At 39.3% G+C, this 109637-nt stretch overlaps 4 protein-coding genes and 1 long non-coding RNA gene across 13 annotated transcripts; 2 read left to right on the plus strand and 3 right to left on the minus strand.

Moving 5' to 3' along the window:
- Positions 1-26632: 26632 nt before the first annotated feature.
- Positions 26633-57923, minus strand: LTN1 (listerin E3 ubiquitin protein ligase 1). The gene is made up of 30 exons (XM_058829696.1): positions 57823-57923; positions 55992-56195; positions 55586-55684; positions 54353-54583; positions 53315-53367; positions 52698-52878; positions 51754-51927; positions 50458-50648; positions 49120-49264; positions 47612-48397; positions 47086-47127; positions 45726-45918; positions 43128-43367; positions 42002-42155; positions 41604-41754; positions 40705-40906; positions 39612-39771; positions 39336-39440; positions 38947-39089; positions 37018-37153; positions 35790-35934; positions 34502-34715; positions 33993-34230; positions 33114-33188; positions 32084-32270; positions 31491-31662; positions 29966-30186; positions 29268-29462; positions 28456-28623; positions 26633-27687 (listed from the first exon to the last, which is right to left on the minus strand). The coding sequence occupies exons 1-30, from the start codon at positions 57862-57864 to the stop codon at positions 27625-27627; spliced, it is 5310 nt and encodes a 1769-aa protein (XP_058685679.1). The 5' UTR covers positions 57865-57923; the 3' UTR covers positions 26633-27624.
- Positions 57924-58180: 257 nt separating this feature from the next.
- On the minus strand, positions 58181-62604 carry RWDD2B (RWD domain containing 2B). 4 transcript variants are annotated; one of them, XM_058833736.1, is made up of 5 exons: positions 62208-62604; positions 61682-61890; positions 61521-61588; positions 60055-60420; positions 58181-59348 (listed from the first exon to the last, which is right to left on the minus strand). In XM_058833736.1, exons 2-5 carry the CDS (start codon positions 61886-61888, stop codon positions 59111-59113), a joined length of 879 nt encoding a protein of 292 aa, XP_058689719.1. In that variant the 5' UTR covers positions 61889-61890; positions 62208-62604; the 3' UTR covers positions 58181-59110. The 4 variants fall into 4 exon arrangements, with proteins under 4 accessions (XP_058689719.1, XP_058689701.1, XP_058689709.1 ...); XM_058833718.1 differs by having other exon boundaries at positions 62022-62604; XM_058833726.1 differs by having other exon boundaries at positions 61682-61899; positions 62208-62603.
- A 6-nt stretch (positions 62605-62610) lies between these two features.
- Positions 62611-80935, plus strand: USP16 (ubiquitin specific peptidase 16). 5 transcript variants are annotated; one of them, XM_058833606.1, is made up of 18 exons: positions 62612-62760; positions 64590-64685; positions 66201-66382; positions 67010-67113; positions 68994-69097; positions 70843-71018; positions 72024-72116; positions 72757-72887; positions 73235-73322; positions 73855-73933; positions 74803-74894; positions 75633-75689; positions 76548-76715; positions 77297-77966; positions 78227-78321; positions 79509-79595; positions 79850-80003; positions 80616-80935. In XM_058833606.1, exons 2-18 carry the CDS (start codon positions 64625-64627, stop codon positions 80738-80740), a joined length of 2466 nt encoding a protein of 821 aa, XP_058689589.1. In that variant the 5' UTR covers positions 62612-62760; positions 64590-64624; the 3' UTR covers positions 80741-80935. The 5 variants fall into 5 exon arrangements, with proteins under 5 accessions (XP_058689605.1, XP_058689589.1, XP_058689621.1 ...); XM_058833615.1 differs by lacking the exon at positions 62612-62760 and adding an exon at positions 62974-63090 and having other exon boundaries at positions 64588-64685; XM_058833622.1 differs by lacking the exon at positions 79509-79595 and having other exon boundaries at positions 62611-62760.
- Positions 80936-82854: 1919 nt separating this feature from the next.
- Positions 82855-93714, minus strand: CCT8 (chaperonin containing TCP1 subunit 8). Of its 2 annotated transcripts, XM_058833688.1 has the most exons (16): positions 93574-93714; positions 91723-91813; positions 91038-91117; positions 89701-89850; positions 89268-89448; positions 88488-88549; positions 87669-87806; positions 87048-87226; positions 86865-86931; positions 86697-86784; positions 86474-86589; positions 85140-85211; positions 84805-84969; positions 84299-84418; positions 83753-83851; positions 82855-83089 (listed from the first exon to the last, which is right to left on the minus strand). In XM_058833688.1, the coding sequence occupies exons 1-15, from the start codon at positions 93631-93633 to the stop codon at positions 83759-83761; spliced, it is 1662 nt and encodes a 553-aa protein (XP_058689671.1). In that variant the 5' UTR covers positions 93634-93714; the 3' UTR covers positions 82855-83089; positions 83753-83758. The 2 variants fall into 2 exon arrangements, with proteins under 2 accessions (XP_058689671.1, XP_058689680.1); XM_058833697.1 differs by lacking the exon at positions 83753-83851.
- A 3698-nt stretch (positions 93715-97412) lies between these two features.
- Positions 97413-101908, plus strand: LOC131576764 (uncharacterized). Its single transcript, XR_009277066.1, has 3 exons — positions 97413-97565; positions 98571-98678; positions 100594-101908. It is a non-coding gene; the product is annotated as an uncharacterized LOC131576764 (long non-coding RNA).
- The last annotated feature ends 7729 nt before the right edge of the window (positions 101909-109637 follow it).

Here is a 109637-nt window from a genome sequence, read left to right on the forward strand (position 1 = left end):
ATGGGCAGTAGTGTTCTGAAAAAAACTCTTATTAATTCATGACAGAGTATATTGGGAGGAATGGAGTGTTTCAAAGTGTAGATTTTGAGCAAAAGGTGGAGTAATTGTGATCCTGTGAGATGCTGGAACGGGTGGGAGAAGTAATAGTTGAATATTTGTGGCCTTTAAGAGGCAAAGAGAAAACTTCTGTTTCTAGAGAGGTTCACAGAAACAGATGAAGAGAACTTTTGCCTTTGAATAACTCATCCTTAAAAATGACATCCCTAGACTCATTGACCCATACACACCTCAGAGTGATGGGAAATGGGAGGAGAGAACTGATGGCAGAATTTCTGGGCAGCTGGCATCAGAGAAATAGAAAGCTATGAAGAAAATAGTTTTCTTGTGAAAAACTCCATAGGTTAGCAGAAGAAGACTTCTTTTTCTCTACAAAGGCTGATGAAAGGACTATAGCAAGAATTGGGACTGTTTTAACCACCAAAGGTTGTTTTTTTTTTGTCTCTATGTTGTCATGTGAACAAGGGAATGGTTGGGTAGTTGGGGGAAAAAAGGGTCTCTGGAGGTTTTATTCTGGTTTCTTATTCTTGTTGTTTTTGTTAATAAACTTTCTTAGTTCCTTTTAAGTTTTAAGCCTGTTTTGCTCTTGTTCTAATCCATATCTCACAGCAAGAAATAAGTAAGTTTTCTAGTGATTTTTTAGTTACTGCTTTAAAACCACGACAAATTGTAAATGGTTTACGTAAGCAGCTAACTAAATCAACTGGAAGAAATTTCTGTTTTCCTAGAAACAATAATCAGGATGTTTTCCCCTTGTGTTTAAAATGAGGTTTCTGCTGCAAGGTCTTCCCTTCTCAAAATTTTCTGTATTAATTGAAAGGTTAGAATTTTAATATAAGAGGGGAGATATTAATGCAAACTGCATAATTGTTTCTCCTGTTCATTACGACCTTCTTAAGTCTGAAAATTTGAGAGATTAAGTGCTAAAAATTAGGCATGAACTTATTTTCTGTCAACCTCATTTGTACTATGTGGATAAGAGGACAAATTATTTAACATTAGCTGTAAATCCTCTGCTCAGTGGTTTAACTTCACTCTTGGGGTAGCACAAGAGGATTCAGTTTAATATCCTTGCTTTGTGTGCTTGCGCTTTGCACAGTGTGGCTGTTTGGATGGTGTGTGTATATCCATGCCATTATGGAGTGGGCTTGGGCAGGCACAGCTTTCATGTAGATAAAATTTTGTATTTCTAACTGGTTGAATTGGTACACATTTGTTAGCCTTTCCTGCTGAAATATTTGGGAGAGTTTTAGAATTAAAAGCATTTGTATCCTTTGGAGAAAGTAATTGGCTTGGAGCTGCTTCTCAGAGTAAATTCCCCTGTACAGACATTTGGAGAAGTGGGTCTGTTTTTACTACCCTGTCCTAGAACACTGTCTGGTTTAGTTCAGATTTGGCATGATTTAGCTATTTACAAAGCATTCTTTTCTGCTGGCATACACATATATGGTGCATTCTATTTTTGAAATTAAGAGTTTACTCAACATTTATTATTATTACAGCGTAAATAATGTCCACTCAAAAAAAGAAAGTATTACAACATCTCCACTGCCAGATCTTTTGCTTCCAAAAACAGGGCAAGTTTAAACAATTGTGGGTTTTTTTCCCTTCCCACTGAAATAGTGGAAAGTACCTTCTGTGGAATAAATACATATTTTACAAGAGAAGTATTTCAAGGTTTAATAAGTCTTTCAGTTAAAGTGTTCCTTAATGTTTTATTTTACCTTTATAAATTACTATGAACTGGTTTATGTTAAGGGATAGATAGCTTGTGAACAACTCTAAATAATGTAAAATTCTACATCTTCAGACTCTAAATTGCTACTCTAGTTGAAGATAAGAGACCACAGTAGAGGGAAAATAGAGAGCAATGATTAGGATGTACAACAAACCAAATAAGCTTTTCTGAGACACTAGGTAGAGCTTTGAGAATGCCACTGGGAAGGGAGATTCATAAAAATAGGGAATAAAAAATGAATCTATAACTATAAAAAATATTCATATATATTAATGAGGTTCATTCAAATATAAAATAATAATATGACTTCATAAAAATGTTAATCTCCTTTCCCAGTGGCATTCTCAAACCAGTAACTGTGGAAATTGAATTGCCTCTTACTTGACTTGAAGAGGAATTGTCTTAAAGGAAGAGCCAAGAGCAAACTCCACGTGTCTCTGTGTCCTTGTCTTCAGAGCACCAACAGACCCATGATGGTGGAGCCAAGGCCCCTGGTTAGAGGAGAGACTCTGAGGCTGCCCCGTGTGATATGGGGTGCCATCAACACTGGGCTATAGAACAGGAGAGGAACTGCAGCAAGTAGCAGGCAGGATTATGGGAATTATGGGGGAATACAGGGGAGAAAGAGCTAACTCTTGTGAAAAGGAATTGAAGGAGGCCACTTCTTTCTGTCACGGAGAACATTTTGATGGGAGTGCAAGTCAGAGATCAGCTGCAATTTGAAGTACAGAGGGAGAGCCCCTCTGGAAAGTCTATGCTTATAGAAACCTGATAGAGCACTTCTGATTTTTGCTGCCTGTGTGAACTCACATGTTTCCAGGTCATTTTGCTAATGGCTTCTGTGTTATAACATCCCAAACCAGACACACAAAATTCTCATGTGTACAAGATAGTTTCTGTTTATATAACTTTAGTTCTTGATATGTCATTAGTTCTAGAAAACAGAATCAAAGATAAAATTGTGAAAATATAGATGTTTGGGGTTTATTCTTGCAGAAAAACTTAAAGAATACTCCTTGGGGCACATGTAGTCATATTTTTTCTTCTGTTTTAAGATGGACATACATACATGCATACATACATACATATATGCAACTAGTACTTTACTGTGCCACTTGCTGACTTCTGCGATAAAATCCTGAGATTACTCCAGCTTTGACTTCAAGTAGCCCTTTTCCCTAGACAAGATCTTCCATTGATAAACTTGTAAATTCAAAAAAAAGTAGGGTTTAGTTAGTATTTACGCTAGGAGTCTTCACATTCTAGGAAGAGAAAACTGAGGTGACAGAAATAAAGGGCCTGTGTGTATCCTGTTCACACCTTGCTGTGTGCTTGTAGGCAGGTCCTTGCGTCCAGTAGTGCCCTCTGGGTGCACTGAGTCCAGGTTGTCCAGGTTACCTTGTCCTCCAGAATGAAAATGTCTGATTTTGCTACATAACAGAAATTTTAATCTTTCCTAGTAGGCATTAGAGAAATACTCAGACCACTGAGTCCACTGGGAGGAAAATATATAAAAATAGAAAACACAGTACGAAAAGAAAGAGATGTGGTGTAACCCAGTTGCGTAAATCCAATGAGTTTAGGCTGGGAAAAAATATTTTGGTGTTAATGTGGAGATTTAACTTTTGTTTCTCATGTTATTTGTCCTCCATATGATGAAGCAGTGTAGTGCAGAAAAGTACTAAGAATGATGCTTTTCTGCCCTAACTTGGAAGAAAAATTGTTTTGTCCCATGGGAGTAGTAGTTAAATTTTTTCACTAAATCCTAATTTTGAGTGTGTTTTCTTTCTCATCCATAATCTCCAGAGAGTGAGTTTCCAGCAATGCCTTGGCTTTTCCACATCCTGAGAAAGTTTAGATTGCTTTCTTCACATCATTTCTTTTCCCTTTCCCAAGCAGTTGTGCAGGTAGGGCTGCAACCACAAGTTTGCCTTGCTGCCTGTGAGCAATGCTGTTGATGCAATGACCCAGTCCAGAGAAAGACAGGAAGGGCTGAAGCATCTCAACAAAACTTTGGAATGTTAACTCCCATCCTTTGTTTTTCCTAGAGGTTTCTGGTGGCTACCACTAATTTCCTACAAGCAGAGTGCTGAGGAAGGGGGGATGCCAGATGTACATGTGGGTGTGGGTTGTTCACTGAGCTATTTTCATATTTTGTAGCTTACAATACTTGAATCTGTGGAAGGTATCTGAAAATTGCCAGGGGGAACAGAATGTGCAGCTGTTAGTTTTAGGTCACAAGAAGTGGTTAGGAGGAAAGGAGGAGTGAGAGCCAAAGCAGGTCATTGGTGTGGGTAGGAAAGGAACTTTTATGGTGACTTTCTTGGTTCAGATTCAGACAGGTTTTCACTGCCTTCCCCATCTTGTATATTTTCTGTTCTTGTGCTTTTTTCTGTTCTTTTTCTGACTACCCACATTCTCTCTCTTTTTTTTTTTTTTTTACTTCTTGATTTGTTGGCCCTTTTGGCTGCTCACTTGAGATTGTTTTTATTGTCCCCTAGGGCCACACACAGTGCAGTGAGAATAAGCCAGCTGTGCATATTTTGGCTCCCAGTGGATTGCTTACATTTTGGAGGTACTGCTAAGATGCCCACAGATCTTTATTGGTGGGTTTCATGCTGGTGTGGTTGTAATGGAAATGTTTGCTTTGGGCTGAAGAAGGGTGTGGAGACATGGGTCAAAGGAAGACCCCATGCCATTTATTTTCAGTCATGGATAAACATGCTGTGAATGTTGTGGTCAGTCCAGTCAACTGTTTAGATGAGGATTTATTAAAAGAATTTACAATGTTTGTAAAATACTAAATATTAAAAATATCAAATATTTTAATATTTATTTTAACAATAAAAGACCAAAAAGTGAGATGGAGCCCCATTTTTTCCAGAACCTATTACTGTAAACATGATGAAAAGATAATTATAAAGGAAAGGAACTAGTGCAGACTGTACACTCTGGTATTTCACAGGTGACTTTTATCTGAATGACTCAGTCGACATCAGAGAAAAAAAATGTGGCCCCACTTATTCTTTTCATTTATCTTTCATAGCATTTCACTTCCAGAACTGAGAAGCTCTGATTAAATGTCATAAGCTGTAACTTTCCTTGTTATTTTTTCCAGTTTGGTTTTGGTTTGCTTTTGAGGGATTCTGTTTGGCTGATATGTAGAGGTTTTGCCATTTTCTTAAGTGAGAACAATTGAAAAGCTTTGAAGATTACAAAGGAAATATTTTGTGCCAGTACTCATTGAGGTTCATTCTGGGAAATAATTAATTATAAATCAATTTTTAGGAAGCTAAGGGAAATGTTTTCAGAGACGTAGTATAGTATCACATTCTGCTTTCTCTTACATAAGTGCAGCTGTGCTGAAGTCCTGGAGCAGCATCAATGCCATGTGTACTCTGTTATCTCATTTTATTTACACCCTGGGATGCCTCTAAACAGCGACTGTACATTAGAAACCAGTGGCAAATCCCTCTTTCCAAGGGATAATGGATCTGACTAGGTCTAGTCCCTTCCCTATCCTCATACAAAGCTCCTGCACAGAAGTGAGCTATTCTCAGAATTTTGGAAAATCTTTTGCAGGGTGAGTTGGATGGCACCTTGTTATTTCTAGGAGTGATGCAGAGATGCAAGAAGGGAGAGTTAAGGGTGTGGTGACTGTGTCACAACAACCCTCACTTGCCAGTCAAGGCCAAATGATCATCCACCTCAGTCAGTGGTACTCTCCTCAAGGGGTTTTGAGAGCTAGCACTGAACTAAGCACACTGCTCACCTTTACTCATCGGTATAAAATAGGAGGTGTTTTATGCATGTACATAAGACACTTATTCAAAGTCATATTTTGAGGTTTGAATCCTGCCCTGCCATCCTGTAGGAAGTGATTAAAACACCAGTCTTTAGGATTTGTGCTCCTGTTCACCAAAACACTTATTTTATTCATCTGAAATGCCACTTACACACCACTGCACACAGTATAAGAAACAAATAGGATGAACTTGAAGCGCTGGTCTGCTCCCAATCCTATGATGGCATCAGTGTGAAATGTGGTGGGATGAGCAGCACAGGCTGCTCAGGAGGGACAGGCAGGGCAGGTGAGTTGGAGGAGTTGTGCTGTGTGTGAAGGAGAGGTTTGGCTGTACAATCCTTACAGTTAGAAATTATGTGTTTGGGAGCTTCTGGGTGAGGAGTAGTGGGGATGGAAAACAAAGCAAATGTTGCAGTGGGTGTCTACTATGGGTAGCCCAGGCGGAATGATAGGACTGATGAGTTATTCTCAAGAAAAAAAATTCAAGGGAAATATCTGGATCAGTAGCCTTTGTCCGTGTTGGAGATTTCAACTTCCCAGACATCATCTGGAAATACCATACTGATGTCACAAGCAAGTCTGGGAAATTCCAGTAATTTGTTGAAGAAAACTGCTTGACTCAGTGAGCCAGCTAGGAAAAGATGCCCTCCTAAACTTATTTGGAACTAAAGAAGGACTCAAGGGGAATGTGGCAATAAGTGACTGTCTGGCCACAGTGATCACAGAATGGTTTCAAATTGTTACAGAAAGTGTTTAAAATTGTCACTATAATGAGGAAAAAGGACATCAGAATTTCTACCCTTGACTTCAGGCGAGCAAACCTTAAGCTATTCAGGAGCTATTTAGCAGAGTCCCCTGGGAATCTGCTTTTGGGGACTTGGGGGTCCACAACTGCTGATCAGTTTTCAACAACTGCCTTTTAGAGGCACAGGACCCGACAAATCCACTGTGTTGTAAGTCAAATAAGCGGGGAAGGAGACCAGCTTGGCTGAACATGGAACTCTGTAGGAAAAAGAAATGGCACAATCTCTGGAAGCAAGGTCAGGCTTCATAGGAAGATTACAGAACTCTAGTTTGCACATGCAGAGAGAAGACATGTAAGGCCAAAGCTGAACTAGAGTTGAAACTAGCCAGTGTTAGGTCAGATGACAAAATAGGCTTTTTTAAAGTATGTTAGTAGAACAAGGAAGTCTCAGGAAAACATTGAACCACTACTTATTGAGGATGATCACCTGATAAATAGGGATGAAGGAAAAGGGAAGGTGTTCAATGGGGTTTTTGCCTCAGTCCCTTGCATTGCCTGGTCCCCTGAGTCACAGGACTATGGCTGTAGGAACAGTGACTTTTCATTTGTGGACGCTGAAATTGCAAGGAGTCAGTTGCATAAGCTGAATATTCATAAACCCATGGGGCTTGATGGAAGTCATCCCAGAGTTCTGAAGAAGCTGAGTATGTTATGACAGGACCCCTCTAGATTATCTACCAGAGATCTCAGGAGTCTGGGCAGGTGGCCTCTGACTGGAAGCTAGACGGTGTTATTCCGATTTAAAAGAAGGATGTGAGGGAAGACTTAGGAAAGTACAGACCTGTCTGTACCTGGAAAAATGACGGAGAAGACCATACGGCATACTATTGAAAGTCATTTAAAGAACAATGCAATAATCAGGCAAACAGTCACCATGGGTTCACAAAGGGAAAGTTTTGTTGAACTGATTGGATATCTTTTTGTGAGGTTACATACCTAGTGGATAAAGGCAATGGAGGTAGTTTTTATAGATTTTAGGTTTTTGATACTATCCCTCATGGCATCCTTTTGGACAAGCTGTCCAGCTGTAGGATGAGCAGGTACATAGTGTGTTGGGTGAAGATCTGGCTCAGCAAGGTTCAAGGGGCTGTAGTGAATGGTACATCTGGCTGGTGACCAGCCACAGCAGTGCTCCTCAAGACTCAGTTCTAGGCCCAATTCTCTTAATTGCATTTATCAGTGATCTGGATTCTTTATTGTACTTATCGATGATCTGGATGCAGGAGTTGAATGAACCAATAGCAGCTCTGCTGGTGATACAAAACTGGAAAATGCCATTGACTCACTCAAGGAAGAAGAGGCATTACAGAGGATCTAGACAGATTGGAGCATTGGGCAATGATTAATGGGACGAAATTTAACAATTCCAAATACCATATTCTGCACTTGGAATGAAGTAACACCAGGTGCCAGTGTAAGTGGGGAGACGGGTGGCTGGAGGGCAGCCCTGCAGAAGATCTGGGGGTGCTGGTTTGCAGCCAGCCCAATATGAGCCACCATTGTGCCCAGGCAGCCAAGTGAGCAAACCCCATCCTTAGGTGCATCAGACACAATCAGTAAAAAAATTTATTATCCCCCTGTATTCACCATTGGTGCAGCCTCACCTGGAGTTCTGTGTGCAGTTCTGGGCCCCACACTTTAAGAAGGGTTTTTGGCAATTTGAATGCATCTAAAGGAGGCAACAAAACTGGTGGAAGGGATGGAAAGTACATCCTATGAGGAGCAGCTTATTTTTGTCTAGCTTGGAGGAAAGGAGGATGAGAGAGGACCTAGTAGCTCTCTCTACACCTCCCAGAGGAGAGGAAGGGGAGAGAGGGGTGGTGATCTCTTCTCCTTTATATCCAGTCACAGGACAGTGGTTGAAAGCTGCTCCAGGGAAGATGTAGACGGGATATTAGGAAGTATCTCTTTATTGAGGAAGAGGTCAAATTCTGCAACAGGTTCCCTAGACTGGCGATCGATGCCCCAAACCTGGCAGTGTTTGAGGCATTTGGGGAAATGTCCTTAACACCATGCTTTTATTTTCAATGAGTCCTGAATTGGTCAGGCAGTTGGACTAGATGATCATTGTAGATCCCTTCCAGCTGAACTATACTGTTCTGCTATTTTCTGTGCAGGAAGTTGTTCTACATCCATATTCCCAATGGACTTCAGCATCTAATTTGGGAAGTTATGTTCAGCTCTCCAGCAAAAGTAAAGGAAAAATGACAGCTTCAATAAATCTGGAGCTGCTATTATTAAACGAATCTTTCAAGAAAGATTGTTAAATTGATAGATTACAGGAAACTCCAAAGAAAGCCTGCATTTAAGTAGGTCCCAAGGAGGAGGCAAATCCATGAATACCAATGTTTTGCCAAAGTTAGCTACAAGCGTGTACCTGTCTCTGCAACTAGTAACCATCTTCTCATTACTGTACATTGTCATCAAGTATTTATTTAAACAAAATATAAACAACTTATTTCTATTTACATAGCTGTCAAACCAGCAGCCTTCCATTTCCAGGAATGGAAGAGGAACCAGTCCATGTTTGGAGTCCTTTGTACCCTCCACACAGTCTGCTGGAGGGCTGGTGAAGCAGAATATTAATTGGAGAGAGATCTGACATTGCAAATGTAAACCCTGGTTTCTTTGGCTTGCAGCAGATTAGCAATAGAGTGCCAGGGTCCCCAGACTGACTCTAGATTTGTTATTGTCCCCTCCTTATCAGCTACAGCATAGAAGAAGAGGCAGAGGGCATTGCTTCTCTTGCTGAAAGATGTTATCTTACCCTCTAGACCACCCATAGCTCCTGTAAGAGCACGTGCACTACATGTATTGCCTATTAACACCTTAGCTCAAGGAATAAAGGCTTGTGGTGATGATTCAAGCCTCAGCCCTCTTGATAGGCTATTTCATGTAGAGCCTGTGGTTGCAGGGCACAAAGTTTCCTTTTCTTATTCAGTGAGAATTCTGAGACCTTTGATGTGGAGTAAATTTTTCTGCTGTGAATTATGCTCATTAATTACTGGCATGTGAAACAGCTGCATGTATAAAACCACCATTTTGTGGTTTTACATTACCTGGACCTATTGTTCAGCTCATACAAAGATGGGTGGCAGGCACTGATGGGTGTTACACTGTAGTATTGCAGAATAGGTGTGCAGTATGGTTTGCACCAGGCTTCAAAGGTACTAAGTGGACCCTACATGACTGTGTCATTAATTTTCCCAATATAAACAATTTTTGAAGACTTTGGCTCTTATCTGCAATCCTGGAGGAGCTCCAGCTGAAGATATAATCTCTCACAAGCAAATAAATAATGCAAAACCTTTAATAGCTTGCAGCAAACATTGCAATAGCAGTTCTTCCACCTGGAGGCTGAAATTCTAACATGCCATGAAGGTAAGTGAATTAATTTTAAATTACAGGATTTGTATATAGTCTTGGCTTATATAGATAGTATATATTTATACACAGACGCACACAAGATAGATATATATCTATAGTGTATGTATTTGTGTATATAGTCTTGAATTTAAAATTGAACAACCAACTAGTTGGAGCCTCAAGCAGCACATAACACTTACAGAGCCTTTACTCACTCTTTTAGCAAACTGGAAGTTCTTAAGAATCTTGCATGGAAAAAAATGTGTATGTGCTAGCTGAGACAGAGCAATAGCTCCTTCTGTGCTTAAATGAAAAGATGTAGGTAAGACAGAACTGTGTGGCTCTGCCATCCAGAAGGGACTGAACAAGCTCAAGAGGTCACCCATGAGAACCTCATAAGGTTTAACAAGAGCAAGTGCAAGGTGCTACACCTGTGTTGAGGCAACCCCTGGTATTGAAACAGGGCATAAACAGATGGAGAGCAACCCTGCCAAGAAGGACTTGGGGATGTTGGTGGCTGAGAGGTTGGATATGAGCTGGCAATGAGCACTTGGCAGCCCAGAAAGCCAGACATGTCCTGAGCTGCATCCAGAGCAGCATGGCCAGCAGGGTGAGGGAGGGGATTCTGCCCTTCTGCCTCACTCTGCTCAGATCCCACCTGCAGGGCTGCATCCAGCCCTGGGCTCCCAGCACAGGAACATGTGCAACATGAGCAACTCCAGAGAAGGGACACCTGTATGATTAAAGGGATGGAGTACCTCTCCTATGAGGAAAGGCTGAGAGAATTTGGGTTGTTCAGCCTGGAGAAGAGATGGCTCTAGGAAAATCTTACTGTGGCCTTTCAATACCTGCATGTGAGCCCACAAGAAAGATGGAGAGGGCCCTTTTACAAGGGAAGGTAGTGATAACACAAGGGATATAGGCTCCAAACTGTAAGAGGTTAGGTTTAGATTAGATATTAAGAATAAATTCTTTTCTGTGAGGGCAGTAAGGTTCTGGAACAGGTTGTGGATGCCCCATCCCAGGAAGTGTTCAAGGCCAGATTGTATAGGGCCCTGGGCAACCTGGTCTGGTGGAAGGTGTCCCTGCCCATGGCAGAGGGGTTGGAACAAGATTATCTATAAGGCCCCTTCCAACTCAAGATTTTCTATGATTTCTTTGCCCTTGCTTCAACTCAGCTACCCAGGAGAATTTTCTCACCTATTAGCTAGAAATACGTTGACCTGAGAGATTTAAGTTATTAAAATATTTTGTGATGTTCAGATAAGATTGGTGATATGTTCCGTCTTGAAGAGCCGCAAACAATGTCTTTCTTTTTATGAGAATGCATACTTGGGCTGCCAAATGTGTAACCTGCCATTCTGACATGATAAGAGGACATCCAATCTTACAGATGTCAGGGCCTTTAAAAATAACCAACAAAGTATGTGGAACTGAAATATAATGCTCTTCATGAAAATAGAAAAGCTTCACTAAAATGAAACAAAATTTATGTATCAAAACATCCTTTTCCTTGCTGAATTAGTAGAGTCCAGGATAAATTCTTCATTTCCATTTACATTAACATGTTTAGCGAAAACTCTGCTAGCTCTCCCCAGCTCCTAGTTTGCCAGCTGGCATCTATTTAAGGCCAAAAATAATTCATTATATGGGTAGCATTTCTGGACTGACCCAGTCTGAAGCTGAGTGAAATCAGCAAAGAGATACCCACTTCTATACCCTATTCAAAGTAGTCAGTGTTTTAAAGACAAAACTCCCTTGTATTCCCAAAAATGTGTAAGTAGCTTAATTGTCTGGGAACTGGGGACTTCCTCAAAATCGTGCTCAGAATATCCAAGCCTGGGTGTTGGGTAGCAAGCAAATGCATTTACTTTCAGCTGCAACTTCCTTAGTTTCCTGGACTTGCTTGGACCAGAACTTGTCCAGTGATGCCACAAAATACTCTGTGAGGCCCAAAATATGATTTGGGGAGCTGAAGAGGAAGTCTGCTGCCCTCAGGGTGCTGTTACAAAGTAGTTCATGGGGGGCAACAGGAAAGGCAATGTTTTTTCTAAGTGGATGAACCATAATTTTGGTTACTTTATTGGTAAATCTAATGGGAATAGGCAACAAGGAAAGGCTGAGGAACAGACAGCAAGCAAAACACAGGAAAAGGGTGTGGGAATTCCTCTTCTACACTGACTGTTTGAAGCATGAAGAATGGAAAAGACACAACCAGAGGAAGCACCATCTACCCTTGAATTAAGAAGAGGAAAGAAGATCCTAAAAGAAATGTGTTGCCCAGATAACAGGATGAATAACAGGGAAACCAGCATTATCCCCTTGTGTAAATGGAAAGTATGAAATTGTAAAATGAAAAGTTTATGCACGTAATTTGAATTTGGCCTCCTTGGGTGGAGTGAATGAGCATAGCTTCAACCTACATTTTTCCATGGGGTTCTCCCACATCCGGTGACTGGACAGCACTCATCTATTTTGATGTTCAAGATGTGGTTTTCAGTGGCTTTCACTGCTCTAAGTGTTCTATGTCAGTGTTTCAGTGGCCCTCTCTTCCTGTGACCTTCTCCTCTCTCCTGAAGAAGAGGAGGGCATGGATAGGCAGAGTCCTCAGGAGTTTCATGGGAGCCTGGGGGTGGTGTGCGTTGGGCCTTGGCAGAGGAAATGAGTAACCTGCAAGCACATTGTACGAGCTTCCCACCTTTGTCTTCTCTTTCTTTAAGGAATATGAATCATCATGGAGTCAGACAATGATTTTACAGTGATGGCAGAATAAAGATGGCAGATATCTTTGCCTAAGAGAAAAGGCCCATTTGACTCATCCTGTCATTTCTTAACCAAGGCAATCACTTTTGAAGCAACAACTGGTATGGTAAGGGGCTAGCTGATTTCTGGTATGTGTCAAGGCAAGCCACACATTAATTAAACCTGCCTTTTCAAATGAAGAGAATAAACCACCTATTCAGACATGGAGGAAATTAAATTTTACAGTCTTGCAGAAATGTGTTTTATTCTTTTTAAATAATAATAAAAAAAACTATCTGAAAAAAGAGGTATTTTTTCATGGGGTCATTTTTTTCTGAACATTTCCATCAACATTTTAGGAGAATTTAGGAGGAGACAAACTCTGTAAAGCTTTCCTATGGAAAAAAGTAAAGGGATCATTTAAGATGACTGCAATAAACATTACAGGTATGTACCACTGACCTGAGCCACAGTGTAAACTACTGAACAAAGTTGTCAAATACCTTCTGTGTTTCCTTAGATAAAATAGCTGTTTTCATACACCTGATAAATTTATTTTCTCCCCTTTCTAAAGTGGTTGGAGCCAGTTTGGCACATTGCAAGTCCAAACAGAATTCCAGAGGTTGGCATGTGGTTGTGTCCTGGCTATGCCCATGTTGACCCCCTCCTGCCTTGCTGGGGACACTTGCCCTTCTGCACTTCCCTTCTCTTTCTGTGGCTGTTGACAGAGACTGAGCCTGTGGCCTAAACATAGCAAAGAAATTATGAAGTGACACAGACACGTGTCTATGAAAATTATATGTTGCTCTCTGTGTGTCAAACCCTGACAGTGGTCCTTCATCCACAACAAATATAGCCTTCTGCCAGGAACAAAATTGCATTTGCAATAAATTCAGGGAAAACAAGATTACGTGGTAGGAGAAATTTTTTATTTTTTTTTTAAGGAAGGACATTAAACCCTCTGTTTTCTATCTGAAAAGCTGTGTTGTGCCTGCTCATTATTCCAAAAAATCTTGCAAGCTCTGGACAGTCTCAAAAGGAATTAAGATTGTTTATTTCTCCTTATCATAGACTTTCCGCTCTGGACAGGACCACAACACAGTCATCATTTTTAAGAAGAAAACCAGAACTTTGTCACTTGGATCTTAGGGTTTTTTTGGAAGACTCGCAAGGGGCCAATTGCTCCCATCTGTTCTAAGGCTGCCCATTGTGTATTGTCAGTGTAGGCAGCTTCACTTGTTTCTGTGGGTTTTGTGACCCCTGAGTGGGTTTGGAACAAATGAAAACTTGCATCAGAGCTGTGTGCCAGATCAGATAACCTAATGAGAGCTCCCAAGTCTTCCTGTGAGCTTTACCTTTCCTTAACCTCAGGCACCTCAGGCACACTGCCTGAGATGGCCCCACAAAGCACTGCTTCTTTTGCTTTCTAACAACCAGCAGGCATAAGCTAAGGGGGAAAAATGCAATGTGCGGAGGGAGGATGAATATTTTAGCTTGGCTGATTGCAAAGGTCATCTCTAAATGAATGTTTCTGACTGTCTGCCACCCTTTTTCTTTGGGAATGTGGATGTCCCAATCCATCACCAATGACTGAAGCTCTGTAAGAAAGAAAAATACTCAAAGGTCAAGATGGCTTCTCAGTATGTGCAATTTTCTTCATGGTAACTATAATGGAATGGTTGGTGTAGTAATGGCATTCAAGTGATGCTGGGAGTATGTATGATAATATACAATTTTTAAAACAAGTCTATCTGTATTTAAGTAACAGACTAATCTACCAGAGAGTGTATCTACTATTTCAGAATGCCAAAATAAAACAAAAATTATTAACACCTAAAGAAAATCTAACCCCATGCAACTAGTAAACAAAGGTACAGCTTTTTACAAAAAAACAGCAGCTAGCAAAAAAATATAAAATTATTTATAAAAATAAATGTGAGAATTCTAGGGAAATTTGTTTTAGATATCTTGTTAAAAAAAATTCAGGATGTATTTTGAATAGTCTCCCTTCCCCAGATGTGGGCATTTCAGTTCTCTGGAAGCCTGCAATAGGTCATGCTTGTTTTCTGTTCTTTGGGACAAAAGTAATATTTAAGTGCAGTAACTGTTTTTTCTGGCTCTGGAAAGCTATACTTGCTGGGTTAAGGCATTTTATAAGGATTAGAATAGTAAATGTAGTGATGAAATTTCCACACTGCAGTCCTCCTCAGTTCAGATCCCAGGTGCACACTGCCAAATACAGGGTTAGCTGCTGTGGGGGTTTGATACTGGCTAGATGCTAGGCACCCACAAAAAACCATTCACTCATTCTCCTCTGCTATAGCTGAGCAGAGGAGAGGGAAAGAAAAAATCTGAAACACTCATGGGGTGAGATAAGGTTTAGGAGAAAACACTTTAAGGGCAAAACAGGCTCAAAACTTAAAAGGTATAAAGAAAAATTTATTAATAGAATTAAAAGAGAATAATAAGAACTGACATAAACCTTTAGAACACCTTTCCCCCCGCCCTCCAGCCTTTCTTTCCTACCAACAGCGCAGGGAGACAAAACATTACATTTTTAGTCAGTTTGTCACTTCTAAAAATCTTTCTTCAGTTCACTTAGGGAGAGAACTCTCTTCTGCTATGCCGTGGGGTCTTTCCCTCAGGAGATAGTTCTCTGTAAACTTCTCCAGCCTGGTTCTAATTTTCACAAGTCACAGTCCTGCCTGACCTGCTGTAATGTGAGTCCCTCCCTTGGGCAAAGCAGTCTTCCCACACCTGTTTGCGTGGGTCATTTAATTCATGGGGTGTATTCTTCAAAGGACAGTGTGGAGGCAAGGGTCCTTTTCCTCTATCCTTGGAAGCAAGGGTCTTCTCTCTCTGTTCAAGCATCTCACCAGGTCACAGCTTCTCAATATCCACCCACTCCTGTGAAAGCGCCTTTTTCTCACAGGCTGCAGGTAGACCTCTACATCCCCCCAATGCACTTCATGAATTACAGGGAAACAGTTTGTTGCATTACAATTCTCACCACAGCTTGCAGAAGAATCTCAGTTCCAACAACCAGAGCACCTCCCCCTCACTCCCTCCTTCTCACTTCCCTGAGTGTCACCATGTTGTTCTCTTCAAGTGTCTTTTCTTTTTCTCTGACTTGGGAGAAAGTGGTGTCCATAGATTCATTTGTTCTCAAGTTCTATCAGTTGAAAAGTTTTCATAGAGTTCACAGTGCTGAAAGGTGGATCCTGCCCGGGCTCTGCACTGGGGAATTGCTCGCCATGCCCCTCGCTGCTGGCCATGTGGTCCCTCTGGCACCGCGCAGGCCACACCGCAGCCCTTGCATTTCTGTCTGCAGCACGGCTGGCTAAAAGCAGCTAAATAATTAAAGATCATTGCGAGGCATGCCGAGATGGCAGCGGCTGCACAATCTCAGCTGTGCTACCCCAGACGTGCAGTCCCGGCCTCGCCACCTTGGCCTCACCGCCACTCCCAGCACTGCGAGAGGCACTGAGCAGCCATGCCTCAGCCACACCTCGGAGGAGGAAAGAGGGCTTGCACGCTTTTTTTCCTTCTTAAACATGTCATCACAGAGGCGTTGCTAACTTCTCTGATTGAGCCAGCCAATATGTCCATTGTCAGAGCCTTCAGGGATTGGCTGTGCTGGACAGAGTAGAAGTTTTGAGGAGCTTCTCTCTCAGAAGCTGCCTCTGGCTTCCCCCAGCCCCACTGAAAACCAGGTTGTGTTAAACTAACACAGCTACTCTTTCCATGCTTGCACTGATCTGCTGGGTGTAGTAAAATTCCCTTCCTCCCTTGTCTACCCTCCTTCATTTCTGCAATTCATGCAAGAGAGATTATCCTAAATGGCTGACCTGGTAGTCTCCTGACTTCAGGGACATCACTCTTTGATGGTTCTTCCAGCAGCCCTGTCTTTAGCTAAGGAAGAAGGGGAAAAGTAGAAGTTCAGGATTTAGTCTTCAGTTTTCCTTTACTCTCTACAGTGATGGATGAGGGTTTCTAATAGTTGCCTTTCAGTGATTTTAACAGAGCTGGTCTCACAGTAAATCATGCCATGGAATTTAACATTCTTGCCCCCACATATTTTTAGGAAGTTATCCTCTTCCGTGATGGAAAGAGGTTAATTCTAGATGCAACAGCTTGCATGGTATGTCTGCTACCCTCAAATGCTCTCTGCTTTAGACAAATATGAAAGTATAAAAATACTCTTTTTCTTCCTTATTCTTTCTGGTTCATTTACCAAGAGCCCTCAGAAGGTGTTTATCCCAGAAAATGGTCGGGACAAGCAGAATCAAATTTTTTCTGTGTAGTAGAAGAGAAAATTTGGGCTCAACCTCTTGCCACCACTAACTTTCGTTTGATATTAAAAGTAATGTCAGACCCTGTAATGACCTACCCTGAAGGGGAAGGTAGCACGCTACTTTTCCTGTTTACCCAGAAATCTGGTAGCTTGCTTCAGATGCCACAGGGATCAGAGGACACCTATGGTCTGGCCTGAAATTTTTTATGCACACAAATGTTGAATTCCCTTTTGCTGACACCTTGATATTAGGGACAAAGGCAGCAGCTCTGTTCACCTGCACTGCAGCATGGTGGGTGCCAGATCTTGCACTGGGACCTTCCTTGTGTTACCTGCTCACTGCTCTGAGCTCTTGACATCAGCCCTGTAGCTTCAGTTGCTTCCAATCCTCTGTGTTTGAAGGGCTGAGACTGAGCCAAAGGATCTTTGTCTCAAAAGGTACCTTCTGCTGTGGTTCATGGTGGCTTTGGTTCCTGCTCAGTTTTTTTCCATAGCTGTAGCAGGACACCGCCCACACATTAACACAGGTTGAGGATCTTCAGTCCTGGGTCTAGACCCAAAGGATGTCAGACCCAGCATACAGATCAGGTGAGCAGATCTCAGTCTTAGACCTGCCTTAATTGATCTAGGTGGATGTTTTTTACAGCAGTTGGAAAGGAAGCTTGCAGAAGAAGGAAAATAAATGCATGACAGCAGATGAGAAGAACTTGTGTTCTTGGTAAAGCTCATAGCAAGGTCACTGGGTCCCTACTCTGTGGTGGGAAGGCTTCCTTCACAATCAAGGAGTGAATCAGCCAATGATGATGATGTTGTGATTTATCCAATGTCCACATAATTATGATGTGCACAAATTCTGAGATACGATTCATCTTTCTCCCTTGGGTCTTGATGGAGCTCTTGGTGCCTGGCTCAGACACAATATTCCACTGTAATTGTCTGCAATAGGTGGAATGAATCCCACACCAGAGCTGGGCTCCAGGGAGAAGATGACAAAGTCATGTTTAAGACACTTGGTTACATCCCATGTGACAAACAACACTTTATTTTATGTTGGATTAGTTGCCCCTGGAGGAGGAACAAACTCTGGGAAAAGACAAGAGTGTTTTGAAATACTGTATCAGAAACAAATCTGGCTGGGAGTAGAAAATGCAGAGAAATTAAATTCAAAGGAAACATGTTATTTTGAGAAAGTCTAAAGATGTCAATTATTTTAACAGCTGGTTTGGGACAGCCAAGAAGAAGCAAGCCTTGCAGATAAGGCAACCTAATTAGCAGATTGCAAGGAGGGATGGGGACCTGTGGCAATTGGAGAGTCACCAAAACAAAAGATGTTCTGCTCCCTGCCTTGGCTTCATGTGGCCAGGCACATCCAGGCTCCAGGCAGGGATGGGGCAGGGGGCAATTTTCATCCTTGTAGGGAATTCCTCTGGGTCCATAAAGGCAGGAGATAACAGAGATAGTACTAATAAGAATCTTGTTCTGTTTCTGTTTGGAATATAATTTTTGGATTATAAGGCCTCTGACTGACACCAAAATGATGAAAAAGCAAAAGCTTAGAGAAAATATTCGAAAATGGATAAATATAGTAAAATGGTTTTGGTGTTTCTTAGTTAAGCAAAGGAGAGTTGTTCTGGCTAAAAATGCAAATAAAAATTATACCTCAGCTGGTAGTGCTGTAAACTGATCAGAGTAAAGATGTTTAGCCCTGAAATTTCCACAGTTTTGTGGGATTTTCTCTCTGGACACATAACACTACAGCAAAAAGAGCAAAAGGTTGAGCAATTAAGGATATAATATAAGTCCTTGTGAGGGCTTTGTCTTGTTTTTAATCAATGAAAATCACTTTCAGCTGGTGGCATGTCAACCTGTCTTACAGAGAAGCACCTGCTCTTCCCTAAAGTGAGCAGGCTCTGTTCAGACATCATCACCATGCCACAGTTCAGTGGCATCTCGAAACAGGAGCTATGATTTCTTCTAGCACAGCAAGACAACTAAGCAATACCAAAGAACACCCAAAATATCACCTTAAAGTAAAAAAGAGGAAATTAATTGGAGGGCTGTTGAGTGTAGAGGGTTGTGCCTGTGCTTTAATGAGCTCAAATGAAGTTAGGAGCACCGTTCTGCAGGCTCGGCTCCAGCTGGGGCCTGAGGGGAGCATGAGGGGTCCCTCTCGCATGGAAGAACAGACAGGGGTGCTCAATCCTTGCCACTTCTTGCCATCTAGTGGCTTGACAAAGCACCAGTCCTAGGCCTCACAGCTCATGTCTTTAAAGCCCTCATCAGAAGAGAGGCGGGGTGCTGCATGCCCAGGGGAAAGGAACACTGAGAAGCGGGTTCTGCACCTACACAGCCAAGTCACCTCCATCCTCCCCGACTGCTCTCCTCTGCCCGTTCTTCTTTCTTCCCTCCAGAAGATGGCCAGGTGGCAGAGGGTTTATCCACTCACTATGACCTGGTCTAGGCTGGGGAGGGCTTTAAAGTTTTACCTTTGGTGTTTCCTGAATAGCTGAGTTGGGGTTTGGCCAGCACTGAAGTGGAGGATGGTGGAAACACAGCACGGGTTTTTTTTGGTCCTTGGTGCTACTGGGCTGGGTGGCATAACACCCTGCAGGCTTGAACACCTTGATGTAGTCAGCCAGGCTACAGGTGTGCTACCAGCCATTCCCCATAGCAACAGACAGATGAAATTCTGGCATACGTTGGGCAAAAATTTCCTGGTGCAGGCAACCCCCAGCTGTGTGGCCTTCCTTGGTACAAGACATCTGTTCTGCAGCATCCACACTTTTCGTGACATTTTATCATCGCTTAACCATTTGGGAATAACCATTACATTAGAATGGTTAACTCGGATGTTGACATCTGTTACAAGAGCAAATGCAGGTGAGTGCATTGGTCTCTCAGTTCACTGAATCCCCCATCTGTGGGAACTGCACAAGTTGTTTTATCTGTAAACTTTTGGTACGTGGAAAATATTTCAAGTGTAAACTTCAGAGTATTTATTTTTCCGCAAGCAGATTCAGGTTATCAGGGTTTTTTTGGTAAAACATTTCCCAGAGGAAGTAGGATGCTTTGACACATTTGTCAAAAAATTCCCTGCACGTAGAAAATGAAAGGCAATAGTATGCTTTGAAAGTCTGGTACTTTCCACCATACCTTCCACAGTAATGAGATAAAGGACAAACAGGAGATTACTTTGTCTTTTTTATTTACATCCTTTCCCATCCCCCACACAGAGAAACTGAAGTGTATCTAACAGTAGTGGAGTGGGATTACAGGTGAATTCTCTGCCTGTGCCAGAGTGCAGTAGGCCAGGGTTGGCCTGGAGCAGCAGAGTGAGTCTGGCAGCTGGGACTTGTCCTAGCTCTCAGCCAGGAGCAAGGCGGGCAGCAGGCACTGGGGGCACCTCTCTGGGGATGGGGACAAAACATCAGCCCTCAAGTGGGGTCTGCTATCAATCTGTTCAAGCCACAGATGATTGATACGCTCTTGGGGACATGGAGAGGATTCTCATTATTATGGACAGAATGAAGGCTTATTGGCTATGATCCTAGCAGCAGGCAGTCATGATGGGTTAGGTGTTATGCTCCTCACACATTTTTTTCAAAGAAGTGCTCTGTCTGCTGACCGTGGTTGTTTTGGACCAAGGGGACAAGAGCCATCTCCCTCTCACCTACCAAGTGCCAAGGTGGCTGTGGCTGCTGTAGTGTCCAGCCAGGAAGTGTAGACTCCCCAGCATTTATGAGCCTCTCCTATGCTTCTGTACCCTGTATATCTAGGAGCATGTTTACAAATAGCTTTTACAGATTTTAGATAAATTTTCAAAATTCTAAGCTAAATTTCTCTGTGGTCTGTCTTCAGGATCCATGTCAAAGCATGTGACTCAATCACCTTTGTTGGGATGGGGTTTGCAAGGAATTCTTGTGGTCCCAAACCATAGAGTTTGTAGCAGAAGTATTTGTGAGCCAAGTCACCACTGAAAGAGCTCAGTTATATATTTGGTCTAATCAATATGCATTTATCTGGCTTTTAAGGTATATTATGTCATCTCTGTAAGGGAAGGTAGGCAGGCAGGAAGGAAGGAAGGAAGGAAGTTAGAGGCTCCTCCTTCCACAGTCTTTGATGTAGGTGTTGGCAGGTGTGCCCAGGGCTAGAACTGTCACAACTCCTGGCAAAATAAATGCATATATTTTGAAAATTGATTTCTAGCTGTATAAAGCATTTTCACAATCCATGTTTTCCTTGATATTATGGCCTTAAAATTGCTTTTCTAGTATTAGGGTGAACACCTATTACATAGCACCTGCACATTTTCTGGAACAATCATGGTGTTTCCAGAATTATGACTGCACAATCTTTTGCCTAGCACAGGGCACCGCTAGATTTTCTTGTTCCCTGTAAAGAAACTAAGGAATTATTTGAGAATTTTATGTGCTGATTCAGAGAAATAGGATCTTAGAAGGTAGCAGGTCCAATTTTTTAGACATTGTGCTTCAAGAAAAGATGTCAACCAATCTGGAAGAGCAGAGTGAACAGCAAGTAAGACTGCTAGTCTGAGGAAGGACTGAAAGACTTGAGGTCATGAGAATACTATGAGATGTGAGGTCTTCAAATATAGATGCAAACCTGTAAAGAGGATGAGAATAAACATTCTCTGTGTCTGCTTCAGAGTAAGTAGTAACGGTTTAAAGTCTGAGAAGATTTTCAGGCTAAACATGTAGGAGAAGTCTCTGTTGGTAGTGATTATAAGATTCTGGCATATATAGTTTTGAATGACCAAAACCATCACTAAAGATCTTTGGAAATAAGTTAGTGAAAGGCCAAAGGTAGCTTCAGTCTTGTTCAGAATGATCTTGTCTTGGATCATTTTCCTGTATCATTTTGTCCTTCACAGTATTCATTCTCTTGCCTTTTACTCTGCAGTCATTGTGTCACTCCATTCATTGTGCAGACAGGAAAGCTGGAGTGGTAAAAACTATCCAGCCCTGAGCAAGCCAGTGTACCCTCAAAGCTGACCCTAGTTAAAGTGCCAGCTGGACTAAGGGGTCGCCAGAATGTTCCATCCACTCCTCCACATCCATATCTCCTATGATGTTAAACATAACCCTCATAACCCTAGGTGGGCTGCTCTTTACAAGAGCAAATGCATATTTAGTCAAAAATGTGTGCATATGGCTTTTGGGAAGGCAGTACCCATTCATTATTGGAACTGTTAGCCAGGAATTGTCCGATTTCCAAGCAGTTAGCATTTCCTGGTTGTGAAATGGGTACTTTTTTTGCAAAACATGCTGAGAAATATCTTGCAAAGATTACTTCAGAGATGCCTTATGTTTCTTTGTTTTTGCTAGGGAAAGAAATTTCCAGGGCTTGCTCTGCTGGTAACAGATGTTAATTCTGACACCAGATATCCTTTTGGCAACAGGCAAGTGCTGCAAAACTTCAGAGGAAAGGAAGCCTTGCACATCCACCTGGCCCAATCAACATCTCTCTCTGAGACTGGTCAACTTGCACTCATCAATGGAAATCTGAACTTCAGTGAGGGCTACAGCCTTGGAAGACAGTTGCAAAAAAGCATGAAGTTCTTCAGAATCTTGGGGAGAGTTTTTCTCTTGTTTTGTTCAATTACATTCTGTGTTTGCTTCCTGGCAGCATTTCTGTAATTTGAGGTCAGCCAGAGTACCTGATTTATCTCTGGTTTTTGTTTCATTTCTCTTTTGTAGGCTTAGAGCTCTGTAGCGCCTCTAAGAAAGAAAAGAAACCACACTGGAGGAGCAGAGCCTTGCATGGTGTTGGAAGTCATTTCTGCTCAAACTTAGTTTCACCATGAAAAGTCAGTGTCCCAAATCAAAGCATGCTTATTACTTCCCATCACTTGCTTAAAATGCAGGACCACTGTTTTGTTAAAGTTTGTTCTCAGACTGCAGAGAAGAGGAAATTGGTAGCTCACAGGGGTTTTCAGCCTCTGACCAAGGTAGTTGGCCATCTTGTGCATGTGTGAGGTCCCCATCTGGGGAGCTGCTAGTCATATGTTAACCACAAATTATATTGAGTTTTTGTGCCTTGATTTCCTATCATGAAGTCAGCTTTTAAAATGTGACTTTCTTGAGAAAATGGAGGGTCTACTGAAGCTATCTCTCCTCCAGAAAACTAAGACTGTCAATGAATAAAGTATGAACAAAGGAAGCTGAAAGCTACTAAATTATTTTTTACATTATTTAATGCATTTGAAATAGCATTTCCCAAAAGTTCTCAGCCTCTGTAGAATTTGTAAAAATGCAGTCTAAATTCCTGATGCAAAATTTACATAGTAGACTTCTGTGTGTTAGCAACTTAAATAGTTTTACTATCCTTCCCATAATCCAGAAATACTAGAGAGTAGGCAAGTTTCTTATTGCATACCAAAATTCGGTAATCCTATCTCTTTTACTGAGAGAGGTATTGTTTTGGAGAAGATTGCATAAGAGAAGATTATTGTAGCTTCTCACACTTCAATCAGAAATCTATTATGTGTTTGACTGTCTAGGGCTCTCTCATTTCATCTGATCTTTTAAAAGGCTTGTATACTGTGTGGGTTGCTTTGGTGGGAGTGACCCGTCATGCCTCTCCCTTGCCAGAAGAGATTGCAGTGAAGAGCAGTAATATGCTTTGATGGCATTAACAGACCTTTAGTTTCAGATTTCACTATTTTCCTTCTATGTTGGTTAGTGGGTTTGAGAGCTATAGAGCTTTGTTTCTGTTCTTTGGGCTTCCTGTGTGACTATACCTGTACAGAGTATTTGATGCAAAAATAGGAAAAGAAAGTCATAGGAAATTAAGTAGTATAAATTAGAGGCCCTTGGACCATGTCTTAGGAAGGCTGTGCAAGTACTGTACATCTCCCACCGAATGGCTCCTGAGCCTTTTTGTTTCCCTTTGTGCACTGTTGTGATTATGTGGTTTCACTGTGTGATTTATCCTAGTAGTGGCACTTTTCAGTCATATATTGAGAGCACAAGGTGAATCAGGAGGCTTCTCTCCTCCAGCTGGTGTCCTGCTCCTTAGTAGTATGCTGCAACATGAATATATAAGATTTGGAGACCATCCACTGAGCCTTAATGGAACTGTTGTTGCGTGAAATCTGACAGCGTTATCAGGAGGCACACAAGATGATGGGGATGAATGTGTTGCACCTAAAGTGACACAGTACAGTCCTTCCATTCACTGGCCAGTTTTAAAGCCAGTGGGTGGTTGTGAAAGACTGCAAAGATTAATGTCTTGAGACACTTTGGGATGCCTGTGTGGGGAAAAGGGCAGCTCAGGCCTTGCCCTGTCCCACACCTTCCACCCCTAGAGCCTGTGTCCCATCCTGTAGTGGTTCCAGACAGGGGCACAGCACAGGTGATGCTCCCCACCTGCCTCTGGAGCCCCTAGCCCAGCTCCTGAATAGCCAAATGACCACAAGTCCCACCTGGTGGAAGGGCCCAGGAAGGCCAAGGGGTATTGAAGGCTGAACATGAGGTAATCCCATTGTCTGGACCCTACCTCTCCTTTCTATCATCATTGGAACCCAGGAACTGGTAGCTGTATGTGTGCTTTTCTGTAGCTTTTCTGTCTTTCTCTCTCCTTCTAATTTCCTCTTCTAGGAATTTTGAGTAACTTGAAATCAAATGCACTTAAAGTTTGCTAAGTTGAGTGGGCCAAGCTAATGTGTTGAGAAGTGTTTCATGTTGATTTGATGTTGCACTAAACTTTTTGCCAAAGTTCCTTGATTTTTTTAAAGTTGCCAGTGAAGTCTTTTGTGTTGTTTTGACCTTTTGAGAATATCTTGTCAGTATTTCTCCTGTGCATCTAACTCAGAGTACATGAACCCTTTTAAAACTCTCATTGAGTGAGTTTCCTGGGGCCTTGCAGTGGTGGAAAAACATTTAAATTTCTTAAAAAAAGTTGTGAAAACTGAGCAATGCTGATCTTCATGTGAAATAATTACCAGAACCTTAAAAGGCACGTGCTCTCAGTCACCACCTTTTGTTTTCCTGCTTCAAAAGGCACAGTTTTTGTTTGCTTACCAAAATGAAGCTACCACAGGCTCCTGTGCTTTGCTTCTCTAGGCTGACATGTTGGTAAGGTGCTGAGGGACTTCCTGTTTTTCTACAAAAATCTCATCTTCCAAATCAAACTTGGTTCTCTGGGGATCTGATTAAGTCAAAGCTCAGCCTCCCTGTACAGGTGAAACAAGCCATGTTTAGATTTCACTAGCCTCCACACCTCTTGATGGTGAGATACTGTTCAGTCTCATTCTAGGCTCCAGATGTCAGCTGTGGCTCTGGGGCTGCTCTGAACAGACCTGGCACTGCTTCTCACCTGCCTGACACAGTGAAAGCTCTACAGGCCCAGACAAACACACCCACTTTGGAAACTCAAACAAGTAACCAGAAACCATCCTCAGCCTCCTGAATGTCTTCAGACTCCTCCATACATGTATTATGGCATGGGCAGAGCACTGCAAAGTATCTTCAAGAACAATATTGTTTCATGTCTATGTATTCTCTGTAAGGATGGACCTTCCCTCTTTCCTGCAAAGCCTGCACCCAGGTCATATGAGGCCTGAAAAGGTTAATGCTTTTTCTTCTAATACATTTAGGCTTTTCATTGAATGGCCGCTCTTGTTGTTCAGTTTAAGACCAATGAAGTGCAATCTTGATCAGAGAAGCAAAGTGAAGTGAAAAGAAGGAAAACAGTAAAAGTAAGAAGACTTTCAGAAGCTGTGAAAATAGGCCTCAGAAAAGAAAAAGCAGAGAACTTAGAGCTAGCTACAGCTGCAAAGCCTGAAATTAAAGAAGATACAATAATACAACATGCAAGGATATGAAACAATAGTTGAGTTTTTAGGCTTGGCTAAGACAGACCTTAAGGCTGCACAAAAATATGCTTACCAAGATAGCAGAAGGTTTTAAGCTTAATATTGGAGTATTGTGTATTGTTAACAGAAAGCAAACAAGCAAGCATTGTTTGAAGCAGGTGTACGTGTGCTTTTACTGATTGGCTACAACAATTGTCTGTAAGCTTTAGCAATATGCTATTGGCTGAAAAATTTATAAAATTATGTTCTGTAACAAAGAGATCTTTGGCTGCTCAAGGCAGACGTGAGCTTGTGCCATCTCCTGTATCTGTAGCTGAGACTGGTACCTGAATAAAGCTCGTGATGCATCAGCTGGCAGTCCCATCCCGTTTGTGAAAAAACGCCAACAAAAAATAAATATAATGAAGTAAAATGAAGGAAAATTAAGTGGAACATAATGAAATGAAATGAAATGAAATTAAATTAAATGCCCTGAAATCTTGTAGGCAGTAGTGTGGTGATTATACTCCCTTTTATTCCATTTTACAAGGAGGATACTACTGTGGAGTAATCTAATTAAAAGTACTCATCCATGAAAAGGTATTAAGGTTATCTGCCTTCAGATCAGTCACTGACCTTGCAAAGAAGCAATTTAGAATAATCAAAGTGATGAAACAGAGGCAATGCTGGAGTTTTAGCATCAGTAACTATGAAACAATACAGCTCGTTCCCTACTCTGTCTTTTCAGTTAGACCTTCTCAATGCCAGCTTTAAATCCTTTCCATCCTCAACTACTCAACAAAAGGTCTAGGAATTTCTCCTCTGGAACCCCAGCATTACCTGTTAAAAAATGGACTTCAGTGATCAACAGCTAAAATTCTAAAATAATAGCTGTTGAGGTACAGCTGTATGTCATGTAATTGACCATGCTACAAACTCAGCATCTGAAAATTTATACTATTAATTTCTAAGAGTTTATCACACACAGGAAGAGACAGCAATCCAGAGACTACAGAGATTGACAAAATTTATTTATTTATTCCCCATTTTTTTGACTTTTCAAAGAAACCCACTACAAATACCATCCAAGTTGGAATATACTAGTATGCTACCACTGTTAAAAAAAAAAGGCATGAAAAAAAAGTATAGTTGAAGGCTAATAAATTCTGATACATCTGCATGTTCACTTAAGAGTCCTTATTATTCTAGGACAGTGGAAGTACAGTAGACATTCAGTGACAGCTAATTTGCCAGCTCATGAAGACAAACAAGGACTGATCAGTGTGTCTGCCTTCTCTTGAAAAGCCAATCAGCAATAAATAGATAGTGTCATTCATTGTCATGCAGGAATGATTGTGGTCTCTACTTAGCTGGGCTCCTGGATTTTCATGATTTTAGGCTACCAGGTGGTTGAGGAGTTTGGGGAAAAAGAAACTTTGAAAGGTGGAAGTTCAGTTTATTAGAAGAGGCTATGTTTAAATTTTACGCTTTAACATATTATCACTGTAGTTTCATGCCTTAATGTCTAACAGCAACAACATTCTTTTTTCCCCCATAGAAGGGAATATTGTGAATGCATTATAATCAAAAATCAAATTTTTACATCACCTATGTTATATTCAGCTGTTATATTAAGAGGTATCACCTGGGTTAATTACATAACACCATGTTAGAATATGCCTAAAGTGAGACATTTTAATCAACTATGCTGTGGCTTAAACACCACTTTTCAGACATAACTCTGCATTATTTCTGAATTTTTTAATATATCTTAAAAATATACCAATTAAAATAAATTATTGTTATATATTTCTTTATATCAAAGAAGAATCTTCAAATTTACAAAAAGCCAGTCCAGAGGTAAATATGTATCATATTCCACTAGTGAAGAATTTAAAGTAAATGACATTATTTCCAAATAGTTCAGTTCTTTCAACATACAGTTTATTGCCTGCTCTTTATTTGTTATTTAGCTCACAGAAAGAAGAAAGAACATTTTGTTTCACAAGAATGTCTCTCGACAGAGTGGACATGTAGATTTGTTGCTGGATGAGAACCATTTGTACTGAAAAAGAGAAATACATCTGTTTAATATACAAAGGCAAGCTGAGTATCAGAAACACTAGTACATAATCAATAATAACCATTATTGCCAGGGATTTGTGTTGCTAAGCTGCACCAGGGCAGGTTTAGACTGGACAATAGCAAGTAGTTCTTCACTGAAGTGATTGGGCATTAGATTGGGCTGCCCAGGGATGTGGTGAAGTCACAGTTCCTGAAGATATTTAAGAAAAGACTGGATGTGGCACTTAGTGTCATGGTCCAGCTGACAAGGTGGTGTTAGGTCATAGATTGGACTCAATATCAAATGTCTTTTCTAACCTAGTTAATTCTGTGATTCTGTGAATGTAAATTAAAACATTAACTATACTTTTTTAAAAAACAACAAGAAACAGCAAAAAAATCCTTTTCCCTCATGCATGTATGCATGTGTATATGTACATATGTATTTGTATATACCCATATTAGACACACACTGTGTAGCTGCTCTTCTCTCATTACCTGCACTTATATCTTAGTACAAAATCCACAGAAATAATTCATGAGTTCAGGTAATCCCATGTACTCCAATAACAAAGTGGAAAATTGTTGGTAATACAGAAGTTTCTGGTTTAAACTATATAGGCTGGATGAGGCTTGGAACAACCTGGTCTAGCGGAAGGTGTCCCTGCTCGTGGCAAGGGGTTGGAACTAATGAGCTTTAAGGTCCCTTCCAACCCAAACTGCTCTATGATATTTTGCCTCTTTAAAAATATTTACTCCAGGTACTTACCAAGCAAGCTGAATGAAACTTCTTCTTGCATGTTCTGCAAGCTTTTTTGGGAAGAGAGTAGTTTGAACCATGAATGACTGAAAAACAAATCATGCAATCTTCAACGCCTTCAAAACGTTTATCCACGTTGTTTTTCCACAGAGATAAGCCTTCCATAATACTTCCATTCTAACAGAGAGAAAAGAGCTGTTAATACTGTAGAACTCCTTTGGACTATTCCTGTTGTAGTCATAAAAACATGAAGGAAACAAAGCCTGAAGGATTTATAATCTGAAATGACATGCAATACATGCGGTGCATAATTTATAATACTCTGACTTACAGAAAAGTAAGTATTCATCAGAGCAGGAAGAGTATATTCTGGAGCATTTAAAAAGGGATTTTGAAATTTTCAGTCACTGCTTTGTTTTGTTCTAACCACAGATGATGCAATTTCAGCAACCATCAGTCTTCTAGAAAATTCCGTGGATGGGATTTTTGGTTTTGATTTTTTTGTTGTTGTTGTTTGTGGGTTTTTTCCAAATAGTTGAGATGGTACTGCCACACAGGACAAACACTGGACCACATCCTAAGAGCTCTAAATTTTCAGCTTGGGCTCTGGATTTAACAGGACCTAGTAGGCTGATCATTTTACCTCTGCGTATGTATCTGGAGAAAAGCAGATGGTAAGAGTGACCCAATTCTATGAAGGCCTTTGAAATCTACTGATGAGATCTATTACACAGATCTATACAATACTGCATTACTCGGAATATTTTTCTGCTATAAGGACTTTTTAAGTTTTCAAAACTAGGAGCTTTATTTCAATTCACCTGATGTGTAAGATATGTGCTTAACTGTAGCATCCAATTGCGCCACTGCTGTACAGCCACACCAACCCTCTTTCCACTCTCAACTGTTATGGATCCCAGTGGATAATTTGATGGAAGCTGTATTATTAGTTCAATAAAGATATCATCAACAGAATAGGTTGCAATGACTTCTCGTGCTGCAGACCGAGCTTTTACCTTTAAAAAAAATATAGGTATTAAAAAATGCCACAGAGACATACTCAGCATCTCTAGTCTTTGTGTATGTATATATATATATATATGTACTAAATACATTACAATACACATTAAATTATTTTCTTAGATCAGGTAAACACTTTTTTTCAAAGAAAACAAAAATCTACTCATATCTTGGTAAACTAAAAAGAAATTACCAGCCATTTTTCAATCTACTGATTGATTACATCTTTTAATAAACAAAAAAGTAGTATATTGATAGCAGTACCTTCCACTGACGCCCTCAACTTCTTCAACATCCTAAAATTCATTCTTTCATGTCTTTCCAAGCAGAATATTAATAAACATCCATTTAATTTATTTTCCAAGGAAAAAATATGTTTAATCAGTCATTTAGAACAAAATTGCAATAATATAAAACAGAACTGGTTCTGAGAAGTAAAATTTCTTGAAATATTTGTAAAAAACTGAAGCGAATAAAAAGAAAGGACAAAAAGTCTTACTGTCATGCCATTAAATAACTGTGTGCTAGTCTGAACAGAGGATATTTCCTGGGAGGAGAGCACACTGCTGACATATTTGCTTGTGAATTTATCCACAACATTGAAGACACGCTTCTCACAGCTATTCCACCACAGCCTCACCATTGCTGGCAGATCTTTCAGTGTTATATGGTACACAGAGCAGGCCAAGTGTGGGATCTGGGATGACAGCACCCCTGTCCCTGGGAGGGAAAGAAAAGGTGTTGAAATACTCTTAATACATCAGTCACAGATGTTGATGCCTCCACACCACATACAAAAATTCTGTATAATAATATACAGATATATAATATAATTCCAATATAACTGTGGTAACTGGAATTTCATGTACATGTTCCTATTATTGCTATTCTAAGGGCTTGTTTGACTCAGGCCTTCTTCACCAGGCTGGTTTCTTTGTTCCTTAGCCTGACACTCCACACCTCAGAATTCACCTTCTAATTTAGAGACTGACCTCCAAGTAAACACCAGGAATCAACAATAATTTTATATTGCAGAAATCACAAAACACTCCCTTTGGAGTGAACAAAAGGTGTTTGGTGGACTGCAGAGCTTTGCAGGCATGTATTGAAATGGCCTCAAGTTCCACCAACAGAGGTTCAAGTTGGATACTAGGAAAAAATTCTTTGCTGAAGGAGTGGATAAGCATTGAACAGGCTGTCCAGGGAAGTGGTGGAGTCACCATCCCTGGAGGTGTTCAACAAACATGCAAACAGGGAACTTTGTGATATGGGTTAAGGGGCACGGTGGTGTTCAAAGGGTGAACTTGGGTGATCCCAGAGATCTTAATGATGAGTTAAGGGGAAGACTTTTCCTTGGGATGTCATGTTAGTGATTCTTTCTTATTGTCATACACATAAATTGTTCTGCACTATACAGCGATGTCCAATCAAAAACTTAAGAAATGGAAACTCCATTGCCTTGCTTATACCTGCATAGGTACATAAAAAATAATTCAATGAAGGGACTCAAAAATCTAATTCTCTTTCATGTTTTTCAGCTAAAAAAAGCAGCATATCTTCTCTCATCATCACTGATTAACCAGGTCTTCTGAACAGCATGACAAAAACAACATACAATTTAACATCTCAAACATTTAAAAATATATATTAAAATATTTTTAATATTTTGAATTGATATGTTAAAATACAATAAAATACAGACATTTTATTTAATATTAAAAAATATATCTAGAAGCAATGGTTCCAGAATAGATCACACATTTCTAGTGTTTTGGAATCGTTAGGACTCAATAGTAGCGATGTATTTATTCCTGGGTTTTGTTTTTCTTGGTTTCTCTAATAAACATGTCAACTTTGGTTAAGCTTCAAATGGGGAGTGTTAGCCAAAGATTATTAAACATATGTATGTATTTGTCTCTCTCTGCATTTGTTTTATAGGTAAGATTTTCTAAATTATTTTTAAGAGAAAAAGCTTATTTAAATATAACAACTCTCTCAAATGCACAAATACAAGTTTTACTAACCTTTGACATCTAAACGAAGCTCTTCAGTAAAGAAGGTTTTTGTGTCCTTATTCAGAACTTCTGAAGTTGGCCCAGAAAAGACAGGGTTTTCAGGCATAAGCCTGAACAAGTGATAAAGCAGTTTATTCAAGCTTTTAGTTCTTCTAAGGTATTGTGAGTAGAGAACTCGCAGCTGGTGGCATTAAAAAAAAAATCACAAAAAAACCAAAACACAGTAAGTACAGCTTACTCTGTAAATAATACAACTATGTTCTTGCAGGGAGGAAGAGCAACAGTGTGATTCAGAACTAATGTTTAGAAAAGAAGTTTAGTTCTCTGCACCATTTTGAATGATTATATTATAATATGTACTAAGCTGATTTGAAAATGAAAGAAAGAGTCTTAGTTCTTCACTGGTCTAATCTTACCATGCTCAAATACAACAGTGCAGAAATCTAAGTCTACTGGTGCTTTCAGAATTTTCACTAATTTCACTAAATCAAGGGATAAGAAGTTACATAATTAAAAGAAAAAGGCTAGATGAAACTTCGAGACTGAAACTAAATAAGTAGGATAAGAAATTCAGTTAAAAAGAAAAGACTCTGAAAATATACCTGAGAAGAAGCTGCTTTAAAGAAAGCTAATGTTAACTTCCAAGTGAGGAGATATCCTAGAACAAGGCAGAACTCATCGCTCAGGGGTTGAATAACTGCGAATTCTCCAACCGGAATGCATTCCAGGATGTTTTCTAGCAGGAGTTCTTGAGTGGCCAGGATAGACATAAGAGCTGCTGGAGGTGATCTGTGGAAAAATGTTATCTGGAATAGTGAACTCAAATCTTGAGCACAGCATGAAATGAATTTATGTTCACAGCCTTCCTAGAAAGTCATGAAAGTAAAATCATGCACAGAACATAAATTGAGCCTTTTATTACAGGAAAATTTACTCTTTTTAAAATTTCTTCTTTTTCCCTGAATGGGATAGCTGGTATTTTTACCTTCTTAGAAGACAAATTTAAACTGAATGCTGATCACTTCATCTGGGAGTGGTCTATGGCTGAGCTGATTTAACCTACATCATCTTAGCTGTTTTGCTTGCTTTCTCTGGAGTCACACCAACAAAGGAGCAACTGAACAATGATCTCCTAATCACTGTTGGCTGTGGGTTGAAAAGCCTTTTGCAGCTCTGCAGTTAGGAAAGGTATTAATCATTGGGCTGAGGTTAAAAAGGAATTTTAACCAGTTACCACATTCCCTCTTCAAACCAGAGACCTCACTAGATTCAAGCTGTATAAAACACACAGGTTAATTTTGTTCCATTTCAAGTAATTGAAATTACCTGTGCAGATGGACACATTCTGAATACAAGTAAAAATTTGCTAAGATTTTCTATTATAAAGCATATATGGCACTTACTCCAGTAACTGCACCTAAAAACAATCGCAAATACTGACTCCAGTTTTAATGCAAAGGCAGATAGGATCAAAATATTTAATATTTTAAATATTTATAACCTTATTGTCATAGCTATGCAATTTTTTAGCATCTCCTGGCTGACTGCTACTCTGCTGCAAATTTCAATCTTATAACACATTTTAAAAATATGGAAGACAGTCATATAAAAAGTGAGGGAAAAGATACACACAATGCCAATTCCTCCTCTTCGTCACCATAGGACTTGAGATCTTCATCATCAAATTTAGGCAATTCAGGCATTAATCTATAGAAATATGGAAAGGAAATCAAGTTTAATTTTTAAATTATTTTTAATAAATTATTTTAATATATGTGATGCATACTTCTTTGCTGATCAACATCAACACTACTGACAGACAATAAAATAAAGGCAGTTATTCTTTAACAACACAGAATCTTTTAGAGACACATCACCATTGCAAAGATGGTTCATGAGTGACAGCCAGTGACCATGTATCCTTGCTCACTTCTCTTTCCAGGCCTCTTACGTTTCCTGAGTCATGCCAAAATAAAATTCTCTATCAGAATAAACTATTGCAACTTTATGCCTCAGTATAAGTGAAAGATAATGGTGGCTGGCTTAAGCAACCTGCCTTGCAATCTGCATTTTGGGGAGCCAAATGTACATATTTTTCAAAATCTGTATTGCCTCTCTAGGTACTGGAAATATCCAAGAAGTTCACAAGAATACTACCCATCTATATTCATTTTCATACCTAAATTAGTGAAAATAAAAATATCATACTATTTAATGGTAGTGTCAGGCCCAGATCAAACCTGAAATATTTCAGTTTACATTTTAGGATTCTATGAGTACTAAAATATGGGCTAAAAACAAATACCTTTATTAAGTCTGCTAATACAATTAACCTTAGCATTCATAGTTTTATATTGTGTCCTCCAAATAAGAACACAAATTGCCCAGATAAAGATTTTCTCCCATAACACAACATAATTTTGCTACAAGTGCATATTCTATAGCCCATATTTTTAAAAAAAGGGGCAGGAGGGCTGAGAGGTGATGAGTGAAAAATTTGTAGCCTCTTACTTATGCATCATATGGTAGACAGAAACCTGTACAGGTCGAGCCCGGAAAAGCAGCAATGGAGAGAGTGTGTTCAGTAGAGTCTGGAGTTTATCTGGAAGATTTGTCTTCTGGCCTGCAACAAACTTCGGTGGCAGCTTATGGTTTAACAACTGGTCCTTTGAGATGTAAGTTAGAGCTTCACCCAAAGATGTTAACACAGAATTCTGAAAAGAGCCTTCTGATGCATTTTTGGTTTCTCCTATTTAAAAGAAGACAAGCTGTGATGCAGAATGTATGGATGATACCATAAACAAGCTCTGCTGAAACAACTCAAGACTGCACTTGGCAGGTTCCATCTAATCTTAACAATCTCTATGCTACATGCAATCACTATTAATTAGCATGTAAGTGTTAAAAAAACTGAGTTGTTATAAACTCTATTTACATTATATTCCAGTAAATTCAAAAATGTGGCCTGATCAGTTCTATTTCAGAACACGCTGGCTGTTATTCCCTTGTCATATACTTGCCTGTGATTTTCACCAACAAAGGTAACAGCAAATTGTGAATTCCCTCAGAAAAGAATTCCTTCCATTCACTGACCAAGTTCTTAGGAAGATTTGCAGTAGTGTCAGGAGCTGCAGTCTCAAAGTAAGCGCTAACGGCAGATGCCAAGTCACAACTGACACAAGCAAAAATCTGCACAAGCGGGACATGGTAAAGTGAACGGCTCTCACTTGTTGTCTAGGAGGAAATAAACAGAGAGTAAGATTCCTCAACCATAAATTTGCTTTAAAATATGTTTTACATCTCCTGTCTACACCAGGAAGTGTCATTTCAAAGACAATTCAATTGCAAGAACCATTTGAAAATTATTTGGGGTAGGGAGGTGTGTTTAAAAATAGGAATTATACTTTAATACGACTTCCTGAAATGAATTTCCAAGTCTCACCAACATTTAGAACCATGGATTGTTTCCATTGCATAATCTTCCTTATAATGACAAGAAGAAAATTCAATGGACAACACGCTACTAAAATCTGGAAATTATTCAAGTGGCTATTTCCTCTCCTCCAACACAGCTGCTTTCTTTTTTGTTCTTACTAGTTCTGTCAGAAAGGAGTATCACTATCAATTAAAAATATTCCCTGCTTAGTCTACACAACAAGATTCTCTTGAAAGTTTTTTGTTTGTTTTTAAACAAAATACATAGCTCTGAGGCACATACCACTAGGTAAGATTAATCCTGAGACCAAGAAAGGTCACACGAAATTTCCAGCCTGCCCTTCTAAATACATAGATGATAGAGAGTGAGAGATTCTGTATCTTTATTTGATTAATCAGGAAGGAATCAGCTGACTACTGGCACTACTGACCTCTTTCCTAACAGCATTAGAATATAACTTTGATATTCCATGTGATCAGTTAGATACTGAAATGCATACACTGCTTTTTATTGTTAATTTTGATGTATCATGTTAGACTGTGTCTTAAAGGAATATTGTTTTTCAAGACAGAGACCTACAGCAGACATATTTCAAGAATATTGCCAATTACCAATGCAATTATTAAATACCATATTACTTGAAGAACGAGCTGATTTTATCTCCATACACAAAAAGAAACAGGACTGTGTAATTGCTTGTGCTTTTAAACCACATATGACCTTTGTCCAAAGTCCAACATAAACAGGATTTTGTGCAATTTTTATAACACTGTGTCAAAATATTCGGTACACTGAGATTACCGTGTCCCTGCCATATGCAGGGAATAATCAAAAAGATAAGGGCATTAGAAGTGAAGATGCTTCCATATTACCTCTAACCAAGCCAGCATGGAGCACATCAAAAAGTCCCACTCGTTATCAGCCAAAGGAGCTGTGGAATATTTCAGCAACAAGGGAAGGTAACGCATCATCTCAATGTTGAAACCAAGCAATTGAGCACTTGCTTCTTTCAGAGTGCTGTAATAAAAACACATCCAAAGCTTACATAGCTTCGTGTTGTAGACATGAGTATTTATATTCTCACCTTCACTCCTCCTCACAGGACAAATTTGTCTGGCTCCACCACACTCTGCCCTATGTGCTTTTGATATTCTGTCTTTCAAAGGCAGAGTGCTACATTAGTTACCAGCTCTAAATAACATTCCTAAAATACAGATTCATACATTTCTACAATTCACACATTTGCTTGAGCAATACACTTACATAAACTATGAATTTTAGAAATTTTAATTAAATCAATGCAAGAAAAATAATCATTTTAAGTTACTGATTTAGGAAAAAATATTAGCCCTCAAGTGTCCAAATATACATTACAGATTTAGATTATTAGGAAGAAATCCTTCCCTGGGAAGGAGGTAAGGCCTTGGCACAGGTTGCCAGAGGAGCTGTGGCTGCCCCATTCCTGGAAGTGTTGAAGGCCAAGTTGGATGGATCTTGGGGCAACTTGGTCTTATAGAAGGTGTACCTGCCCATGGCAGGGGTTGGAACTGGAGGAGCTTTAAGGTCCCTTCCAACCCAGACCACTCTATGGTTTTATGATTATTTTGAAACTTTGTTGCCTGGATTTTTCTCATGATAGCCAAACAAATAAATCTCTGTATATTTTTACTCCTTGCTGGAAGCTTTTCAAGTTACATCTTTGGGTCCAGAATTTTTAAAAGACAGACACCTAAGTTTGTTGGGCAAGTTTTATTCCTGCTACCAAAATAAGCAATCAGAACTTGGAACTGAATATCCAGCAGCACCTACAGAAGTTGGTCGGCTCTGAATGCATTTGAAAACACTTGACATCTTTCAAAAGCATTTACAAAGCTCCTTAGTTTTCCCAGCCTTCAACCATCCAGGTAATTTTCTGCAGTATGAGTTAGTGTATACTTAAAACAGATATATTAAACCAAGGTTTCTACAAAAGCTTAAATATGTAATATTAGAGCAGTAGATGGCAGCTGTACAAATTGATTTTGTTAACTAGTCTGTATTTTTAAACTCTTGTCTTATAAATAAGAAAAGAAAGTCAAATTATCTCAAAGTTGTGCCCACCAGCTAAAGAGAAAGCTGTCCTCATTATCATTTTTCCAAGATATTATGATTTTCAGTATTGCAGGTAGTAGATGATCACAATCAATACTTCTATCCTTCAAGCAGGAGTTCAAAATGGAAAGACACCCAAATGCTCCTATGATAATAAAAATGTAAAGTCAGTAGTCATAACTATCAAGACAAAACAAATATCAGAATGTGTGTCAACGGAACTTAACTTTAATATCATAAGACAGTTTGGACAATACCTAAGCTTTCTTCTTTGAACACTTAATCCACAGATGTCATTGTTAAATCAAAATACAATATCCAATCCAAACTCTTTTTAAAAAAACTCCTATAAGATTAAGTGATAAGTTTATAAAATTTTTAAAAAGGAAAGATACCTTCTAAGATTGAAATTTCTTTGTGCTACTAAAAATACAGTATGCTAAGCAACAATTTGGACAGATAATTAAGACAATGCAACTGAAAGCTGTGAATTTTAATGTTACTGGAATGTTAATTGGAGTTCTAGTCCAAATGGTAGTTTTTACTTTTAGAGTGAAGTACAACTGTTGCAATAGTACTGTTTTCCATTTTTAGGAAGAACTGTATTTATCTATATTTCTTGGAGAAAATGAACATTTCCAACGAGCACGATGACAAAAAAATAATATAAAGTATCACGTATGCACAGCAAAACCAAGCAACCAAACCCCTGCTTCACTTAAACAAGTTCAGCAGTGTTTTTTCACAGCTGACCTGAAAAGAAAGACACCACTGGAATGGTAAGCCCACAACCTACACACCACTTAACATGAATTTGGACATATATGTTGTGCTCAGGAATCCCTAGAAAATTGAGAAGTAGTAGAAGGGAAATGCCAATTACAAATAAAAGGCCTACACAACAGGGGAGTGAGGATTCTTCCATTTTCTTCTGTTCAAAGTTTCATAAACACATTTCTTTGCCTCACTGGTTCACTTAGAAAGCCAGAAAGCCTCAACTAAGTTGAAAGAGTAGGAAACTACCACAGTTGAGACTTTTAAGATTCCTCTCAATTTCTGCATGACACTAACACTGACAATTTTCACACCTGAACATCCATTTGAAGAAGTCATCTAAAATCCTGAGAACACTGCCATGGGACAGATGTCCACAGTTTAAAGTAACAAAAGACAGTGTTTTTTTCAATTTAAGTAAGCACAGTTCTGTTACAAAATAAAAAACCTACACTTTTCATATAGACTGATCAATAAGAGTATGTGAAAGAACACACAAAAGCAGTAAGGGACAAAAACAGAAAGGACATTCTTCTTAAATGACATCTAATTCATACAGATAGAAGGACTTTGTGTGAGCATTTCCAAATAATTTTCTTGGAGAGCAGCAAGTTTGTGAAAACACAGACCCAAATTAAGTGGCTATATTCAAAGTAATATCATAATACACCTCAACCACCCCTTAAGTAATTTTCCACAGCTGCAGACAGTTAATGTAGTGCAGTTTTCAGCTGGAGGAGCTACTCAAAAATTGTATGTAAACTCTGAAAGAGTTCTTGGCAAAGCATCTGAAGACAATCATGATAAGCTGACAACAGTAATATTTTTGCACATTGTTTAAAGCCCGAATGGTTCACTGAAAACGTTGATATTTATAGACATGCTTATATAAGATAGATCAAACTAGAAGACAGCAACATCACAACACTTTTAATAATAATGGCCCAAATCTTTTCATTTTAACTTTGTAACTGGCAGTAGAGCTTTCTGAATGAGACAGAAAATTACTATGCCAAACGGTTTAAAAGAAACAGGCAAACTGAAAAGTATTTCTTTCTATGAAGAGCAATATTATAGCAAATATGTTTTATCTAAAAGCAAACATTATTACAAAATAATGTTCTTAAATTCTAATGAACTAGATTGAGGTAAGAACATACTCACCATCAGTGCTGGAAAGCTCTGTCTGTGTACATGTCATAAGCTTGGCCACACAATGGAAGACAAGTTCCCTCTTTTCTTCCTCAATTAAGAAAGGTGATAAACACTGAAGTGTATGCAATCTGCCCTCTGTCAATGGAAGGAACCTATTCATACAAGTAAAACACCAACAATGAAATGAACCCAAAAACTGAACTAGGAAACAAAGTATCAGTTCATAATGACATAATATCCTCTGACATAACTAATCCCACATGCTAACCCAAATCTGACTTGTACACATGTATCACGTCATTTTCAGCCTTCGGTTGTCAAAGGTCAGAGTCAGGATCGTTTCATACTATCAACATTCACAACAAACTGCAAGTTTGTAGGCAGCAGTATTAAGATACCCTTCTGTTGTCTTGAAAAGTTCTTTCCTCTCCCAGGATACAGGGCTCTCGGCATGGATCACTTTGGCCATGGTTAAGGACCAGAGTCTTCCATGTTCCTCTGATCTTCAAAGAAAAAGAAAGACCCTGGTTAATATATGCAGATGCTCAGGGTTCTTCACCACAAAAGCATCTGGATGCATTTTGAATCAACAAACAGATGGAAATATAGTGGTACTCTATACAATACAAACCATGAAGACAGAACTAAAAGTTGTTTCACTTGTTCTCACATACCTGTCAAATAGAGTTTGTTGCAGGCTAGCTGTACTACTCAGAGCACTGAACTCCTCATATGTGATGTGCATCTCTTCTAACATATGAAGATATTCCAGAAGCAGACAAGGAGGATTCTCCAATTCTTTAATCCATTGTAATGAGTACAACAGTTCTGCAACTAATTAAATAACAGCTGATGTTTATAAATGACTACTGACTTACAGAAGAAAGAAGTTTGCAGTTCAAGTTTTTGTTGGTTTTTTGAATATGCTTTTAATGCATTAAAGATATTTTTACATGCGATCTCAGGTGCTTCAGAGTATGAACTGGATATTTGCCATTGTATCATAACATACAAGAAAAAAAAGGATACAGTAATCTATTCTAGATATTCAAGAAATTTTAAAGCAAACTAAGCATGGCATGACTCCTCTCTGTTCTGCCCCTTTTCTTTAATATATATTTCTTCCAGACAAGGCAATCAATACCTATGTCCAAAAGAAAACCAAGCAAATTTCATAAGAGTTACCATGAGGTTCCTTCATTAGCTTACAAAGACAAACATTAAACAATTACACTTCTCATCATGGTGAGATTTTTGGAGATGGAATTGTTAATTTGGTAATGCTGCATTTGACTTGAGCATTCTTGAAAATAAAAGACAACCATATTCCACCTCATGGAATTAAGAAAAGTTGTTGTCTCAAGGTATTTTTAAATTATGGTTAAACCCTCAAGGGAGAGATTTAGTTCTTATTGCCCAGTCATGCCAATGCATGGTATGTTTGGGCAATGAACAAATCTGAACTTCGTTGAAAAGTCATACTTCTCCCAATTCAAAGTTCTGTTGAGATAGGATGTATATAACCAAAAGAAGTTCCAGAAATATAAAAACTACTTTTCAAGATCTGAACAAAAAACACCAAGCAAAAACAAACAAACAAAAAAAAACAATCAAACAAACAAAAAAAAACCACAAACCAGCAACCAAAGGTAAAAGGATAATTTCTCATACCTGTATGCCAAACTCTACCTGTGCAGTTCTAATTTTCAGTTGAGATTACAACTACTATAAAATAAAATTCCTTAAAGTTTTACCATTGTAACTTACTTATATTATCAATTTTCTTTCTTTCAGCATCATCATTTCCATGGACTGCACTATTTTTCAGTTGAAGTAGTACCATTTTACTTAACAAGGCTGAAGTACACAGATGGCCTGGCAGTTTAGTTGTGCCACACAGCTTGACACTTGATCCCAGAGGGTCACAATTCATACTAAGCCTTCCTTCCAAAAGAGGCTTGTGCATCCACTGTAATATGTGCATAAAAAGAGTATTAAAAAGTACTTTGATCTGTTTAACCTTGAAAATTCAGAATTATTGAGAAATAACCATGAAACATACACATTCATATCAAAAGCACAATGGTGACAATGACCCACTCCAGCGTATTAAAAACCTAATTGCACAGCAGTAATTTGGAACTGCCATGCTGCTAAGAAACAAATACATTTCTTTAGAACACTATGTATTTTACAAGAAATTGTAGGGTTACTGAAGCCTGTTGGCTGCACAGGAAATTGCTGTCCTTCCCCACCCTCTACTCTACATATGTCAGCATTTTGTTGATAGATAGCACACCACACTCCTCTGCAGATATTGATGTCTTTCACAAGACTAATCTTTGTGAAGAATTAACTTAGAGATAAAAACATCTTCATAACGGTTACTCTGTCAGATAAAATTCCAGAACTGTAAAGCAAGTTGCTGGTGTTCTGTGCAGAAAAGGGTAATTTCATGGATTTTGATTTTTCTCCAGTAGTACTGGATGGGTCCATAAACAGAGATTTTGTCCTCTTTATGGACAGAGGCTAAAAAGAACCTCTGCACAAACATACGGTATTCATAAGTGCATTGCTATGTCAAAAGAAAGAATGCTTACCACCCTAGGGGACAGAGGCTTGAGGAAAGATTGACCACCCTGTGCAATCCATTATCATTTCCATACCTCAGAGCACAGAGACTCGTGCAGTTTCCCCCACTCCGTTCTGTTTGGTGTGACATGCTCAACATAAGCTTTCACAAGATATCCAGACTGTCCAGCAGCTTCCATGAGCTTCAACAACAAATCACTGACTGCAGAGATCAAAACCTGAAGACTGAAAAAAGGAGAAAACACTGCCATCAAGTTGGGCAATATTCATTAAGAGCCACCTGCATATTTTCCATGGATACAATGCTCCATACATGGAGTACCAGGGGTGGTTAAGTTCTGCTCTACCCATTGCCTCCAAGAGGCTGAAAAGTCTTTCAGTATTACAGATGTTAATTAAATAAAGGCTATTATAGCACTGATCCTGGTTTGTTTTGGAGAATGACACATTATGGAACAGGCATCCCAATTACCTTTTAACATCTAAAGAGGATGACTGAACTTGGTTCTTGACCCACAGTGCAGCTTTAAGCAAAAAGGTGCTCTGTTTCTGAGTGCTCTGAAGCTGATGCACAAGTGAATTTACACCAGACATCCAAGTGTGTTTTAATTTGCATACAAGTACATCTATTGTAGGGAAAAGAAAAAGGAAAACAAAATAACAAAAAATGGACAAGCAAAACAACCACAAACAGGTAAACTGTAATTACAACCTACAGCATACAGCAACAATCAAATGTCTAAAGATCCTACAGAAGGAAAATAATCCTCTTTTTTGTGCTTACATGCAAAAACTATCAAAGGCACACACACAGCTTTCTCGTTGCACAGCAATTTTAAATTCACTGTGACTCATAGGTAAGATTCAATTTAATTAAGAGTGACATTCCTGTTGTCTGCTACCATATGTCCATATGGTCTTCAAAACCACAGATCTTTCTACCAAAATATGGAACATTCACAACAACAATAGTAATTTATAAAGCAGTAGTGGTTTCCAAGCTAGTACTGACCTACTTCGCTTCTACGACAATTCTGAAACATTGTATTTACTCATATTTATGTCAGTATATGCATATAACAATTTAGCACCCTCAAATTCTGCATTCAAAGAATATAAATCAGGATCTCAGTCTGAACATGAGACACTGGTAGAGAGAGGCATGGATCACAACTTGTCTGGGCAACTTGGCCAATATAAATGGTTTCAGAATAAATACATGTTATCTGTAAAGAAGTGATTGTACACAGGTTTTCAGAGACTCCCCAGATTGCAAAACGAACAAAAAAAAAGGTTCATTTGTTATATTTCATAGACTTTAAACAACTTCTGTAACAGTCCAAATAGTGTGCAATATCACAGCCTCCAAGTTAGTTGATACTAACATTAAAAAAGTGTCAAAATCCTCATAAATATGTTCAGGACTTGATGCTTTAGTAGTACCTATGGGCACAGTAAATTAAAGCAGATTTTCATGAGTTACAGCTGCAAATGCTCAGTATTCTATCACACACTTGATTCTGTTTCATGAAAAGGAAGAATTTAGATGTAATCATCACCTATGGAAAGGCTCAGTTGAAGTTCTTTTTCCAGATTACCTGTCAAGTGTGTTGCATCCTGCCTCTGGGCACACAGCTGGAAGATGGTAAGGAGCAAGTCTTCTGAGGATGGCATCAGCAAACACCCTTTCACTGAGCTGAAAAAGCTCGAGGCCACATCACAGATGAAAGATACTGATGGTTCAGTATTTCCAGCTTCAGAAAGATCCTTCGCTTTACACAGAGCTGCTTGAAGTTTATCAATAATCCTTTCAACAAAAGTTTCACCAATCAATGATTCTGTTGGGCAGAGGAAAAAGACAGTATGCTTTAACTGCTTGATAACATGACTGTGCAAAGATGCCATATTAATATGGACCAATTTGATTTCTCTTTACGAATTCTGAATGCAAAATAAAGTGCAAAGCCGTTTCAGTCTAATGGATAACTAAACTCTCTTATTTCATAGACACCAGCCAACATTTCACACTGCCAAGTATTTTTCTCTAAACCAACTGAAGCAGCTTTGGAAAAGGTATTTAAAATAGAGCAAGTGCAAAGTGATCCCTCCCCCTTTTATGTCTTCCTAGCTTCTGGCAACCAGCTGTGAGCCCCAGATCTCACCGGACTATTGCATATAGCCACGAACATGCTTAGATCCTTTTTCACAGGATAGAAAGCAAGCCAATCACATCTATCCTTAAACTCTGCAGTATCCTGAGGCAATGAGTTCTATTATTTAATTATAAACTGTATGAAGAAGTGTACATTTCTTTCCCCTCAAGACTGCTATCTAAGCATGTGTTAGAAACTCACGTTCTTCCACTGAAAGAAATAATGACAAATTTCTCATATTTGCATTTCCTATATAAATTGTGATTTTGTGGCTCTTAAGCACAACCCCATCCCTAACCAATTCTACTACAAGCTGACAAATTCTAGTCTGTTTTCTGCATCTACAAGCAGAAGCCATTGCTTGTCTAACCATCCCTAGCAGATTTCTTTGGGCATATTCTAATTCTATTACACGTTTTTCAAAAGCACAGAGGTGAACAAGAATATTGCAATAACCAAAACTACATGCAGTATTCTAGATATTGACAATATATTCAGTATATTGACTAGATGCTATAAAAATTTTCATTTGTCCTCTGTTCTTTTCACAACAGCTTCTAATAACCTGTATTCCTTTTTTACTATCTGTCATTTACAGGGAAACACCACAATGACTGAAGATCTCTTTTTGAGTTTTAACAGATCAGAACCTATCATTGAACTGACAGTTACAATTGTGTTCTTCCCATGTATACTTGTAATATTTACTGGCTTTGGATTTATTTTGTAATCTTTCATATCATTTAAGCACTAAGTATGACAACACACTGCTATGGGTCTGTGATGTTTCAGTAACAATTAACTTCCTTTCACTATTTATTCTTTTTCCCCTTGAATTCCTTTCATCATAGGCTACTGATCCATGAAAGGCTCTTCTATTTCCTCCATAACTATTTGCCATAATAAACTTAGATAAGAGATCTCATTAGAAGATTCTTTTTGAAAGTCCAAATACTCTACTTTGGCTTGAATGACTAACTCAAGAACCACTATAACTCCTCAAAATCTCCTAGGCTTCATCCAGTATGATTTAAAAACAAGTCACCCAGCACCCAGCAGAAAATGAGCTCAGAGTGTCTCTGGCTCTAGAGTCAAAAAGAAAAGTCACTGGACAATCAGCCCTAGAACATCACAGACTCACAAGCACATTTTTTGAACTCTCTGTGGAGAGAGGAAACAGGTTTTCCTGATGGTCCTTTGCATAAAAAGTTCCAGTAACAGAAAAAACAATCTTAGGACACCTTCAGGATAACTTGTCTAAGTACATCCACTACAGTGAGCTGCCTGTGTGCACCTTTGACACTTGAAAGCACCATGAATGTGCACAGCATCCACTGACACTGAAATATGTCACCTCAGGGATCAAAGCAAATGCTGACTTTACATGGAAAACATGAGGAAAATTGAACTACCCTGGAAGTCTATATTAGATACTAAAAATGCAAGAAATAAATTAAATAGGCTGCTATTAATAAAAAAAAAAAGATTACATATACAACATAAGAACACACACAGACTTTTTAAAAGACATGAAAATAAATGGAAATGGCCCGAAACAATTTAAAGATCCTGTAACAAGGCATTACTAAAATGCACGTAGGTCTGTAACAATTGAGTTGGTATTCTAGTTTTGAAGGTAAATTTCACATGCTATGGTTTAAAAATTCATATTATTTTACAGTACATCAGCTGATAGATCAAGCTTACTTAAATTTTCCTCAAGTTCTCAGAACCTGCAAAACTGAATTTTCTCTTTAAAAACTGCCCTTGTTTAGCAATGTGGACCAAAAAAATGGCAGCTACTGCTGCAAGTTAGTGTTTACAAAATTAAACTGGATGTAGTGAACTGGCTTAGGTATAAAAAAAGCCCAAAACTAAGAAACTAAAACCTCAACAAAAACCAACTAATCAACAAAAAAATACCAGAAAAAACTTAAATGTTCTACATGAAGTATTCTAAAGATTGCAAATTCCTTTCAACCTCATGCAAAGCATAAGTGCAGCATTTACACTTCATGAACTCCAAGGATTATATATGCTCACCATTTTTAACATGCTGTGACAACACCAAACTCAGGAGGGTCCACCTTTCTGAAGAGGCTGATCCTGATGAGGCTGCTCTAGGTTTTAAACCCAGGTGACACAGATCATCTGCCAGCATTACCAGTTTTTCTCCAAGCGTGTCCCCTTTGAGCCAGTCAGAGACTAAGGAAAGTTTTGTTGTGCTTGAGCATGCCTGGATCACAAGAAAAACATTCCAAGAATCCTTTGAGGGTATAGAATAATAGAATGGTTTGGACTGGAAGGGACTGTACAGATCATCTTCCAAGTTCCAATTTAAGTACCAACCCCCTGCCATGGGCAGGGACACCTCCCACTAGACCACGTTGCTCCAAGCCATGTCCAGCCTGGCCTTGAACACTTCCAGGGATGGGACAGCCACAGCTTCTCTGGGCAGCTCCCTGTTATGAACAATTAACTTTTATTCCTAAGCATAAGATTAGTATGTCAAACTTGCATACACAGAGCGAGAATGATACAATCTGCCACAAACAGCCTTTAGATTTTACATCTGTAACAACACCCCCCAACTTTCTCTTTGCCAGAGACAGCAACTTATGACTGCGTCAGATCTCTACTGCAGAGTGAAACAAGTCATGCTTCCTTTACCTTTCTCCTCAAACTGTAGAGCCCAGGAAACTCCTATACTAGAATTAGAAAAATAACTTCTGGATGACCAAGTTGGCTGAAATAAAATCTATTTAAAACATAAAAACTGTTTACAGCACCTGAATTTCTTTAAGAAGAAATAGAAGGTCACAAATTAAAAACATTATTTTGCTGATGAACCACTGTAAGCTACAAAATCATAAAACCTGAATAAAATTCCTAAAATACACAGCATATGTGAGGGAAGATCATATGGTCTATGCACTGGACTGTAAGTCAAGTGCAATGAGTTCTTGTTCAAGAATTCATCATACACTTCCTATTTCATCCCATCCAATTACTTAAATGTCAATTTGTCAATACTCAGTGTGAAAAAATGGAATACTACCTTTTCCTTATAAGGATGATGACATAAATAATCATTTAAATTATAGGTCTAATCCCCAGCTCCATTTTCTCTAGCTTGGTCAACAAATGAGGAACTCCTCTGGCTCGAAAACCAAACTGACCATTATTGGAAGGAGCAAAGATTCTTTTGTTTTGGCATCATCACTTCATTTTTAAGACAGTCTCCAGATTTAAATGTATTTAAAACAAACACTACTCTGAAACTGTAAGGTTTTCAAACTATGGAAATTACAACTACAAACTCATCTGAGTCTCAGAGCTAACATTAAATTAGACTTATTAAAAACTATGCATAACAAGAACAAAAAGAAATCTTAAGAGGTACCTTTTGAATTATCTGGAGGAAAATAACCCATTTCAAATCCATCTGGAAAAGAAAAACAAAATTCCCCAATATTTAATAAAAATCTTTGGTGAATAGGAAGCAATAATGCCATTTTAATTGTTCTGCAGGCTTAAGGAGAAGCTGCTAAAACTCAGTAACAAAGTTATTGATTATATTATTTTTGTCTTCCAAATCTTTCTCTCCCACAAAATACAGTAAAGGATTGTATTTATACAAAATGACTACTATTAAAGTACACTGTATAAAGAAACAAGAGAAACAAGAAATAAAAATTCTGATACTTTTTTTTTAATGATAAATACTGTATAGAAAGGGACAGAACCTTACACCCATCACTATCATGTCCAACTTTCTTAAAAGTACCTTCCTAATGCTGAATTTAACCCAAATTAATCTAGAATTATCTTCCATGCAACAGTGCCAAGGTAAGATTATTAATGAACCACAGCCCACAATAACAGTAATGACTTTGATAAAAATTAGTAACATCATGTACAAGTCATACCTTTGCTAAATCATCAAGAATGACTTTCCTTTCATCATTATTGTTGCAACAATGAAGTACACTGTATAAAATATCAACCAGGAAATGCGTGTCTTTTCTCCAGTCTTCCTTCAGCCAAGTTATTAAATTCATATACAGAAATTGTACAGATGGATTTTGGATATGAGCTTTCACTTCATTTTGGGATTCAGCTTGAGCAGGGCTTACATCATTTCCCTGCTCTAAAAGTACTTGGAAAACTCTGTTTGAAGAAAAGGAGTTGAGCAGGGCAGAGAGAAATTTCAAATGCTGTTCTGACTTCTGTTCATTGATATACACAATGCTCAGCTCAGCCAGGTTGCAGACTAAGTTCTCTAGAGGTTCTTTCCTTAGATGTGAAGTTTGCTGAAAGTCAGTCTGAATTTCAGAATCACTGTTTCTCACTTCTGTGAGCTTCTGACTCTCTGTGTTCCTTTCAGATTCATCCTCATCTGTAAATCTGATTTTTAGAGATTTTCTATTGTTTGGTTTTGTAGCGCTCTTTGGATTCTGAAGAATTTCTAGCATACCAGATATGGCAAACAGTAATTTCTCATCAGCATCCAACCTATCAACATGAAGTATACACATTTTTAAAAGATGGTCCCAAAAATCTGACAACAGTTTCTGGAAAACTTCATCTGTCCTATCATCATTGGAGAGTTCTGCTTTAGCTTCCCAGGAACTCAGCATTTCTGCTATTTGATAAAATAATGGTCCACTCTGTAACTTGGGCTCCTTAAGTACAGCATTGGTAAAAGGAATTAGCTATAAAGACAAAAAAAATATATTAAAGAACAGTGATCCAAACTATAAAATCATTTTATTCTTTATAATGCTGAGTAATTATATAATTCTGAAAAACATTCTGGAAGCAATTCTGCAAATATGATGATTATTTATGTTTGAACACTTTATAAAAATATACAGGATGGGAGGCACTTTTTTTCCCTTAAACATAACTTTAATTGCACAGTAAAAAGGATTATTTCACCAGAAGAAAAAACCCCTAAATTCAACACCTTTATTTTTGTTACACATTGCTCTCTACAACTGCCTGAAAGGAGGTGGGGGTGGGTTTCTTCTGCCATGTCTCAAGTGAAAGGATGAGAAAGAATGGCCCTTAATTGCAGCAAGGGAAATTCAGACCAGGTATTAGAAAAAAAAATAAAAATCACTGAAAGTGTTTTCAGGCATTGGAATAAGTTGCCCAGGAAGGTGGTGGAGACACCACCTCTGAAAGTGCTTAAGAGACACCTGGATGAGGCACTTGGGGACATGGTCTGGGGGCGATTTTGGTGGTGCTGGGCTGACAGTGAGACTGGATGATCTTGAAGGTCTTTTCCAGACTTGCAATTCTGTGGTTTTTTTCATCAAATCTAGGGAAACTCTCAACAGATAAGTAAATCCTCACCTAAAACTCACATTTTTTCTTTAATTTTGAATTATTAAATGTACACACAACAATATCCAGTATTTCTGATAAATACCTGGTCACATATAAGCATTTGATGAATTTGGCTTTGGTCTTCTCCTTCTCTTTTCTGTAGTACAGCAAAGCACAGACACTCCATAAATGCAGTTATAATTGCTGAACTTTCTGAAGGGCTGGCTATTGTCCTCTCATGTGACAACCTGTGAGAGGACACAGTCAGTTGTGCTTCCAAGAAACCCAGCACAAATGTCAATGTGCCCTCAATTATGTTCTGATCCAGACACCAGTATGAGAATACAGGATCACTGAATCATTTACAGAAGCCAGATCAAAATAAAGTCAATTTAAAAGGTTGCTAAACCCAGGCAATTAATAGAACCTATATCAAAATAACTTCTTCGTCTGGTCTTAGCATTCAGAAAAAAAAAGACCTATGGAAACACAGAAACCTTATACAGCACATTGTCTCATGTTTCAGACAGCTGGCAAAACTCTTTTGCAATTTTCTATACACACCATAGAGATTCAGAAAGCATCACTTTTTGTCATTACAGAAGAAAAAAAAAAAAAAAGATAAAAAATAGGAAGGAAAAAATAGAGAAAAAAAAAAGAAAGCAAGCTAAGGACAGTCTCACCAGTTTTGAGTCTGAAAACCTGTAATTTCTCTGGTTTTTAATAATTACATCACAGAAATGATCACAGAAATATTACAATCATTGTCCTATATGTAATAAAATCCTATACACTTTTCAAACAAACTCCTACATAACTCTCTTCCCCAAGAGCTCCGCTAATTGCCACACCAACATCATTTGAGAACTGGTTTTTTTTTAAATAAATGAAATTTCAGTATTTCATAAAGTAATTTCTATATGCTTTTCAGTACACAATGTACATGTGCACATTTAAATTACATTTGATAGAAAGGTGGTTTTGATGTATTTTAAAGGCACAAAGTAAAAGCAGCTTCATCCTTCAAAAATGAATATCATGAGAATTACAGTTCCTGCATAAAGGAAATGTCACTATCACCACTATCACAAGGCTAATCCCCTCTGTAAGAATTACACACTGGTGAGAAGTAATTAATGACTCTTAAGAGTCACCCTTAACTATAATTAATGTTCCATATTCAAATTTGTCATGGAATAAACACAAAGCTTTGACAAGGAAAGATAAGAATGCTTCATGTAAGGAAGATGTAATAAAATCAAAAGGAAAGCTGAAGGTTTAAGACAACAGGAACAGCCACAAAGGACTGACTCCAGTTTTGGATATTAAAAAGAATTTTAAAAATATTATCTCGTTCATCTTTAAATGCTTAAAGGTTAGTTTCTTTATTTCCAAATGTAAAAGAGACTGATTCCAAATAAATAAAATTTGTGGTCCATACCCTTGAATTATAGAGCTGAAAAAGACTCTGAAGTACTCCAGCTTTGGTTCCACAACATCAGGAGGCACCTTGCTAATGAAGGGCAGGAGGTTTGGGTAGATAATTGTAGCTAATCCTCGCCCACCTTCTCGAAGCACTGCCCAGAGCTTCGGCAGAACTCCTTTTCTGGCATTTACATGACTCCAACAGTCCTACAGAAAGAAAGTCACTTACTATAAATTAAACAACAGAATGCTGCTTCAAGAGAACTCCCAAGGTAGCCATTTAACCTGCTTCCCTGTATTATAGCTGAAACAAGTTATTGTGAAAATTAAATTCTGTTAAGTTACTCACTTGCCAGTATTCTTTAAAATTAATTTCTCCCTATTTTGGCTTGTGAAGTTAACATGATAAAACTATTTCTGCAATGTTTAAAATCCGTTGACCTTCCTTGTTCGCCAACTGCAATTAAAGGTTTCTCTTTAATAATGTTTTCATGATGCTTCATAGAAATCACTATTGTAATTAGTCCTATATTTAATTTTAAATTCTCATTATCAAGGCCAACCAATGACTGAATTTAGAAGTATCACCAACTTCACAACTTTCTTCAAAAATTTTCTGACAATTAGAAAATGCTTTGGCACTTTCCTCTCCCTATTTTTTTTGTCATCTGATCTATTTTATTTATCATCACATTTATTATCGTTCAAGGTACCTATATTTATAACTAGTTGAACAAAATCTGTTTAGGGGTTTTTCTTCATGAAAACTCATTACAGTTCATTACAGCAGTTGCAAAAGGGATCTGCAGCGTTAAACCCTCAAAGCATCCCAGTCTATGGCAACACCTCATCCTCCTAATAAATTCAGAGCCAGTGTTTCACTTAAAATTAAGGGGAAAAAAAAAAAAAGAAAAAGCTATAGAACCGTTACATTTGAAGGGAAACAAACTAACCAAAATGCACTGCAGGTTGTTTTTGTAACAAACTAACCAAAATTGCACTGCAGATCGTTTTTGTAACTGTCTTTAACAAAGAAAAAGGTTTTAAGCATTATTTGACTTACTAGTAACTACTTTTAATGAAAACATTTCAGGGTAATTAAAAGTATAAACAACTCTAATTTTCAGATATGCTGGACATGATCTATTTGAAAGTTACACTGAAAGAAGGAGGATGTAGCCTTAAGGAGTTCCTGTTATTAATTATAAAGAAAACCCAGTCAAGCCTGTCTTCCTAATTCTACACAGAAAACAACACTTGGTGAAAAGTTAACTTTAATTAAAAAATCTTCCCCTTACACTTCCCACATTACCTCAATAGTGGTGATAGTGTAAAGCACTGCTTCCCAAAGAGCAGGACACACCACTGCATCACTGTCATCAATGCTGAAAAGAACAGCAGGACAAACTCTTGGTGCTTCAGCTTTCATCACCTCAGGCAAGTGCTGGCAAAAAGCAGAAATCAGCTCAAAGAAAGCTGAGCGAACCTGACAGAGGCCACAGAAGGAAAAACAGAATGTGTCACTACATGTAGTTTATAAGATTATTTTTAAAGTCAACAAAACCTTACAACACACTATCCCCATATTTTAACATATTAACAAAAGTTAAAATATTATTAAAAACAAAGCAAAACAAAGCACTTATCAAGCAGTCTTATCAAATATTTTAATGTAATTTTTTTAGTGATAAAATGTTTATTAAAAGTTGTATTTTCATATACTTCTCAAAAGGCGTTTTTTCCCAAAAGCAACTTAAAGCTTTTAAACAAAATCCTATTGCATGAATTCATCACCCTATGCACGGCTGGTCTTGGCAGACTAAAGACCAGCAAAATGGTTTAAAAAATTAAAATCCCAAAGTATTAAGAACACATGCTGTAAGCTGACCAAGTATGTATCTTCTACATGAATTTTAACTTACAGCAGATTGCCAAGAAGTAGATCATGATGATATGGAAATAAAAATTTAGCCTACAAGGCAAATTTTCAAGCAATATTGTCTATATTGAGTCTGAGGACTTTTTAACATTAAGTCTGGTCAGATATTAGTCCCATATTGAAAAGATTCATAGTTATGTTAACTGAACAGTCTCTTTAGCCTTTCTGAAATTTACCTTGAAACCTAAAGGCTGTTTCAAATCTAAGCAAAGTATCAAGTTCACCCTTGTAGAATACAAGTAACTAATAATTCCTTAGGTTAAGGGTATGACTTTTAACAAAAACCAAGCAAAATAAAAGAGAAATTAAAAAGTCACCTGTGATACGCTGTTTTTGCTATATTTCCAAAATTTGTTTTGGGACAGAAGTGACATTAACTTTTCCTCCAATGAATGCATCTCTTTCTTTGGCAACATGCTGAGCAACTTTTTTAAAGCTAACAAGGAACAGGTCAGAATCCGGGAAAATTTGGCTTCCCTTTCTTCTGCTGGTACAGTTCTCAGAAAACAAAACAAACAAAAAAGTCAAAATGGACCGCAAACAGACCAGTAGGCATCCCAAGTTTGTCTAAACTAAACTGCCTTCATTTTGTTGTGTTCTTTTATCGATTCCAGACGCCAGCAATGTAAATATATTAACTTTCCATAGGTTCTAAATTACACTATAAAGTGTTAGAAAGAGAAGAGTTTCAAGTTATCTCATCTTCCAGCTACTCACAAATGCTATTCTTAAAAGAGCTGAAACAAGAATTAGATAACTGGTAACACTTTCAAAACCATTTTTATTGAAGTCTCAAACAAAGGTTCTGGGATCTGGACTCAAGTAAGTACTCTGTGTCCTCAAACAAAACTGAATTCACTACTTCCAGGGACAGAGAACTCAAAAAAGACCAAGATTTAAAGTCTTAAATATACATTTAAGCAGGCAAACATACTGAGGGTCACTGAGTGTATCAGCTGTTTCCTTCAGAAGGTGATCCTGAAGTACCTATGGGGAAAAAACAACACATATGAACACAAAGACATCTAATACTTATATGTGAACAATATAGTCCACACATTATTCAGAAACAGCCCTACAATAAAATTTCACAACCTCTGAGTTGTATTTCTAATATTTTTAGACAAGCTAGTAAACACACTAGAAAAGAATTTGACTCATTCTGAACATACTAGCTGTGGTACTGTCTGAATTAAGTTTTCATAATACTTAGTAAATTGCAGCCCTATTGCCAATGTGCTCCTGCTAAAAAGAAGCCAAACTCAGGCAAATCAAAACAGTTAGGTTTGCACATGATGGGCTGGCAATGCAATCTTTTACCTTTTTTTAATTCAGTCAATTAAGTATCATATCTGACTGGCAGAAGACCATAAACCGTGGTCAGAATTAAACCTGTAGATGCTGAAACACTGTTCAACATTCCTCATTCCTTCTTCACTGTAGCTAAACTGCTCCAGCATCATTTCATATGTCAGCAACATTATGTGTTGACTAAGCATCATTACATAGGAAAGCACACAAGGAAATTCACTATTCATTCCTTTGGTTCGTCATTCTCAAGTCCAAAAAAACAGATATATTTTTTCTCTGCATTATTTAGTCTTCTTTTTTTTTTTATATTTCCTTAGAGAAGAAATTCTCCCCTGTGAGAGTGGTGAGGCACAAGCACAAGTTGCCCAGAGAAGCTGTGGCGGCCCATCCCTGGAAGTGTTTAAGGCCAGGTTGGACAGGGCTTGGAAAAACCTGGTCTAGTAGAAGTTGTCCCTGTCCATGGCAGGGGGTGGAACATGAAGACCTTTTAAAAGAAGTCCCTTCCGACCCAAACCATTCTATGGTTTTCTTCACAGGGGCAAAGTTTTAGGTGAGAAAGAAGTTTAACTGTGAAGAATAGATGGGGGAAGGATGACTTTTAAACTTATGATAGAAGTTGATATACACAAAGCCTTAAAGAAATACTAAAGTATAAACTCACATTAAGAATTTCATCCTTACAGAATACTAAGGCTTCAGGTTGCTTGCTTGAAGGAAAAGCTTTTTCAAAAGCTACTTTTGCAGCAGAAGCAGCAGGGGGGTAAGTGTCACACTGAGCAATCAGCCAGTAACCCATGATACTTTTTAAGTAAGGAGCTAAGTGTTTTTTTACTTTAAGAATCAGTTGCTCAAAAGATTGCTGAGTTGCTTCTCGAACACGGCGATCGTGATCCTATTAAACAAAGAAAATAAGGAAAAAAGGAGAAAGGTTTATTGGTTTAAGAAATGTACCTTTGATTTCAGGTACTTCAAAGCAAAAGTGATGATTAAAAAGCCGGGTTTGCAATTAACTGGATTTGAAACATAGACTTAAAAATTCACACCAATGACAAAAACTGCTTGGTAACCCAGGGTTACCAAGGTAACCCAAGGTATGAGGAGAGTCCCAGTTCAGTAGCATCATATTCCTAAAGTGCTGTATACTCAGAATTGTAACCTTTCCCTGATATCCTTAACAACAGTTTTTGTTTCCAATTTATACAAACATTTTACAGACAGACAAGAGGCAGGAGAAACAGGAAGCCTTGAAGACATCTTTTGAATCAGAACAACCATAAAGCTGTTCACTGTTATCCTTTATTTGCATATGAATTTACAACATCATGATTTTCTACACTCTGACTCCAGAGAGAAACAGCAGGAATTACTCTAATGGATAAGAATAATGATTAATTTTGTCCCATATGATGCTTTCAACAGTAGCCATTCTAGACAGCTTGGAAATCAGTACATATATCAACATACTTATTCCTAATCTGGCTACACATTGTCTTTTCATGTTTGTTTTTTTGTTTTTTTTTTTTAGTGTTAAGTCTGGTCAGATATTACTCCTAGGACAAGATTTATAATTATGTTAAGTGAACAGACTCTCTAGCCCTTCTGGAATCCACATAAAAGAACTTTTCCTAAGAAATATAGTACCATCTTTTAAACATAAAGGTCTAACAGACCTATCAAGGAAGTACAGCACAGACATCAACAGTTCAAGATTCCACAGACTGCCAATACTGAAATAAGTCCACCAAAAAAAGAACAGTATTTTCCTTCAACTTGATGTTTCTCCTAGAACAAATCGGTAATTCCAACAAAGGTAAATAGGTCAACACAGATGACCTTAAAGGTAGTCACAGGAAGTATATAGGTAAGTCTTTAATTTAAATACTTCAATACTTACTAGTGAAATTTTACAATAAATTCTCGGCCAGTAAGGAAGAACACCTTTAACAACTTCTGCTTCTCTTTCCTTGCACATCGTCCCAAACTCTTGCATAGCCTAAAATCAAAATATCAAGAGCATGACTTAAGAAGTCAGGTACATATGTTCTGTAATTTACCAGTTTGTATCTGAAACTGCAACTCCCTTTTCCAAGAAATAATTCATTTCTCGCAAAAGAGCATCTATAAAGTGCATGATGGACCTTGCTATAAGTTATCCAAGATATCTTCTGGACTGCAGTTCTAGCAATCCACCAAAGTGAAATTACTGTTAGTTACTTCCCCTTGCTCTTCCACCCTTAAGAAAAATGTATTATTCTCTAACTAAAAATAAATAAATTATGGGGGGAAAAGGATACACCTACTTTTAACTTGGTTGTGATATCCCTTTTAGAAAGCTTTCGCAACACCATTCGGAAATCAGCATCCACAAGGCTGTCTATCTCCTCTGCTCCTTGAATTGCAGGAACATATCCTAAATCACTCTGGGATGTTCCAAAGCCAATAAACCCAGGCACTGTTCCACGTTCTTTGGCAAGGAGCTCTGCAGCTCGACCACTGCTAGAAGGCTGAAAAAAAGCAGAGACAGGAGTCAATTAACTATTGAATTTTATTTTTCGTACATCATGCATTTGAAAATATGACCCTATTTATATTGTATAATTAACCTGCTAATTAAAATATAAGTCTCTCAAAGAAGAGTACACCTGTGCTTTAAACATAGACATTTGACCTAGAAAATGATTCTTCTCTTTAGGATCAGGCTGAGAAAGTTGGGGCTGTTCAGCCTGAAATAGAAAAGGGAGCCTTCATAACATCCTTCCAGTATCAGCAGGGAGCCTACAAGGAAGCTGGAGAGAAGTCTTCATCAGGAATGGTAGTGATAGGACAAGGAGGAATGACTTCAAACTGAAATGAAATAGGTTTAGATTACATATGAAATTCTTGCCTGTAAGGGTGGTGAAGCCCTGACACCCAGACCTGCCCAGAAAAGCAGGGGCTGCCCCATCCCTGGAAGTGTTCAAGGCCAGACTGGATGGGGCTTGGAGCAACCTGGACTAGTGGAAGGTGTCCCTATCCATGGCAAGGGGTGGGACTGAATGAGCTTTAAAGTCCCTTCCAACTCAAACAATTCTGTGATTCTATTTAATTTCTGTGATTCTGTGAATCAGAAGTCTCTTTTCTCATAATGCATGGATACTTATGGAGAATTCCATTGCTTTTATTGCTATATATTGCTTTTTTGCTACACAAAAAAAGCTTAATGGAAAACTCCTCCTGCAAGCAAACAATTTATTAAGAAACTATTTATCCTCTTTCACTGTTACTGGTTTTCCTAGTTCTTATCATGGGCCAATATAGCTCCCAGGGAATGCTCCTTTTTTCTCTGAACAAATAAAAACACATACACAAAATAAAGGATTCTCACAGGAACCAAGTGGCCAAAAATTATTTAGAGGAATGGAACAAAAACATGCATATATAACAAGTATAATAAATACCACCACACAGTGTGTTCTAGAGCTCAACACCTCTTCCAGTTTACCCCATTTGCTCACTGTACTATTAGCTCAGGTTTGTTTCAACCTCACTCTCTTGGAAAGACTGTCCCAAAACTGACTGATGCTTTAATGTCCTCTGGGACACCTCATAATGCAAATACCTTTTATTTCCTAATGACAGCAGTAGTTTTGTGAGTTTGTGGGGTATAAATCACCTTTTCTGTATGTGAGCTGTTAAGGACATGCTGCTCTGCGTTCCCTAGTCTTCCCTAAATCCAGGGAGGAATTAGGGAACCTGAACACCAGACTTCTCCCACAATCCTGAGTGATAGGACAGATGTCACATCATCTCTCGCCTTTTGGCAAGTGTATTCTAAGACTCCGCACAGAAAAACACACCGAATGTACCACCGGCACCTTGCTGAATCTACACCCACGATGATTTTGCTGCCCCTCTCTGTACAAATACCACAGCAGCAGTCACACTCCCCTCAAGCACGACCCAGGCCAAGGGGCGGGCCCGGCCCCGGCCCCGGCCCCAGCTACCACAGCCGGGCCCGGAGACCGCGCTGTCCCGCCGTGGGAGCCGGGCTCCGGCGGCCCGCGGAGCCTGCCCAGGGCACCCGGAGTGCCGGAGCCCCCGAGGCCTGGGCCCGGCCCCGCCACCCTCCTCGGCCCCGCGGGCCGCGCTCACCCGCAGGTTGCCCTTGGTTCGCTGCTTGTTCTTGCCCCCCATGGCGGCGGCGGCGGCACCGGGACCGGGCCCGGCCGGAGCCACCGCGGGCACCGCGACACTTCCGGGGCGGGGCCGCGCGGGGGGGAGGGAGGGAACTGCAGCGAGAGGCCTTCAACTCAACAACACCCTCTAAAGAAAAAAATAAAATCCATCCATCCTAAACTTCGAGCGGCCCGTGGGGCCTCTACGGAGCCGCGGCGTTCTTGTACGCTTACAGGGACTTTGGACTTGAGGAAGTTTCACCCACGCTTGTCAAATGGCATCGCTGTGAAGTATCCCTACAAAAGGTGTTCCAAGTCCACACCAGAGCGCCGAATGTTAGCGATTTTACTAGACGTGTACAGAAATATTTAATCAGTATTTGATAAAAATATTTAATCCAAATAAACCAATGTCTGGTTTTTCTACCACGGCATTTAGATACAGTATCTACAAAATTAGCATTCATTGATACAGCTTTGTTGAAATACCACTCAAAAATACATGCAACATGCACTTCATATTACAGGAGTGAAAATATGCGAACTCAGAAGGCTGAGGAGCGTTTCAGAGTTTTGGAGCACACTGTAAGAGAGCCCAATCCTTGGTATACTGCTGCTTTTACACAAACCAAACCAACAGATGTAGTGGGGCCACCATGGTATCTACCTTATCTGCACAAACACTTTTACCTACAGAAAATTCTTATGCCTTAGAGCAGGCAACCTAGCTTACCGTGGTAGCATGAGTAAGACTCCTGTAAACTTGTTCCCTCCCTTTGTTCTTTTTTAAATAAAATATTGATCTCTTGGCTTACTATACTTCCAGGTAGAAAGTAGAAGACTGCTTAAAAAAAGTTTTCATAAAGTGAACGTAGATAGTAACAATTAATGTAAACATCATGTTCTTGTTCCTGAGATACCCACACTGTACTTTTGTCTCTTCTTATCCGTATATTCATTCACCATGTTCCATCTGTTCATCCATCTATAGTTCTGTAACTGTTCAGTAGGTTATCAAACACATTTTCTTTCATTTTAAGTAGGTATGTACCCTACATCTCCTTAACACCAGAAAGTGTATAAAGCATTCATATAGTAATTTTCATTATTCTGGATATTTGTTTTCATTGAAAACTGGATTCATCACATAAATCATGAATTATTAATTCCCTCTGTGATCAACTGTTGCAGAAAAGCTAAGGAATCTGTTACAAGGATTAAATTAGAAATGTAGGTGCTGAGACCTGTACTCATCTTCAACCCCTTCAATGCCCTTCAACCCCAAAGTACATTTGAAATATGTCAGCACATCCTTTTTCTTCTAAAAAATGATATAGCTGCCCCAAGTCCATATGATTTCCCCTGGCACCGTGTGCATCAAAACATTTTTCTTCCAAAGTGGGGAACTTCCGCTGCTTCTGGATCTCAGCATGTCCTCCACCTTCCAAAGAAACATCTTCTCTGTGCCGAATAAGAATTCTTTTCCATGTTAATCTTCTTACCCTGAAAGCAATTGGGGAAATATTAATCTAACTTAAAATAAAGACCATTTTAGGAAATACTATGGAATAACTACTATCACAAAAGTCAATAAATTCTCTTTGTATATATATATTGACAGAGATAATGGTACATGAGCCGGTAATAGAAATACTGCTCACATGCAAACACTCCCATAAGCAGAAACTTGTTTTTTGTTGTATCTCCTCAGGATTTTAATTAAACTTTAATGCTATCTCTCACAAAATAATCAATGAGGATGTGGTTGCCATTTCAGGGCTCACTTCTGCCTTCCCTGTGCTAAGAATTCTCAGACATCTTAGCTGATAAAATCAAATTACAATGCTTATTTAGTCTGCACCACCCAGAAGGATAAATGATGGGAGCAGAATGAACATGAATGTGAAGTGATAGAACAGCACACATTATCTAACACAACTGGGGTACTGCAGTCCATCTCTATAAAATGAAACAGAGAAAAATAAAACAGAAATAAATATGTACCATGCAGAACTGATTGCTTTGACTGTTGCAACCAACAGTACAGTGGATATTCAGAGTTGTACATGCATTATTATACACACAAATACTTTGCAGATCTTCACATCATAGCAGGTGGTTGGGTTTCCCACCTTCTGGCCACATGTACAACATGATAAAATGCAATATTCTAACTACTAATGGCATTTAAGTACAAAGAAGAACTAACCTTGACCAGAACTCTTCACAACTACTTTGTAAACCTTCTACACAAACAACACCTGGTTTCCCTGGCATGCAAAACCCTGACAGAGAGAGCTCTTTGGCCCAGTCAATAATATTCTTTCTTTTTTGTTTGTTGTAAATGTGATGACTATAGATCCACAATCGAGTGAACATGGTGATTTCTGACTGTGTGGCTTCTGAGGCTGTCACTGAGGAGGATGAAAGATCTTTGTCAATGTAAGCAGCTGCATGGTCTTTAACCCATTCCCTCGCACTCAACATGCAGGGCTCGCCACTGAAGTTTTGCATCAAATACGTTTTTAGATCAGAGTTAAGGAGAATCTGCTGAGAGCGGCTTAATAATGATGACCTAGCGAAAAAGAAAAAACATAAATGCATATAAATATATATGTGTTTACAATTTAGCATGTTTTTAAAAACACAGAATAATAGAATCCTTAGGTTTGGAAAAGACGTCCAATATGAAGACCAATCTTTGATCACCTTGTCACCAAACCAGTGCACGGAGTGCCACATCCAGCCATGCAATGAGCACCTCCAGGGAGGTGACTCCAGCACCTTCCAATGCTTGACCACCCTTTCCATGAAGAAATTCTTTCTAATGCCCAACCTGAACCTCCCTGAGGCCATTTCTTCTCATCCTGTTGTGTGTTTCCTGGGAGAAAAGGCCAAACTCCACCTGGCAACAGCCTCCTTTCAGGTAGCTGTAGAGAGTGATAAGGTCTTCCCTGAGTCTCCTTTTCTCCAGGCTAAACAACCCCAGCTCCCTCAGTTGCTTCTCACAGGACTTGTGTTCCAACCCCTTCCCCAGCTTCATAACTTTTCAAAAGTTTTGCTTCAAGCTGCCAAGAGAATCAGGCATAGTCAGATAATACGCTTGCTATTCATATTTAACTCATATTAGCTATGAAAACATCTTAATTAGTATTTAATTGGTGTGCTAACACTTGAATTCACACATAGCACTACCAATCTGTAAAACAAAGTCAAGAAAAAGATACTTGAAAAGTAAATATGGTGGCTGAACTAGTTTCCTGTAATACACAAGTCTACTTCTTTAAACAGAAATAAAAAAATCAAAAGGCTGGAAGAAACAGTATTGTGACAAGGGAAGAATAAGACCTTTAACTATCTTTTCACCCCTTCAGTTGGTCTTAAGCTTTATCAAAACAGACACATCTTTCTTCTTGAGCATCAGACCTATGAACAGTATCTACATGTAACCCTTCTGTACAGGTGATGGCTCCTTCATGCTTTTTCCCTTTCCCTCACTTATTTGCTGAGCACACCAGAGAAATCAGAAGCTTGTTTGTTTTTTCTTCAGCATTGTTGTCAACCTTGCTTAATTTGGCAGTAAACCATAAAAAAAAAAAAAAGCTGTTTTCTCTGACCATAACCATATTTATGCAACACACTTTAACTTATAAAGGTTTTTATTACCAGTCATACCTCACAGCAATTTCTGGGAGAACAGTCGGATATTTAAATGGTAACGCACAGGCCATAGAGAATTCCACCTAAAAACAAATCAGCAAATATTTACTTCATGTAAACCATAAAATACCACAAAGTAATAAAATAATTTTTTAAAAAGAAGTTGTTTACAATACCATAGAGGCATTAGGCACCTCTGCCTTTACGTTCAGTATAAATTGAAGTTTTGAAGACGGCACCTCTGCAGATTCATTTTCAACATAGTGTTTCAGTTCAGCTAGAGCAACTTGGTCTGTCACAGCAAACTCTTCCTCATAAGGAAACATGCTAGACAATAAATCTAACTCTGAAATTTGTATTTCTGCTTCTTCTTGGTTGGCCATTTCTGTTGTTCCTTGAGCAAAGAAAAAATCAGGGAAGAAAGACACAGCTTGAATATGGGACAAAGTTCATTAACTACTCCTATGCAAATCATGTTACAGAATCACAGAATATGCTGAGTTAGAAGGAAATCACAAGGATCATCGAGTCTGACTTCTGGCCCTTTACAGGAAAATCACAAGAGTCACACCCTGTGCCTGGAAAGCTTTGTCCAAACGCTTCTTGAGCTCTGGAAGGTCGGTGCAGTGACCACTTTCCCGGGAGGCTGCTCCAGATCCCAACCACCCTCTGGGGGAAAGAACCTTTTTTTTAATATCCAACCTTAAACCTCCCCTGGCACAGCTTCATGTCCTGCTCTCGGGTCCTGTCACTCGTCGCCAGGGAGTGCCTGCCCCTCCGCTTCCCCTCACGAGGAAGTTGCAGACTTAACGCATATTAATAGTTATGAAAAAGCCCATCATAAGCGGCTCGTCTCTGCCGGGTATTCCGGGTCACGCAGACACAAGCACTGACAGCCCGCGCGGTTTCCACTGCCCTGAGGTGGGACAGGACGCGCTGCTGTGTCACCAAACCAATGTTTTCCAGTCACGGCTGTTGCTCAGGTGTTCTAAGCGGTGGGGAGCCTCCCCTGCTCCTCGAACACACCCACACCGCTCCCGCTCCCCCGCGGCCCTCAGACTACTGAGGGGAGGCACCCGGCGTGCCGTCCGCGCATGCGCACACGTGACCCGCGCCCCACAATGCAGCGCGCCGGAAGCGCGCATGGCAGCCGGTGACCGCCGCCCCGCCACCGGTGATTGAGGTGAGAGGTTGCCGCCTGCTCCGTCCGGTGAAGTCATGCGACACCGAGTTGCTCGCACAGCCGCACCGGCAGGTAAGGGGCGGGAGTCCTCGGGGGCCGCCGCCGCGCTCCTGCTGCCGCGGCCACTCTCCTCCCAGTTCGGGACTCGCTCCGCCGGCGCGCTGTAGCCTTCGCTCCGGTCGGGACGCGCGACTATTCCGATTGGCTGCGACAGCTGTCAGTCATTGGCGCAACCCAATCGGATGCAGGCGGTGCCGGGTCACGGGGGCGGGCTCGGGGCTCACCTGCTGCCGCGGGACGGGAAGTGCTGGCTGGGGACAGGGTCCGGCCTGCTGCCCGCCCCACACGGAGCTTCCACAAGCGATCCTCGGAGGGCTTTTTTCAGTTATGTCTGTCAAACGCAGCTGCGCATTTGGTCGCTTACAGATCGCTCTGTCTTATTTTAAAAAATAGAAAACGCTTCAGTCGTTTAGTCTGTGCATTTCCTCCTGAGGGCTGTGCCGTGGAAAAGCTGGGGCAGAGCCTGTCGGACAAGTCTGTCCAGGCACAGCGTGGGTTAAATTAACAGCCTCACGTGTTGACGCTGTCCCGCCTTCCCGGCAGGAGCAAGGACAATTTAGAAAGGATTTTTATTAATTAAAAGTTGTTTTTACAAGATCAACTGTTGTAGCTTTTCGCAGAAAAAATGTGCTGTAGACGAAGTTTGTTGAATGAGCAGTTACTTCTTTTCTGAACAAGTTGAATGCTAAGTTGCAGAAGTTCATAAGTCTGCTCTCGATGAAGTGGCTGCCAAGCAGCCATCAAAAATTGGGTCACCTGCCCTAAGAGTATACTTACGCAAACATGCTCATCTTTGTAAATGCCTTTTCATACAAAACGTCCTCTGTGAGTATCATGCCTCAGCTCTCCCCAGCCTAATTTTTCTCTCTGATTCTCCTGGTCTGGCCTAATTTTTTGGCTGTGACAGCTCCGAGCAGACAGTTGTGCTCTGGGGCTGGTGTGCTGCCAAGTACAAGCAAAGAAATGGATTTGGAAAGGTGGATTGATACAGGTTTAGTGCTGGTTGTGTTTACATGAAGGTTGGACAGCAGGGTTAACCTAGCCCACAAAGATTGCAGAGAATTGATTTTGAACCCTTTTAGCTTCCTTGTTTTCATTGTACAACATATGTTGAGTTTTAAGTATACCTGAGATTTTTGAATGATCTTTTGTAAGTTAAGTTACAAGGGCTACAGACTAGAAACTAAAAATGTCCTACCACATGTGCAGTAGCCACCGATCTGAAGCCAAGCTCTTGGCTTAGGACTCTGTAGTGGTAGATCAGTCTTGAGAAGGGTCCATAGGTATAGTAGATAACAGACCCCATCTGAATTATTTGCTTGATATGTGGGGAAGGTGATGATAAATCTGCTCCAGTAAAGAAATTGAAAAATTTGAATTCCCATTGTCTGTGTATTTTCAAATATGTTAATGGCCTTTTGCTTGTGTCAGACTTCATCAAAGACACAGGGAATTTGCAGTAAACAAAATGAAAAGGTTGCAAATGCTTCAGGATTTAATTGGGACAAAACCAATTCCTTTTCATAAAATCCCTGTGGTGTTTAAGTCCTTAAGGTTTATAGGATTTTTGATACTGAAGTTTCCAGTGTTATTATTTTGTGCAATGATTTTGATTTAACATTTTAAATAATTTGAGTTTTTCAATTCACACTGTGACCTTTTCTATACAACAGTTACCATTGTTTAATGTTAAAATATAGTTAATTTTTTTTGTTTTGAAAATGTCAAATTAAAACAAGTTAATTCACCTCAAGGGACAGCTTGGCCATTGAAATAACTTGTGTAGCAATGAACAAGGAAAACTATAACTACTTTCTAATCTTACTGTTTTTCTTTGTTAGGTCCTTCCTTTTAGGAACAATTACAGACAAAAAATATGGGAAAGAAACGCATCAAAGGCAAAACTGCACAGTCTGACGAGTCTCCAGACATGCTGGGTATGTTTCCTTGGAGAAGTCTGTGGACCTAATGTTTCTTTTAACCTCAAAGAAAGCTTGAAAGCTGATTAACATTAGAAGGCCTTCACACTAGTCACTTGCTTTGAAGTCTCATTTACAAAATCTGGATTTTTAATTGAAACTCAAGTCTAAGCAAGAAATACTGTAGTCATGATTTTTCTAAGTATGCTAGAAAATAATAATCCTGCCTTAAAAACTGAGATTAGTTTCTGTTTTTTAAGGAAACTCAAACACACAGTTCTTTACTGATACAGATTGTGTAAAATTACTCAGAATATAAAGGGTTTGTGGAGTCAGTCTCCAAGCTCAGGTTGCATTTTCCAGTGAAAATTTGTTTCCAGTGAAAATTTACTGCTTTAGCCGTAAAACTTGTGACTAAAATACTTTTTGTGAAACAATTTGTCTTTATTCTTGCAGCTAATTTGGTACTAACTTTAGACATTTCAGTTCCCATAGTGTATTTTGGTTAAAACCTCTTAACCTCTTCTTTCTGTTCTTTTGCTCCTAATCAGAGATACTAAATTTTATTCTTTGGCTCCACTGGATCCCACCTGTGCTGATTTTTTTTTTTTTTTTTCTTTTTTTTTTTTTTTCTTTTTTGGTCTTGTTTATCCTGGTTATGGTAGCTTTTGTTTTTACTTGTGTTGTGTAGCATTCTCTTCTACCACCTTATTTGCCAAGTCACAGATTGTGTCTTTCTCATCTTTTTTGTTGATCCCAGCTGGGGGAGTGAGTTGAACCAGGTTAATTTAGCTGGGAGAGAGCACTTAGAGTTTGAGGAAGCTTGGTGGGATGGCCTGTTTAAGTCCACTCTGCTTTGGTTTCCTGATCTTCTCGTGCTAGCTTCTGTCTCTAAAGAATGCCTTTTTTAGCTGCTTTTGTCTGGTTTGATTCTTGGGCCTGTTGGGGCCTTTTTTGTTTCAATGTCTACTGTAACTGTTTCTCTTTTTCTCCTGCAAAGAGATCAGTTATGTTCTAACTGCTGCTGTCATCTCAATTTTTTGCCTGTAAATAGGTTATCTTACGATGACAGAGACCTGGAAAGCCACATATGAAACTAAGACTGATCATGAATGTTCTACTGTAACATGAATAATTCCACTGTAACAGTAGTTGCCAGTATAAAATTTTTTTGTTTGTTTTTTCAATGATGACTTTGAGGTTGTAGATGCAGCTTATGTTTTTCAGAAAGGCTAAGAGAATGCTGAATATCTATGTTTGTTTCTTGTTGGCCAGCATTTGTGCTTTGATAAAATCCTGCAATCTTGGACAGGAACAGAACTGTAGGTACAAAAATTTGCACCAGTTTCACCTTGTGCTAATAGAAGTTTGCAATGGTAAAATGTTGCAAATGTTTCTTTCTGATACTATGATAAATTGTCAGTGTTTCTTTGGCTCTAGAAAGACTGCTTCAGCTTCTGGGTTGCTGCCTGTGTCTTCAGCGTTTGTATTTGTTATGCTATCTACATCCTTCTTGTGCTTTTTAATTTGTAGAACCTGTGTGCAAGCATACTCGTAAAGGACTGGACCAAGGGCAAGTGAGAAGGGCACTGCACAATGTGGAGTGGCATGTTTGTCAGGACTGCAAGGCAGACAGTAAGACACAAGAGAAGGCTGAGGACGAGGAGACTGATGAAGGCACCTCGATATGGTTATGCCTAAAATGTGGCCATAGGGTATCTCTTTTGTTGTTAATTTGTCTTAATATCTTTCAGTGTCTTGTAATACAGTGGAAGAGAGTTTCTAATTAAACTCTTATATTCTTTTTTTTTATTGTAAAGATGGTGCTACCTAGATGACTTTATATGCTTTAGAGTTCGATTTAAAAATATCTGCTCTGAATGTCAAATGAAGTACTTGGAAGATGGCCCAAAGTCATTTAGCAGGCTTAAGGCTAAAACACCATCTTGAGGACTGGTTTTCCTAGGAAGTTTGAATTATTTTGCTGAGAAAATAGAAATGCTCCTAATCTGTCAATTTTTAAAAGATTTTAATGCTCACGTTAGTTCATGAAACTTACAACTCTGCATGCTGAAGTGGTTTTGGTTCTGTTTTATTCTTCAGGGATTCAGACTGAAATTCATTCATTAAATATTCAGTCTCATAGCAGCTTTATTCTGCACCCAGTAAATTATCCATCTCCAGAAATAAGTATTTTGAAATAGATAGCCATCTGTTGATCCCAATTAGTTGAACATAATTGAACAGTTTTCATTTTAACACTTTGTTTTCACTTTGACTTTATGTATGTTTCACTGACAGTCAAATGGATTTTGTGACACTTGTGGTTATCAATATTGTAGGGCTGTGACAGAAATTCTCCAGACCAGCATGCTTTAAAGCATTATGAAACACCAAGATCAGATCCCCACTGTTTGGTTCTCAGTTTGGACAACTGGAGTGTGTGGTGAGTTTGTCAGGCAGCACAAGACAGAGCTGGAGGGCAACAGAGGCTAGAATATAATTTGTCCTTTCTTTGTGAATTCTGAGATTTATCTCTAGATATATATTAAAGTGTTTCCAGACATGTAACTTCCAGCAGTCTTTGCTGAGATTTGTGCAATAATTATTATTTTCTTGTAAAATTTATGATTAGAAAATTTTCATAATTAAGGTTGAACTTGACCAACTAGTAAAAATGGTTGACTTCATATTTTACTGCTTTTACTTGGTCAGAATACTGACACATGGAAACAAATGTTGATCTGTAGCTCTAAATCTTAATTTTCAGCCCTGGGAGAAGGCTCTTTCTGATATGCACTTAGTGACAACCTTACTTTTATCTCCTCGGTAAATAAAATTTTTTTAATACCACATGTAGACAGGAAGTGCCACTAGAATTACAAGGTGCTACTGGATCAAGCAGTACAAAATCCATGTCCCTGGTAGTTTTTGCTTCTCTCAAAAGCAATTACACACTTGTATATATAAGGGGAACCCTAATTTTCTAAACTGTGCTATATAGAAATACTGTACTTGACATAAAGAGTTTTTCTTTTGCTTAATGATTCAAAGATTGATATATTGGCTATAAATTAGTTATAAATCAAACCCACAGTCAAGAATTGTATTTCACAGTGGGCCTAGTACAAAAAGTCTGATCAAAACTGCTTTTGCTTTTATTAATGATATGGATGTGTGACCAAATTTCTCTGTAGTGTCCATGCACATGTGGTTCAAATTGGATATAAATAATTACTGTTAAGAGTTTAAAGACATGTTTTGGAGAAGAAAGAGAGAATTCTAGAAATTCATTAAGTTCTGCTCTTTTGGGTTTACAAGTGCTGTTGTATTGATTTTCAGTGCTGGTCAAATGGCCATCACTAACAAAAGCTTTTCCAATCCCTTGATTCTTTCAAGGTTGTCTACAATTTTTTTGACAGGTAGAAGGTTATGGTGTTAAAACACACCATGGAAGTAACTATCCTTTGTTATTCCAGGAGTGAGAATGTCCATTTTTATGATTAACCAGATACACAATAGATAAATGATCAGGGATCTAAAAGCTGAGTCGATTTTTTTAATGAGACATGAGGAAATGTGATGACTATAGCTAATGCTAGAGATTTGGGGAAACGCTTTACTGCAGACTTCTGCTTTTAATGTAAGAAAACTGAGTGACTTATGGTAATCCTGAAGTCTGCCTAAAAACTGTAATTGGTGTTTTCCAAAATGCAGAAGGATCAGTACCTTTTGCCACTTCTTCAAAGAGTTGATCGAGTGGAATTACAAAATTGGTACGTTCGAAACTCCTTCAGCTGTTTGTGTTCTGTCAGGGTTTTACTCTTCTCAAGCCTTTATGACCACAGCTTCTCCAACAATTTTCTCTAAAGCAGATTACTGGCATAACCATACACTTCTTTGCTCATAAACAGACAAATAGGGTTTGTATCAGCAGTAGAAGAGCAAATACAAGATTTAAGGGTGGACCCTTGAATTAATTCTTATCTGACTTAAATACAATTAAGTATTTGCTTGACTAGAATATTCAGAATAATTCCCATGCCATAATATTCATAAGTCATTTCCTTTAGGGCCCGATATCTTAGTTTCTTGATTTTTGGCAAGATTTTCCAAGCTTCTTTTTCTTGCAGCAGTTTCCAAGCACATCTTTTAAAAGTTTAATTTATACTTGTAAATTGCAACCACCAGTCACCTTACACTAAACCTTGTGGTTTTATAACTTTGTGTAATAAATTGTCTCAAACAAGTAAATAGTTTAGGATTTTTAAATACTAGAAAAAAAAAATAGGATTAATTGTTTTCTTTTGGGGGCGGCGGAGACAGGTGCTACGAATGTGATAATGAAGTTCCATATGAAACTTCAACCCTTTTGGGCCAGACTGTGGATTTTGTTAGAAAACAAGTTGGTATTGACTCATCACATGCAGGTAAGTAATTATAGTATAGATACAGTCAATCAGAAGGTCTCCTAAGTGTTGGAGACAGTACTATAAATTCAGAATTTACACTAAATTAGATTTAGCATCTTATGGTAAAGGGAAAAACTAATTTCTCCCTGTTTTTTATCTTCTTTGTCACAATTCTGATAGCATAAGTAACATCCTAGCCCATAGGCCTAATCAGGTCAGGATTTTGCTCAGCATCCCCTAAACTTTTACAGACAAGATATCCAAGACTAGGAGGAAAAGAAGTTTTACTGTGACTTTTTTTAAAGTGTGACATTCAGTTTTTCTGTGAATAGGCATTTGAGTTTCAGTACTTAGGGTGCTGTGTTTGTTCATCAGTGTTGCTCAGTCTGTCTTAAGATCTAAAGAAAAATTGGCCTTTCTTAAGGATAATTTGATTTGATTTGATTTAAAGTTTTTTTGTGGGTATTTGTGAATGTATCAGAATGACTAAGTTTCCTGCTGTTAGAGGACATTTCCTAATGGAAGGAGTAGTATAGAGAGGTTTTGTCACTGGGTCTGTCCATTTATGATAGGCAGCTGCAGTGCTTTTAGAACTCTAAAATATAGTGTTCAGCCTGCAGTCTATCTGTAAAGTACGATTGTTAAAAAGAAAACAAACACAGCAAAAACCTCCTAGTTTCCATAATGGCAAAACTGGTTTTGTACAAGGCATTTCCACTAGAAAAATTGGAAGAATTTGCATATGAAAATAAATGCTATAACAAATGACTGTCAGAAATTCCAACACTTGAGTGCAATCACAGGCCTTGAGGGAAATGGAATACAAACACCCAGCAATGCCACGTGGCTGTCTGAATTCAATTTTTTCAGAAAGCAGCTGAAGTTTTCCCACAGGGAGCAGAGTTTTTTGAGTGGTCAGTCTTTCTGAGACACAGAGTTGAACTTCATATCAGTTGCCAAAATTTTCTTCTTGGGTTTTAACAGGAAAGTCAATGAATACCTGGGTGCAGTTGTTGCCTGTTTCATGGGTTCCGTGTGTTGTTGTCCATCTATCTGTTTCTTGTCCGAAGATTGTATTGTCTGTTTTCCTTGCTTTCTCTGAACTTGTGTTGCTGGATTTTAAAGCTAGTATTAGCTCTCAGCTGTATTTACTAGAAACCTAATCAATAGCTGACTGCCAAACTGGCAGAACCAGTGTGGATGTTATTTTGAAAACTGCCTGGAACTCCCTTAGAACATTATTAAACAGGCTGTTGAAATTTTCAGCAATACACCAAAATAATTTGGGGGAAAATATTTTTAACTCATCTTGAAGACTATAAACCTTTCAGTATCATCTGTTTAGGTACATGAAACAAATATGAGAATGCTTTGACAGTGGGAGCCTGTTTAATCTTGAGGAAAGCCCTCACATAGGTGATTTTCACAGGAATAAAGTTTAAGATAACACTTGAAGAATTTAAGAGGATGTTTGCATGAATGGCTTGTGGGCCAAGACATGTTTTATTTGCTTGCTAATTTGAAATGGGATTTCGGGGGCTCTTGATTTGTTGTTTTTGTTCTTTTGTCGTGTTTATTTTTTAACTTCTACTACCTAGACAATTTAAGAACCCAGACCAGTAGTTTTATATTAAAAAATTGAAGAATTAATTTTCATATATATAAGCTCTAAACATCATAAATTGCTGCTGGCTGTAATAATCTTTTCTAGCCTATACCCTATAACTATCTTAATATGTGATATGTTTTTATTATTTCAATAGAAAAACAAGAGAACAAAGAAGTTGAAAATAAAAAAGTAGAAAAAGACAGCAAAAATGAGCAAGAAAAAGAAGTTTCACTTAAAGAAGAAAATTCTCATTCAACTGCTAATGGAGAAGTCACTGTGAAAGGACTTAGTAATTTGGGAAATACGTGTTTCTTTAATGCAGTGATGCAGGTACAGGACTTGCTGTTGTTTTTAGAAAAACTTTGAATAGGAAGAAAGCCACACACAAAATGAAAAACATCCCACAACAACCCTGCCCCTAGCATTTTACAGTGACACAATTAGAATGTGTTTTTTTTATCTGCCAGGAATGATGGCATCTATCTAAAAATAGTGTGTTGGCCCAGAGAAATACAAAGAAATGGAGCTGCAGGTTCAGACTTGCTCTGAGGGGAAATACAAGAAACTGCCTTGTCCTTGAGGGACAGCATTTTTTACTGATATAAATTAAGCGTGCCAACTTCTAGTTATTTTTTAAAAATATGAAATAGTCTGACACATCACCCTTGTGACCTCTTAGACTGTAAGAGATTAGTACTCCAAGACCATGGGTGTTTTTTGCAATAAAAATGTCTCTCTCAGGAACAGGAAATCAAAAGGAAATACTGGATGAAAAAAAACAAGATGAGCATGTTGCAGGCATTGCCATCTTGCATGACTTGTTCAGCTAAGAAGTGTAGAATAAACTTGTTCCTCGATGTGTATTGAAACTGATGTGATCTTGTGCTCTTTGGCTCTTGATACTGAAGCTTTACTCCAACAAAATTCCCAGTGTACTTGCAGATTTTAGTGAACTGCTTTTGATTTACTTTTAAACACTTTTTAAACCCAAGTAAATACATACACAGCATATTATCCTTTGATTTTTTAGAAACAGACACTGGTAAATACACTTGTCAAAAGACCAGTCTGTAGAAGAAAAATACATTTAGGGTTTCTGCAATATGAATTAAGGTTTATAGAGGACACTGGAAGTCCCATTAGCTATCTGAAATGTACCTTTAAGTCTTAAACACAGATGGAAATTCTGAAGTGGTAGTTAACCACTTTAGTTCTGTGTTTGGGAAAATAAATTGCTACTAAACTGGTTGCTACAAATTCCATGACTAGCAGAGTTCAGCTGCCCTTCCTGTTGTCCCTGTTTTCCAATCTCTTTCTGTCTTTTATGTTCTACAGAATTTATCACAAACTCCAGTCCTGAGGGAGCTACTTAAAGAAGCTAAAGTGCCTGGCACAACAGTTAAAATTGAGTCACCTGAGCTATGCATGGTAATATGCTTTGACCTCTGTAGTGTTTGTCCTCGCCTTCCAGTCTATTAAGGAAACAAGCAATACTTATCTGTCAATTTTAAAGCTGTTCCACGTAAATACTAACAAGATTAAGATGTAAAATCAGCAGGAGCTTCACCACTGATTTCCATAAAGCGCTTCTGAAGTCAGTAGAGGTGTTTTGTTCAGACTGTAAGAGCAGTGATTCAGTACTCTGTTGTAGGAGTGCTTGCATTATGATGATATTTGAAGGGTGAAAATGTGTTAACTCTTGCTATAGTGCCGCTTGTCTAAATGCAGAATAGGAAATTAGAGGCTGTCTGTAACATTAACTTAAATAACACACCTGTCACTACATTTAGATTTGGATGACAAAGAAAATGCACAACCTTTTTAAGAAATTGGGTTTTTTTCCTAGTAAAGGCAAGAAATCCAGACTTTGAACTAAACAATAAATAACTGAGTTTTGCTATTTCATGATAAACCACATGTTTTTGTCAGGTTAACTCATTGCCATTTTGGAATTTTGTGTATTCTATTTGACAATAATGTTTTCAGGGACTGAAAAGGAAAAACTTACTTCAAAAGAATCTGCCACCGAATTAAGGCAAAACAGCTCTTTTGCTTTTCTTTCAAACAGGAACCTCAGCTAATAAAACTAGATCAGCCAGGTCCTTTAACACTAGCCATGCATCAGTTTGTGACAGAAATGCAAGAGACAAAAAAAGGCGTAGTGACTCCTAAGGAACTTTTTGCTCAGGTTTGTAAAAAGTGAGTATCTGTACAAATTGCATGTTATAGTGACAATGAAAAAGTTTGTTGTCTAAGACTGTCAGTTTTTCCTCTTTTTTTATGTCTAGCTCAAAACACACCATATAAAATTTGTAGAATACTTAACAATTTTTGAAAGGAGAGCAAAATATAAATAAATAGCAGTAAAATGAAAGATACTCAGTAACATACTGAGTAGCTAGCATCATATTTTTAGAAAATATGATGTATAGACGCTTGTTGCTTTTATATCCATACATTCTGGAGACTTTGTCTATGCATGTTTGGAATGAATTGTTTTTGCTTTATCTCTGAGTTCAGTTATACTTTACGATTTCATTTAACAGAGCAATACGATTCAAAGGTTATCAGCAGCAAGACAGTCATGAATTGCTTCGTTACTTACTTGATGGAATGAGAGCAGAGGAAATCCAAGTGAGTGCTAGAGTCATAGTTGTGCATGCCTTTCTTCTTCATGTCCCAGACCCAGACTCTTTCCTCTGCTGAGGAGAGAAAGAACATACTTTCTGAGATATGTCAGCCTCTGTAGCATGGTTGTGCTATCCATAGCACTCACTTGAAGCATATTAGCAAAGATAACTCAGAAAAAGTGGGTTTGGAACATGTGTAGTCTCTCTAAAGAATGTCTTCATTTCTGAAACAGTCTGGTAGAAATTCCATAGGAGTTTCTTGCCAAAAATGGTAAGAATTTGGGCAAGTATTTAATCCTTAGACTGATTTTCTTACATACTAATTGGAACATGATGGTTGCAACTTCTCAGTTGATTTATTTTTTTTTTAATATATGCAGGAACTGTTGTCTGGTTCTACTTGTGTTGTTTGTATTGATTCTCTTAATTGGTGAAGATTATACTTTTTCTTCTATCTGAAACACATCATAAAATTAAGTAGTTAACTGAATTAGTTTAGGAAATTTTACAGAGTATATTTGTTTTGAAAATTTCAGCAAATAAGTGTTGGAATACTAAAGGCGCTGAGTGACTCTAACAAACAAAATGAAGAAGAACTTAAAAAGAAAATTAAAGGTAAAATAAATTATCACAGCATCAGCGATTTGTAAAATCTCTTTTTTGAAGTATATAAAGTGACATTAATAGTATCAACTAAAAGATACATGTTTACTTGTTAAACTTTATGCCATCTCCTGAGTATGCGTGTGTTAACTAGAATAACAGGGTCAGTAGTTTTAATCTATATTTAAATGTCTTGTTGAAGTTGGTGGCATTTCCTTCTTAATAGGATAAGAGAGAGTTGATTCTGTAGACATCATACATTAAAATATGTTTGGGCCATGATTAATCATTCAAATATGTAAGAAATAAAAATACTAGTATGTGAATATAATTTATGCAGCTGCTAATAGTCCATTGTTACTTAACAGTAATATAAAAAAAATCCAAACAATGAACAGAAGAATTTTAAACTTTTCAACATGACTTAGGAGATGAGCTACCAATTTAAATTCAAACTGTGTTGCTCTGAAATTACAACTTGAAGAAAATGGTTTTGTTTGTCAGACAAAAGTCAGTGCTTGTTTTTTAAGTTCAGATAGTTGTTTCAGTCTTGAGAGGAAACAGGGATTCTTAATGAAATGCAGTACTTCTGAGAAAAGAGGGAAATGCATTTGAGCAGAGAAAGTGGTAGAGGTATGGTTTAACCCAGCTGTGTTCTACAAATGTGTTTTCACCCCCATTCTTTTGATACACAAAAGATTCTTAATTTAAGAATCTTGCTGTACTTGCTATCCTGAGGAAACCAGAACAGGTCAATATGTTCCACCATATACCTTGCATGTTATATTCTCCATTTTTATTCAGTATGCTGTAATGAAATTGGTTGCCAGTATATTGTATATAATATTTTTAACTTTACTATATACTTTTTGAATTCTCAGAATACGAAAAGAAAAAGGGAATACAAAGTTTTGTAGATCGAATCTTTGGTGGAGAATTAACCAGCACAATTATGTGTGAGGAATGCAGAACTGTAAGTAAAGTGCCTGCTCTGAATGACCTAGAGTATGTATGACCTATAGTTACGTCCTGTAATCTGCAGGAGAAGCCCAGAGTGACTGTCTGTAGAAATAAGACTTGACTAGCTGCATGTTTTTCAAAAAGGAGTGTGATTTGTCTGGAATTTTTTCTTGCCTTGCGTTTTTAAAGATAATCTTCCAGTTCCTTTCAAAAGCCTTCCAGAAAAAGAGGTCAAGCTGCCTCTGCCAGAATTCCCTCCTAGATTTCCAGTGAACACCTTCCAGTGGTACAGATCATAGAGTAAATTAGTTGTTATGGGGCCCTATCCTTTTTTATTCAGGGGATTATGTTTTCCCCTTTCCCAGAATGAAAAGACCATGGGATTGCCAGGAGGACAGCTAAGAAGGCATTACTGGGATAATACATCCCGAGAATGAAGTAATTGAGTGCATTAGCAAATGGGCTTCTTGAATATCATGATGGATTACAAATGTGAGTCTCTTAGGCCCTAAGGTGCAGTCTCACTAGATAACTGAAATTCATCAAAATATTTCCTATTAATTTCTGTGGCAATGTGACTGCTGAATTTTTGGTCATTGAAAGCTATTTGTGGACATAAATGAGCTGTGTTTTACAGTTGTGTGCACAAGTGAAAGCAGGCCTTGAATGCGAACATGCAAATGCACCTATTGACAGCAAGCCATCTGTTTCCAAACAAAATTAAATTGGATTCTTGATTATTCATTTAAAGGTGTCCTTGGTCCATGAGTCTTTCCTTGATTTATCGCTTCCTGTACTAGATGTTCAGGTAAGAAACAGTACATAGGTGCTTTTCAGCTTATAGATATTTTTTGTTTATGTGAAAACACTTATTATTCAGTCATTAGGAAGAGCATTTAAACTTCTTTCTAAAAGTATCTTTTGCAAGTCAAAATTGCACAGAAAGGTAGAGAAAAAGATTTTTCATGAGAGCCATTCCTGTAAGTTGTGGCTCATAAATTGTCTCTGAGAAATCATACAGGTTGTTTGAGTTCTTTGGGGGTTTGTTTTCACTTTTTTTCATCCATTTTTCTGCACCAAGTACCAGAACACTTCTCCTAATATTCAGGTTATGGAATAAAGTTAAGAAGTGCTGATAGGATAGTATGTGAATACTTATTTGATCAATTTCCACACACTCAAAGTATTTGATTTGCTTTGTGTTTTGTATTGATAACCTGCATATGTAATATTTCAGATTTTTTGTGTAGCACTGCTTACTCATAAGTATTGGAATGGAGCTCCCAGAGCCAAAGGGGTCATGACTTTTGCCACAAACAAGTTTTTCACTTTAGCAGAAGCAAACAAGTTCTGTGGCAGGCAGTTCAACTGAAAATGTCTCTACTTGTGTAAAACATTACTCTTCAATGCATTTAATGAGATCTGTTAGAGGCAAAGGTGATGTTGCCCCTTTACAGGTTCAGAATTTGGCCCTCAAAAGCCTTACTTTTCATACTGTTTCATTCATGCTAGTCCTTGTTTCATGTGGACTCTTGAGTGAGACACTCCTTCCATTAATATCAGGGTATGAGTTGTATGTTATATCATTAAAATGCTACATTTGAGCTGAAAACTCAGATAACATCTCTGTTTCTGTGGTTGTTCTGTGGCTTTTTGGGTTTTGTAGAAAGTGAAAATTACAAAGAGAGAAAATATTAAGAAAAAAAAAGAAAAGGAGTCCGAAGATGAAGAGAATAAAATCAATGACCATTACCTTAAGCAGAAAGATGAGCCCCCTCGTACAAGTAAGCACCTAGAGAAAAAAGAGAAGAAGCAGGCCAGAAAACGAGCCAAGGTTGGTTTGGATAGGTATTTCAGTTCTACTTGCTATTTCTAATGAAAGAAATTCCTTTTGTTTCCTAAGTTTACATGAAGGAGGAGAGAACTTAGAATTTCTCCTATTTCAAATGCACAACTGAAAAGACCAATTATACCCATGTATTTGCTGTTAAGATGTTCTGGTGAGCATTGCTGTGTAGGAATAATATAATAATATCCAGCAGAATTTGTTGCCTGTCTGAAGTAGCCATAATTTGTATCAGACTGTTTTCCTGTCACTGATTGCAAGAATATTCACAAAACTTTAGAATACAGACACAAGAAAGATCAGGAAAATAACAAGAGCATCATTAGCTGTATTTTGATGATACTGTATAACAAGGAGCAGTGGGAATTATATCTGAGTGAGGATAAATTCAGTGTTAGTGGAACTGATAATCTCTGATCATTAAATCATAGATTATTCTTCCCCCTCTTGCCTTGTGCATCTATGGCATGCAACAAACATTCTGATAAAGAAGTGGTAAGAAATGCTAAATATAATTTGTACTTACTTTGGTTTTTGTACTCTTGTTTATTATGTATTCAAATGTGCAGAGCCAACGCCGGCAGCAAAAACTTCAAGGAAAGGTGTTTCAGTTGACAAATCTCTGCGCAACTGAACAGCCAGAGATAGATGTAGAGTACAACCAAGAATCAGAGACTGAAATAAGCTCTGAAACTCTTGAAAAGAAGCAAGAAGAGGAATCATCACATGATTGCAAAGATCACTGCTTAACTCAGAAAGACTTGAGTATACAGGGAAATAGTACAGAGATTCAGAGCAGGCATGAAAATACAGGAAAGACAGAACAAGAGTGTGAGGAAAATGAGTCTTTTTCGGATCTCTCTATGGAAGGCTTAGATTCTACTGTGAAGTTTGTCAATGGCCTTGACAACTTGTCTTTGAAAGAGGAGGATGATGAAAATGAAGATGAGGAAGAGCTTGCTACGGACTTTTCAAAACTCCACCTGAGTGCCAGTGAATCTGACCTAAGTACCTTGGATGGCCTACAGCCTGTTCCTAACAAAACATGTGAAGTATCTACAGATGACCCTGAAACAGCATTCTGTACTCTGGCAAACAGGGAAGAGTTGAACCCTGAGGAAGATTCAATCCATCACTGTTTGTATCAATTTACCCGGAATGAAACACTTACCGAAACCAATAAACTACTGTGTGATGTGTGTACACAAAGGCATTGTGGACCAAAGAACAACATAAAAAGTATGACAAACTTTTTTAAAAGAAAACTTTAAATATATCCCTGTCTGCTTCTTGAGTGGGTAAAGGGTGGGGGGATTATCCCTAAAGTAATATTTGTATAACTTTGTCTACTTTCATTCATCATACTAAAGGGGAATGCTCAGCTTCTCAGTTCTTGTAGTAGATGACATTGTAACAGTTTAGTGAAAATAGATTCCTGCTGTAACATTTATTTTGATACAAAACTTGTTTTAATCTTTGGTGATTTTTCTTTTCTGCAGGTGAAAAGAAGTATGTTTATACTAATGCCAAAAAGCAGATGCTCATCTCTCTAGCTCCTCCAATTTTAACCCTTCACTTAAAAAGGTTTCAGCAGGTAAGTAGCAGGCTGATACTTATATATAGCCTCAGGTTGATACGTAAATACATGTACATATGCATGTAGTCCTAGCTTAACTTGAAAACATGCTAGCGTTACTTTTATTTTGTATACAACTAGTTCGGTTTTTTTCCCAGAGTTTGGAAGGCATTAGTGTGCAGCATTGTGTTTTGTGGTCTTTGAGGCATTGAAGTGTGTTTTCCTGAAAGAATATTCCCTTGCTTAAATGGAAAACACTTAAAACACTTTTGTGAGCATATTCATAACATAGTCCCTCATTATTCTTACTGTTTACTGTATTAAGCAGAATTTTAGCAGTAATGGTTTCCTGCTATTACTGTTGTTCATGGGCTCGTATATTTCAGTAGGTATAGGTAAATAGGATCCCTTACTAGCAACAAATAAGTAACAAGTTGGCAGAAGTGGAAAAGAGGATTCTGAGCCTTGTGGGGGACAAGGAAGGATAAAAGCAAAGCAAAGTAACTTAAGTTTTATTTACAGACACTGAAGTAAAGTCACTTATCTCTTTATTACCAAGTTGTAGAAAAATTTTTAACTTGGTGCTTTAGCTTTTCAAGAGAGAAAGAGGAAAGGAAAGGGACACAGTATTGCCTCTTCTAAATTTAAACCTGTTTGGTGTTTTGGTCAATATAAGAGGCAACTTTGATTAGATGAGAACCAATTTCATATAGAAAATTGAAATGTGTAGCCTATTCCAAGAGACTGTAATATGAAGAAAATAACATTTATCATCATCTCCTTTTGTTTTTCCAGTTTGATACTGGACGATTATTTAAGTGGGAGCACAGTTTGCATCAGTTTGGATGCTCTAAGATCAGATCCTCAGGCATGTTACAGTATCTGAGAAGCAAGAGTTGTCCTCATAGTTACTGAAGTACATTAGAGCTGATTCTTTTTCCACTTCTGCTACCATTACATTAATGTATGAGTGAGCTGAAGAGCCATCTTAACTTGTGCTCCAGTGCAGCATGTGGGGGCGAGGAAATAATGCTGGAATACTGGAAATCAGAAATAATAAAAAAATTGCTTTTTCCCCGTTTTGTATAATGTAAAACTGATTTGTATTGTTGAAACTTTAACCTGGAACATTTAGTAACTAAGAATGGTTTTAATATGCTCCATTTTAACATTATGGGGTTTTCCCTCTACTTTGATTGTTTAAGGCTGGATTTAATCTGCAGAAGGTTAACAGGCATATCAAGTTCCCAGAAGTGATAGACTTGGCTCCTTTCTGTACAGCTAAATGTAAAGTAAGTGGGAAAACAATCAGATTCTCCTATGCCATGTTCTAATGTGCTTTCAACACAAAGCTGCATAGCAAAATCTTTGTAGAATGCTTGTCAAGCCTGCTACTTTGTGTGTTAACTTGTACTTTACTGCTTGCAACTTTACTGCTTGCATGAATCTCTTGTGATCAGTTTCCATTTCATCAGCAAAAAAATCAAAGTTTACATTCTTCAAAACCCAGCACTTGGCTGACATAGCTAAATTTGTGGTTTTCTAGAATGTGGCTGAAGGGAATACAAAGGTCTTGTACTCTCTCTATGGAGTTGTTGAACACAGCGGAACAATGAGGTCTGGGCACTACACTGCCTATGTTAAAATGAGAGCCATGAACAACCACCTCTCTGATCTTGTCCTTCGAGGACAATCTCAAGGTAAATCATTAGAAATATTTTACAAATTATTTCTTACAGAATCACAAAATGGTTTGGGTTGGAAGGGGCCTTAAAGGTCATGTAGTTCCAACCTCCTGCCATGGCCAAAAAGTTCCCTGAGATGGGCAGTGAAGCTGGTGAAATCCTGTAAGGAGCAGCAGAAGGAGCTGGGAGGGCTTAGCCTGGAGAAAAGGAGGCTCAGGGGAGATCTTACTTTCCAGAACTGCCTGAAAGGAGGGTGTAGTGAGGTGGGGGTCCAGCTCTGCACCCAGGCAACCAGTGACAGGAAGAGGAAATGGCCTCAGACTGTGCCAGGGGAGGTTCGGGTTGGACATTAGGAAGCAATGAAGACAAAATGGTGGTTAAGCATTGGAACAGGCTGCCCAAGGATGTGGTGACATCCCCCTCCCTGGAGGTATTCAGGGAGCAGCCAGATGTAGCAGTGCTCTGGTCCAGTTGACAAGGCAGTGATCAGTCACAGGTTGGATCTTGGAGGTCTTTTCCAACTCAGTGATCCTATGATTGTAGTCTATGATTCTTAAAGGACAGTAATAGAATTGATTGCTTCAATTCTTTGTAGTAACTTTTACTCCTACATTTTTCCTTTCACAGCTTCAGAAACTGAGCCAGTGAAAGGTCAGTGGTTCCACATCAGCGATACCCATGTACAACCTGTCTCTGTGTCCAAAGTGCTGAGCTCCCAAGCCTATCTTCTGTTCTATGAGAGGCTGCTGTAACTCATCAGAAGAGCCTCGTGTGTTGCAGCCACCTTCTTTGGAGGTCTGAGAGAAGACTTGCAAATCATGTTGTTAACATGTTGGAGCTATACAGCAGGAATTCACTTTCTGCATTTTAGACACACTGACAAGTGGTTAACTTATACTTTTTCCAGTGTTTCCACTACTTTTCAATAAAAGTTTTTTCCAAAATTACAGCTTTGTGTTTTTGTTGAGTAATTTGGATGTCGATATAAATCTTGATCTGCAGCTTTTTCACTTTAAAGCAACCAGCTCTACTTTTGAACTGTAGTTCACTAGCTAGCATGTGTTCCCATGCGTTTTTTAGACCTGGGTTCCAAGCATAAGAAGCTGTTTCTTCCTACATATCTTAAAAGCTGAAACAATTGCAGCCTCAGCTCTCTTTTCACTATCAGTTTATGTCCAATAGAGGAGCCCTCAGGTTTGCAAACGCTCCAGGAATTCTCTTGCTGGTGCTTTGGCAAGGCTGAGTGCTCAGCTTGCTCTCACTACAGGCTGTCCTGTGTAGCCGTTCTGCACAGCAAGCTTAAGACCAGTAGTCCTGCACTGACGTGACTTTGAAGTTCTCCACAAGCTTCATGTTGGCTTTCATGTGAATGAAATCTTGGCTCTGCCAAGCTAGAGCAGCAGCTGCTTACATTCAGTGCATTTTTTCACAACAGCCTTACTAAGAAAATGGGCATCTTGTTCTTGCAACCCTTAGAGCCAGCAGCAGTGGCCCTCATGCAGCTGACTATAGCAGTATGCCAATCCTTCTGAAAACTCGCTGAGTTTATTTTTCAGCCTCACCACCAACTGACTATAAAGCCATCATTAGTAGAGCTGTTGTGTGGCAGCCTTATTTGGGCATAAGATAGTTCCAGACTTGATTTAGCCTTCCACTCCCTTCTGGTTGTGAGATAGAGTAGCGCTGGCAAGAGTAGTAAAAGGATTAATTATTGAAGTGGCTTGGATTTCAAGTGCAGTTATCCTTTCAAGCTACTTGGAGACACATAAGCTGTTTACTTCCTAAGATTAATCTTAACAGGGGCCTTCAGTTGAAAGATTCCAGCACTCTGCATCATGCTGGCTAGTGCTACTCAGCATTTATTTTTAAGGTCATTAGAATGTGATGCAGTTCACTGCTGTCAGGATGCCCTTTTGAGAGCATGGGGACTTAAAAGGGTGAGGTGAGAGATGCATGCATGTAAAAAAATATGAATAATAGAATCAAATTGATTTGTGTGGGTTAAGGACCTTAAAGATCATCCAGTTCTAAACCCCTGCCATGGGCAGGGACACCTCCCATCACACCAGGTTGCTCCAAGTCCTATCCAACCTGGCCTTGAACAATTCCAGGCATGGGGCAGCCAGTTTCTCTGAGCAACCTGTGCCAGGGCCTCACCACCCTCACAGGGGAAAGTTTCTTCTGTGTGTCAACCCTAAATTTCCCATATTTCAGTTTGAAGGCATTCCCCTTTGTCCTATTACTATATTCCCTGATGCAGAGTTCCTCTCCAGTTTCCCCGTAGCCCCTTTAGATACTAGGAAGTGCTGTGAGGTCTCCACACAACCATCTTTTCTCCAGGCTGAACAGCCTCAACTTTCTGTGCCCCTCTCCATAGTGCTGAGTCCCCTTATCAACGAGGTGACTCTCCTCTGGACTCACTCTAACAGTTCTCCATCTTTCTTATGTTGGGGGCACACCTGTACACAGTGCTCCAAGTGGGGTCTCAGGAGAGGGGCTACTGAATGCAGGAGACCTGCTGCCAACAATTATTTCAACATTTATTTGACTGTTTACACTCAAGTACTGGCCAAGGAGCACAAATAAGAGCACAAAGAGCCACAACAGTTGTGGATCATGAGCTCTGCAGCAGGCTCACAGTCGGCCTCCCTGCAGATTGAGTCTCTTGTGCCCACAACAGAAACTGGTATGTGATTTCCTCCTTTAACTTGGCCCCTGAGAAGTTCTGGCTCCTTCCTCACCAGAAGAGAGTGTAAGGCAGCCAGCCAAGGGTCAGCCCATCACACCCACAGTGTCATTCATCCCCTGCACATTCACACATTAGGAACAACCATGTCATGCTAGCTCCAAATGAAGTAAGTCAACATTTTAACAGTGAGTACATTTATTGAGGTGTTTGAAGTTCTGCACTCCATTGGACACTGTTCATAATTTAAAGCAAATTCAAAACATTGTGACAGGCTCCAACTGGGATACTAAAAAACTCACAAAGTCATGTCACTTAAGAAATACAGTTAAATTGTTCAATCATTTTGGTCTTCATCCCAGTCTTTCTTTCCTGACGGAGGTTTTGGGCCACCAGCTGGTTTTGCCATAATGATCTTGAAGAGAATAGAGAAGTAGAAAAAAACTAATGTTAAAATCAGGCTCATACCCTTCTATACAGCCACGTGATGCTAACTGCTAGCATTAACTACATTCATGCAGTTTCCCTACTCTGAACCCAAGCCAGTGAATATCCATCTCATTGAGATATTAACTTAGTTATTTTTGTTCAGAATGGTAGAGGCTGAGCCCTGATACAGTAAAAGAGGGTATTTTATGCCATTTTTGCATGCAAAGTAAGACTTCAGTTAGTCTAAAGAAAGTGAGTGCTCAAATAGGCCGACAGCAGACTAGTTTACAGGGTGCACACTGCATAAAGAAAGATTATCAAAGCTATTTTTCTCATTTATTGTCTCTAAGTATCACACTTTAAAACCATGAAGTCCATTAGTCCTACCATATTAAAGCTCATTCTCTGCACTGGCTACATAGACAAATAAAGTAAGTCTGAATCTGCGCTTATCATCCCTTCCGTGAAAATTTGGATTCAGGAGCAGAATCCATTTTCAAAGGCACAAATATAGGATGTAGCAATCAGCACACAGCAGAAGACAGCAGTGTTATGTGTTCTCAAAGAGCAGACAATCTGCCATGTGCTTGTCAATGGACTCAAGCATGCACTCACACAGATACCTCTCTGCTAGAGAAACAGAGCTTACTGCACACTAGTTTTCAGGCTCATCTTTCCAGTCATCCTTATCCCAATGTCCTTGTTGCTTAGGGGCTTTTGGACCGCCTGCTGTTTTTGCCATAATAATCTACAGAAATTTTACATGCAAATTCATTTTTTATGAAGTTTCACAAAATAATCAAAAGATTTTTATCATCAAGACTGTAACCTCTATTTTTCCTAAAAATTGGATTTTCATGTAAAAATATATGAGAGAAGGTTTTTTTTCTATTAAAGCTTGTTCCTACAGAAGTTAGGGTAACTCCCTGGATATAAATATCAACTGTCTTCAAAATATCAATAAAATGAAAAAAAAAAGATCCCAAACCCAACAAACATTAATAGTACTGCCATAGAAGCAGCCACATTCCAGATTACAAGCTCTTGAACAAATGACTTCCTGGCTTCCAAAAATGAACAAACCACATTCTCAAGTAGCATTATGTTTATGCCTTGCATTTCCATGAGATTCCACCTATTTCCGTGAGGGTTCTGCCAGGTTTTAATTCAGCACCCAAATGACACAAAAGCTTACCTGATCAACCCTTAGGACAGTTACTGCTGCATTTGTAGCTAGCTTGATACCCCAGAATTTTCCAAGATAGGTGTCTAACACACCAGCTTCAAACATGTCCTTCACTGCAGCAGCTTCAGCCTGTCAGATTGGGAAAAAATATTATTCAAAACTTTCTCAGGCTTTCACCTAGCAAGGTGGTATCACTTTTCTAATCACATCTTCTCCCTTCAGAAAATCTGCATTCCTAATCTATTAGCAAGAAGACAAAGTTGGTAATTAGTCAAGACCTACTCCCTGTCCATCCCACTCCACCTCTGACACAAGGCCATTATACTGTACTGAATTGAACTGCTTGATGATAAAAAGAACATTTAAGGATTTCAATTTCAAAAAGTTATTATTCTAGACTGCAGCACAGAGCTTCCAACAATTTAAAATAATCTATAAATACTTTATACTGATAGAAGAACTGTTAAGTATAATCCTACACTGCAAGGCAACAAGTAACATGAGAGACCATTTACCTCAATATCAAATCCAACATTTTTCTTCCCCTCCTGATGCACGGCATACAGTTTGGAGATGACCTCATTAGCCTTTACTCCAGAGTTTTCTGCCAGTGCTCGAGGAATGGCTTCAAATGCCTCAGCAAACTTCTTGATGGCATATTGGTCAAGCCCAGGACAAGTCTAAAATGAAATTGAAAACCATGTCAGCACTTCAAAAACTGTAAGATAGGAAGGCATTTCTTCCCACACTTGTTATTACACATATATATATGTTAGTATGAAATAATATTTGTACATTTTTGTAAGACGTGCGTATGAAGATGAAAAGCCAAGAAGCCTGTTTGCTGTACCTCTCCATAGGATGTGATCTGCTTGGCTAATTCAATCTCTGTCGCACCACCTCCAGGAACAAGACGTTTATCCTGTGGAAAGACCACACCAAAACACAATGTTTTGCTCAAAGCATCCATTATTTCTTATTTTTTTAAGGATTTTTCTAGTCTATCAAGAATGCAACAGAATTTTGTTCCACACAGACTTATTAAGAATCCACTTCAGAACAAATATGCATTATAAGGGAAATCTATCAGAATTTCCTCATTCATTCCAATGTCTTTGAAGAAAAACAGCTTCTTTTGTAAAAATCAAAATAATAATGCAATGGGTTTTGTGGGGGGGATTTTTTGGCTTTTTTTAAAAAATTGCAACTCTTGGCTAACTGCAACAGCATTCCTAGATTTTCTCATCTTTTCTATTATTCTGGTGGGAAATATCATACAGAAAACCAATCTACTGTACACTAAGTTTAAGTCAACAGGTATTACAAGGTGTTGGGAGTTTCAGTTTTGTTTTCTTTCATTTAATTTAATTCTTTCATTTTAAATTAAACACTTTGTACATCCTTTGGCAAACCAGAATTTACTTATTAACTCTGGTCTCTTAACCCACAAAGTAATCATTATAAATCTTAAAACAGGACAGCTCCTGGAGACAACCAAAAATGCACAGCAGTTCTGTACTCAAATCAATGTCCATGTCTTGGTATGTAGAGGAGATTAAGATTCTAACAGTTTTAACAATTTTTGCATACTGTTTTACATTGAAATACAGGAACATTTTCTTTTGTATAAAAAGAATAAAAATTAAATGATATTTAAGACCACATAAACTGCTCACAAGAAAAAAATCCTCTGTAAAACTGAGTTTTTCTATCCATAAAAACCTACCTGTATTTTGTAGAGGAAGCATGAATTACCAGCAATGAACAAGAAATTGAGTCTGCAACAAATCAGTTTCTCCTGATCCCAAAGCTATCTAGCTTTTATTCTGTGCCTGGTTTCCAAGGAATATTACAAAACATTTAGGGAGTAAGTCAAGAAAGAGCTAACTATCTTTAAAAAGTGGTAAAGGTAATCCATCTTCAAGAACTCACTCATTACTGGAAAACTGCGTGCAGCCCATGTTGAGCACCACCTTTTATGTACCCTGTGTTCACAACAACAGCTGTCTTCCCTACACAGCCCTCCACACCTCAATACTACACAGTTATCTCTCGAGCTCCAGAAGGCACCTGAGCAGATTAATATCTACAGCCTTTGTAGCAAATGGGCACAGAGCAGGCTCCAGCCATGCCTCAAATAATCTACTTCTCACTTCTGGTAACTCAAGTGTTCTCATTACTTACCCTTGTGAGTACTTTGAAAGTATTGACACCATCATCCACTGCTCTCTCTATGTCATCCATCAGATTGTCTGTAGATCCACGAATAAGGATAGTAGAAATGGCACCATCCTCCTTTTCTGTTCAGAGACATGCATTACTGAACTAATTCTTTAATCTTATACCCAAAACACGCACAAACACACCTCAGAACAGCAGTGTCAGCAGTTCTACAGAACATACATACCATGCTTAAACACCACAACCTGTGTATCCCCAACTTCTGATAAATACACACTATTGCAGTGACCCATTTCTTCAAGAGTAGGGGGAGTCTAGAAAGAAAAACATGAGTTAAGAACTGAACCTGCTCATCAGTTCTCACCCTCCTGCACCTCATTTGGGAAGTACATACCAGTCTGGGTAGGGCTGTTGCACCAACAGTTTTGCAGAGTCTTCTCAGGTCCCACTTGGAATTCAACCTTTAAAAACAAGTTTCCATAACAACATTAACACATACAAGAGTATTCTCTTAACTTGGCAAGTACATTTAATAAATCTGGTAGTCCAAATGTTTTCATGCTCTCCTAGTACTTACCTGACTAACATAAGATTGTACTTGTTGGCATAATGAAGAGCCATATCTGCCACTTTGCCACCTGTTACTACTACATTTGCACCACTATCAGCAATAGCTTTGACTTGCAAATCCATTAGATTTTCTTCTCCTTTACTGAAATTCATCAGCTCTTCAGCATTCTTTATCAGGACGGTGCCCTAGTATAACACATACACTGTTACAGTTTAGCATTAAGCCACATGCCTACAAGTTTCTGACAAACCACTTTGTCTCCCAATCTATCTATAAACTTCAAGTCATCCTATTTTGTAAGAGTGACACCCTCTCAGGCAACAGGGTAAAACAGGAGGGAAAAAAAACCAGAAATCACCAGGCCATTCTAGACAACCTTGAGGTTTAGAAATTCAAGCTGTAGTTTGGCTCAAATAACCCAACAAAACCAACACCATTTCCCCTGTCTCAAAAACCCTGTGAAGCAATCAAGGTTCAGAACTTTTCTATTAACTTTTTTAAACTAATAAAATCAATATTCACCGAAATATCTCAATCACCAAGTGTTGAGAATATTTATAGCTAAGTCTAAAAATAAGAGTACATATGAATAAATAGAGATGCAACTTATTTTGAGCTTTAACATACCTTAGTTTCAGTTACCATACCATCAAAAGGGCAGGAATACACAGCTATTTTTGCATCTTTGACAGAAGTAACATCTCCTTCAGTTTCTTTTTTAAAAACCATGCCATGCAGTACTGAGGAAGCAGAAATACCAGCACCCTGAAAGGAAATAAATGGAATCTGAGACTTTTTACAAGGACAAGTAGCGATGGGACAAGAGAGAATGGTTTCCCATTGAAAGAAAGTAAGTTTAGAATTAAATATCAGGAAGAAATTCTTCCCTGTGAGTGTGGTGAGGTCCCCTGGCTGCCCAAAGAAACTGTGGCTGCCCCATCCCTGGAAGTGTTCAAGGCCAGGTTGCACAAAGCTTGGAGCAACCTGATCTAGTGGAAGGTCCCTGCCCATGTGAAAGGTCCCTGCCCATGGCAGGGGCCTGGAACTGGGTGATCTTTAAGACACATTCCAACCCAACCCAAACTGCTCTGAGTCTATCAGGGAACATCGTATTACTGACCTTTTATTAATCAGAAAGCTGCACTACTGTGCCTCAAAAGCAGACCTTACAATCATTTGGATGTAACACCCTAATATAAGACTTTAGCTTATTCAGCAACAACAAACATTGTCTAAGAGGTTCCCATTTTAGATTACTTTCAATATGGATGATTTTTGTTTCTGAATGCTGCTACTGGGCACTAAAAAAGAGCAGCAAAGACTAATTTCCAAAATTTAGTACAAATGCCAGAACAAAATTAGGAGACTCTCCTGAAGTTCAAAAATTAGCCCTCATTACACTGTTTACCTTAATAATTACAGTAAAGCCTGCTACTTCAAACTTACCACAATTTTGCACACTCTGATATTATCAACATTGAAATGACCAGAATCAGGAAGAATAGAAACTGGAGAAAAAAAAAAGAAAAAAGAAAAAATCATTATGTCTTGCCTAATGAACCTAATGAATAAAGTAGAACAGTGACACCAAAAATAATGCCTGGAATTTTTCTGAACTACTAAATTTCAGTGATATGAGATATCTGTCTAAATTCAAGACAGTTATAACCTGCTAATAACTGGCATAAAGAGAAACAGAAATTTTGTTTTTACAAAGTAATAATCAGAAACATTTATTCAGGCTGCTCAGTTAATTAAGTCCAAATACGCACTCATAGAGTCAAGAGATAAGTCTGACCTACAGTACTTAGAGAAATCACTGCAACTAAAAATGAAGGTTTTACTCAGAAATCTAAAGGGAGAACAACTCAACAGAACTAGTCTTATTTCCATTGTTCTGTGGCTTCAACTAGCAACAGCTTACGTGATGCGCAATACGTTCACCTAATGATATAAAAAAGAGGGAGAAAGAGAGGTTTCTGCACTAAAAGGACTTGAAAGCTATTTCTAGAAATGCCTAGTAGGAAAGGCAAAACTTTTCTGAGCTACAATGCCAATGTAGAGTTCAACATGAGGAAGATTACCCTCATTTCAGAGGTAAAGTGTTCCATCCAATCCAACCTGCTAAACTAACTATACTTTCTATCTTACATGAAGATGTAAGGACCATAAGCAAACCTACTCAGTTTTTTAGCTGTGTGCCCACGCTTATTCCTGCCCACTTACCACAGGCCTGAGCAATAAGCTTTGCCAAGAACCGTTCATTGCCATATTGTTTGCTCATGACTGATGTGTGCAACAAAGATGCCACTTCTTCAATATCTCGAAGGTTCTTTGCAGAACAGCACACCAAGTCTGGAAGAATTTCTAGGGCTTTCTTGCAAGCCTTTTCATATCCTTCAATCACCTGTGCAGCAAAGAGTAAATATTCACTACAACACTTCTGCTTTTCAATAGCCATAAAACATTAACCAATGCAGGAGTTTACAAGGCAAGTAAGCAGTCACAAGCAACATAACACATGGTTCCCCTTCAAACATCTTTATCTAAAAAATTAGGTGAGAAGAAAGCAGATGATTCACAGTATTATGACCCAAGAAAACTGATCAGTGGCAATCTGGATTCAAGCTGTGTGAACTTTAGTGAGAATATAACTTGCCTCCGAGACAGATAACCCCATCCTCAGAAGGTCTTCTGCTAACTCCAGAAGAACTCCAGCAAACACAAGGACAAAGTTTGTTCCATCTCCAACTTCTTGTTCTTGCATGTGTGAAGCCATCACAAGCATTTTCGCAGCAGGATGCTGGACCTTTGAAAGAAGTTACACATCTCGGTGACTAACAGCCCACCTAAGATTGCAGCTTCAGGCTTTTCTACACATCTCTCTAAACTCTCTTATCTCGAATTGCGCCTAGAGATACTAAGAATGCACAAAATTGGAAAAGAAAGCAGCACAGATAATCTTAATTGGCTAACTTCCCTAGTAAGACAAAACACAAACATATATTCAAAGAAAAAGAAAAAATCAGAGAACCGAACATTGCCACTGCAACATGCATTAGACACCCCTGACATTGATTCTGAGCTACTTTTACAGGATGAAGTGGCTTCACAACTGAGTTCTACGTGGGAAAGCAGTCCGGAGTTTAAATCCCCAAATTGAATTCATGTGTAACACACAAAGTACATGTCTAAGTAACAGTTTCATTTTAAGGGGGGGAGATGTGGGAGAGCTTTGCTTAAAGATTGCACTGCTTTACTTTTCTTTCAAATAAACGCAGTAAGACACCGTATTCCTGAATATTTATACTTGACATTTTATACTAGAAAATAACGTGCAAAACATATCAGATTAGGTCACTAGTACACAGATTATATTTTTTACAAACAGAACTGAGACTTCCACAGCTATTCTACTCATACTGAACACCAGTACAATGCATTCAGTATGGAAATACTTTATATTTACATTATTTCTATCACTAAGTATAAAATTCAGTAAAATATTATTCACATTGTGTCACAAATATCAATTTGAAATCGGAAGAAGAATTAGAAGAGGACTTTTCATGACTTTACAGTATTTACAGAAGGATGCTGCTATAGCCTAAGACTCTTAAATTCCATTGATGGACTCTAAGCAGTCAGGAGAACATGGCAGGCAACAACATTGGGAGATTAACTCAACAGCTATGTCATGCAGACTTTTGCAAACTAGTGCATTTCTAGATATATTCTCTTTGAAACCTACTGGTTTTGGGGGGAAGTATGGTATTATTAAGTATCTCTTACAACTATTAATGCTGCTTCACTAATGCTGAAGAATTATATTCTTCACCGTGGACCTCAAATTCAGTGAAAAAAGTAAATTACTTCCAAAGTGACACATGTAAACCATCTGGTAGTGCTACCTCCTCACTGACAGTCAGAACCCTAACAGCCCATGAGCAGAATCACCAGATGACAGCTGACATTATCTCAAGAAAGAAAACTTACCTCTAGCTCTCTCAGGATAGTAGCAGCATCATTTGTAACAAAAAGTTTTTCCAGATGATTGATAACCATTTTGTTCATTCCTAAATGGGAAAACAATTTATAAAAAATCATTCATTATGCAAATAATATTTTGTACACAGACACTGCTCCCTGACTTTCAGGTGTATCTTGCATATTAAAATGTTAGTTCTGTTTATCATTTAAGAACTTTAAAACATTTTTGTGAAGTAACACTTGATGTGTGGGACATTATGGAGAAATCGGTAATTTCTGAGTAAAAAGTTTTCTGTTCAGAAATACCAGCACATTATTTAATTAAATTATACAGGAGACCCTTTTGTTTCCATATATCTGGCTGAACAAGACTATGTTCACTATGACTATCTGCCATGTTATTGTTTCCTTTAATTTTTATGCTTTTTCATGTATTTTATACCACTCTTCAAAGAGAACACAGTAACTGCTACAAAACCTGGGAAAAGCAGACACTGAGAGTAACTCAAGAACTGTCAAAACAGAATCTGATTTCTACAGTCACAAAGAAATAGTCACATATTTGCAGTTTAAGAGCAAGTCCAATGTGTTTCCCCCAGAAATAAACAGTTGCTTCTTTGTCAAGGTATGTTCAGCCTCCAAACATAGCATTTGTCTCAAAAATGCAGCAATAATTTTAGGATTTATTTACCATTTGGTCCATATGCTGTACGAGTGGTTTGAGCAAGTTCTTTGCATGCCTGGATGTTTCTATAGACAGCTTCTTCTAACCCTGAATAATGCTAAAGAGAAAAATGACTGATCAGAATCAGGCTAACAAAAAAAAAAGTGATGAGCTAGAAATTTCTTATCAAAGCAGTGTTAATCTACTTAGTCCCTCAAAGTTTTTTATTGATATGCATTTGGTATTTCACTTACAGTTTAAACAGACACCAAACCTTAACCAAAGACAGTGAGAACCGTGTACACCTCAACCAGGCAGTTCAGCAGGCATAAAAACTTCTAAACAGAAAATCTGAACAGTGACTTGACTTGCAATATAGTTTGCATCCCTTCAATCTTCTAAAAAAGTTTTGTGACATGCCAAAGAGAAACAGAAAACAAGCAAGACCCACTTGGCGAAGGGCAAGGGTTTCTGTAGACGCTTCTTTACTCGCACCTTTGTATGCTACAAAAATCATGCAACTCACTTCTACGTTCAAAATATGTGCAGTCTGAAAATTCAAAGCAGAATCATTAAGTAAAATGCCTGTGCTTGAGAAGGTGATCAGCCTGGCTTTGGTTTGGAAACCTTAAGACAAGATGGGATCCCAAAAAAGGACCTTAAGAAAGAAAAAGCAGGATAAAAAGTACTGTGCAGTGCATAAGAGAAGGGAGAAAAGTAGTAATAATGTTTACTCTCTAAATACAAACCAAACATTTCAGATTGCCAGCTGAATCCTTGTTTCGTATAAGAAAACTCTTGCTGTTTTGGCCTTGTATTTTCCAACACTGAGGCCACTCTGGTTCCCTGTTCTGCCCCTACCCTGAATATATGCCATTATTTGGATCCAAGAAGGATTCAAAAAAGAAACACAAAGGCGTTTCAGATCTGCTATCTTCACTTTTCCTTTTATTAAGTAGCAGCAAACAGAAATTCTTCCTATTTTCCCTCTTTCTTGAGGGAAAGAGGGACTTTGGGCAAGGGTCTGGAGAAAAAGGACAAGAGGGAATGGCTTCACATTGAAAAAGAGTAGGTTTAGATTAAGTGTTAGGAAGAAATTCTTCCCTGTGAGGGTGGTGAGGCTCTGGCACAGATTTCCCAGAAAAACTGTGGATGCACAACCCTGGGAGCATCCAAGACCAGGTTGGATGAGGCTTGGAGCTAAATGATCTTTAAGGTCCCTTCCAATCCAAACTTTTCTGTTGGTTCTATGAATAAAAAAGAAAAAAATTCCTACACCTGCTTGTTTTCTGTCCACTTTTCAAAGAAAGCTTCTCCTTTATTAAGGCACAGTCCTTCAACTTTACCAAATCATTAAGTTAACGCTAAATTCAATGAAATGGAAATGAAATGAAAGGAAATACATATAAAACACTACACTGTTCAGAATCACTGACAAAGGTATTAGAAAAAGTCGAGCAGAACGACCCAGACGCTTCCGAATAGCTTCAAGTACAGGGCCCGGCTGAATGTTGCTGTCCAGCCCCGCGGAGATCTCTCGGAGCTGCATCCCCGGGGCTGCAGGATGAAGCGGCAGGGCCCGGCCCGGGGGAAGGCCGGGAAGCGGGATCCCGGCCCCACAGAGCTTTCTGGAAGGCCGCGTGCGCCGGGCACCGCCCTGCAGGGCCGGGCAGGCACCGATCCCCGCAGCGCAAAGGCCGCGGAGGGGCCCCGAGCCGGGAGTGGAGCAGTGCCCGAACCCCCCGGGCCCGGCCTGCGGGACATGGGGCGCCGCCGGGCCCTGCCGGCCTTCCGGGGCTTACCCCGCACCGCCACCCTGAGACTCCTCCCGCACCCATCCATCCATCCATCCGCGCATCCATCCAAAGGCGGTCTCACCTTCGCCCCCTCCTTGAGCATCTGGGCGAAGCCCGGGGCCTTGGGGACGTGCAGCGCCATGTCCGCTCCAGTGCGTGCCGGGGCTGCGGCGGCGGGAGCGCGCGGGGCAGGGCGGGAGCGCGCGGGGCACGGCGGGAGCGCGGGGCGGGCCGGAGCCGCGCGGGGCCCGGGCTCGCCCTGCTCAGGCCTGGCCGCGTTCGCAGCCGCGGGAGCGTCGGGCGAGCGGGTTGGCTCCCTCACAGCCTTTCTTTCTCTGTCCGGTTCGGCAGACCGTGCCGTAGGCGTTCCTCGGGTGCGCTTTGCGATAGGAGTTCCAGCAATAATGCAGACTTCTCATATGGCCGCCGATGATAAGCGCTCGTCATAAAACTGAGCAGACTCCGGTCAAGCGTTTTGCTTAGTACATACTTGCCCAAATGGAAGCGCAGTGCATAGATAGGAAAGCTAACCATCACAGAACCACAGATCTGTTTGAGTCGAAAGGCACCTTCAAGCTCAGCCAGTTTCAGCCCGCGGCAGGGACACCTTGCACTGGACCAGGTTGTTCCAAACCCCTTCCAAACTGGCCTTTGAATACTGATGGGGATGGGGCAGACACAGCTTCCCTGGATAACCTGTGCCAGGGGCTCACCACCCTCAAGGGAGGAATTTCTTCCTAATATCCAATCTAAATCTGCTTGCTTTCAGTTTGAAGCCATTTCCCCTTGTCGTGTTATTGTCCACAAAAATCAGATGAGTTACCTGGTGTGCAACTTACCAATAATTAAACACTCAAGAGAGTCATTGACAATTTATTTCATACTTGCACAAGCCTAGGTGCTCAGTGGTCTTCCACAAATAACACATGCTATCTATGAAAACTTTTTACTATTAATACGTTTTATCAAAAGAGTTAGTGTTCATTCTTTGCAAGTTACATAGTTCTCTTATTAATTAGTATTCTGTCTGCTGGTTTTTAATGATTCTTGCATCTCATGCCAATTAGTCTTTTGAGTCAGTGGGTTTCTTGAGTTGGTGGTCTGTGAGTCAGTGGTAACAATCTCCCCCTGCCAGATTTACCCTTCATCCAGTTCGAGCTGACCTCAGCACAATTGCTGAGTTGGCTTTATTATAGTTCTTTTGGCCAGATATCCTTGTGGCACATAAATTCTGCACTCTTTTTGCCCACTATCACTGGCTATCCTTCTTCCCTTTGTTTTCCTTGCCTGACATCTGAGATCATTAAAGCATGTCAAGCCCTAAACCTTAACAAGGCAATTCTACCAACAAGTAATTTGCTTTTCTGACACCTGGATATCACCTAGAACTTGCTTGTTAGCTGCTATCTGTTTCAGGGATTACCTCTCCCTTCTTGTTGATTTGGCTTGAAAGTATACAAAGACCAAACATTAAGGAATATAATTTCTTAAGAGAATTTTATATATTCCACATTTTGCAAAACTGTCACTGCATACCCTTGTAAGTAGTCTCTTTCCCATCTTCCTTGTAGGCTTCCTTCAAGTGCTGGAAGGCTGCAGTTAGGTCATCCAAAAGCCTTTTCTTTTCCTGGCCAAATTCTTTCAACCTTTCCTCACAGCAGAGCTGCTCCATCCCTCTAATCATCCTGGTGGCCTCCTCTGGACTCACTCCAACAGGTCCCAGTCCTTCCTATGCTGGGGACCCCAGAGCTGGATGCATTACAGTCAAGTTCTTGTTTTCCAGGGTAATGCCAAGTAATATGCTCACTACAGAACATGGTGAAGAGCGGTTTGGAGGCCCACCTGGACACCTCTACAGGTAGTTGAGGTCCTGCCAGGAAACAGTGGATCTGCTTTAAGTTTGACAAGTTTTGTAAACTTTGCTTCTGTGCCACACAAAATCAAATACACTGTTTAAAGAAAAGAAGTTTGAAGCCTTAGAAATAATACTGCAGTACCTGAGCCTGTAAGCCAGCAGATTGTTACTCCATCTCTATAGCAGGCTGCCTGCAAGGTTCATTAAATCACTTGATATGTGTTGCTTAACCCCAGAAGAACACAGTTTTAGTTTACTGTCCTGTAATTCTTAAAATTAAATCACTTCACCCTGTAAAACAGGGTAACAGGGTAACACTTTTGTACACTGTCCCTATACAAAAAATTAATGGTAGAGGAAAACTACGTGATTTGCCCCACAAATGAACTTCAAAAAATTTTGTATGCAGTTTTGACAGAAGTATTTGGAGGTAGATACCACTTGAAGCAGAAGAGGGAACTTACTCAGCCATGTCTATCATGACCAAGAAGTGTGAGCTTTTCCAAAAGGAATTGCTGGGGGTTGGCACAAGTGGCATAACCCCATTTATCCCTCTCTTCTTTTTTCCAGTGTATCTTGCACTACACTGAAGCAAGGGAAGAAGGAAATATCCATCCTGTTCTAGAGTCAAGATACTTTATAAAGCAACTTCCATAATCTAATGTTAGCCATGGAGCACAGAGGAGGTAGTTACTCCTAAGTCAGCACAGAAAAGTTTAGATTCCATGAACTGATGGATGTCTGCTAGTGATACAGCTTGAATGACTCTTTGTAGTTTGCCCTAATTCTACAAGCCTATGTAGAAGTTTTTCTCATTATAATCTACATTCTCTCTGTACCATTGCTGTCTTCTGCTGTCTCCAGGTATTTGTAAGGAGTTTAACAAGGACAAATGTCAGATTTGGCACCTGGGATTGGGCAGCCCCACATGTATGGACAAACTGGGGAACAGGACACTGGAGAGCACTACTGGGGAAAGGAACCTGGGGATCCTGGTCTACAGAAAGTTGGATATGAGTCACAAGAGGGCCAGCTGTGTCCTAGGGGTCATCAGGCCCAGCATCACCAGCTGGGCCAAGGAGGGAATTGTCCTGCTCTGTTCTGTTCTGCTCTGCTCTGCTCTGCTCTGCTCTGCTTTGCTCTGCACTGGGGTGGCCTCACCTTGAGTGCTGGAGGCAATTCTGGGCACCCCAATATCAGAAGGGTATAAAGCTATTAGAGGACATCCAAAGGAGAGCTACAAACATGGTGAAGGGTCTTGAGAAGATGCCCTGCAAGGAGTGGCTGAGGTTGCTTGGCTTGTCCAGCCTGGAGGAGAGGGTGACTGATAGGTGTAGTCATTTAGGAGTGGTACTCTCCAGTTTATTGCTTCCACTGAAACTGTGCACTCACTGTCCTTCCTTCCCACCCTACCCCACCACATGGTGGGCTAGAGAGGAGAACAGGCAGCACAAAAAGCAAAGATCACAGGTTGAGGTAAGAACAATTTATTGGAAACTCCAATGAGTTTAGAAAACAAACACTAACAGCAACAATACTTCTGACAGAGGAAATCAGCAATCCACACAGAAACTCCCCAGTAGTAGACAATACCTGGCTGCTCCCTCCACAGCACTTACTCAACTGGTCTTCAGTGATCCTTGTGGGTCCCTTCCAGCTCAGGATACTCTACTATTCTATGATTTCTGAACTGCCCTCTTCGTACAGTGCTTTTATCAAAGCTTGTGCTACCTACATTTTTTAAAGCCAGAATACCACTAAAATCATAATAGATATGTATGCTTGTGACTATGAATATAGAAAATAGATATGTATTAAGCTGTATTGAATTAACACTAAAACATCTTTTTGTGTTACAAACAGGATTTCTTTAGGACTCACTGTCTAATCACGACTTTGACTTGGCCTTGATCTTTTTTTAGCTATGCATCTACACCATTTATTTTCTGCACAGACACTGCCATGCTAAAGGACCATGAAAAGGTCAGAGGGTTGGCTATTGGCCGTTGGCTGCACTTTCACCACCCAAAACCTATAATTGTGCACATGGAAATCCCCAGCTTATCTGTAGGCACTTGTTTGTCAAATTCTAGGATGGTAAAACTTTAACAAGATCTTGGGAAGTTCATAAAAAGGACAGAATGTAAATTTTTGTTTGCTTATTAGCTGTGGGAACCTGAGCAATGGAAAAGAAGGGTTTGAAAAGCATCTGCTGAAGTGTGAGTAGAACAATTGTATTTCACCAATAATACTGGTCAGTGAAAAAAAATGTGAGTGGCATCTTGAAGGAAGGCTAAGGGCCATGCTGAGTTTGCAGAGAATCATGCTTAAACCAGAAACAGAAAATCGTGAACCACATAGTGCTGAACATTCAGAGTAATTCTCTTAGTAACAGTAGCAGCAGTTACTTTAGCTTTCCCCCAGACTGTATTTATGTCACTTGTAACATAATGGGAAGGAAGTAATCAACTAGACTAATCAACTAGACTATTCAACTAGAGTACATCCAATCAGCTAAGTACTACTTTGTTCATTGTTCTATAGGTCCTGGGTTAAACACTACCCTCATCCTGGGCTTCTCTCACTTGTGCAGAGGATTTCAAGCTAAACAGGAAAGCAAGATTTCCTTACCATTTGGTATTCTTACCTCAGTGTATGCTCTCTCTGCTATAGCTCAATCCAGTTAGCTTGAGTCACAGGAAAGCATTTATGGGGATTTTAGAGGAGTACTGCTTTAGCATGGAAGTGTTCAAAAGACTTTTAGATGAGGCACTGAGAGACGTGGTTTAGTGGTGGATTTGGCACTGCGGGGGCAACAGCTGGACACAATGGTATTAGAGGAAACCTAAATAATATTTTGAAACCTAAATGATTCTGTGATTCTACCTGCACAAGTGACAAGAATTCAGAAGTTCCTCAAAACAAGCAAATTGGAAAGGGTCATAGTCTCAGAAAGGAATTGATGCTATTTATATTGAGACTGTATTGCAGGTACAATCAAGACATGTGTTGTGTCACTGATACAGTACTCAACAAAAAGTAGTCCAAGAGTCTTTTTCTCATGAGAAAGCGAAATTGTTGAGATTCTTCTTGCTTTGATGTCATAAGAAAAAAAAAACCCATAAGTGGGTAAAAATTACATATCCTCTAGAGGGTGAGTTCTATTTTGACTGACGAAATTAAATGCGGGATCAGATAAGGGCTAGTGAAACACCTCTCTTCAGTTTTCAGCTTGGTCGTATGGGAACTCTTATCCAGTGGAGTGCACAAAAGCCTGGAAATACCTGGAAATGCATACCTGTTGCTACTGAAAGTTCAGCTGTTCTTGTCAGGTGGGAAGGACTTACCAGGACCTATGTGGTGATGGAAACTTGGAGAACACCAAACCAAGGAGTGAGGGAAATAGGAGTTTTAAGCTGTAATTGGAAAATATAGGAAATAGCGGAAGAGAGGGGCAAACTTGGCATTGAATAAATAAAGACTTCTGCAGAAATAATACCCAAATAAAGTAATGAAGAGTAGAATAAGTAACATCTATCTGCAGCCTCCTGGAAACAAGCTGCTAACACACCTGATTTGCATTACTTTCTGCTCTGAAAACACTAAGCAAAAAAATACGTGGCTAAAAAGGCAGGATTCTGAGATCAAGAGCACAACTTAAGCTGTCTAGTGCCTGAGCCACTATTATTTATTGTGGTCTTCTTTCTTCACTTTGTCATATCATGACTTTGATGCCCAATTTGGAATTTTCTAAGGATGGTCTGAACCAGTACTAGATCTTCAGCACAGAGACAGAGGCTTTTCCAATTTTTCTTTGTTTCTCTGCCTAAATAATTTTAAAGACCTTCCCCAAGTAACTAAAAATTTTGTTTATCATATTGTACCATATTATCCTTCATATTATCATTTGAGGATTAATATTAGGATTGTTCATCATGTGTCATCTGAATATACCGTTTGAGAAGTTCATTCTCCAGAGCTCAGATCAGTCTTCTGGCCCGGGGTCTGCAAGCACACTGTCCTTCTTGCTGCCAGCATGGAGTGTGACCTACCAGCATGACCTGGGGAACTTTAGCTTGTCCCATTATTTCCTGGCTACTCTGTCAGCCCCGTGTATCCACCAGCAGCTCAGAAATTGGCCTGAATCAAAAAATTGGTTGTGAATCAAAATAACTCTAAAGACACCCCTGCAGCCCTCATTTCTGCTCTGCAAAGCCTGCCCAGCTGTAACTAAGAGCCATAGCTCACACTATGGAAAATGCATAGTCTTTCCTACCTGGTTCTTGGGATGTTTAAAGAAATGTTAATGAATAAGTGCTGTGCACTTATGCAAAGCAGGAGATTACCACACCATGCTGCACGAATAAGGAAATCATGCCATGACGTAGTATGGGCCAAGAGCCACGGAGTGGATTCATTAGTACCACAAGTGGAGACTATCACATGGGACTTGTTCTCAGTCTTGCACACTAAATCCCCAAAGTGTGATCTTCTGTTTGAACAGTAGATACACACTGCCTAAAAAAACCTGTTATGTTGAAGACTATTTATTTTATTTTTTAAAATTAATTAATTTACTTAAAAATTTATTTTTAAAAATAAAGTGATATATATATATTTATACATGTAAATAAGTAAAATCATTACAGACAGTTAACCAAGGTATCATTTAAGTAGTGCAACAAAGTTTACATATAAGGAATGAGCAGAGAACATTTTCTAATAAACCTTCAAGACAAGACATTGTTAATGTACCAGTGCTGTAAGATGTACAAGAATATGAATAAGAATAAAAAAGGTAACATCCTGATGTTAAGCCCCAAGCTCACTGATATAGGCTAACAGATGTTGAAGTTCCAAGGTGAAGGTGACATGATGGTGTTCAGTCAAATGTTGGACTCAATGATCTTGTAGGTCTTTTCCAACCGTAATGATTCCATGACTCAGTAGTATCAGGCAGGTTTCATTTCAAACACTGTATCGGGGTTAAGATTCTTTAAACAGTAATCAAGCCAAAAAGAAATCTCTGCCTTTTTTTCTTTTTGAAGGATAATTGTCCAAATACTTTTGCATCATCAGTATTGCTTATCTTAGTAACTCTACAGGCTAGGTGTTCATTGCTTATCAAAAATAGATTTTATCTGTGGTGGACTTGAGCATCCTTTTTATTTTTTTAATTTTTTTTTTTTTTAACATTGTATAGTAAAGTGAATGTCTGAATGTTTATTATGCATCTTTATGGCCCAGGTTCTGAGTTCTATCAACTAAAATGTGGACATCAAAGAGAAGACTGAGAGGAGAACTCATTGCAGTCTACAACTTCCTCAGATCAAGGGGAAGTGGAGGGGAAGCACCAATCTCTTGACTCTGGTGATTGGTGAGAGGACCTGAGGGAACGGAGTGAAGCTGTGTCAAGGGAAGGTTTAGGCTGGATATTAGAAAGTTGTCTTTTCCCTGAAGCTGTGCTTCCATGATTCTAATCCTTTACAATACAATACAGCAGTTTGAATTGAATTTTTGTTACTGTACAATGTGTGTACAATGCATGTACAAAAAAAACTACAAAGGAAAATGTTCTGTTCTGATGAGACAAAGGATTAGGAATTTGAGAGCTAATAATTCATATTACATACTAGAATCCAAGCTGAAACAGTGAAAGAGTGCCATGTACAATATTTTTACTGTTAAAGTTTTTTTAAGGATTTTACCCGCTGATGATGTAAGTTAAGTCACTAATAACAGTGTGGCTTATTCAGTTAATCTATTGTCAGATTTAGGAGTTACAATAAACTATCCCAGACTATCAGTAGAGTGAAAATAAGGGAAATCTTAGAACAAGTGGGATTTCAAATTGTATCACACCATTGTATTATGTATGGTTCCAAAAGGTTGAAAATGTCTTGCAAACTTCTCTGAAAAATCTAGCTCTAAAGAATAGATTGTTTTCCGTTGGTCATGTATCTCTACTTGTCTATGTTAGAGGATTCCAGACACATGCTTTCAATGTTTCTCCCTGAAATCTAGGATAAAACAATGAGTCCCTTTGCACAGCATCTAACAGTCTCACAGAAACCTGCTGCCCTAAATTATGTATCTATTTCTTAGTTTAAGGAAGCTTAAGTGAGATTATGGGGAAATTTGTGAATGGTGGTGTGAAGAGGAATAGCAAAACCTTCTAATATGTGAGTATACAGGACTTAAAAGAAAAGGGGTTATTTCTCTTTTAGTTTGTTCAGTAGTAATTTTCTAATTTTCCGTTGTGTTTGAAGGATTGAAATTCTCAAGTAATTCCCTTCCAACCCAGGCCATTCTGTGATACTGTGAATTTCTAGAATGTGCCCTCTGAGGGGCAGCATTGAAAAGCAAGTTTCTGTAAACAGCTACTTCTAGTCATACTATAGATTAGGTGTAAGGAAGGGATTAAAAAATTAGAGTTTATTTTCTGTTGTCTGGAATAACTGGTTTTCAAAGGTAACTCATATGTTTAAGAGTATTAATGCCAATCTGTCAAAAACCCTGTAGCAAGCATGTTTCAGTTTAAGAGATAAAACCATCAGAATTCTTTCCTGTGGATTACTTGAAATCGTACAAAAAAGGTGGGAATTTTGTTAATTTTGGGTTTTTTGGTAAGAGGGGAGGGGAGGGGAGGGGAGGGGAGGGGAGGGGAGGGGAGGGGAGGGGAGGGGAGGGGAGGGGAGGGGAGGGGAGGGGAGGGGAGGGGAGGGGAGGGGAGGGGAGGGGAGGGGAGGGGAGGGGAGGGGAGGGGAGGGGAGGGGAGGGGAGGGGAGGGGAGGGGAGGGGAGGGGAGGGGAGGGGAGGGGAGGGGAGGGGAGGATCACTAGTCCTGATGCCGATGTAGATCCAGCAGAGGGGATGCTGATCCTGGTTTCAGTGGTGATCCAGCTGTGTCGATCTGGCCCGTGAGATGTCCAGGGTCCTGGGGCAGGCACCAACTGGGCTTGAGGGGATATCTTTCTATGAAAATGTTTCTCCACCTTGAAGACAGCTTTCTCACTTTCTATGTAATAATGTGAAAAATGTATGTATCATGCACAGTCTGTTCTTTCAGGCCTTTCTGGAAATGTGTTGGAGGGCTTCAGGGGCCTTTGGTGGTCTTAATTCCACCTCATAGTCCATGCCTGTTCTTGCCCCTATGCCACACTCTGTGTGGTTCTCTCTCATGGAAAAGTGCTGCCCTATCTCCTATGGCCTCTTTTTCCAGCCAAATCTTGTTCTTTCTCTTGGCATGTTAATATCAAAAGTCCTTGTTTATTACCAACAATTAATTGTTGCCTCAACGGCCATCCGATTATCTATTTTTGGGACATACATATTAGCTCCCTTTTATTCTGGGAATAGAGAGCTCAAGGGGTCTCACTTTGGACTCCAATTTATAGACTGTGTTGGTTTGAAAAACAGGTGCCTGCCAAGGATGGCAGAATCTCCCTTGGAATGGAGAATATGAACCCCTGCCCTCCAAACTACTATAACTCCAAAATTATGGGGCTTTCAGGTAAAGAAATGGGAAAAGGAGTAACAGTTTTTTGCTGGAATATATACATATATATATATATATTTAAATTATAAATATATGTATATATACATATATAATATACATACAATATAAATATATGCTTATAAATAATAATATATAATTTATGTTCTACTATATAGTTTGTGTTATTGTATAGATCATATATATAATATATACATGTGTATATATTATATATTATATATGTTTATAATATATATAATATATATAATATATTATATATATGATATATATTATATATATATTATATATATTATATATAATATATAATTATTATTTTTTAAAATAATTTACAAGGCAAACAAACAGCAACAACAGCAGTAACAGCAAACAGGAAAACAACCAGAGACCCAGTCAGTAGCAGCCTTCTCTCTGCTGTCAGGCCCTCTCCCGTGGGTGCAGTTCCAGACACAGCCGGCAGGGGCGCTGGTGGCTCTGGGCCGGGCGGGTGCGGTGATTCCTCCGCTCCGGCAGGGGGCGCTGTGGCGCGGGCTCAGCCGCCTCTCTCCACACGCTCAATGGCGCCTCAGCAGGTGCGAGGGGGAGATGCGGCTCCCTCTGCAAACTCACAGTGGGCAGCCGGTCTCAGGGCCACTCCGGATGGCAAAACAGACTGTAGCACGAACCTCAGAGACCAGGCTGGAACAGCAGGGGCGAGCACCCCCAGGGTGGCAAAACAAAAAGTGGCAAATACTCTGAAGATGTGTCAGGAACCACAGGGTATCTACAGGGCAGTCATAAGATATCAGGTTAAAGTGTAGCAAAAAGGCCAAAGCAGAAAACAGCCGGGCTGGGCAGCAGCAATTCAGAGATATTCCCCCTGAGGCGGGTGGGGGAAGGTGTCTTGGGTTTTCCCCTGGGGCACTCCAGGAGGTGGTGAGGGTCCTTCCCAGTGAGGTCAGGTGTTAAAAAGATCCCAGTTCCATGGCCGCTCTTAGGAGCAAAGGCTCACCCATGGTAGGGGAAGCAGTAAAGGGCTGACCTCCATGGTGGCTGTAAATTCTCCCCTGCAGTGGCACCATTCCCCTCGAAGCCTGAGAGCGAGAGAGAGCAAGGAGCTGAGCCCAGCCCCTGTGGCATGTTCCCCCCCCCCTCCCCCCCCCCCGCCAAAATCTTCAGGGTATCTCTGCACTTTCCAATAAAAATCTCCCCAGCCAAGAGACAGCAACAAACCGCACCCGTTCCCCTCCTCCTCCTCCTCCTGACCACATCTTTTGTCTCCCAAGTAGCCATCTCCCAAGTTACCATCTCTTAGGCAACAAATATGAGAAAATTCCCTGAGAGGAAAAAAAAATAAAAGGAAAAATCCGAACCTTCAATACAGAGTCAATAGAGAGTGGACTTCAGGATGCATTAGCCCCTTATAATTGAGAGCCCCAAGTAACTCACTTTGAACTACTGTTTATAGAGTTGAAAGAGAATGGGCTTTAGTTGTTAGCAATTTTTCATCCTGGCTGCAATTCAGGTCAAGGAGTTTCTTTCAGTGTTCAGTAACAAAAATATTATTCCTCTTGGACTATGATTCAGGCAAGAGAAATAAATTTCCAAGGCTGTGTGTTGAAAAAATAGGTGCTTGCTAGACACTGCCATTTCCTGGGAACAATATTTCTGATAAGCTCAAGAGGGGGTTAGCCCAGGTGCAGCTCACCAAGGCTGATGTCTAATGAGCGTCAGATCATAGTGTGACCTGGGGAGGAGGACGCACCAGCATAATCCATCCCACAACGAAAGTCAGCTTCTCTGGGCTTCTGCAGTGGGTCACTTAATACTAGAATATTCTGGAGTCTTAATATGACTGACTGGCTTAATCCTGTACATTAGATCACAAGAATATCTGCTTCTTCCCTATTAAATTCCTGTAACAAGAGGAAAAATATGGTATTACTAATGAAAGAGCGGTACTGCTTAGTCCTCCACTTGCAATCAGCTTCAGGGTGATCATTGATAAAAAGCAAAGTTCAAGGGCTATTTTAACCCCCTCTGAAAAAGCAGCACTTTACTGTCCTTACCCAACTTTTTCTTGTTAATGTCCTAGTAGAAAATTGGCAGAGTTGTCTTTTATTCTGCAGAGGATCTGTCCCTAGGTACAATAGTCTTTGAAGTTGTCTTGTCTAACTTATCTTGGCAGATAAATCTTGGCAAAGTATTTGTTTGGGGTTTTTGTTTGGTTTTTTTTTTTTTCCTGGTGTGCCTCTAGGTTTATAAAAATAGAATGCCTTTCACTGGAATAAGCAATTTTGGCTGAATTTGGATTCATAGGAGAAGGTGGTGTGAGCATCCATCATTGCAGATCGTATCAGAGAAGTAGAAGGGTTCCACACTGACTATAAATGAGGAGGCGGGTCATAGGTCTGACAGATTTTAACTGTAACCATATGATTTCTTGTTTAATATAGTTCATTCTATGGAACAACATAAATTCACATACACATATCCTGTCATTACATGATAGTCACATGTCTGATACATCTATACTGCTCTTTCTGGTTATAATATTGTAACTTTCAGGGAAAGATCATAGAGGAAGGGAAGGGAAGGGAAGGGAAGGGAAGGGAAGGGAAGGGAAGGGAAGGGAAGGGAAGGGAAGGGAAGGGAAGGGAAGGGAAGGGAAGGGAAGGGAAGGGAAGGGAAGGGAAGGGAAGGGAAGGGAAGGGAAGGGAAGGGAAGGGAAGGGAAGGGAAGGGAAGGGAAGGGAAGGGAAGGGAAGGGAAGGGAAGGGAAGGGAAGGGAAGGGAAGGGAAGGGAAGGGAAGGGAAGGGAAGGGAAGGGAAGGGAAGGGAAGGGAAGGGATGTTAAATCTCATCCTGTTCCAACACACCTGCCACAGGCAGAGACACCTTCTACTAGGCCAGGTTTCTCCAAGCCCTGTCCAACCTGACTTTTCTGTGAGAAGCTGCTAGAAGCTTCCACCATGTCTGACAGAGCCAGTCTCTGATGGACATGCTGCTGGCCAAATTAAAGAGGTTGGTAATGCCTCTGTGATGATATATTTAAGAAGAAAATCAAAACAGCACAAGGGAAGTTTCTTTTCCAAGGGTGGCAAGGCACCACTGCTGGGGCCATCCCGGCAGAACATGGCAATGTGCCGATGTGGCCATTGCCATCTTGGCATGACCCACAGCGAGCCTTGCCTGCCTGGCTGTCCCTGGCCAGCTGTGCTGCAGGCAGAAGGGCAGGGGCAGCAGCAGCAGCTTCTCTTTCCCAGCACCCTGCATGAGGAGAGGCGTTAAACAGCATCAATGCCGTGGTGGCTGCCACTGCCCATGGGATGGAGACGGGGCCGCATGGCCGGCAGTGAAAACGTGGTGAGTGACTCTCCAGCATGGAGAGTTAGAGGAGGAGATTAACCTCTCAGTGCTGAGGGATCCCGTAGGAATCTTTGAATTGGGGGAACTTGTTGACAATGGTACCTGTGAGCAGCAGTTTTTCTTCTAGTCAGAGCAGAGGAGGAAGTGAGGACATGTAAGAGTAAACAAGATGGCAGCAGTAAGGTCAGTGGAAAAAAGGTGCTCCAAGCATGGGAACTAAGATTCCTCTTCAAGCCATAGTGAGGACCATGCTAAAACAAACTTTTCTCCTGTAATCCATGAAGTCCATGGGGGACGCCATGGGAAAAGTGTTCACACTGGAGGGTGAATGCCAGAGAAAGCTGTGATCCAGTGAGAGGCCCAAGCAGAGACAGAGGGCTGTTGCTTCAACAGATAGAGAAAGAGGGTCCTTGCTTCCAAACTAGAGCAGCCTATCCTTAAATGTCTGCACCTCATGGACAAGTGACCCATGCCACAGCAGTTTTGGGAGGATTGTTTGCCTATGGGAGGGACCCCAGAGCATAGCAGAGAAAAGACTCCTCTCCCTGAGCAAACAGAAGATCTTAGGTGATGAACTAACCAAAACCCCCATGCCCTGTCTCCCTGCACCATCAGTGAAAAAGAGAGGGGCTGGGGGAAAAGAAGGTGTTTTTAAGGCTTATTTTACTTCTCATTATCCTCCTCTGACTCCATTAATAAAAAAATCACCTTATACCTTTCAGTTTGAACCTGTTTTGCCCTTGGAGTGTTTTTCTCCCAATCCTTATCTCAACTCATGAGCCCTTGGTTAATTTTTTGCCCTCTTCTCTGCCCAACTATAACAGAAGAGGGTGAGCAAATGGCTTTTGTGGGCGCCTGGCATTTGGTCAATATTAAACCACAAAAGGCAGCCACAGCTTCTCTGGGCAACCTGTGCCAGGGCCTCACCACCCTCACAGGAGAGAATTTCTTCCTAATATCCAATCTAAACCTTCTCTCTATCAGTGGGAAGCTGTTCTCCCTTGTCCTGTCATTCTAAGCTCTTGTCCAAAATCAGCTCTCCAGCTCTTTTAGCACTCTTAGAGCTCTTTTAGCTCTTTTGGAGTCCCTTTAGGCACTGGAAGCTTTAAGGTCTCTCCAGAGCCTTCTCTTGTCCAGGTGGAATACCACCAGCTCTCCCAGCCTGTCTCCAGAACAGAGGGGCTGCAACCCTTAGAGCCTCTGTGTGGCTTCCTCTGGACTCCCTCCTCCATGTCCTGATTCTGGGGGTCCCAGAGCTGGACACAGCATTACAGGTAGAGCTTCACAAGAGCAGAGCAAGAATCTCCTCCATTGACCTATTGATCATATCTCTTTTGATGTAGACCATGATACAGTTGGCTGTCTGGACTGCAAGTGCAGATAAATATCTAGAGGTGTGAGGACTTCCTGGACTATTATGAGCTGCATTTGCTGATGAGTTCTTTTTGCTAATAAATATTCTAGATTTTGTTGTTTCTAAACTTCTTCTCTGTGTCTGCAGCTGGTAGTATTACCAAAGGCAGTTTCAGTGCTGAATCCAGTGAGGGTTCAAGTATTGCCAGAATACCAGCTGTTTGGGATTTTGCCACATTCTTCTGCATGCTGACTTCTTCCTCAGAGCAGCAAAGCTTCATGAAAGAGTGTGCTGCCTTGAAAGTCTTGTGCATGTACCCATAATAGCGTGATGACCTCAGCCACCATCAAGAGGTGAGGCTGTAATATCTTGCAATGTCCTCTTCAGGTAAACTCTTGAATAAGGTAAGCTAAGTATGTCCTTCAGGAACAGCAAGTCCAGTGGCGATGGAGTGATTACTCCATTTTACATGAATATGAGGGGACTATCTTTCTCATCTAGGACCAAGCTGAATGTAATTTATCTGCACAATTGGTAAGCAAAATTGATGCATTTTTGTTTAAGTGCTGGTGTCTCCAGTTAGTCAGTGCTAGGCAATGCTGGCTTTGAACATTCAGTTGTTGACTTTGCAGAGAATTGCTGCACACTGTCAAACTGAATCCTTCTTCAGCATTCCCTGCTGAGATTACCAACCATCATTCCTCCCATAATTAGCCTCTAAAGGTTATTTTCATCTCTATGCTGATGTGAGTAAAGTGTGTAAATTTGCACCTGTTGATTTCTGACAATAGTGAAGCTTTTCCAGTAATATTTCTAACTTCAGCTTTCATCTTGTTTTCCACACAGTTACACAAGGGTCTTTGGCAGCATCATATCTCAAAGGCTTCAGCTTTCTTTCTCTCAGCAGAATTAGCTTTTCAGTTTCTGCCTGGAGTTTGCTGTGGAAGTGATGGAGTTTTTCACTAGTCAGGTTTTCAAATAATTCACAATGTAGTTATTTGCAAATGATCTTAATGCAGGTGTAAAAATTTCTGGGTCAGCTCCTGTAAATCTACATTACCTTGATTAAGCCAATCTTTAATTTTTCAGGAATGATCTTTATTAAACCTGTGTGATCCCATGTAAGTGAATTCAGCTGTTGCATATCAATTTGCCATTAATTCTAAATTTGCTTATGTCCTCTTTTGTAAGTCAGTGCACAATGTATTTTTCCTGCTGGTGTTAATGATTTAATTAATCTGATGGAATTCAGCCATTCATGAGACTAGAGCTTTTTCTGAGTTAAAATACTACCTAGGCAAGGAGACCAGAGGTAAAACCTAAGAACAATAAGGAAATGCTCTCTTGGTTGCTCCAGTTGTCTGGATACACGATGTTAGATTGTGAGTGATTTTTGCTCTGTGTGCAATTTCAGGCAATACTTTTTTTTTTTCCTAATTTCTTCTTGGAACATCTTCCATATGCTAGAATATTTAAAGTGTATTTTTAAATAGTGACTGGCAATCTGCAACACACCATTTTAGTATGAATGAGGTCATATGCTACTAAAATACTACTCATACTGGGACACTGAGATGAATTGAAAGTGGCACAGCTAAAAAGTGAAAGCAACAGGTGTTTTATTAGATTGCAGATATTGGCTTTTTTTAACATCTGTAGAATAAGTGATACTTCATCCTAAAACTTCTTGAAAATTTGCATATTTCTAGTACTGAATATCAGTAAGTCCCAGTCTTCCTAATTTAGTGTATATTCCTTTAAGGAATATACTGGTTTTGACTAGTAAAACATGATACCCTAGAACATCACCAGTTTCAATAATGTGATGCAGGACTGAAAGAATTTTGGTTGGATACCAGGCACCTGATGACTAAGAGTATTCTGGAAAAGGAACAGGGCAGGCTGTGCTCCTACACACCCAAAAAGACCCAAAACCCTGGAGTTATCAGCATTCTGTAATTTTCACAGAGATGACTGTAAGGTGTATGTGCAGTCTGTCAGGGAGCAGTATTTTTTGTGTTGCAAGAAATTGGAGAGTAATTTGTTTTGGTTAATCACCTGTTTAGTTAATTGAGAA

This window comes from Poecile atricapillus, chromosome 1, assembly GCF_030490865.1.
Source record: "Poecile atricapillus isolate bPoeAtr1 chromosome 1, bPoeAtr1.hap1, whole genome shotgun sequence".
Taxonomy (NCBI): domain Eukaryota; kingdom Metazoa; phylum Chordata; class Aves; order Passeriformes; family Paridae; genus Poecile; species Poecile atricapillus.

What these genes read in the sequence shown, in the direction of transcription:
- LTN1 (XM_058829696.1), bottom strand. Translation starts at nt 57,864, where the DNA reads ATGGGGGGCAAGAACAAGCAGCGAACCAAGGGCAACCTGCGG. An exon ending in TCCTCCAGATAATTCAAAAG is followed by an intron (nt 45,919 to 47,085) that starts GTACCTCTTAAG and finishes CTTGTGATCCAG; the next exon opens with GCATGCTCAAGCACAACAAA. An exon ending in GAAGAGGAGGAATTGGCATT is followed by an intron (nt 32,271 to 33,113) that starts GTGTGTATCTTT and finishes ATTTTTCCACAG; the next exon opens with ATCACCTCCAGCAGCTCTTA.
- RWDD2B (XM_058833736.1), bottom strand. Translation starts at nt 61,888, where the DNA reads ATGGCCAACCAAGAAGAAGCAGAAATACAAATTTCAGAGTTAGATTTA. An exon ending in CTCCCAGAAATTGCTGTGAG is followed by an intron (nt 60,421 to 61,520) that starts GTATGACTGGTA and finishes CTTTTTCGCTAG; the next exon opens with GTCATCATTATTAAGCCGCT. An exon ending in TGTGAAGAGTTCTGGTCAAG is followed by an intron (nt 59,349 to 60,054) that starts GTTAGTTCTTCT and finishes AATTGCTTTCAG; the next exon opens with GGTAAGAAGATTAACATGGA.
- USP16 (XM_058833606.1), top strand. Translation starts at nt 64,625, where the DNA reads ATGGGAAAGAAACGCATCAAAGGCAAAACTGCACAGTCTGACGAGTCT. An exon ending in AGTCACCTGAGCTATGCATG is followed by an intron (nt 72,117 to 72,756) that starts GTAATATGCTTT and finishes TCTTTCAAACAG; the next exon opens with GAACCTCAGCTAATAAAACT. An exon ending in ACTTAAAAAGGTTTCAGCAG is followed by an intron (nt 78,322 to 79,508) that starts GTAAGTAGCAGG and finishes TGATTGTTTAAG; the next exon opens with GCTGGATTTAATCTGCAGAA.
- CCT8 (XM_058833688.1), bottom strand. Translation starts at nt 93,633, where the DNA reads ATGGCGCTGCACGTCCCCAAGGCCCCGGGCTTCGCCCAGATGCTCAAG. An exon ending in CAACAGCCCTACCCAGACTG is followed by an intron (nt 86,785 to 86,864) that starts GTATGTACTTCC and finishes TTTTCTTTCTAG; the next exon opens with ACTCCCCCTACTCTTGAAGA. An exon ending in CTTTCAAAGTACTCACAAGG is followed by an intron (nt 85,212 to 86,473) that starts GTAAGTAATGAG and finishes GTCTTTCCACAG; the next exon opens with GATAAACGTCTTGTTCCTGG.